Raw genomic sequence first — 144,179 nt, forward strand, 5'->3', positions numbered from 1 at the left:
TCTCCAGCCCTTGCGGGGCTCTGTGGTCACCGTGGGCAGCAGCCCTTAGCCCAGGGCTTCTGGCTGCTGCTGCTGCAGCTGGGGGTCCGTGCTGCATATACAGGGTCTGCAACTAGTTGTTGGCTCTGTGTATCTTGCACTGTTTAATGAAAGTGTGTCTGGGAGGGGCCCTTTAAGGGAGCGACTTGCTGTTGAGTCCGCCCCGTGACCCTGTCTGCAGCTGTGCCTGGCTCCCTTATTTCGATGTGTGCTACTTTGCCGTGTAGACGTTCCCTCGCTGTGCCTATTTCGATGTTGGGCTGAGCAACGTCGAAGTTGAACATCGACGTTGCCAGCCCTGGAGGACGTGTAGACGTTATTCATCGAAATAGCCTATTTCGATGTCGCAACATCGAAATAAGCTATTTCGAAGTTGGGTGCACGTGTAGACGTAGCCACACACTTTACATCTGATAGGTTTCTCATACACAAGAAATGCCTCTATTTTCCAGCCAGATTATTCGTGTATTATTATTATTTTTACAGACAGGAAATAACAAAGATAGCAGGAATATAAAAATCTCCATAGCTGTGGAAGCAGTGTGCATCCCTGGCTGTAAAATCTTGGCCTTCTTTCAGAAACATGCCCCTGGACCCTGGCAGACAAGTTTCCAGTTTGACCTGAACCACAAAATAAATGTGTGGAGGCCACTTACCAGCTTCTTTTCTACCTTGTATCCATTCAGTTCCCAATATCCATGGTCTTTCTCACATAAGTTGAAATAAAGGTGATTTAGTCCAGGTCTACTCTAAAGCGTTAAATCAAATTAAGATACATGAGTTCAGCCACATTCAGTACATAGCTGGGTGTTGGCATACCTTAATCTGGGCTTCCTCATCATTGCTACTGCAGGCGTTGATGGGAGAAATTGCTCACGGCAACTTCCCTTCCTCCTTAGGAGGAGCAGCAGTACCAGTGCTAATGAGAGTGCCCTCTGAGTCCAATTTATCATGTCACTATCAGAGGCACTAAATCAAATTCAGGCAAAATGAACATGTGCCCTTAGTCTAGAGCCTTCCCCAGTCACTGACAGAAGTTAGAAACAACGGGGGACATTGGGGAAGTAAAATTAACAGGGGAAGAAGTGGAAAAACTGACTAATGATGTGACAGATGGGGGTGTAGGAGATTTGGGCATAATTTCCTTATCTTGGGTAGGCAACACAATACGCTGGGAACAGTCTCCTTCTTGTGTACAGCTGGGGCCTACAGGATTATATTGACCACAGCGGCAATAGGGAGTGAAGCCCCACAACCACCCAGTTCCACAGCAACCACCACAGGCGCCCCTCCCGTCAGTCGACGATGAGGCGGTGACGTTTCCGCAGCGACGATTCCACCTCCTGCTGAGTAGCTGGTTGACACCACACCTTGGTGTGCATGCTGTGCTGGGCAGACATGTCCGTTTCCTGGGGGTAATAGGTATAACCAACCCATCATTGACGACGAGGCTGGGTAGGCCTGCAGAAAAAAAACACGGTGCTGTCTAGGTGATTAAACAGGTGGCTGGAATAGTTAACAAAACTGGGGAGTGGGGGAAATCGGGGGAGACCACTTCATAAATGCTGGGGGCAACATGGCCTACAATGCCTTTGGGGGGCAGTCGCACCCATGCCAAAGTGCCCACCAGCAACATCGGTGGCAAGTGGGGTGCCATGGCCAAGGCCCATGAGTGTGCAACTGGGGGAGGGTTAACTCCCAGGCTCCACAACCTCCCATCTTGGCCTTGGAAACTGTCACCAAAGCAAATTAATGCCCAGGATGTTGGAGGTGCTGAGAGCCATTAGGCAGTGCACTTCCCACCCATTAGGGAGCTAACATTTAACACGGACCACTGGCAGGCGAGCCGGTTGTCCGACAACTCTGACTACTGAAGTGTGTGCCCAGGGAAGTGGGCCCATTTACAGGGAGCAGTCGAGCAAGGAAATCTGTGCCCCTGTATCAATCAAACAGGAAGGGTTAGTTGGTCATTAATGGTGACCCGCACCTCCAGATCAGGGGTCCCAATGAGTCAGGCCTGGAAGGCCACCTCTCCAGGTCCGGCAGGCCCTGCCTGGCTGGCCTATTTAAGCTTTTTGGTAGCTTCCAACTCCAGCCAGGGGTAGGGGATGGTACCAGAGTGAGGATCTGGCAGGGTCGGGGCGCTGGGTCCAGTGCCCCCTGCAAGGGGCACACAATCCGGTGTGGGTTATTAGCTAGAGAGAGCAGAATGGAGGTGGGTAATCTAAGCAACGCTGCCTTGGGAATACTCAGGGCTAAACATGCCTTCCAAGCCTCCATGTGCTTTGGATGGGGGGAGGTGGAGGTTGATGCACTCAGCCCCCTCCCCTACCGGTTTCCTGTGAGCCAGCTGGGGTAGCTTTGCCTGCATGGACCAGCACTGGGCAGTTGGGCTGTGCCTCCTTGGGGAGCAGGAGGCTCAGGGCTGCTAAAACCCACTGTAACAGGGTAGCCCAGGTGGGGCCAGCCGGGTCCCTGGTGAGGGTATTACCCATGGCCATAATATGTGACCTGGTGACCCCTGCAGCACCCTTGACCAGCGGTCACCAAACCTGCTCCGAGGGGCTTTGGCTCCACGGGTGTGCAGCCTGATTCATTATGAGGCGAGCCATAGCTCTTTCAAGGGTTTTGGGACTGTCCCAGTTTTGGGTGAGTTTGACCCGGTCCTCGCTGGCAATATGTTTGCAGTCATAAGCAAGGGTGTGTGTCCCTCCTCGGGGACCTCAAGTCTGATGCCAGGCCCCAGATTGAGGGAGCAGACCTCAGAGGGGCTGAGGATAACTGATTGGGTGCCACTGTCAGCTAAGCGGGCAAGCCAGGAGATATAATCACTCTGCAGGGACTTTTGAAATTGGTTGCTGAGTTGCACTATTTCAAACAAGGAAAAGGTGTGAGAGCCAATCTGGAGATTTCCCCCTTGTGGGCTCTGCTTCATTTTTATGACCGGCCGGACCTGCTCCATCCTGGTTTCTGGAAGCCCTTTCAGGGTGGTGGGGGGCGGGGGGAGGGGTAAGGGAAGTCTGGATCAGAATCCCACCCAGGGACCCCAGGTCCCAGATGATCTGGTTTGTCAGGGTCAGGGTCATCGGGGTCATTCCAGATGTCCCCAACACAGTTGTCTGGGTCTGCATAAAGCGCTCGATGGACCTTTGCGCTGGACACCCTCTGACTGCCTGCTTCCAGGCAGGTGGCCAGCTCAGCCTGAGCCTGACTAATCACCTTGGGGATAGACGTTTGTTCTAAAGCCTTGACATTTTGTCATAAGGACTGGGTACAGGCTGTGGCCACGGTGGCAGCTTGCTCTGTATCTGCCAGACATTGGCGAAGCTGTGCAATTTTGCACTCCTTCTCTTCCAGCTGCTCCCAAAGGAATAGATGAGAGGCGCCCATGAGATAGAGACAGGGTCCTTTTCCCTTAAGGTTGCAGTCCTTCTGGGAGGCTTGGATTACCCCCGCAAAAGCCACAGCCGAGGCTAGCCTGTTGGCAACAGAGGCCAGTGGCCATGTGATGGGGGGCAATTTAAAGTTGCCAATGAGGACCTTTAACACAGGATCACTGCCTGCCAGGATCCAATTCATACCACTTGTCCGTTTGTGAGGCCAAAAATGTCCCAGGAGCAAAAGGGGTTCACTGGATGAGTGGTGGACGGAGACAAGACAAGCAGTGAGCATAAAAAGCTTCATTATCAATGGCTTAATCAGTGTTATGCGGGAGGGAATTAAGAGGAAATACCAAGCGTACTCTAGCAGTCTACCTCAAAGTGATGTCAGGTGATGGACAGGGGAAAGCCTGTACATACGGGGCAGTTACCAAACCGCAGATAGCAAGCAGAGCCCACACCAACATCTAGCCAGATTTTTGGCGGGAGGGACAAGCGACTTGGGCCAGCCGATGGGCTTATCAAGGTACACACCTCTCCGATTTGGAGTGGGGAGTTGATCTTTTATTGGGGTTTGGACACGGAAGCAGCCCCTGGATCAATGTCAGTGCATTGTGCCCTTCTGCCCTTTTAAGGAGTTAGGAGTTTTTCCTTTTTAGGAGCTTTTAATGTTTGGTGAGGTGGGCGTCTTGCTTCCTCAGAGGTGGCTAAGCCCTTAGATGGCCCTGCTTCCTCGTATGTGACTGAGTCCTTAGATCCTCGGTAGGGGGGAGGTTGTCACTGCACGCCGGCATGCCAGGGTCTCATTGGGTAGCGAAGCCTTGATCACGCACGGGGTGTGTGCAGGCCATAGCTTGCAACACTGTCGTGGTCATGCCACAAATGGCTGTGCCCACAAAATCCCATAAGGCAATCAATATCCAAGGCTATGCCTGAAGTAGAGAGTTTTGCTAACAAAACCCACAGAGCGTCCACATTATTAAGGGGTTCTGTTAGTAAACTGGCAGCGTGCGGCACTTCTGTTGACAGCATTCTGCTGTTCCTGCAAGAGACAGAACACCTCATGAGATCTGTGGACAGAAAGCCGGTCTGGACATTCTGGGGGGCGGGGGTTCCTTCTGTCAACAGAAAGGCCCCCCGGGTGCCGGGCAGCTGCCCCTAGGGGCACCCTGTCCACAGCAATCAGCACTCTATGGTCCCTGCCTCTGGCCATTCTTAAAGCTGCAGGGAGCCCAAGAAACCCTGTGGCAGGAAGCTGAGAGTGTGGGAACAGGAGGGCTCCGGCCTGCAGTCCCCCACACCCTCCCAGCCACTCCTTTTCATCGTGCATGCACAGAAGGCCCTCCAGCAGACATCCTGCAACCCCCTTCTTCCTGGGCCTTTTCCAATGAGCTGGTGGGATCCCAGAAGCCACCCTGAGGCACAAACCATTGGGGCCCCCTCCTGGACTGGGACTGAGGTGAAGGGTCTGATGGATATTTAGGACGAGGAACAGACCGTCCACAACCCCCAAGCCAAGGTAAGGAATGCTCCCTGGTATGCTCAGCTGACCACTGCCCTGGCAGCACAGGCCATCCTACCCGCACCATGGAGTAGGGCACAGTCAAACAGCTTTGGCAGAGCTACACCTGGGCTGGCTGTGCCAGACGGAGGTCAAGGTCTGGACCCACCACGTGCCCCTACTAAAAGGAGCTGTATGAGCTCCTGAGGGCAGTTGACATGGCCCTATTGACTTTCCCTGTTGATACCATGGAGGAGGCCCCCCCACCACAGCCAGAGCCCAAGGAGGAGTTGGACCAGGAGCACCCCATGACCCAACCCCTGCCAGAGCCACAGGTAGACAAGGGTTCTGAGGCCAGTGGCAGCACCCTGGTCATCACCCTGGACTTGGGCCCCTCCAGCCAGGCCAGCCCCAGAGCTCTTTGAGGGTCCCTCTGGTAAGTACCCCATGTGTCACACACCAGAGGGCATGGGGGGATGGGTGCAGATGGGGCACACTGTGAGCACCACCAGGCCAGCCCAGGTGGGCCCTCATGCTGCAGTCCCAGCATATGGAACCATGCTCAGGAAAATGTGTCCCATCTGGGCTCAGCAGGCAGCCCCCCTAGGCACAGGCACAGGCACCTAGGAAGGGGGAAGGGGGAGCCTGCCAACCCCTGCCACGACTGCAAACTAGCCACATGGAGGCTGGCCTGACCCCAGACACACTGAAGACTGTGGCTCCTGGCACACAGGCATGCCTGCAGGTGAGATGCAGCAGCCACGCTCACGGACAGCACTGCGAGCTGCACATGTGGGGTGAGGAAGGGAGGGCAGGATGTTCCCGGCTCACCTGCCATGCATGCAAGGACCCCTCTGTGGCTGGACAACTCCCCTGGGCTGATGGCCCATCAAGCTGGGGGTGGGTGAGAGGCTGCAAAGGTCAGCCCAGTCCCAGAGATGCCACAGAGTCCCCATGCGGCAGGCCCTGCTGTGCAGGCCACACATGCCTGTGCTCCCAGAACATTGCTGTTCTGTGGCCCGGTGGGGTGTTGGCTGCTGTGCACAGTGGCAGGTAGGACCATAGGGGCTGTATTGCATGAATGACTCACCGTCTCCCCTCCTTGTCTTCCTTACAGCTTGACCAGCACCAAGTGCGAGGGACAGCCAGCCCCACCCCAGCACTGGAGCAAGCCAGCCCCAAGGCAGCACTAGTGTAAGCCAGCATCCCACCATTAAGAGCCAGGCACACAGCTGGAGAGAACATTGCTGGACAGAGGACAACTTCCAGAAGGCACACACTGCTGCACTCTGGAGACTAACTGACCTCCTAGAGCAGCAACTGAGGGATGACTGGCAGTGGCAGTCGTGGCCTGGGACCAACAGATGTCCTGCTTTGATACCGCCACCAGCATCTGGCAGGACATGTTGACTCATCCACCCATGGCCGCCACCCTGTCCCCTTCCTTTCCCTCACCCCCAAGCTTTCCGGGATCCCCCCTTTGAGGCCGACCCCCAGCAGCAGGGCTGTGTGAGGTTGGGATGGGATGGTCCCATGGGATGGGGCTTCCTGCCACCCCCACTCCCTCTTGCACCTCCACCCCCACCTCCTAAGGGTCCCCCTTGGGTGGGACACCACCTCTCCCTCCATGCTGGGCCAGCAGCCCAAGAGTGCTTTACCTGCATGAGGAGGGCACAAACAGTGGACTTCTCCATACCAAACTGCTTTCCCACTGAGCAGACACTGTCAGAGGTGGTGAGCTTCCAGAGGGCAATGGCAACCCACTTCTCCAAAGGGATGGTGGGCTGCAGTTGGGTGTCCTGTCTCTGGAGGGCAGGGGGCAAGCCAGACACAGAGCTCCAAGAACACAGCCTTCAGCATACAGAAGTTCTGGAGCCACTGCTGGTTGTCCCACTTCCCCATAACAAGCCAGTTCCACCAGTCGAAACTGGTGTACCGCCTCCAGACTCATCTGAGCACCTGAGGGGTGAGCGCAGGTGGGCAGTGTGGCAGCACAGCAGCAAGGGTTTGCTCCTCAAAGGTGTTATCTAGGTCATCCTTCCTGGGGAGGAGGAGGAAAAGGACAGCTGTGATGAGATTCAGCAGAAGCTGAAGCACCTCTGGGTAGGGCCAGTGCAAGCCCAGGGGGCTCCTCTGGCACTGTGTATCGGAGGGGTAGCTGAGTTAGTCTGTATCTTCAAAAACAACAAGAAGTCCTGTGGCACCTTATAGACGAATAGATATTTTGGAGAATAAACTTTGGTGGGCAAAGACCCGCTTCATCAGATGCATGAGTGGGGGTTCCAGAGGAGTGTCTAAATTTATAGGCTCATGACAAGGAGGGACTCCCAGTCAAGAGGAAGGCCAGAGTTGACAAGTTCAGCTCAATCACAGAGGATGTGGCCCATTATCAGCAACTAATGTGGAGTTGTGAACATTAAGAGAGTAGAAACCAGGTCAATTCAGTCATGGATGATGTGGCCCATTATCAGTAGCAAATGTGGAAGTGTGAACATCAAGAGAGGAGAAACTGCTTTTGTAATTGGCCAGCAACTCCCAGTCTCTGCTCAATCCTTAGTTGATGATGTCAAGTTTGCAAATGAATTGCAGCTCTACAGTTTCTCTTTGGATTCTGTTTTTGAAGGTTTTTTGTTTGTTTGTTGTTGTTGCAGGATGGCTACTTTTAAATCTGTTCCTGAGTGTCTAGGGAGATTGAAATGTTCTCCTACAGGTTTTTGTATGTTACAATTCCTGATGTCTGATTTGTGTCCATTTATTCTTTTACATAGAGACAGTCCAGTTTGGCCAATGTATACTGCAGTAGGGCATTTAAGGCACATGATGGCATATATTATATCAGTAGATGTGCAGGTGAAGGAGCCCCTGATGGTGCGGTTGATGTGGTTAGGTACTGTGATGATGTCACTGATGTAGATATGTGACCAGAGTTGGCACTGAGGTTTGTTGCAGGGATTGTTTCCAGGTTTAGAGTTACTTTGGTGTGGTCTATAGTTGCCAGTGAGAATTTGTTTAAGGTTGGCAGGCTGTCTATAGGCAAGGACAGGCCTGCCTCCCAAGGTCTGTGAGAGTGAATGATCATTGTCCAGGATGGGTTGCAGATCACTGACGATGCACTGGGGAGGTATTAATTAGGTGGGGGGCTGTATGTGATGGCCAGTGGTGTTCTCTTGTTTTCCTTTATGGGCCTGTCTTGTATTTCTGGGTACCCGTCTGGCTCTGTCAATCTGTTTCTTCACTTCCTTAGGTGGGTATTGTAGTTTCAGAAAAGCTTGATAAAGGTCCTGTAGGTGTTTGTCTGAGGGATTGGCACAGAGGCAGTTGTACCTTAGTGCTTGGCTGTACACAACGGATTGTGTGTATGCCCTGGATGGAAACTTGAGGCATGTAGGTAAGCATAGAGGTCTGTGGGTTTTCAGTATAGGGTTGTGTTTATGTGAGTATCACTTATTTGCACTGTAGTATCCAGAAAGTGGATCTCTTGTGTGGACTGGTTCAGGCTGAGGTTGATGGTGGACTGGAAACTGTTGAAATCATGGTGAAACTATTCAAGACCCTCTTTCTCATGTGTGCAGATGATGAAGATGTCATCAATGTAGCGCAGGTAGAGGAAGGGTGCTAGGGGATAAGAGCTAAGGAAGCGTTGTTCCAGGTCAGCCATAAAAATGTTGGCATACTGTGGGGCTATGAGGGTGCCTGTAGCAGTGACACTGATTTGAATGTATAAATTTTCGTCAAATCTGAAATAGTTGTGGGTGGGGACAAAATCACAAACTCCACCACCATTTGTGCCCTGGCCTCATCAGCGATAATGTTCCGAACAGCTTGAAGTCCATCTTCATGAGGGATATTGGTGTAAAGGGCGTTTACATCCATGGTGGCCAGGATGGTGTTTTCAGGAAGGTCACCAATGAATTGTAGTTTCCTAAGGAAGTAGGTGGTGTCTTAAAGAAAGCTGGGAGTGCTGGGAGCATAGGGCCTGAGTAGAGAGTCCATATATCCAAACAATCCTGTAGTGAGAGTGCCAACGCTTGAGATGATGGGGCGTCCAGGATTCCCAGGTTTATGGATCTTGGGTAGTAGATAGAATTAACCTCGTTGGTGCTCTAGCGGTATGTTTGTGTAGATTTCTTCCTGTGTTTTTGTAGGGAGAGTCTTGAGCAGATGCTGTAGTTTCTTTGTGTACTCCTCGGTGAAATCAGAGGACAGTGGCTTGTAGAATGTGGTGTTGGAGAGTTGCCTGGCAGCCTCCTTTTGACAGTCTGTACTATTCATGATGGCAAAAGCATCTCCTTTGTCAGCCTGCTGCATGCTAATGTCAGAGTTGTTTCTGAGGCTGATGATGGTGTTGCGTGCTGCATGGCTGAGGTTATGGGGTAAGCAATGTTGCTTTTCCACATTTTCTCCCTGTGCACATCAGTGGAAGCATTCTATGTGTAGGTCCAGTCTGTGATTTTGATCACTGTGGGGAGTCCATGCAGAATTATTTTTCTTGTACTGAAGGTGAGAGGGTACCTGTGGGTCAGTGCACAGCTCAGTGTGGTGTTGGAAGTATTCCTTGAGCCAGAGATGACAAAAGTAGGCTTCCAGATCCCCCCCAGAACTGCATCAAGTTTGTGGGGGTGGCAGGGCTAAAGAAGAGTCCCTGAGATAGGGCCAGCTCTTCTGCCAGGCTGAATGTGTAGCTGACACCATGACTATTTAGGAAGTGCTGTGTCTCTCTCAGAAAGCTTGTGAGCCCTACTGGAGCAGCTGTGCTGTCCCATGCCTCAACATGGGCAGGGAATGGTCATCGGGGGCGGGGCAGGGCCTTTGAGGGCATGTCTCTCTGGAAGTCCTGGAAGTGATTGCCAGCCATGCAAACGGGTCTGCAGAGTGGTTCTGGGGGCCATCCTTTCAAGAGAGCAGCCAGCCAAACTGGACGGTCTCTGTCGACAGAGCGATCAACTTTCGTCTGGCCGCAATCTGTCAATAGAAGTTTTGTCGGAAGGTATCCTCCAATAGTACAGTCTGTTAAGAGCTCACTTTAGAGCAGCAACAGCCAACGAGTTGTTCAGTAGCTTCTGAACTTTGAGAGGTGAACAACTTTTGTGTGTTTGTTTTTGAATTTAGGCTCTCAGATATAAGGCTTTCCAAAACAACAAAGGGCAGAGCACACTAGCCTTTCTAGTTGGATGCTAGTTTAAGTCATATATAAATACAATTTTGTCTGATATCTGTTTTCCAAAAAATGAGAAAGAGTGACAAAAAAAAAAGATATTGGAACTTTTTTGCACTCAATCAACTCAGAGCATAAGTGAAACAAAGGAACCATCAGGGCTTCATATGATTTTGATGGTGAAAGCTGCACTAGAAAACTAAAAGTTTGAAGGAAATGGTGACAGAAAAGAAAGGGAAGAAAAATAAAGGTGAGACAGGATGTGATAATAAGCCTCTTCCTTCTCTAACATCAATCAGCTGAGAAGGGTATTGAAAATGAGGAGGTGCAACAAGAATAATCAAAACTGTCAGAGAAGCCAAACTGTAAACACACACAGGGTATGTCTACATGGCAATTAGATACCTGCAGCTGGCCCACGTCTGCTGACTTGGGCTCAGACTAAGGCCTGTTTAATTGCAGTGTAGACAGCCTGAGTCCAAATATCTACACCACAATTAAAGAGCCCCTTATCCTGACCCATTAGCCAAGGCCCTTGGTAGGTTTTCAACTTCAGTGTAGGCATGCCAACAGAAACTGGACTCATGCTCTGACCTTTCAGAAGTTGTTCTGAGTTCCGGGTCAGGTTTGTGTGCGTGTGTGTCTGGATGGGTTAGAGTTGCCAACGTTCAAGTGTCTTAAAACTGGACACTATGGGCCTAGTTGCTGACTTGCTTCAGCCCTCCCGTAGGACTCACCTTCCACCTGTAGAGATGAGAAGAGATGGGCTGGGAGTTAACATGTCTTAGCCTCTGAGGTGTAGGTAGAAGGTGGGCCTTCTGATGCATAAACTTGCCCTGCCCTGCCATATTGTACTCTGCCTCCTCTCCTGGCTCTTCTGGTCGCCAGTCCCTGGGCCAGGCTGACAGGTGATAGGCTGGTGGTGGCGTTTGCAGGCTGTGACCCCCTATTCCAGTATTCCTACAGGTTGATTTTTGGATCCTACTACTTCCAGACTGGCTGAGAAGGGGATGTGGGGGGGTGGCAAAGAGGGCAACTGCCCCAGGACCCAGCAATTCAAAAGGGCCCAGGGGTCTCATGACAGCTAAGAATCAGCTGTTCGTAGTCCTGCCCCTTCTGTCTGAGGCTCCATCCCTTCCAGGAGCATGGAGCCACTCCCCCCACGCACATGCACCTTGAACAGGGGGCTGGCAAGCCTATTGCTTCCCCATCTACATCTTACCATACAACTTCAGGTCCTCTTTTGATTTGATTTTCTGGACAGAAAGCCAGCAGCTGGTGACCCTAGAAGAGGTCTGTGTGGAGAATCCTGAACTACTTGTATCTGTGCTGTGCCTCTTCTGTGAAGAGACTAGGGTCTCCAATACTCAGTTCCTTTTGCAAACACCTTGCTCACTTTTAGAAAAAAAATGTAATATACAGAGACCTTTTCCCCACCTCTTCTGAGAACAGATGTGCCTCTGACAGGAAAAAAACTGGTTAGCAACATTCTCTTGGTTATTCCAGAGATTGTGACCAGTTTTCAGAAATGTACATATTGCACAGCGGGAGGATACAATTATGTGAAAAGTGATATTGCAGCTGCTTTATTTATTTATTTATTTATTTATTTATTTATTTTGTTTGTGCCTGATAAGACTAGGATGATTTTGCACTCCTAGGCTTTTGTGTTAATGGCAGTTCTTATTCAGCTTCATTCCAAGTCCTTTTTATAATGGTAACTGAATGAGATCAGAGACAACTTGAATGCTACCTGAATTATTTCTTTTCTGCAGGCTTCAGTAATGTTAATACATATAAGAAATTGTTTTGCACTTTTAAAGACTTAGGCGGAGAATCCCAAGGCAAGGTAACCCTTGACTGCAGAAAAAAGTGTGGAAAGGCATCTCTCATAAGATGTTGAAAGCTATGAACACCAGATTGGCAAGAAGTTGAAAGCTGATTGTTTTTCATTTAGTAGTAGGTAAGTTTTGAAGCAAAAGAAGCAACACCCTGAAAACTGGTGTTCAGTTTTGATGGTCTGACTCTCCTTCTGGCTTCTCCAAGTTTGGATCAGGCCCAGAGCTGGCCTGTGCTATTTTATTGCTCTCTCTTGCAGGTGAGTGGGAAGACAAGGTACACCTGCCTGATGCCAAATAATCACAGATACAGATGGGAAGGAAGCATTACAGGCACATTGTGTTCCACTCTATTCTGCCCCAAAGGAGTTCATTTAATTGGATATTGGGGCTGACAATGTTAATAATGCACAGTTTGACAGGAGGTGATAGAGGCCCATCTGTAGCTGGCAGGCTGGCCTGATCCGATCAGTAAGGCTGCTGGTCTGATCTTTGGCAGAGGTTCAAAGCTGGAATTAGATTTTGAGGCAACACTTCCATCCTTGCACGCTAAGGCTGGGAGGTGACAAGGTCCTTTTATTTGGAATGGAACTAGGCAATGCTCAGAGGTTGAGATTTGGATTTCAGTCACTTATTCATAGCCAGTTATGAGGATGGATGGGTAGATCAAGTGATATATAATCTTGAAAAGCTGAATATGCTGAGACATCTGTATTTTCTTTTTTTTCAATTTAAATGCTTTATTGAACTGTATATCACTCAACGATACAAAAATAAAACCCTTGAAAAACAATAGCAAGATAAAGAATGAATAAACAATTGCATCCACAGTGTACAAGATCCAACTGGGACATTTTTGGGGTGTCTGTGGGAGGATAGTAAACACCTTTAAGTGTTTTATGAAATAATTAACTCACTACTTGTTATAACAGAATGCATAATATTTTGTGTGGCCCTCCAGGTTGAATAAAACTTTGGCTCCTAACAGTTTTGTGTAATTAAGGTTTCTTGGCACGAGCCCTTAGAAATTCCCTCTGTGAAATGCATGGAGCACATTAACACCATTCCATGAGTGAAGCATTAGGGAGCCCAGTCATAACAGGGTACAGTAAACTCTTTCACATACAGCATTCTATCATCTGGAACATTCAAATAACCAGCATTTTAACCATAAGTAAATTTAGTTACATTTTCCATAAGTGCAGTACAGTGAAAGTAAATACTAATACAGTGTACAATACTACTATTGTTGCTTCTTTTACTTGATTGTTAAGCCACAAGAGAACTTTTTTGGTTCTTTTAATTTTTTTTTTAATTTGGGGCATACGTTTAAGTTGAGCTTCTATTATGGTGTCTTTGAAAAGTTTCCATGTGGCTTTCAGGGATTTCAGTTTTGACGCTCTGGGTGCATCTACCCTAGCCGGCTACTTCAAAATTGAGATGGTGAGATGTCGAAATTGCTATTCCCATCCAAAGATGGGAATAGCGCCCTACTTTGACGTTCAACATCAAAGTAGGGTGTGTGTAGATGATCCGCGTCCTGCTACTTCGAAATAGCGGGGTCCTCCATGGCAGCCATCAGCTGAGGGGTTGAGAGACACTCTCTCCAGCCCCTGGTGGGGGTCTGTGATCACTGCGTGCAGCAGCCCTTAGCCCAGGGCTTCTGGCTGCTGCTGCAGCTGGGGGTCCATGCTGCATGCACAGGGTCTGCAACTGGTTGTCAGCTCTATGGATCTTGTGCTGTGCAGGGCAAGTGTGCCTGGGAGGCGCCCTTTAAGGGAGCAGCTTGGGGCTTTGCTGGCCCCTTATTTCTACGGGGAGCGCTTGATCGTGTGGATGCTCCACATTTCCTTCCGGGGAGGCTCCTTTAGATGTTCCCCATTGCTACTTTGACGTTGAACGTCAATGGCACCAGCCCTGGAGCACGTGTAGATGATATGCGTTGAAGTAGCCAATTTCGATGTCCTTACTTCAAAATAGGCTACTTTTGACGTAGTGTGCTAGTGTAAACGTAGCCTCAGTCTTTTAATTTCTGTTTAACTATCCTCCTCATTTTGTGTAGTTCACCTTTCTGAAATTAGATGTGGAGATTTGGGATGCTCTGGTGTTTTTCCCACCACAGGGATGTTAAATTTAACTAATCCACCATTTCCAAGTGGCTGACCTATATCCACCTCCTGGGTCAGATCCTGAGCTCCACTTAGAACTAACTCAAGAATTGCCTCTCCTTTTATGGGTTCTAGAATCAGCTGCTCCAAGGAGCAGCCATTTAAGGTGTCAAGAAACTTTATCTCTGCATCCCATCCTGTGGTTACACGTATCCAGTCAATATGGGGATAATTGAAATCACCCACTAGTACTGACCACCTGACCAGGACAGTGATAGTGATTATGAACTGCTAAGGGAGACTAGAGAGGCAATCAAAATAAAAATCTCAATAATAGCAGGGGATTTCGATTATCTCCACATTGACTGGTACATGTTACGTCAGGATGAGATACGGAGATAAAATTTCTCGATACTTTAAATGACTGCTTCTTAGAGCAGCTGGTACAGGAACCCCCAAGGGGAGATGCAGTTCTTGAGTTAGTTCTGAATGGAGTGCAGGATCTGGTCCAAGAGGTAACTGAAACAGGACCACCTGGAAATAGTGACCATAATATAATAACATTTAACATTTCTGTGGTGGAAGAACATCTCAGCAGTTCAGCACTGTGATATTTAATTTCAGAACGGGGAACTATGCAAAAATGAGGTTAATTAATCAGAAATTAAAAGGTACAGTGACTAAAGTAAAACTCCTGCAAGCTGCATGGAAATTTTTCAAAGATACCATAATAGAGGCACAACTTAAATGAATACCCCAATTTAAAAAACACAGTGAGACACCCAAGAAAAGAGCCACTGTGGCTTAACAACCATATAAAAGAAGCAGTGAGAGATAAAAAGGCATCTTTTAAAAAGTGGAAGTCAAATCCTAGTGAGGAAAATAGAAAGGAGCATGAACACTGCCAAATTAAGTGTAAAAGAGTACCAAGAAAAGCCAAAAAGGATTTTGAAGAACAGCTAGCAAAAACCAAAAAAAACAAAAAAAAACAAAAAAAAAGAAATAAAATGTTTAAATGTTTTTAAGTACATCAAAAGCAGCAAGTCTGCTAAACAAGTAGTGTGCCCCCCAAGATGATAGAGATAAAACAGGAGCACTCAAAGACAAAGTAATTGCAGATAAACTAAATTAATTCTTTACTTCAGTCTTCATGGCTGAGGATGTTATGGAGATTCTCAACCTGAGACATTCTTTGTAGGTGACAAATCTGAGGAATTGTCCAAGATTGAGGTGTCAATGGAGGAGGTTTTGGAACTAACTGATAAACTTAACAGTAACAAGTCTCCAGGACTGGATGGCATTCACCCAAGAGTTTTGAAAGAACTCAAATGTGAAATTGCGGAACTATTAACTGTGGCTTGTAACCTATCTTTTAAATTAGCTTCTGTACCCAATGACTGGAAGATAGTTAACATAATGCCAATGTTTAAAAAGGACTCTAGAGGTGATCCCAGCAATTACAGACCAGTAAGTCTGACATCGCTACCGGGCAAATTAGTTGAAACCATAGTAAAGACTAAAATTGTCAGATACATAGAAGAACGTAATTTGTTGGGCAAAAGTCAACACGGTTTCTGTAAAGGGAAATCATGTCTTACTAATCTGTTAGAGTTATTTGAAGGGGTCAACAAACACATGGACAAGGAGGATCCAGTAGATAGAATGTACTTAGATTTCCAGAAAGCCTTTGACAAGGTCCCTCACCAAAGGCTCTTATGTAAATTAAGTTGTCATGGGATAAGAGAAAAGATCCTTTCATAGATTGAGAACTGGTTAAAAGACAGAAAACAAAGGGTAGGAATAAATGGTAAATTTTGTGACTGGAGAGGGGTAATGAGTGGGGTTCCCCAAGGTCAGTCCTAGAACCAATCCTATTCAACTCATTCATAAATGATCTGGAGAAAGGGGTAAACTGTGACGTGGCAAAGTTTGCAGATGGTACTAAACTGCTCAAGATAGCTAAGACCAAAGCAGACTGTGAAGAACTTCACAAGGATCTCACAAAACTGATTGACTGGGCAACAAAATGGCAAATGAAATTTAATGTGGATAAATGTAAAGTAATGCTGTCATGAATGAGTGCAGGGGAGGGGTTAATCTCCTGAGCTAAGCTGAACCCCAGACATGAGCCAAGTGGACCAACCCGAGATAGTGGGAGGGAGTGAATCTATCTCTGCCACACAAGGGGCTTTAGGATAGGAGGCTGCCTTGCAGTTGCTCAGGCAGCTTGCCAAGGAAGAAATGAATTTCTTCACCGGGATGGAGGACAAGCGTACCAAACAGGCAGAAGCAGAGGTGAAACGTGCAAAGCTGGAACTCAAAGTGAGGCAGGCAGAAACTGAACTGGAAAAACTTAAGGTGCAGAATGCTCCAGGAACACCAGCTGCCTCAATTCCAATTACGGTTCAACACCCTGGAAAATTCCTGATGTACTAGGGGGAGATCATATAAATGAATTATTTATAAATTTTGAGAGAGCCTGTCAAGGGTACAATATTCCCCATGACCAGTATATGTTTGAAATGAGATCTCAAATCACTGAGTCCTTAAAAGGAGTAGCAGCTACAATACCTATAGAAAGCATGAACGACTATCACCTCTTTTGACAGGAGCCCAAAATTCAAATGTGGTTCAACCCCAATGAGGTTCGTTACAGGTTCAGAGCCCAAAAGTGGAGAGCAGACCTGCCCTTTGCCCAATATGCCTATGATATCAACACAACCGCAGAGGCCTGGGTGAAAGTAGCAAAGGCTAACACTGGGAAGAGCTATTTTTCCTGGTGAAAATGGAGCAATTCTTAAAGGGTGTTCCTGCTGATATCAAAATGTACATCCTAGACAAGGATCCTAAGTCCACAGATGAAGCAGAGAAGATCGGCACCAACTGGATGGAAATACACCATCAAAACAAAGCTCTGAGAAGTTTAAGGGGACAATTTGGGAGCCTACCTAATAAGGAAGGGCCCCATCCACACCAAGGGAGAGCACAGCCACTCTCTCATCCCATCCCTCCATCCTCCAACCCCTTCCCTCACCCTGATGATTTGCCAGTTGGGTGTTGTTTTAAATCCAGTGAGCCTGGGCAGGTGAAGGCCAACTGTCCCAAGAACACCAAGAGAGTGCAATTCATTCCACTGGTGTCACACACAGTCCTCAGGCCCAGATGACTCACAGATACCCACAGAGCAAAGGGAAGCTGTGAGTGTGGGTGTGTAGGGTGCGAGAAGACTTTGTAACGGTCTCATGAGAGCAGTCCGACCCCTCTGTGAACTCTCAGAGGAATCATATACAGAAGCATGCTGCCAACAAACAAGAGATACCAGAACTGGTCTGTGCAAGGTGAAAGCTGCAAAACAACTCACATCACCTGCGAAACAAGCTGCGCCTGCCAAAACTCCAAGGCTACGCTGGCAGTAGGCCACAAGAGATAGTGATAAGAAATGCATAGGCAATTTTAGGCAATCTTATGTTAATGGGCTCAGCTTATCAGCTAGTGTTAGGAGGCCTGTTACAGAGCCTCTCCCCGAGCGAAGCTCCGACGCGTCGGGTTTTTCCCCACTGGTGACTGCGGCGTCTCCGGGGCTCCCGTCGCGGGTGTCACGCGCTTTCATTAAACCAAATATAGCACTCGCCTTCTGGGTGCAGCCTCTTCTCTGGGGAACCCGAGCCTGGTTGGCTACAGGGTGGGAAGAAGGTTACTGCATGGAGACACACTGGAGCAGTACCTAGTGGACCCTAAACTCGTTAACCCCCAGGCTCAAGAAACTGTTCAGCCCTTCGGGGGGGCTCTTTTGACCTACCTACAGACAAGTTGCTGGTTAAATACAAGGGCTGGTCAGGAACTTAGACTTGTACAGTCTATGATGACTATCCAATTCCTCTGTTGCTGGGAAAACACCTAATGGACAATATGAAACAAGCCCGGAAAGTGGGAGTGGTCACCCGTAACAGGGCTAAGCAGGCCTCCACACCTTACCCAGTTCCTTAGCCTCCTACTAGGAACCTGTCTGTATGCTCAGATACCCTGGGATTGGAGACCCAGCCAGAAGTGATGGAGCCAGACCCCAGACCAGAACCTCCAGCTACAATAGTGAATCCAGTTCCTGAAATCCAGAAGAAACAAAGCTTAGATACAGAGTCGGTGAAGCAGCCAGTGCCAGCCTTGGAGTCAGCAGCAGAAGGCGACAAGGAGCCAACAGAGGAGACTGAATCCACAGAGGAGGCCCCCCTGGAACCTGCAAGGCACTCCAGCACACCAGTAGAGAGTGGTTCCCAACCATACAAGGTATCCATCTCACCTGCATAGCTTCTAGAGGAGCCAAGCTCAAGCCCAAAGTCCAATAGGGAGCTGACATCTCCAACATCAAGAAAGTAGTTCCAGATAGAACAGGAAGCTGATGAGAGCCTCATGGGAGCTTGGATGGCTCACCTCTTCTAACAGTCCCACATTTGTGATAGAAAGAGGGCTTCTATACTAAGAGAATCTTTCTGGTGGGCAGAAGGAGGACTGGCATCCTCAGAAACAGTTAGTAGTTCCAACTAAGTACAGAGAAAAGCTCTTTAGCTCAGCCCACGATCACCCTAGTGGTCATGCTGGAGTGAACAGAACCGAAGAGTGGCTGGGAAAGTCATTCCGCTGGGAGGATATGGGCAAGGATACGTCCAGTCTTGTGAGGTGTGCCAGTGGGTGGGAAGCCCCAAGACCAGGTCAAGGTACCTCTCCAGGCTCCATAAGAGAGGTACTATTTCAGCATGTAGCTGTGGATATTATGGGTCTTTTCCCTAAAAGGACCTAAGAGGAAAGCAGTTTGTACTGACTCTTGTGGATTTTGCTACGTGATGACCTGAAGCAGTTGCTCTGGGGAGCATTATGGCCAAGACTGTGTACTAGGCCCTAACCAATATTTTTGCCAGAGTAGATTGGCCCTCAGAGATCCTCACAGAGTCTGGGACTAATTTCCTAGCTGAAGCTATGACACATCTCTGGGAAACTCACGAGGTGAAACACCTAGTTGCCACTCCCTACATCAACAAACAAGTAGCCTGGTGGACAGCTTTAATGGAATGTTTCAGGTTATGGTACGTAAATTTGTGATTGAGCACTCCAATGTGATTAAGCCACTGAGTGTCCAGGGAGATTGAAGTGTTCCCCCACAGGCTTCTGTACACTACCATTCCTGATGTCTGATTAATGTCCGTTTATTCTTTTACAGAGAGACTGTACAATTTGGCCAATGTAAATTGCAGTGGGGCATTGCTGGCACATGATGACATATATTATATTAGTAGATGTGCAGGTAAAGGAGCCCCTCATGGTATAGTTGGTGTTAGGTCCTGTGATGATGTCACTGGTGTACATATGTAAGCAGAGTTGGCAGTGAGGACTGTTGCAGGGGCTGGTTCCAGATTTAAGGGTGACAGTTCTGAAACAAAAAAAATTTCAAAAATCAAATGGAGAGAGAAATCTCTGAGCTGCAATTTATCTGTAAATTTGACTCCATTAACCATGGATTAAACAGAGACTGGGAGTGGCTCGCAGCTTACAAAGGCAGTTTCTCTGCTCTGGGTGCTAATATCTCCCCATTAGACTCTGACAAAGGCTCACATCCCCCCGTCTGATCTGACTTGTTTTTTCCTCTTTTGATAAGTACTGTTGATACTGGGCCATTTCCACCTTGCTGAATAGACCTTGTCAGCTCTGGCCCTCCCTCTTACTGAGACCCCACTCTTTAAATACCCTCTGAAACCACCCCACCCCCACTCATGCATCTGATGAAGTGGGTCTTTGCCCATGAAAGCTTATGCTCCAAAATATCTATTAGTCTATAAGGTGCCACAAGACTTCTTGCTGTTCTTAGTGGCTCTCAAAACCTGGCCCATGAAAATTTGCAGAAGGCTCAGAAAGAGCAGAAGACTTGGTATGATAGACATGCCAGGGAGTGGTTCTTCAAGGTCATGGTCTTGAAGGCACTCCAGACCAACAAGATGGAAACATCCTGGGATGTGCTGTTCGCAGTCTAAGAGTGCCTAGATGCAGTTACGTATCGGAGGGGTAGCCGTGTTAGTCTGGATCCGTAACAGCAACGAAGGGTCCTGTGGCACCTTATAGACTAACAGAAAAGTTTTGAGCATGAGCTTTTGTGAGCACAGACTCACTTCATCAGATGCTGGACTATTCTATTCTATTCTATTCAGTGGTTATCCTTCTGTCACTGTTCAGAGTCAAGGCTCAAACATGTGTCATATTTCTCTCTCTGACATCTGGCTTGTGTGGCAGTCTCATTCTGATGCCGCCAATCCATGTTGTGTTTGCATATTTTCTTTTTACAAAATGTGTGAACACTGGGTTTTATCAACATGTAATTTACAGAATAAGCAAGTGCTACAATGTTATCCTGCATGAAGGAACACAAGAGAACAGCGTGAGGATTGTGTGGAAGACGCAACAAATTATACAGACTATCTAACATCAAGCAACTCATTGCAAACTAAATGGATTTCTGTGAAAAGAAACTTGTTTAAGGTCCACAACTAATCAAGCTCCCAGCCCCAGCATGGTGGCTTTCTTCATCTAAAGGCTGATTGACACAGACCAATGACACCTGCCAGGCATGTAGGCCAATGGGGAAATATAGGCAGATAATATTTGGTTAGAGGACCTGCTTTTAGTTATGATGCTAACATAAACACGATGCATATATACTGCATATATAAATTGGAAGTGAAATTGCTAAAACTTTCTACTCAGAACCATGTAAAAGCAAATGGCATTGCAAAATAGTTACTCCTTAGAAAGCAATAGAACCTCCATTTGTCTTGTGTAATACCACCATCAAGATAAGGATTACAGGTCATAGTGGCAAAGATAGTATTTTCCATAACTAATCAAACCACTGAGTCACTATGGCTAAATACAGAAGGAGCTTCCCCTCCCTTGGTGTTCACACTTCCAGATCAGCTGCTGGTAGTAAGCCTCACCCTTGCTGACTGAGCTAACCTTGTTATCCCCACCCTTGCTCTGGCTTACTTATACCTGGCCCTGCAGATTTCCAAGACCAGCATCTGATGAAGTGAGTCTGTGCTCACGAAAGCTCATGCTCAAAACTTTTCTGTTAGTCTATAAGGTGCCACAGGACACTTCGTTGCTGTTATAGATGCAGTTAATGACTTCATCGCTTTCCCTGATCCTTATCTTAAGCCTAAGGTATATTATATTAATTCTCTAAAGACCTTTTATTCTCGAGAAGTCAAGGTCTTTCAGTTTACTGCCCAGAAGAGGGAAGTTGCTCAGTGGCTGGAAGAAGCCTATTATGAGGGGAAGGACAAAAGTAGAGTGGAAAAGATAACCTTTTCCATGAACCTTAGCAGGGAGCAGAGAGGGTAGATTGTGGAGCTCTGCACCAGGTACATCCCAATGTTCTCAGCCACCCCTGGACTAACAGAAGGGGCAGTTCACTCCATTAATACAAGTGATGCTCACCCAGTCAGAGCCCAACCCTGCTGAATGGTTCCTGCAGCCAAAGCACCTATAGAGAAGGAGATCAAGGACATGCTCTGCCCCTGTGACAGTGCATGGGCTTCTCCAGTAGTCCTAGTTCCTAAACTGGAGGGGGAAATGGGGTACTGTGTGGACTAGCATAAGCTGAATGGTGTAGCTCACCCAGATAACTATTGAATGCTATGTATAGATGAGCTATTGGAGAAACTGGGACATGCCCAGTTCATCTCCACCTTAGACTTAACCAAGGGATACTGGCAAGTATCTTTGGATGAATCAGCCAAACAAAAGTTGGCCTTCATTACCTATGTGGGGCTGTATGAATTCAAAGTTTTCCCATTTGAGCTACACAATGCACCAGCAACCTTCCAAAGACTTGTAGACAGTCTGCTAGCAGGATTTTGTGTATTTGCTGTAGCCTATCTGGATGATGTAGCTGTATTATCTAACTCATGGGTAGAACACCTACAGCACCTCCATGCTGTCTTCCAGCACATAAAGGAGGCAGGGCTGACTGTTAAGGCTAAAAAAATATCCAATTGACCTCAAGAAGGTAACTTAGCTTGGACACCAGGTGGGTCAAAGAAATATCAACCCTCTACAGGCAAAAGCAGAGGTTTTTCTACTTATTCCTTGTAACCCGCTTTTAGGTACATGAAAACGTCTATCATGTCCCCTCTATGCATGCTATCTTTGTGCCCTTGAGCGCCAAGGACAGGCAAAGGCAGGAGAATGCTCTGCAAAGGGTGTACCAGGCACGTAGAAATCAAAGGAAGCATAGTGAAGGAAGCCACTGCAGTATTTTTTCTGAGGTATGATATAGGCAACATAGCTTATGTGTTTATGTACCAGTAGCCCAGATACTGTCCTATTCAGAACAATAAGAAAATAAATCCTCAGCCCAGCTATAAATGTTTGCATTTGTGTCTGTACAAGTACCACACGCATCCTTAGCCAGTGTACATCTGTATGGCTTTATTGGTTTCCATGGAGCAATGCCAATTAAAATGAGCTGTGGATCTGGCCCTGACCAAACTCTTGATTTAACAGCCTAATGGCGGGGGAAGGGGGATCCGTTAATGCTGAAAGTCCATTAAAGCTGAATCTGCAAGACTGGAGGCACCTTGGAAAGTGCACGAGGCACTCTTCCCAGACCTGGGAGGAACGCAGCAGGCGTGGGAGAGAGAGCTCGGCAGTGGGCTTGTTGTGCTTTTACAGAGCAGAGCCTCTGAGCTCATCTGCCATGAGCTGCTCATCACTCTCCCAAGTTGGGTGCTCCTGGGGAAATTAAAGCTCCCTGGAGCAGGCGCGCCTCTGCCCAGGGCTCCAGCTGGTAGGGTGTCTGCCAGCTGTCTGGTCTGGGCCCCCACCCTGCCGGGAGGAGGGAGCTCCTCTGGGCCCAGCAGCTGCAGCTGCTCCTGTGGCCCCAGCTGCTGCAGCATCTCCTCCAGCCCTGGCAGCCCCAGCGACTCCAGTGGCAGCAGTGGCGCCAGCAGATCTGGTGAGTCACCGGCATTTATTTGTTGGGGAAGGGGCACTGGCAGACAGTGTCCATTATTTCTGAAGTTCATTAAATTGGGGTCCACTAAATCCAGGGTTTATTGTTGTAGCAAGACCAGGTATTTCTCATTTGTTTTCACGTTGGTATCCTGGAAAAATGCAGTAAAACTGACATTCAGCTCTGCTAACACCAGTGACTTAAACCAGCTGATAAGCAATTCTGCTCCAAATGGTGGTAAAATGGGGTCTTGCCTCCAGAGGTTTGTCAGCACAATCGCCACCATGTATGCTAATACTTGCTCAGTGGGAAATTTCCCCAGTGTACACAAGGCCCACATGAAACCAAATTAGGAATGCCTGGTGTGGCTGGCATAGACTTGTCTTCTGTTCCTGCCCTTGAATAAAAGAAGACCACACGGTACACTGGGCATCGCGTCCTTGACATGCTGGAATACAAGAGGTTAAATAATCCCAGTTTGCCAGCATTATTTGTCTTCTGACTGCTTAATCAAAAGTCAATAAAGCACGGTGGGAGCTCACTCCCTTGACCAGCATGTTTCAGCTCCAGAATGCTGTACAACTTTCTCTTGCTCCCTCGGTCATGGTGCTCATTCCTGAAATTGTTGACTACTTACAAACAAACAAAAACAAACAAAATAAAAGCCCAGCAAGGGACTCCTGCAAACAGCTCCAGATGAAGGCTTTCTTCTTTCTTTCTCTCTTTCTTTCTTTCTTAAAGAGTCTTGTTAAACAAGGAAGCATTTAAAGGAGTCAGCTATAGATGTTCTAAAGATGTCTTTCCCCCCATGCATCCAATCCACTGTGTGCTGGAGGGCTGACACATTTGGAATCTAGTCAGCTTTCCTTGGAAGATCAAGGGAAAAGGGCAAGTACCTGCAAAGTAGAATAGAGCCATTTCTGTGCCAGAGGACAGGAAAGGCCGAGCCAGAGTGACATCAGGCTCATTCTAACTAAGAGCAAAGGTCTGTTTTCAGGCTTGTCTGATGCTGCTCTTGGCCCCACAGAGGCAGAAAGTTTTAGGGCTCTGTGATGTCTTTAAATTACAGGCCTGCTATCGGTAGAAAGACATTCCTCTTCAGGAAACCATAATTGCTCTGGCCAAAGGGAGAGCACAGCAGCTTCCATACTGCTTTATGGAAATGAAGCAAACTTCTCCCTGTGTGTGATGGCCTAGCTCTGGAAGACAGCACCAGCAATGTTAGCCGCAACACAGCCTCAGTGTGACTGTGATGAACTGGGGATCAGCAGAGCCTTTGAGGCAGGAAGTTTATGTCTATATGGGCAAGGGGACTAACATAACAAAAGGCTTGTTGTTAAAGTGAACTAAGGATCATTAGATTATCCCAAAAACATTTCAGGTACTCCAGTCAAAAGATGAGAAATTAAAAGTGAGTTAAGGGTAGTTTAGAGGCAGAGTTTGAAGGGCATCACAGAAACCCGGTGGAATGAGGTCAATCAATTAGACAAAAACATAAAAGTGGCCATACTGGGTCAGACCAAAGGTCCCTCTAGCCCAGTATCCTGCCTGCTGACAGTGGCCAATACCATGTGCCCCACAGGGAGTGAATTGAACTGGTAATGATCTCTCTCCTGCCATCCATCTCCAGCTTCTGACAAACAGAGCCGAGGGACACCATTCCTTACCCATTCTGGCTAATAGCCATTAATGGACCTAACCTCCACAAATTTCTCTAGCTCTTGTTTAAACCCTGTTATAGGCCTAGCCTTCATAGTATCCTCTGGCAAGGAGTTCCACATTTTGACTATGCGAAGAATGTCCTTTTATTTGTTTTAAACTTGCTACTCACTAATGTCATTTGGTTTCTTCTAGTTTTTATAGTAGGGAACAAGTAAATAATCTTTTCCTTGTTCAATTTCTCCACACCTCTCATAATTTCAAATACCTCTTTCATAGCCTGCCTTAGTCTCCTGTTTTCTAAGATGAAAAGTCCTAGTCTCTTTAATCTCTCTTCATATGGGACCCATTCCAACCCCCTAATCATTTTAGTTGCCCTTTTCTGAAACTTTTCTAATGCCAAGATATCTTTTTTGAGATGAAGTGACCACATCTTTATGCAGTATTCAAGATGTGGGCATACCATGGTGTTATATAAGGACAATAAGATATTCTATGTCTTATTCACGATCACTTTTTTCATGATCCTAATATCCTGTTTGCTTTTATGACTTACTGCACACTGTGTGGATGTTTTCAGAGAACTATCCACGATGACTCCAAGATCTTTCCTGATTAGTTGTATTTAAGTTAGCCCCCATCATATTGTATGTATAGTGGGGGTTATTTTTTCCAATGTGCATTTGTCAGGGGTCCCTCCCCACTCCGCGCTTTAAGTGAAGAAAGTGGGGCCCTGAAGAGACTTAAAAAACACCTTGCCCGTAAACAGGCTTTACCCTAAAACTTCCCAGGGTCACAGATTCCCTGACCCTTCTCAAGACACAGAAATAAAATCATTTGCAAAAAAAATGTAATTTATTAACAAAACAAGAGAAACGTAAATCATGGATTCGCACAGAGGAAGATATTTTTCTGGGATTTAGCTTAAAAGTTACCAGGAAAAACATCAAATCAAACAGCATAAAAGTGAATACAGAGCAGAGAGTCCAACCAATTTTAAAATAACCATAACTTAAACATGTCTAACTATACATTTTCCACAGCTCATTTTAATTGGCATTGCTCCATGGGAACCAATAAAGCCATACAGATGTACACTGGCTAAGGATGCGTGTGGTACTTGTACAGACACAAATGCAAACATTTATAGCTGGGCTGAGGATTTATTTTCTTATTGTTCTGAATAGGACAGTATCTGGGCTACTGGTACATAAACACATAAGCTATGTTGCCTATATCATATCTCAGAAAAAATACTGCAGTGGCTTCCTTCACTATGCTTCCTTTGATTTCTACGTGCCTGGTACACCCTTTGCAGAGCATTCTCCTGCCTTTGCCTGTCCTTGGCGCTCAAGGGCACAAAGATAGCATGCATAGAGGGGACATGATAGACGTTTTCATGTACCTAAAAGCGGGTTACAAGGAATAAGGAGAAAAATTGTTCTCCTTGGATTCTGAGAATAGGACAAGGAGCAATCGGCTTAATCTGCAGCAAGGGAGGTTTAGGTTGGACATTCAGAAAAACTTCCTGACTGTCAGGGGGGTTAAACACTGGAATAAATTGCCCAGGAAGGTTGTGGCATTTCCATCACTGGAGACATTTAAGAGCAGGTTAGACAGACACCTATCAGCTGTGTCTACACGTGCACGCTACTTCGAAGTAGCGGCACCAACTTCGAAATAGCGCCCGTCGCGGCTACACGGGTCGGGCGCTATTTCGAAGTTAACTTTGACGTTAGGCGGCGAGACGTCGAAGTCCCTAACCTCATGAGGGGATCGGAATAGCGCCCTACTAGGGACCGTGTAGACGATCCGCGTCCCGCATCGTCGTAATTGCCGGGTCCTCCATGGCGGCCATCAGCTGGGGGGTTGAGAGACACTCTCTCCAGCCCCTCAGCTCACTGGTGGCCGCGTGGAGCGGCCCCGAAAAGGTCCCCTCCCCCTCCCTTCCTCTGCAGGAAGCTGAGGGAACGTGCAGGCTGCAGCCTGCACACGCGGCCAGCCTGCACCACCCTCAGCCCCACAGACCTGCGATGGCTGCCCGGCAGCCCCCCCAGGGGACCCCCCCCAAGGGGAGCCAGGGCAGCCAGCCCAGCCAGAAGGGCAGCCAGGCTGGGAAGCGGCAGCGGGGCCCCTCCTGGACGGAGGCCGAGCTGCGGGACCTGCTGGGGCTCTGGAGCGAGGAGGAGGTGTTCCAGGTAATGGGGAGCAAGAGGCGGAATGCGGATGCATTTGCTCGGCTGGCCGACGGCCTGGCTGCCCGGGGTCACCCTGACTGCACTCCTGACCACGTCAGGAGTAAGGTCAAGGAGCTGCGGCAGGGTTACTCCCGGGCCCAGGATGCGGCCAGCCAATCTGGGGCCACCCCCATCACTTGCCCCTTTTACAGGGAGCTCAGGGACATCCTGGGCTCCCGGCACACCTCTCCCCTCCGGCCACCCTTGACACCTTGGCTGACGAGCCCCAGCAGGCCCTGCAGCCGGAGTCCACCCCAGAGGCAAGCCCCGCACCCCGGGGGCCCCCCCCGGAGGCCCCCCTGGGACATCGCGGCAGGACGAGGAGGAGGAGGAGGAGGGGGGCTCCTCCTCCACAGAATCCAGCCTGAAGATCCTCCTCCTGCCATCCTGGAGCAGCAGCAGGGCCTCCGCCCCCCAGGGATCTCCGGACCGTGGGAGCGGACCAACAGGTAGGTACCCCCCTCTGGTGTACACCCCTGGGCTTGAGGGGCGGGGGTAAGAGATATGTGTCCAGGGCCCCCCACATGCTCACATGGCCATGGCCCCAAGGACATCAGGGCCATGGCCCTCACAGCACTGCATCCATCAGCCCCTGCCCCCGCCCACCCCGCATGACAGTGCCATGCCCCATCCCCGGGCCAGGGGGGAGCGGAACCTCAAGGGGCCCCTGGGAGAAGCGGGTGGGACACCCCACAGCAGCAGCATGTGACGGAGTGGGGGGAGTGCCAAAGGGAGACTCAGGCTACATATGAGCAACAAGAGCCGAATAGCTCCCAGGGGCAAAGGAGGATCCTGGGGCTACAGCTGGCAGGTGACACCTCTGCCCTGAACAAACAGGAGGGAGGAGCTGATCTGGCTTGGAATTGGGGGGTGAGGGCGGCGGCCACAGGTAGAGGCTAGGGGAAGGGAGAGCTGGAAGGCAGCCAGCCTGAGGAGGGGGAAAGCTGCATCCCCGAGGGGCACCCCTTGGGGTCTTCTCCCCACTACGGGTTGGAAGGACTGTCTCTTCCGACAGCTGGTGCTGTCACTCCTGGCAGAAACTGGGCATCTGTGGCCTAAGAAACCTCTCCTGCTCTCAGACCCTGCGGGGTGAAGTGAGAGTCGCTCCCACCAGGGGACGGGGTGCAGGGCAGGGGGACCCCTGAACCCCATCCATCACAGCAGCATCTCCCGGGGACGGGGATGGGGAACCTGCAGAACAGGGCTGTGGGGACAAAGGCCACGGCTCGGGGCCCACACTAACGCCTGTCTCCATTCTTCTTCCCCCACTCCTCTCCTGTGTCCTGCACCTGCACCATCAGAAGGACCGGAAGAGAGCGCCGGCGAGGCGTCAGTCGTCCCGGAAAGCCCTCCAGGACCATCGCTCCAGGGCCGCCCCTCGGCCGAGGACCGACCGGCCTCACGGCCGGCTAGACGGCAGACCCCGCGCCTCCAACCGCCGACGGCGACGGACCCCCAGCTGCTGGCCATCCACCGTCGGCAGCTGGAGGTCGCGGAGCAGCACCTCCAGCTGCAGGAGTGGGCGCTGGCCTGGCGCCAGGAGGCATGGGGGGCCTACATGGACACATTTAATCGCCTGGTGGACTACCTGGCCCCCCATGCCGCGCCGGCCGAAACATCGCCCGCCCTGCCTGCTCCTGCAGCCCCACCACCAGCTACTCTGCCTGTTGCCGTCCCGTCCGCCGTCGCCCCGCCACCCACCAGAGAGGGCCGGAGCGCTGAGGGACCCGTGGAGCCACCTGACACTCGCCGGCCACCATACCTTCCGGTCCAGCCCGCTCCCACCCAGCCACGGACCAGGCTGCGAGCGCGGCGGGGCTCCCGGCCGGCCACGCCCAGTGCCGGCCTATAGGGGCGAGGGGCCCGGGACGTGGCACCCCCCCTTGTATATAGTTGGACCCTGTTTTTTTCAGCCCCCCTTTTGCCCCGTCCCCCCCATGTAAATAGTTCTCCCCTTTATCCTCCCTGGTTTTCTTTTTATTATGGCAGACAGTTGTTTCTTTGGATTGTTTTATTTTTGTACATATTGCTTTTGCTGAACGTTTGTACCGTGTTTTCTGTTTGTGGTTCACATATTTATTTACGTAAAAAAAAAAAAAGTTTCGGAAAGAAAAACACAAGTTTACATTCAGCCACAAGTGCGTGCTGTCATTTGTCCAGGACAAGTGGGGGGGGGCGGTGGGGTGCTCCATGGTGTGGGCATTGGGGCAGGAGTGTGGGGGAGGAGGGGGCAGGCAGTAGGGGGCCTGGGCAGAGTTCACCCCGCGGCCTGTTCATCGAAGTGGGCCCGCAGGGCCTCCCAGACCCGGGTCCCCTCGGGGTCCACCTGCCGACTGGGGGCAGCAGGTGGCTGGACGTGTGCCCTGGCGGCCTCCGCAGCCCAGCCCTGGAAAAAGGTCTCCCCCTTGCTCTCGACCAAATTGTGCAGGGCGCAGCAGGCACCCACAATCTGGGGGATGTTGTTGGGGCCCGCATCCAGGCGGGTCAGGAGACATCTCCAGCGTCCCTTCAGGCGGCCAAATGAGCGCTCCACCACCTGGCGCGCGTGGTTCAGGTGCTCGTTGAAGTGCTCCTGCCTAGCGGAGAGATGGCCCGTGTAGGGGTGCATGAGCCACGGCCGGAGGGGGTAGGCCGCATCTGCGATGACGCAGAAGGGCATGTTGGTGTCCCCCTGAGGGATCTCCCGCTGGGGGATGTAGGTCCCCGCCTCCAGCCGGCGGCACAGGCCCGAGTTCCGGAAAACCCGGGTGTCGTGGGTGCTGCCAGGCCAGCCCACGTAAGTGTCCTGGAAACGTCCCTGGCTGTCCACCAAGGCCTGGAGGATGACAGAATGGTAGCCCTTTCGATTGAGGTATCGTCCTCCACTGTGATGCGGGGCGCGGATGGGGATGTGAGTCCCATCCAGAGCCCCGAAGCAGTTGGGGAAGCCCAGGGTGGCAAAGGCGGCGATGGTGGCATGTGGGTCCCCCAGCCTCACGAGCCTGTGCAGGAGCATGGCGTTGATGGCACGCACAACCTGCAGAGAAAGCACATGGGACAGCCCCACTGAGGGGTGAGCAGGGTGTGCGTGGCCCTGCCCTCCCCTGCCCTGCCCTTCTCTGGCCCCCTGCCCTGGCCCCCCTGCCCTGCTCTGGCCCCCCTGCCCTGCCCTGCCCTGCCCTGCTCTGACCCCCCCCTGCCCTGCCCTCGCCTCCCCTCCCCTGCCCTGCCCTCCCCCCGTGGGTTCGCTTACCTCCATGAAGACAGCCCCGACGGTGGCCTTGCCGACACCAAACTGCTGCCCCACAGATCGGTAGCTGTCTGGAGTGGCCAGCTTCCAGACAGTGATGCCGACCCATTTCTGCACTGTGAGGGCACGCCGCATGGCAGTGTCCTGGTGCCTGAGTGCGGGGGTGAGCCACTGGCACAGCTCCAGTAATGTCTGTCGGGTCATCCTGAATTCCTGAGCCAGTGGTCGTCGTCCCACTCCCCAAGCACCAGCCGCTCCCACCAGTCGGTGCTGGTGGGGTAGCTCCACAGCTGCCGACGTGTGAGGCGGGGGGTGGGGCGGGGTGCTGCAGGGGTAGGGGTTGAGCCCTGCTGCCCTGGGGGCATCTCCTCCCCTGGGGCAAGGAGGTGCTCAGCTGCCTCCCGCATGGCACGGAGCAGGGCAAGCCCTGCTCCTGCCGGGAGGGCTGGGTGGACCTCTAGCTGCTGCTGCTGCTGCTGCTGCTGCTGCTGCTGCTGGGGGTCCATGACTGCGGCGCCCGGGGTCTGTGTGCCTATGGCTCCTCAGACCGCGTGCTGTGCAGGCTGAGTGTGTCTGGGAGGGGCCCTTTAAGGGAGCCGCTAGCTGTTGCCCCGGAAGCGCTAGTCCGCCCTGTGACCCTGTGTGCAGCTGTGCCTGGCATCCCTATTTCGATGTGTGCTACTTGGGCGTGTAGACGTTCCCTCTCTGCACCTATTTCGATGTTGGGCTGCGCAACGTCGAAGTTGAACATCGACGTTGCCGGCCCTGGAGGACATGTGGACGCTATTCATCGAAATAGCCTATTTCGATGACGCCACATCGAAATAGGCTACTTCGATGTAGGCTTCACGTGTAGACGTAGCCATGATGTTACCAGATTGCCTGTTACTTTGGGGTATGCTTATTCACCTGGGGTTACAGGGATGGGGAGAGGTGAGTAATTTTATCTGTGTGTTGCTTGTGACACTAATTTTCCTAAGGAACTTTACTTCTCCCTTCTGCTAATTCCTGCCCAATGGAGCTATTCTATCTGACCCAGGGTCCACCACAGAATTAAGTTCATCCCACCCTGGGCTCAGGTGTACATACACACACACACACACACACAGAGCCAGAGCTCTTTTGAGAGACCTAGTTAATCAGCACCGACAAACTGACAAGCTATATTTCCCTGTACTCTGTGGGCTGGGTTGCACAGCAGTGCCAAGCTTTGGCCCTTATGTGCCCTCGGACTCTGGCTGGGTTAAACAGCACTCTCAGCTGCCACCCTTATATGCCACCCTGGTTCAGCACCCCCTCCCCAATCCCCACTCTCACCACATAATCATTGTACTAGTGACCCACTTGATGGGCAAACCCCACAGGAGTTCTGGCACCAAAGGTATCTTTTAGCTTAGGTACAAGAAGGACCGTTACAGAGTAAATGGGGAGGCTAAAACAACAACCCTGAAGAAGAGTGAGCCAGAGAGGAAGAAAAAGAGAGAGAAACAACAAGTTTAACAATGAAAGTTATTTTTTCCTGGGTAGTGAATATATATTTAAGTTACAGTAGCAAATAAACTGATTACAAATGTTAGGGTGAGCAAACCATATAACTAATTACATAAAGCAAGGTTAGGAGGCTATGCAGAGAGAGAGAGAGAGAGAGAGAGCTCACCACTCTATGGAGCTTGCAATGATCAGGGGTACTGAGGGCAGGAGACAAGCAGAGCCTCCAGCATGATCAGGTAGGAGATGATGAGCTCTCAATGGAACTGATGTAGAGTTTACGTCCAGGCACCAGAACAGTTTCTTGAGCAAGGGCAGGTGTTTTTGTAGAGACAGGAGAATGGTTCAAGGAGAACACTGGATTGGATTATGGGTAAACAGAGGTGAGACAATAGAGACACATCATGCCTAGCAATGGGTGATGTTCTTTGAATGAGCTCACCATGAAACTAGGCAGTTTTAGTATTTTGGGTATCAATAGGATCCATTACTAGAATTGGTTTGGTAATGATGAGTTTGGATGTGAGTAGGCCTGGGTCCATTATCATCTGGAGCAGAGTTTTTCCATCAGGCAGTGCTTCTCTGCTTTCAGTATTCCATAATTCAGTGGGGTTCCCATTGCGGAAGAGCTGTTCTCCATTCATTATGCTAATGGAGATGTCTTTCAGTTCCATCTTCAATGCAGATGAGCTTATGGGTGTTTCCTTAATCCAATCATGCTTGTTGGTAGGATTTAGGTGTGTCCACCCCTGCCAGTTTCAGTGCCTTGTCTTTGATTCAAGCAGAGACCTGGGGTGGAAGGGGATTTGTTTTCCATGAGTGTCACTCCCTCGCTCCCCAAGAGCACAGGGCTGAGAGGTGGTCATGCTCTAGTTCCCCAAAAACGGAGCTGGTAGGTAGCAATCGGGGATGATCTAGATGGTGCTAGGTCCTGCCATGTGGGCCGGGGACTGGACTCAATGACCTCTTGAGGTCCCTTCTAGACTAGTGGTCTATGATTCCATGAGTGGTGTAAACCACAGATGCCAATTCTGTTCATTGGAGGATCCACAAATCATGATGTTGAATACATTTTCTTAACTTTGAACTTATCTGAGGTACTAACACCTCATTCACACATATGAGTCTCAGAGTTTAATGTGATATTTGCAGTGCTGCGTATGCACTCAGGGAACAGAAAGCTGCCACAGAAAGCAGTGGTGGCCTCAGTTGCACCTCCTGAGAAACCCCACCCTCAATGTGCCACATTTTAACACTTCCAAAAACAAGTCACCTGAGAAGAAAATTAATTTCTCGAGGCCTACTTTTCCTTTTACTTGGACTTTATGAGTAGCAGCGACAGGGAGAAGAAACACAACTATTTGCTGGCAGATTGTGCCTATTTAACAAAGCACAGGCTGCTCCTGTTTGCTTTAAAGAGATCAGTTCAATTTAAAGGTGTACATGAGAAGTACATTTTATGTCTTATTATGAACATCCTTAGAAAGGCCTAACGGCCAGGTTTGGCAGAGTTGAGGCAGATATAAAAGAAGTGATCATTCTACACAGCATGCTGTATGACACAGCCGATTGTCAGTTATCCAAAACAAATCAAGGTTGCTTAGCATCTCTTTCCTAATGTTGCTTTTTAATATAATAGAGTCTCTTGCCCTTTTCTATACACTCATCCCTCAACCCTCGCCATATGAGCACAATCTGTTCCCAACTTTCTGCTTGTAGGTGAAAACTCATGAGGGACACTAAATTCTCATTAAAATACAGGTAAAAGTCTCTGATTGGTCCCTAGTGCTCCTAACTCAGGGAAGGAGTGGTAGCAGGTGGCACTGCTTTTGAAAAGTGAGTGAACCTTGGGTTTGGGGGGTCAGAAAAGGTTAAAGGCTGGGGGCAGTTTGGGGCCATGAGTGGGAAGGAGGGTTAAAACCTGGTGACAGGTTGGGTCTGTGGGATGGATGCAGGGTTCAGGCTGCTGAAGGTTGGGTGTGTGGTCTGGTGTTGGGGGGGCGTGGTTCAGGCTGTGGTGGGTTAGGTCTACTGGGATGGCAGAGCGGGAGGTGGGGGTCAGGCTGCCATGGGGCCAGTCTTCAGGGTTGGTGGGGGGTGGGTGTTAAGGCTGCTGTGGGTTGGGGCCATGGGGCTAGCAGGTGGATTAAGGCTGCCATGGGGATGGTCTGCAGGGCCAGTGGAGGGTGTCAGGCTGCCGTTGGGCTGGTCTGCGGAGCCATTGGGGGTGGGAATAAGACTGCCACGGGGCCAGTGGGAAGGTTAAGGCTGCCTCAGGGCCAGTCTATGGGGCCAGTGCAGGAAGTCAGGCTGCTGCGGAGCCAGCCTGTGGGGCCAGCGGGGGGGGTTAAGGCTCCCACAGGTTGGGGCTGGGGTGCCAGTGGCAGGGGTCAAGTTGCTGTGGGGCCAGTGCAGGCTGGGCAGGCTGCAGTGGGTTAGGGCTGTAGGGTGGGGGTGGGGTGAGGCTGCCGCAGGTAGGGGCCACGGGGCTGGCAGGGGGTCAGCTTAGGGCAGGTTGGAGCTGTGGGGAGGGGATTAGTCTTGTAGTAGCGGGGGAAGATCATTCATAGAGTGAACTGAGATAAGTATATGTGTCCCTCATTTGAGCGAGTACTCATATGTAAAGTACGCGTTTAATGAGGGATGAGTGTATGAAAGATCTAACAAACCTAATCATTGTCAAGTTAAAAGTTAGCTAGTTACAAGCTAATTAAAAAATGACTTTCACTAGCACACCTAGACTGATAAACAGGTTTATATTTCTAATTTCTAATTTAAAATATAGGAATGATACATGTACACAAATAAAATATACACATTCAGAGGACAAGAAAATTTCCAATGATAGGTTTCATGCCCCATTTTGTATAAAGCATATCTGCGTTAGGCATGTTCGTATTCAAAACATATTTCCATAAAACATGGGGCATAACTTCCCAATAAGCCTCAGTGATTGCTACGTACAATCTTTACAGTTGATATTTGCCAGCATTTTTGGTTGCCATACCTTTCCCTTGTGGTTGTTGGGTTAGTTTTTGTAACTGATCTGCTCCTCAGTTGCCTGATCCACATAATGGGTATTATAATACTAGGACAGCTATAAAATGGGGATACAGTAAACTCTTGAGTTATGTAGGGGTTGCATTTCTGCAAACCCCATGTAACTTGAATTTCCTGCAAGTCAAGGGGAGATGGGAACCAGGAAGCAGCCTGGTTCCTGGTACGCCTGGGCTTGTGAGAGCTGGAAAACTGAACAAAAAAATTCAATCCCAGCAGGGCTGGTCAGCTTCTGGCTCCCAGAGTGGCAGGGAAGTGGGAACCAGGCAATAGCCTGGCTCCCAGCTCCCCTCTGCTTGCAGAGAGGGGACACAGAGCAGGGCAGCAACCTGGGTCAGTTTCCTGTCTCCAGGCAGTAGAGGGGACCCAGGGACCAGGGACTGCTGCACTCCACTCCTCAAAGCCAGGAAACTAACCAGGGCTACTGCCCTGCTCAGTTTCCTGGCTCTGCAAATGGAGGGGAGCCGGGAGCCGAGCTGCTGCCTGGTTGCGAGCTCCCCGTCATTCCAGGGACTGGTAAACCACTTCTATCAGGGTTTCCTGTCAGGAGTGGCAGCTGAGTGTCAGGCTGCAGTCCCTGAGAGAAGGAGGAATAACCCACTCCCGTCAGGGACAGCAGCCTGACTCGTGGCTGCTGCCCTCGACAGGAACAGCTGCCGCAGAAGACCACTACTGTCAGAGGTGGCAAGAGTCACACTGCTGCCCCTGACAGGAGCAGTTTCCCCACTCCTGTCCTGGGTGACAGTCACATTAACCCAAGACATGCACAACTTGATTGCGCATATCTCAAGGGTTTACTGTATAACATTGCATGGCTGTTGTGAGGCTTGGTTATCTTCTTCATAGTGAGACATTGGGAAATCATCTCCTAATGGACATGTTGGGAACTTCATCCCTTGAGATTTTTAAAAAAACAGACTGGGCAAAATAGCATGAATTATGTTATAGTGTAGATACTAGTCTTGCACTGGCCTTGAAAGGGAAGAGCTGGGATGATTTAAAAGTCTTTTTCCTTTTCTAAATTCTGTGAATATCAAATAATTTTTGGGCCACAATTTTCCTGTGTGAAGTTCAATACACTGAAGGAATAGAAATAATAATAATAAAAGAACAACTCTACATTTAACAATAAGTGAACACAACTCTTTATTTACCTTTTTAATTTTCACTGGTGTGAGCACTGCCTCTGTTTACGTTGGACTTCTGTAGCTGCACAAAAACTTTTAATTCTTCAGTGGCAGCCACCATCTTGAAGTCTAATCATCTGCCTGCACTTTTTGTTGGTACATTGTGGGGAGTGGGAAGTCAGTGGGACAATTAAGGAGGCAGGACTGTCGTGGCAAGGACAAGCTTCAGATATGTCACAGAATTTTGCAATATAAACTCAGAGTTCACATTTCTGTTGGTGAAGAGCTGTATGTCACATATAAGCTGCGTCTACACGTGCACGCTACTTCGAAGTAGCGGCACCAACTTCGACGTTAGGTGGCGAGACGTCGAAGTCACTAACCTCATGAGGAGATAGGAATAGCGCCCTACTTCGACGTTCAACGTCGAAGTAGGGACCGTGTAGACGATCCGCGTCCCGCAACGTCGAAATTGCTGGGTCCTCCATGGCGGCCATCAGCTGGGGGGTTGAGAGATGCTCTCTCTCCAGCCCCTGCGGGGCTCTATGGTCACCGTGGGCAGCAGCCCTTAGCCCAGGGCTTCTGGCTGCTTCTGCGGCAGCTGGGGATCTATGCTGCAGGCACAGGGTCTGCAACCAGTTCTCAGCTCTGTGGATCTTGTGTTGTTTAGTGCAAGCGTGTCTGGGAGGGGCCCTTTAAGGGAGCGGCTTGCTGTTGAGTCCGCCCTGTGACCCTGTCTGCAGCTGTGCCTGGCATCCCTATTTCGATGTGTGCTACTTTGACATGTAGACGTTCCCTCGCTGCGCCTATTTCGATGTTGGGCTGAGCAACGTCGAAGTTGAACATCGACGTTGCCAGCCCTGGAGGATGTGTAGACGTTATTCATCTAAATAGACTATTTCGATGTCGCTACATCGAAATAAGCTATTTCGATGTTGGCTGCATGTGTAGACGTAGCCATAGATGGCTATGTACCTTACCTACCCTCCTGTGAGTGAGATTAGATAAGAGATCAAGGTAGGAGTGATCTCTGTTCTAGCAATCTAGTAATGGATGGAAACCAATCCCCCCAGATCTGAGTTTTGAAATGGAGCTAAGGGGAGATTTTTAAATCTGAACTTCTATCCCAGGGGTGTCCAACACATGGCCCATGGGCCAGAATCTGGTCCATGGATCTTTTTTATCCAGCCTACTGAGCCTGCTGGAGCACCATTTTTAAATTGTATTTGGGTGGCTTCAAGCCACATGGCTCTTTAAGGAGCCATTTGCAGCTCCAGCTTCTACCACTGCTCTGGGTCCAGCTCATGAACAGCACAGCAGGATCATCTCCCTGTGCCCTGCCATGCTGAATGAATCATGCTGTGATGATGGTGTTGGCACACGGCTTCCTCCTGGAGTGGAGCTCTGCAGGGACCAGGGGAATCCTAGAAGCCCCGTGGCTGAGAGCTCGCAGCTCCAGCCCTGGGACATGGATGGTTAACCCCACCAGCCCCAGAGTGGAAGAAGCTCAGGAGCCAGCAGTGAAAGTCAGCCTGCAGAGCTCTTAGGTAAGTTAATCCTGGGTTTGAGGGAGAGGGGTGGTTTGACACTGTGAGGAGGCTAAGGGTGGGGGCCGTGTGGGTAGTTTGAGGCTGCAGGAGGTTAAGGCTGGGGCAGTGTTGGGGCTGAAGAGGTCAAAGGCTGGGGGCACATGGTGGTTTGGGGCTATTTTGTGTTTGGCCCCTGGAATAAGTAAAAAATTGCTGTGTGGCCCCCAGTGAAAAAAGGTTGGACACCTCTGCTCTATCCAGATCTGAGTACACAAAAAATAGCAGCCTAACAGCGTGATCCAAAAATTGCAGAACCTCACACAGTTCAAAAATCAGGGTCCAAACTGGGCAGGTCAGGTGATCTCTAATCATTTAACCAGCACATGGGAGATTTTGTAACAGTTTGGGGAAGGAAAGACTATACAACCAGTTAAAACAGTGGAGCAAGGGGAGAGAATTTTCCAGAGTGTGCAGTGTTAGCATAGCTATAATTACCTGGAGGTTAGGGAAAGTTTTATTCTTGCCTTCACTAGGAACAGAATCAGGTCCATACCATGCTGAAAATCCAACCTGAAGATGCTTATTTTCTGTGATGCTCTGTGGCTTCCAGTTATTTCAAAGGGAGTTTAGGCTTTTCAGCACCTTTGGAAATCATGGCCAAAATACATTATATGAAAACATGTAGTAATGCCATGTTCAAGTTACTACATACCTCAGGAGGTTTGGAAGACACAGTCCCAAAGAACTGATTGATGTTGCCAAGAAATGCAGTCCTAATATCCGTGTGAGCCACTTTACCAAAAATATATCTTCATTTAATTTTCAGCCTTTATAGAAATCTTGAGTTAAAAGAACACAGTCCTCTGATAGCCTTTTTTTACACAACTGCATATACTTTCACTAGGAAATGCCTCTTCTGATATTTGACTCATAAAATGCCTTATACAATGAGGAGAAGGTGTGCATTGAACCTCCCAAGTCATGCATTGTGCATGTTAACCCCCTCCTAGTCCATTCAGTTATTGGCACTGCTGTTAAAAAACAGCCTGATCACTATGTGGAATTAAGACATGTGACTGCAGGGCTCAGCTGCAATTTGTCAATGACACTAAGGCTGACAGAATCACCCCTTGCATGAGTGATTATTAACTTAGTTGAGTAGCCACAATTATTTAATGTGATTTCCTTCTTTGAAGCAACCTTTTACAAAACAAACCAATCCAAACCTACAATTATTAGAACTGAGATGACTGATAAGAGATACTGCTCTGCTTGGCATGATGCTGGAAACTTATTGTTCAGAGAGGTATTAGGAGACTTGTGAGCCAAGGGAATTGGAACCCATTGTCTTAGGCACAAAACAGAACAGCATGTTATGCTTGAGTTGGTGGATCCCCAGGTTTCAGTATTCTTTCATGACTGAGCTCCATCCTTGCACACAGGAAGGGAGCCTCTTCTCCTCTTGTGCCAATCACTAGGGCAGTCCTTGTGAGCAAGGGCTTCTCATCCTTTTCTTCCTTCTGTGAACAAATAGCCCAGAGTAAAGCAGGGAAAAGGTGGCCTCATAACGTTCTGTGGGGTCAGCACCCTAGGGAGTACCATCCTCATGGAGCAGCCACATCTCTCCAAGGGTCGTGAAGCCCTGCTGTCCCCTACACAGGGGTTTGTGCCAGTTTTCCGAGTTACAGCCCTGTGGATCAGAGAAGCATACAAGGAAGGCTAAGTGGCTGCTCATAGAAGACTGTTTCATTTTTGCTTGTGACGTTCACCCAAAGTAGTATTGTATACATGTATACTGACGGTTCTGTTTGTAAGGGTTGAAGTGGCATTTCTTGTTCCTTTTCCATTGCTCGGTTGTTTAAGCATTGGGTAAGAAGTTGTGAGATTACTGTCTTCTTTCTCCATTGCATGTACTGATCTCTGGTTTCTTTCCCCCGAAACACACATGCTAAATTCCTCTTCTCCCTCCCTCACAATCAATCTGTGTTGTTTAATTTATTAATTTCTTTTTTAAAGAAAATTTCACCATTGATGTTTTTACCTGCTGTCATTCTCAATGCAGAAGCCACCCTCCTCATGCTCCAAAACTTCCTTATCGTGGTCACAGGAAGACTCCAGATGGAAGTACCTGTTCTTGCACAGAGGAGAATGGTTGCACAAATGCTATATTTCCCCAAATAATGCATGTAAGCAAACAAAACCCCAGGTGAGCTTTCATGGAAACAAATAAAATTTAAGATGAACATGCTCAAATCCACATCATTTTAGCATTTGGCAGATGGAGCCTAGAATTTTTTCCACCTTTTTGCCAGTTTTAGGGCTAATCTATACTTATGAGAAGATCGACGTGAGAAGAGCAATCTTCCGGAGTTCGATTTTGCCATGTTTGGCCTCTCTGGGCTTGGCTGTTAGCGTGGAGTAAGGGATATCACAAAAGGCGTCCAAGCCCTGGCCTACACTGAGGAAGAAAGCCATTTCTGATACATTAATTCCAGCTATGCTAATGACATAGCTAAAATTGAGCATCTGAAATTGACTTTCTTCCCTAGTGTTGATTTACCATCAGTCAGGCTTCAATCCTGCATGTAGCCATATTATCATAGACACCTGTGCCAATGTGGATTCCCACTGATGCCATGAATTTTACCTACTGACCTATTTAGCACCTCATTGTAATCAATCTGACCAGCCACAGATACAGAGTCTGTACTAATGCACCCTGATGGCAGATTGAAACTAGAAATCATTTTGAAAACTTAAATTACACCAGTCATTACCAGCAACACCACTGTTCATAAATGAATGCTGAAGGAGCCAGTAAAATCATTGTTCTGACTAGTCCTGCCTTTGAATAAGCTTTTAAAAATTGAAATATATCATTTCTGTTCTGAAGCAATAAATTATCTGAACTTATATCCTCTCAATAGAAAAAATAAAATAAAAAAAAGAAAATCCTTTACAAATCCAAACTCAGCAGAGCAAGCAACCTGAAGTCCAATGGTTGAACAATTTATTATTTGTAAAGAATAATCTTCCAAACTATTCAATTTCTCCTCATTCCATAAAACTCAGCAGCAAGTAGAACTGAACCTGTCTTAAAGTTGCCTCATCAAATACATTCTCTCTCACACACAAGACTATGAAGAGCGCCAGAACTAAAAAAAGCCATTTTTTGTTCATAAGCCAATGAACACATCATCTTTTATATACTTATTATTTATAGATATACGCAATGAGCATAGCATGTTGGCTGCAACTCAAAAGATGCCAAAGAATACCAATTGCCTATGGAACGCTATTTACAAAGTTCTATTGGCTGTATAGCCTTTCCAGCTATGGGGATGTAATCAGTCTTTACTTTTCTGCCCCCATCAAAATGCCTCTTTTCATGGAGATGTCTTCATTTGTGTTCTGCTTGGTAAGAATGCTGAGATACACTAATAACCCAGAAGACAGGTCTCCTTACTCAAGCTTACCAAGGGTGTCATTTCAGGAGGACGGGGTGCAGCAGATGTGTTCATGGCAAGGCACTTGAATGATTTTATTAAGGCTGCCTCAGGTGAATCCTAAATATCTCTTGGGAGGATAGGTGCACAAACACTAGCTTCCTGGAAGAGTCGAACAGGACCAGCATTGAAGCCATTATCATTCACCAACAACTTTGCTGGACTGGTGACGTGGTTCAGATATCTGAACAGCATCTCCCAAGACAGATTCTGTTTTTGGAGTTGAGGGAAGGATGGAGGAGCATTGGAGGCCAGAGGACATGCTGAGGACACAAGTGAAAAAATGCAAACACTTGGGAGAACCTTGCCTTTGACCATCCCCAGTGGAGAGCAATAATCTGGGAGGGGATGGTGCAGTTTGAGAGGTCCTGCTGCACCGTAGATGAGGAGAGGTGAAAAAGAAGAAAAGAGTAGCAAAAACTTCCCCGCACCTCTCCAACAGCTATGAACCCCTGCCCCTTCTGTGATAAGACCTCCAGAACTGGGCTGGTCAGCCACATTAGTGTGACTCCAATATGCTGCAAATTATTTATCCCAGAGGTTTTCATGCAAAGCTTCATTTTGGATGATGTTAAGCCATGAATTATTCCCAATTGCCAGGACTATCATTACCCAAACTGTGACAAGGTCAACAGTTCCCTTTCATGGGCTGGGTGAAACGGTAGGGGGAGGAGTGGGAGGAGTGTGTTGAAATCCTTTTCTGCTTTCAGTGCACATGCATCCATATCCCCTGAAAAGTGAAAGTCTGTTTCAATTGCTCGGTTTATCCTGATGTACGGTCAAAGCCATGTAAAACCACTGGGTAGGTCAAACTGCAAAGAAACACCCATGGCTGGTCCATGCAAGTTGACTCAAGGTCAGGTTGTGTGGCTATTAAACTCCAGTATAGATGTCCAGACTTGGTCTGGAGCATAGGCTCAGGGATTCTATGTTGAGGGGTGGGTGTTGGACCCTGGGCTCCAACCCAAGCACAGATGTCTACATCACAATTTTACCTCCCCTAGCCTGAGCCTCATGAGCCTGCATCTGCTGATATGAGTCAGACACAGATATTTAAATAAAGTGTAGACAGACCAGTCACAGGCTTGCACAGACTCTAGTTCAAACAGAACAGCTCAGGCTTGCTTGAAATTTCACCCATGTAGGCTAGAATTTCAACACACAACTGATGTTTTCTGAAAGGCTCGTGAGCCTTGCACTCGGACCGCACATAGAGGTCAACAAATCACATTTCAGCACTCTGCCTGGTTTAGGGTAAGATCAAAGATAAGAGACAGCTATTCTCTCTCTCATGTAGGGTCAAGTTGAGTAGCAGGAGAAAATAAACCCAGACTGCAGCTGTCATGGATCAGAGCTTATAAACACATGTGCCATCAAATTTAATCTATTGCTGTAATGTCTTCAGGGAAGCTAGAGAGAGACAGATAGTCAGACAGACTCTGGCCTGACTGCAGGCCTTGAAGCAAAGGCCCTAGAACAGGCGTGTCCAATCTGCAGCCCGTGGGCCACATGCAGCCCTGGACAGCTAGTAGTGCGGCTCCACAAGATGGTAAACTTTTAACATTATTGGCCGTGTCTACACGTGCCCCAAACTTCGAAATGGCCATGCAAATGGCCATTTCGAAGTTTACTAATGAAGCGCTGAAATGCATATTCAGCACTTCATTAGCATGCGGGCGGCAGCGGCGCTTCGAAATTGACGCGCCTTGCCGCTGCACCCATGAGCTCACGGGAATAAGGGGACTTCGAAGTAGGTGGCGTTCTTTTGAAAAGGAGCCCTGTCTGGATGCGCCGCACGGCGGCAAGGCGCGTCAATTTCGAAGCGCTGCTGCCGCCTGCATGCTAATGAAGCGCTGAATATGCATTTCAGCGCTTCATTAGTAAACTTCGAAATGGCCATTTGCATGGCCATTTCGAAGTTTGGGGCACGTGTAGACGTAGCCATTATGTGATTTATATACATTAACTATATTACATATTTTATATGCGGCCCAAGACAATTCCTCTTCACTCAATGCGACCCAGGTAAGCCAAAAGGTTGGACACCCATGCCCTAGAAGGTTCAAGGGTCATAGGGGAAGTGACCAAGGAAACAAGAGGCAGTAGAGGGGAGTGAAGGAGGTCAGGAGAAGGCTGCCAGAACACAGAGGAAGGGGTGCACCCGGGTCTAGGACAGTGGTTGATACAGAGTGCAACTTGCCCCGGAGGCAGAGGGTCTAGACTTCGGCTGCACTTAGCCATAATGACAGGGGGACTGAAGACTGCTAATACTCCCAGAAGGAGGTGTGAGAGGCTGAGTAGCAGACACTGTCAGAGAGCATGGTCCTGAAGAGGACACCATGATCTGGGGAGCGACACTGAGTACGGAGAGAGCAGAGCAACACTGGGTGAAAACACTGACCAGGAGAAGGCGCTGTGCTCAGGGTTGAACTAACTCCCCATATGACCAGCAGAAGGAGCTGTGGCAATGAGTCGAACCCCATAACACCTATCAAACCTCACCAGACACACCTGAAAAAACTGACGCTCATTCATTCAGTACCGTTGTAAGCAGCACTCTTACCTTTATGACGGAGAAGGCAGACTGTTACCAGTTATCTGAAAAACAGAAGGAATATGGTACAAGATATTTGACTTCATCCACGCAAACCATAAGGATCGTTTGAATTCCACACAAATATTTGCTCAGGACTCAATAGGTATAGATAAACCAGTTGGATCAAATCACTAGGGTGAAATCCATAACTGGCAGTGAGGGGCAGCACTGGCCCTCTTGTCAGTATTAAGCCTATTGGTCACCTGCTGAGATGACACACATATCCAGGGGGCCAACAGATTTGCAGGGCCCATGGATTTCCAGATGGGACTGGGCCTTGGCCAGAAAGGGAAGGGATAGTGGACTAGCCTCTCCACATCATCCCTTCTGCGCTGCCTGGAGCATGCTGCACTGGGCTCCAGCAGCAATTTAAAGGGGACTGGCTCTCCAGCCACCGTGGGTGCTGGAATCCTCAGGTCCTTTGGAAATGTACAGTGGCAGAGCAGTTGGCCCCATTCACACAGTCCCGTCAGAGGGTCTGCAGAGACGTCTGTGCATTTCCCTCACTCAGTGGAAAGGATTTCAGTGGGTGGGAGAATGCAGAATATCAGCACAAAGGCATCATAAACATGGTCTTTGGACAGGCTCCACAGTTACAGATTCAGTGAGCCCTATTCTGCCACACACACAAAAAGATGGGATTACATCTGCTATGACAACTCATAGACGGGTGTAGCAGCTGCAAGAAAACCTACACAGCAACCCAGTACTCTTTCCTTTAGTTACAAGTGCCATGTACCTCCTTGCATCTCGTACTTTTAACAGCTGTATGCAGATGAAGTGAAGAGAATTTTACTTTAGATACTCACTCCTGACCTGTCAGCTGTGCATTGATCACCCATGCAAGCATTTCAATAATCACATGCAAGCCCCTCTTTAACAGGGTAGACCTCGCAATATTTGATTTCCAGCACAACTTTGACAGTGGGAGCCCTCACTCTCAGCCCCAGGTGGCTGCCAGGTGAAAATCAAAGAAGATTAATATAAGGTTCCATTATTGCAAATAACAAGGTTCATTATTATTTTAACAAGAAAATTCCATGACTTGTCCACAGCTCAGATGCAATCTTTTGACAACCATCCCACAGTTCAAGTACAGCCTTAGTTGCTCGTTCCAAGTAAATAGCCTCTTAAGATGAATGGGAGAAGCTTGGGAAGACTCTCCTTCACACTATTGGTTCAGACTGCCTGCTGCAGAAGATAGATTCAACACAAAAAGCTGGCATCACTTTGCACTATTAAGTTTGGGTTTTTTGCAAGCAGGAGGATTTCTAAAATGTCAGAATATATTAGGTATCAGAAATGAACAATTTTTGTCAGATCTATTTCAATAAAGTCTTCAAAGACTTTAATTGGCCAAAAATTTAATAGAGCTAAAATATATAAATTTAATGAACTTTCCAGTGGACTATATCCCCTAATTTAGGACAAGAGGCCATGTCAAATGAAGAGAAAAAGTTATGTTGTCCTCTGTATTTTTGTTCGGCATAAAAAAGACATGGGCAGCTTCAGCCAAAGGAGTGCATGAATAACAGACTCTGTCAGTGTTCCCTGTCAAGCTGAGCACTTGGGCAGCCGCTCCAGAGAGATTCAGATGCCGTCCAGCCGAAAAGGAGAGCACCCCGAGCCACCCACAATGGGCAACGTGTTTCTATTGGTGGTGCCCAGGCACACATGCCTTGGTGCACATAGCATTTGTTCTGCTTATGGATGGGAAAAAATTGGAGGAAACACTGGATGTTGTCCCTCTTTGTGTAACCTTGTATGTGAAATGTGACCTATTTTATGGCAATTTAAAATTATTCTACAAGTGGTACACAATGTGTAATTGAATAAAATGACGTAGAAGACAGAAAACAATGTCATTCCAGTAATACTCCTCAGCTATTAACATTTTCTCAGGCCTCAGTTTCTGTCAGAGGCCCCCAGCAGTGCTTTGCCTAATCCATTTTCTTGAGAATTTGTTTCACTGGGACAAGATGTCAGAAAATAGAATTATTCTTCCCAGCATTGCTTGGGAAAATAATGTACAATGGCTACGTCTACACTAGCCCAAAACTTCAAAATGGCCATTTCGAAGTTTACTAGTGAAGCGCTGAAATACATATTCAGCGCCTCATTAGCATGCGGGCGGCCGCGGCACTTCGAAATTGACATGGCTCGTCGCCGCACAGCTCATCCAGACGGGGCACCTTTTCGAAAGGACCCCGCCTACTTCGAAGTCCCCTTATTCCTATGAGCAGATACGAATAAGGGGACTTCAAAGTAGGTGGGGTGCTTTCAAAAAGGAGGCCTGTCTGGACGAGCCATGCAATTTCGAAGTGCCGTGGCTGCCCGCATGCTAATGAGGTGCTGAATATGTATTGCATGGCCATTTTGAAGTTTTTGGCTTGTGTAGACACGGACAATATGTTGCATGTATAACAGTGAGTCATATAGGTCCTCATCATAAACTCTTTAAACAGGTAGGACTCCTGTTGAAGTTAGCAAAGGGTGTGAATGGGTAAGGGAGGAGGCAGGACAGGGCACAAAATACTCCTGCACAAGGCTCTGTCTCTGTACAGCTAAGCAGGAATGACATCCAAACCATATAGCCCAGAAGCCAGAGACAAAAGGCAGCAGGAGCAGTGGGACAGTAAATATATCATCAGCCTGTCTTCTATAGTTTTGTCTCTGAACATTCTCTTCCCAGCATTTGCTGTTTGTTCCCAGTGTTCTCTGCCTCACCCTGCCTCCCAACCCATCTTTTGAGCTCAAGCACACTGCACCTGTTTCCTTCCCTCCCCTTTCTCCTCCCCCCTTTGTCCCATCTCTTTAATGCTCAATCTCCCTTTCTGCTTCCCCCTAGCTAAGTTCCTCCTAGCAACACTCCACCCCCAAAATATCAAAGCTCCACCCCCTGAAAACATTGGCACTCACATGACCTTTGCAGGTCATTGATATTTGTATGTTACATTCTGATTCTCTAATTCATGTCTGGCTTGTCTATTTACATTGCAAAGTGTTGAATCATAGAACTGTAGGACTGGAAAGCTGTGTCTACACGTGCATGCTACTTCGAAGTAGCAGCACTAACTTCGAAATAGCGCCCGTCGCGGCTACAGGCGTCGGGCGCTATTTCGAAGTTAACTTCGACGTTAGGCAGCGAGACGTCGAAGTTGCTAACCTCATGAGGGGATCGGAATAGCGCCCTACTTCGACGTGCAACGTCGAAGTAGGGACCGTGTAGACGATCCGCGTCCCGCAACGTCAAAATTGCCGGGTCCTCCATGGCGGCCATCAGCTGGGGGGTTGAGAGATGCTCTCTCTCCAGCCCCTGCGGGGCTCTATGGTCACCGTGGGCAGCAGCCTTTAGCCCAGGGCTTCTGGCTGCTGCTGCGGCAGCTGGGGATCCATGCTGCAGGCACAGGGTCTGCAACCAGTTGTCAGCTCTGTGTATCTTGTGTTGTTTAGTGCAACTGTGTCTGGGAGGAGCCCTTTAAGGGAGCGGCTTGCTGTTGAGTCCGCCCTGTGACCCTGTCTGCAGCTGTGCCTGGCACCCTTATTTCGATGTGTGCTACTTTGGCGTGTAGACGTACCCTTGCAGCGCCTATTTCGATGTGGTGCCGTGCAACGTCGAAGTTGAACATCGACGTTGCCAGCCCTGGAGGACGTGTAGACGTTATTCATCAAAATAGCCTATTTCGATGTTGCTACATCGAAATAAGCTATTTCGATGTTGGCTTCACGTGTAGACGTAGCCGAAGTGACCTCAAGAAACAAAGCATTTGCACAGTGCCAATAATAATGGGCACAGTTGGCTCCTGGGCACTAGTATTATACAAATAGATAACATCATTTTGAGGTTCAGTCCTAGAAAAACACCAGACAAGTTCTGTAGAAGCCACTTTTGACTCAGGCAGGAATAAATATAACCTCAGCAGTTATTTTATTTGATAAGGATTCCTTTGGGCACTTACCCTGTTCCTCTCTCTCTCTGTACTATAAATAAATGAAAAAAAGAAACAATTTAAAATAGCACTGTTGAACTACTATAAATGGTCCACTTATATGTGAAATCAATAAAAACAAACAGGAGGGCCCAGTAGCAAATAAGGGGAGAAGGAATGAGAGAGAAACATGGGGCTAATCTAAACGCATATTTGGAAAAGTAGCGTTTTCAGATGCTATTTAAAACAGAAGCATCATGCCCTGAAACAGAATTCAGCAGCAACAGTACAGGAGCAGTGCTCCATAATATTTCTAAGGGGCCCATAGCTTTGGCTGCCACCACTGCAGCTGCTATTTCAGCAGTGGAGGAGGCTGGAGCCCAGGCCTCATTGAAACTTCATGAGTGCTTTGCAACTCTGAGCATGATAAGAAGATAACTAAATGGCAGCTGGCATACAGTCTGTATGAGTAAGGCCTACCCACACAGGTTTGAAAAAAAATCAGTAATCTATAGTAAACCTGCCACTTCCTGCACCGTAAATTTAAAAAATACAGGGCAGATGTAATATGGTCACACGATATTACATCAATGAGCAATCGTGCTGCTATGTGAGCTCTTTGAAATGAGATGCCCCATCTATCCAAAACATCCTGTGGGCAAGTGAATGTAACTTTCTCACATCCTGAAATGTCCATGCTCCAGTTTTCCAACCCATAAGAGTCTTCTTAGTCAGAGGTTGCTATAGAGCTTCTGAATAATTTCTGCCAGCGTTCCAGCCAGGCCTTTACCCTTTCCTTACTTTGCCCCACTGAGATCTCCACTTACTGCTTCCAGGTGTAGCAGGTGAGGTGTGACAGTGCCTAGTTCCTCCCTCTCTTCTGAGTCCTTCTCCCATAGGTCTACAGAGGAGTGGCCCTTCTTTTTGACCTGACTACTCTAATTCATGCTGCGGAGACGAAGACCCACATGAGTAAATCTCTTAGGGGAATGTTTGGTTTTATACAAATACAGAGATTACAAAAGGAGTGTAGTGAAGCAACTGAATTGTGCATGGAAGTGATCCTATTGCTTCACCATTATACTGTACTATGACTTTGTAATGCACATCTCATACTTCAGAGAACTGGCAAATATTTTTGATTGCTTTTTTGTTGTCATCTTGGTAAGGTTTTGATTGTTTTCTTTATCTGTTCTACTTATTAATACTTTTAGTTTGCCCAAAGGCACCTACTGGAAGCATTAAAAAGTTAGGATAAGAGAGCCAGCGACATATAAGTTGGTTAATGAGAATTTTTCCTTGAGCTGGAAACAGTTTTGAAACCAGTACAATTTCTAATCATCCTTTGGAATAAGGAAATGGCAGGCAGCACTAGCTAATTATGTGCTCAGAATTGGCTACAGAGAAGTTACAAATATTAATAAAGATTACTTTAACCCATGAACATTATATTACATAAAATATCTATAATGCTTTGGTGCCTTTAAGGGATAAAGAAGTATATTTATTTAAAAGAAACTTAAGTGCCATTATCAACTTTCAGCAAATCCTTGCAGTAGCACAACCAATCAGAAAATAAGCATGCTATGCTCAGAACTCTTTTTAAGGTGGAGGGCTGCATGGCTCAGGAGATTGGTAATGAATTATAGACTGCTACACCCCTAGGTCACTAATTTTAAGCCTATCCGGTCAGAATCGATTAAAATTGGGAGACCAATTTACAGGGAACAATTTATACAGCAAATGTAACCCCTTTTGCTTGTTTGAGAATTGCCCATGAATCATAATTTATAATTATGCAACTAACAATTTATGTATTATTTTAGCCCATGGGATGCTTGTTACTATTTGCTGTTCATAATTTGTTATTTGAGTTCATGTGAAAAAAGCGTTACCAAAATATAATGACATGTTTTTCTATGCACTTTTTTAGAGAATTCTACGGACTGAAAAAGAAAATTCTCTCTCTGTTAACAAAACATTCCAGGGAAATAGTATTATGTTGAAAGTCACTCATGACTGTCCTTAAGAAACAATATGAACCAAGGACAATCACAGACCTGGCTAAACCTATGGGATTGCAACCATACTCTTGTCAAGCAAGTAAGTAGGAGCAATCAAGTCCCTTAGTGAGGTAGCTAGAAACAAACAAACAAAACAAACAAAAAAGCTACTACCCATAAGAATGAACTGTATTTTAAGGCCTAAGCAAAAGCAGTGATGTTGATGTGGCCCTCAGTGATTTGAACTGTTGTGTCCAGGAAACGTATCTCTCACGTGGAACGGTCAAGGCTGAGATGGATGGTGGGATGAAAGTTGTTAAAATTTCCGTGGAATTCTTCCAGAGTCTCTTTCCTGTGGGTCCAAATGATAAAGATCTCATTGATGTAGTGTAGGTAAAGGAGGGTAATAGGGGATGAGAGCTGAGGAATCATTGTTCTAATTCAGTCATAAAAATGTTAGCATACTGTGGGGCCAGGCAGGTGCCCATAGCAGTGCCACTAGTCTGAAGGTATAGGTTGTCCCCATATTGGAAATAATTGTGGGTTACATAGGTCGAAGACCAGATTTGTGTGGTAACATCAGGGATGGTATTACTGAGCTCTTGAAGTCCATCTGCACGTGGAACATTGGTGTAGAGAGCATCTACATCCATGGTGGCAAGGATGGTGCTGTCAGGAAGGTTTCCGATGTTTTGTAATTTCCTCAGGAAGTCAGTGGTATCTCAGAGCTAGCTAGGAATGCTGGTGCTGTAGGGTTTGAGGAGGCAGTCTACATAGCTGGATAGTCTGGTAGTAAGGGTGTCAATCCCCAAAATGATAGGGTGCCCAGGGTTTCCAGGTTTACAGATTTTAGGAAGCAATTAGAATAATCTGGGTCAGGGCTCAGATGGTGAAGTCAGCAGAACATGACAGAAAGCAGGATGACCACAACTGAGCAGAAACAGAATGACAAAGCTTCTTGGGCATAGATACCACTGGAAAGGAAGGCTTGGAGATCTTTGATCAAGGAAAATCCTCTCTCATAGTTAACATGTGAGGCCACTATCAAGGATTAGGCTGCATTGCAAGTCAGACTAAGAAAGAGAGGGTGGACTGCATTATTTCCCTGATTGCAAGCACAAAAAAGACTTTGTAACCTGTGGGATTAGAGGTAAAAAGCCTGAAGAAAAAGTTGTCAAGAATTCTCAACCTGACCCTTACAGGAAGTAGAAAGTTTCTTTGTCATAGAGTTCAGTGGAGGGGGAGACTTATGTACATCTCAGCAGGGAGACTGTGCACTGCTGAGTGATGTTATTATGTTCAGGAAACGGGACTTTATTTATTCATTGAAAAATGTATCAAAGAAATACCTGAGTTATATCACCAATTCATCCACCAGACAGAACAACCCTGTAAGGCCCTGTGGAGTGGCTAAGTGCTCTGGCCAACATGTCCAACAGTATAATCTTCTGTTGAATTCTATAGCCTTGAAAAGGAAGTTCTGTTGGACTCTATAGCTGTGTCTACACTTGGGCAAAACTTTGAAAAGGCCATGCTAATGGCCAAATCAGAGAATACTAATGAGGCGCTGAAATGAATATTCAGCACCTCATTAGCATGCTGCCGGCTGCAGGACTTCGAAAGTGCTGTGTTTTGCTGGTGCGCGGCTCGGCTACGTGGGGCATACATCGAAATCCCTGTATTCCTATCAGCTGGACACCAGCACAAATCACTGGTAGGAATAAGGGGATTTTGATGTTTGCTGGGTCCTTTCAAAAAGGATCCCCCTGTGTAGCCGAGCCACATACAAGCAAAACGCAGCACTTTTGAAGTGCCGCAGTGGGCAGCACGCTAATGAGGTACTGAACAGCATTCATTAGTATTCTCTGATTTGGCCATTAGCATGGCCATTTCAAAGTTTTGCCCAAGTGTAGACTTAGCCTATTAGTTTAATCACTATTACATTCAATTAGCCTTTTCCAAAAAGGACTTCTCATCTAACTCACTTGGGTGAAACTTATCCACAGAAACAGCACCTGAGTAAAGCTATGCACCTCTTAAATCTCATCCAAATCCTCTCCTGAAGGACTAAGCAGTCCTCACTCTGCATGAGGGCTGAGTACAATCTACAGTTTTATTTCTCCTCAATGACTGAATAATTTCCAAATCTACAAATAGTTTTTAAGATGGCCATGAGATCACTCATTCTAAAAATATTTATGCGAAAAACCATAAATATTTGTGACACACTGTCCATCCATGAACACGCTTGTGAACTATAAAGTCACTTATTTGCAGGAATGGCCATGGAAAAACATAGAAGTCACTGATACAGTCAAAGAGAAGTCACAGTTTTTAGCCTAAATAATATTTAGAGGAAAAAATAATTTCTCCAGTTAAAGTTATGCTGAAGACAATATTCTACAAACTTCAGTTTGGCCAGGATTTCACACAAAGAGGTCCTGGCTTGCCACTGACATATGGGAAATGAATTTGTTGTCTTAGTCTGGTTCCAAATAGAACGGTAACCCAAGTAAAAGAAAGACTCACAACCAATAGCTAGCCTGAAATTCAAGATTTATGATATCACATTAGAAATTAATAAATAGGCCTACTTTTCCTGTAAACGTTTTAGGTGCATTTTTTTTTCAAAAGCCTACTTTCTATCAGCAATAGGAAGTTATCAACTAGCACTAAACCTTGGTTTTGAGCAAAGATAGCCTTCACATCAAAAACATGCTACAATTCCCCGTTCGTTGTGAAAAACAGACATCTGATTGAAACTGGGAAGGAAGTGAGATTTGGGAGATGAGGGGGGAAATGAAAAAGCCAGATAAAGAAGCAAACGAGCTGCCATTAAAGTCCATAAAATGCATACATTTCGCTTAGCGTTTGTACAGGAAACCACAGCCTATGAAAACTCTAAGTGTTTTAGCACTTTTGCTTGCAGTTTTCAAAGTCGCTAGATCAAGGTCTTGTTGGACTTATTGAAATCAACTTCAGTGGCCTTTATATCAGGGTCACTTCCACGAAAAGTGGACCACCATTTTATGTCTAAAGGCAGCTCCTTTTGCCTCAGGTCTAATGCACGAGTGAAGAAGGGTGAAAAACTTCCACTGCCACTTCATAGGATATATTTGTCCTGTGGGTGAAATCAGTTCATTTGTCTTTTAGAAATGGCAACGTGGCACAATTCTGTGCAATGTTTGCAGCTCTGAACTTTAAAAGCAGAGTTTCCATAACAATGAACAGTAAAAACAGAACTCTTAAGTGTATTTTAATATATCGTACTCCATCCTCAGAATCAAGAACCATTTTGAGAGCTGATTATAAAAAAAAAATAATAGGGAAAGGAGAGCTTGGGGCTAGATTCAAGAAGAGAAGGTGACTTGTTTTCTTAAAAGGTGAAAAAAAACCCTCCAAATTAGAACTAGTCAGATAGTAGAAAAAGTAATGCGGTAATATATTCACACCAACATATGTTGCCAAATTATCTTTGCTGTTAGTTATAAAGGTCCTAAGTTGATTTTAGGAAGAACTCACAGGATTGTCAGCCGATTTGTGAATCCTAAAAATGATTCCCTGTAAAACTGTACCAGAAATTTATTTGTTACTTACTATTCATCAGTCTCTACTTTCTTATGTTAAAAAGAAATGTCAGTCTTCCAGAAAGGAAACAATACTGCCTTATGACTGAGGTGACCTATCACACAACAGAAGAGATTTTGTAAACATGGATGGAATTGTAGAACTGGCAAAATCTTCATTGATTTCAGTGGGCCAGGATTTTATCTGTAATTTAAATAATTAGTTCACAAGTAACCATAGATTAACATGTACTTGTTCAAGCTGTTCAGAGAATATCTGTGAATAGGACATAAATGTTTCCATGTCAGTTAACACCAGTGGTGGCCTTAGTATGCTACCCTGGCTCTGAAAGTGTCCATCATCTGATGCTTCAGAGGATGCAACATAAATAAATCAATACAAAACATTCCCACAGATGAATTTTGCTGCTAGTGGTTGGCACGTGTCTTGAAGCACGAGTGCCTGGCAAGCTCCCTGTGTGGAGGAAGGCAGCAAGCTCACAGGCATAGGTTTTAACCAGGCCACAAGTTAATAAGTCAAATTATACCCAAGCTTCCCATCAGGGGACAGCTCAGTGCAGTCAGTCACACCCCGCTGATCCTTTCACCTGCTCTTGGGAGCTCTCATTATAGTGGGAGCTAATCATCACACCTGAGAGGAGGGGGGGAAGAAGAATGGAGACAGGCGTTAGTGTGGGCCCCGAGCTGTGGCCTTTGTCCCCCCAGCCCTGTTCTGCAGGTTCCCCATCCCCGTCCCCGGGAGATGCTGCTGTGATGGATGGGGTTCAGGGGTCCCCCTGCCCTGCACCCCGTCCCCTGGTGGGAGCGACTCTCACTTCACCCCACAGGGTCTGACAGCAGGAGAGGTTTCTTAGGCCACAGATGCCCAGTTTCTGCCAGGAGTGACAGCACCAGCTGTCGGAAGAGACAGTCCTTCCAACCCTTCGTGGGGAGAAGACCTGAAGGGGGGCCCCTCTGGGGTGCAGCTTTCCCCCTCCTCAGGCTGGCTGCCTTCCAGCTCTCCCTTCCCCTAGCCTCTACCTGTGGCCCCCACCCTCCCCCCCAATTCCAAGCCAGCTCGGCTCCTCCCTTCTCTTTGTTCAGGGCAGAAGTGTCACCTGCCAGCTGTAGCCCCAGGATCCTCCTTTGCCCCTGGGAGCTATTCGGCTCTTGTGGCTCATATGTAGCCTGAGTCTCCCTTTGGCACTCCCCCCACTCCATCACATGCTGCTGCTGCGGGGTGTCCCACCCCCTCCTCCCGGGGGCCCCTTGAGGTTCCGCTCCCCACTGGCCCAGGGATGGGGCATGGCACTGTCATGTGGGGTGGGGGGGGCAGGGGCTGATGCACTGCTGTGAGGGCCGTGGCCCTGCTGTCCTTGGGGCCATGGCCATGTGAGCATGTGGGGGGCCCTGGACACATATCTCTTACCCCCGCCCCTCAAGCCCAGGGGTGTACACCAGAGGAGGGTACCTACCTGTCGGTCCGCTCCCACGGTCCGGAGATCCCCAGGGGGCGGAGGCCCTGCTGCTGCTCTGGGATGGCAGGAGGAGGATCTGCAGCCCGGATTCTGCAGAGGAGGAGCCCCCCTCCTCCTCCTCCTCCTCCTGCCGCGATGTCCCGGGGGGGGGGGGGGGCCGGGGTGCGGGGCTTACCTCTGGGGCGGACTCCGTCTGCAGGGCCTGCTGGGGCTCGTTGGCTGAGGTGTCAAGGGTGGCCGGAGGGGAGGAGGTGTGCCAGGGACCCAGGATGTCCCTGAGCTCCCTGTAAAAGGGGCAAGTGACGGGGGCGGCCCCAGATCGGCTGGCCGCATCCTGGGCCCGGGAGTAACCCTGCCGCAGCTCCTTCACCTTACTCCTGACGTGATCAGGAGTGCGGGCAGGGTGACCCCGGGCAGCCAGGCCATCGGCCAGCCGAGCGAACGCATCCGCGTTCCGCCTCTTGCTCCCCATTACCTGGAGCACCTCCTCCTCGCTCCAGAGCTCCAGCAGGTCCCGCAGCTCGGCCTCCGTCCAGGAGGGACCCCGCTGCCGCTTCCCAGCCTGGCTGCCCTGGCTCCCCTTGGGGGGGGGTCCCCTGGGGGCGCTGGGTGGGCTGCCGGGTATCCATCGCAGCTGGGGGAGGGGCTGAGGGACGTGCAGGCTGGCCGCGTGTGTGGGCTGCCGCCTGCACGATCCCTCAGCTTCCTGCACAGGAAGGGAGGGGGAGGGGACCTTTAAGGGGCCGCTCCATGCGGCCACCATGGAGCTGAGGGGCTGGAGAGAGCGTTTCTCAACCCCTCAGCTGATGGCCGCCATGGAGGACCCGGCAATTTCGACGTTGCGGGACGCTCAACGACTACACGGTCCATACTTCGACGTTGAACATTGAAATAGGGCGCTATTCCTATCCCCTCATGGGGTTAGCGACTTCGACGTCTCGCCGCCTAACGTCGAAGTTAACTTCGAAATAGCGCCCGATGCGTGTAGCCGCGACGGGCGCTATTTCGAAGTTAGTGCCGCTACTTCGAAGTAGCGTGCACGTGTAGACACGGCTATGGTGATACACATCTCAGAACTGGAAGGGACCTTGGGACGTCATTGAGTCCAGTCCCCTGCCGTCTTGGCAGGACCAAGCACCACCCCGCCTTTTTTTCTTCTATTTGCCCCAGATCCCTAAATGTCCCCCTCAAGGATTGAGCTTGGAACCCTGGGTTTAGCAAGCCAATGCTCAAACCACGGAGCTATCCCAACACCCACATCACTGTTATGACTCCAGATCTTGCTCCCATGAAACCTCAACCCTATCCTAGAAGTCACGGGTCAGAGAGGGAGGAGACCCAGACACAGACCATCCTGTCATTCTGCCATCTCCCATTGCAATAGCAACCAAACACAGCCCTTGCTAGGCTTGGAGCCCTCTTGTATTCCTTATAATTCTTTTTTTTTGCTTCTACCAGCTGGAACTGCAAGTCGCCATTAACCATATAATTGCCTCTTTTTTAATCCTAACAAATAAATGTAAATGAATCCTTCTGAATTCATTTAGTTGACTTAAGATCAATTTGTGCATGATTGGCAAACACACAGGCACACACTACATTAATCCGATAAAATTCATACTAAATAATTCAACCAGCTGTACACCAGTTATTTGGCTTTTTTTGTCATAAACAAGAAAGGCGCACACACCCCTGGAGAGACAGGTGACAAAAGATAACCCCCAGATTAGAAAAATAAATGGGAGAGAGAATAGATTCAGGAGAGCCATTCTGAAGTCAATTTGGTAATCAAACCACAAGAAACAACAGTGATGAGCGAGAGAGAGAGAGAGAAAGTCAATAATATTAATTGACTGATTAACTTGAACTGTTAACTAGGCCAGAAGATAAACACAATCCCTGTTATGTAAGACTAGCATTTTCTTGCGAAAAATATGAATAATGCACCTATAGATTACTAGGGCTACTCATACAGTATTGCAGAAATTAAGAGGAACACATTACCTGAAAAGAGAAAACAGAGATTATCTCTTCAAAAGCTTCCGTCTATCGTTAGTATCGACTTGTAGTGATTTTACCATGGCCAGAACTACAATTTAAAATGGGGGGGAAATTGCCCATTTGTATTTCTGAATAGAGCCAAAGTGTTTTGGCTTTCTCTTTGCCTGTTACTGTGTGTAGACACACATCCCAGTATGTACTAGCAGCAGTCACACACAGATAAGATTTCCTGGTTATTAAGTATGTGCTGTATCGATGTGAACTATGATTATTACCAATTTTGTCTCTAAGTTGAGAAATGGTAAAAAGTTGCTGTGTGCAAAGACACATACTCTGCAGCGCTCACAAATAGAAAGCATTTGTTGTTTTATTAAAGAGAATGGATTTCTTTTTATCACTGGAGATTTGGCTTTGAGTTCAGATAAATCTGGTGATTCAACTTCAGTGCCCTATAGCCATTTGACTATGCCTCACAAATACTATATCACATCCACACAGTTTGTCACAAGCTCATATGATCCTCAGTCTCTGTTGGAGAAATCTCAGAGTAGAATAAAAGGGACAAAGGATTGCATCCCTGAGCTGAGTTAAATGTGTAAAGGTACACCTCGGAAATAATGTGGGAAAATTTGCACAGTTCCTATTTACGAGATCAACATCTCCAGCCAATGCTATTAGTTACTCACTCCTGAGCAATACATGCAAACATAAATTAGTGCCAAAAACATCCTACAAATGGCCATTTGAATATTCCCACACAAATTCCAGGTATTGGCAAGCTCTTATCTGAGCAAAAATGGTATTTTCTAATCCTGTGTTCCCTCTGCTGTGAACTAAATCCTGTTACCTAGATGGGTACACATCTAGGTAAAATGTGGTATTTGTCTCTGTTGGGCCGTGTCTACACGTGCCCCAAACTTCGAAATGGCCATGCAAATGGCCATTTCGAAGTTTACTAATGAAGCGCTGAAATGCATATTCAGCGCTTCATTAGCATGCGGGCGGCAGCGGCGCTTCGAAATTGATGCGCCTTGCCACCACGCGGCGCATCCAGACGGGGCTCCTTTTCGAAAGGACGCCACCTCCTGTGAAGTCCCCTTATTCCCATGAGCTCATGGGAATAAGGAGACTTCAAAGTAGGCGGGGCCCTTTCGAAAAGGAGCCCTGTCTGGACGCGCCGCGCGGCGTTAAGGCGCGTCAATTTCGAAGCGCCGCTGCTGCCCGCATGCTAATGAAGCGCTGAATATGCATTTCAGCGCTTCATTAGTAAACTTCGAAATGGCCATTTGCATGGCCATTCCTAAGTTTGGGGCATGTGTAGATGTAGCCACGACCATGTCTATCATCTACAATTCAAAATGCATGTAAAAATATCAGAGGGGGAAAAAACTCCTGCAGCCCCCATATTTGTCTAAGGAAATAGAAGTTCTGAATGAAATGAGCTCTATGTTGTTTTTGCCAGAGATTACTTTTGGCCCTGTCAAGTCTGTTCCCCACTCTGATATTCTAAATGCAGAAGATGAGGGCCCACAAGAGACCTTAACATTTCCTTGTCTCAGAAGGCTTCTGCTTAAAAGCTTCTCAAGGTCACAGATTCCCTGACCCTGGGAGCCATGACCCAAGTGAGAAAACCCCTCTTCACAACTCCAGAAGACAAAGTTCGTATGTCTCCCTGTGGGGTAACCCCACGGTCTTAACCCTTCCTTAGGAGAGTGCTTGAAAACAAAGAGGAAGAAATTAACCTGCAATCTCTGATAGCTGCCCTTTCAGTCTTAGTCATGCACACACAAAGATGCTTCTCTAGGACACAGGACTTAAGTCATACTTGGTTGCTAGATATTACAAAGCAATAAAAGAAAAGGTTGATTAAAGCACAGAGAATTATTGTCCTGGGATTCAGTTTAAAAGTTACAGAGTACAGGGGGGTACATCAGCCAGCCTGAGGAGTCCCACACCAAACCCATAATAAAAAATACTACCTGATTGCATCCAACTAAACATTTACCTTCTACTTACATATTTGTGTTCCCAGATTTCTTTTGCAGCCTGGATATTTACCGAATCCTCCAAGTCTGGTTCAGACTTCAACCATCTCTGTGGCTCTTTCCTCTGGTCCCACAAAAGAAAGCAAGCAATCATTTCAATTAAAAAAAATCCTTCTCTCTCTTCCCATTGGCTTACCTGGTTGCTTGCCAACAGAGAACCCACTACCTCTGAATTTAACCCTTCACAGACATTCAGTCACGACAGCCTTTGTTGCCCACAGTGTGGGAACCTCCATGAAAGGGAAGACAAGAATAAATATCTACAATTTTTTTCTTTTCCTCCAAACAGTTTTATCTTTGTTCTGAAGGTTGGGAAATGCCCCCAGCGGAACTGGCTGCATGACTCATCCACAGATTTTGCAGCTGTCCTCAGATCTTCATGGAGATTCTGTAATTTCACTGTAGCTATGGCCAGTTATGGTTTTCATCTTGCTGCATACCAGTGTGGCTCTAATAGTGTAGGCGTAGTCTTAGCACATAAAGTATGAGCCCCCTGCCAAGATGAAAGTGAATAGAAAAAGAAATACAGCCCCACATTGTACTACTTTTCTTCCCCTGAACTGCACAGGGGGCCGGTTGGGACTTGGAGCATTTCTTTAGCCTACCTCCAGCCCACTCTGCCTGTACTGAAGGGAAAATCTGTGCATGGTAGGTACTCACTGCATTGTAGCCTTTGAGGGCTCGATTCGGAGCTTTCTTACTAAGGCTACGTCTATACTGGAGAGCTTAATGCTGAACCACGGTAAATTCTCTGGTGTAGCTGCTCTAAGCCAATAGAGGAGAGCTTGCCTGTCATATTAATTAATCCATCCTCCATGAGGCACAGGAGCTATGTTGGAAGGAGTAGACCCCTGATGCTTATGTCACTTGGGGACAATTTATTCACAACCCTGAGCTATGTATGCCAACATAAGAAGCATTATAGACATTGCCTAATAATCAGAGAGGTAGCCGTGTGAGTCTATATCTTCAAAAACAACAAGGGCTACGTCTACACGTGCAGCCAACATCGAAATAGCTTATTTCGATGAATAACGTCTACACGTCCTCCAGGGCCGGCAACGTCGATGTTCAACTTCGACGTTGCTCAGCCCAACATTGAAAGAGGCGCAGCGAGGGAACGTCTACACGTCAAAGTAGCACACATCGAAATAGGGATGCCAGGCACAGCTGCAGACAGGGTCACAGGGTGGACTCAACAGCAAGCCGCTCCCTTAAAGGGCCCCTCCCAGACACAGTTGCACTAAACAACACAAGATACACAGAGCCGACAACTGGTTGCAGACCCTGTGCCTGCAGCATAGATCCCCAGCTGCCGCAGAAGCAGCCAGAAGCCCTGGGCTAAGGGCTGCTGCCCACGGTGACCATAGAGCCCCGCAGGGGCTGGAGAGAGAGCATCTCTCAGTCCCCCAGCTGATGGCCGCCATGGAGGACCCGGCAATTTCGACGTTGCGGGACGCGGATCGTCTACACGGTCCCTACTTCGACGTTGAACGTCGAAGTAGGGCGCTATTCCTATCTCCTCCTGAGGTTAGCAACTTCGACGTCTCGCCACCTAACGTCGAAGTTAACTTCGAAATAGCGCCCGATGCGTGTAGACGCGACGGGCGCTATTTCGAAGTTGGTGCCGCTACTTCGAAGTAGCGTGCACGTGTAGACGCAGCTAAGAAGTCCTGTGGCACCTTATAGACTAACAGATATTTTGGAGCATAAGTTTCATGGGCAAAGACCTGCTTTGTCAGATGCATCTGTCGAAGCAGGTCTTTACCCATGAAAGCTAATGCTCCAAAATATCTGTTAGTCTATAAAGTGCCACAGGACTTCTTATTTCCTAAGAACTAACTTCACCTGTTACAGCGGCACTAGAGTGCCTAACTGGTTAGTCTCACTACAGACCATCCAACAATACTTAGCATAACTTCTTAAAATACACCCAGAATCATAGCTATGCCAAGATGCTTAAAAGAATTAATTTGTTCTATCCCAATTTATTTTATGTAGCTGTCAATTGTAAATTCAATTATAAGATTGCTGGATAGATTGGATATACATCAACGATAGTATTTATCCCAGAATCACAGAATCATAGAACACTAGAACTAGAAGGGACCTCGAGAGGCCATCGAGTCCAGCCCCCTGCCTCAATTGCAGGACCAAGTACTATCTAAACCATCGCTGATAGACATCTATCTAACCTGTTCTTAAATATCTCCAGCAATGGAGATTCCACAACCTCCCTTGGCAATTTATTCCACTGTTTGACTGCCCTGACAGTAAGGAACTTTTTCCTAATGTCCAACCCTAAACCTCCCTTGCTGCAGTTTAAGCCCATTGCCTCTTGTTTTATCCTCAGAGGCCAAGAACAAGTTTTCTCCTTCCTCCTTATGACTCCCTTTTAGATACCTGAAAACCTCTATCATGTCTCCCCTCGATCTTCTCTTTTCCAAACTAAACAAGCCCAATTCTTTCAACCTTTTTCCATAGGTCGCATTCTCTAAAACTTTAATCTTTCTTGTCGCTCTTTTCTGGACCCTCTCTAGTTTCTCCACATCTTTCTTGAATTGCAGTGCCCAGAACTGGACACAATACTCCAGCTGAGGCCTAACCAGAGCAGAGTAGAGCGGAAGAATGACTTCTCGTGTCTTGTTCACAACACACCTGTTAATGCATCCCAGAATCATGTTTGCTTTTTTTGCAACGGCATCACACTGTTGACTTCTATTTAGCTTGCAGTCCACTATAATCCCTACATCCCTTTCTGCTGTAGTTGTTCCGAGACAGTCTCTCCCCATTCTGTATGTGTGAAACTGATTGTTCCTTCCCAAGTGGAGCACTTTGCATTTGTCCTTATTAAACTTCATCCTGTTTACCTCAGACCATTTCTCCAATTTACCCAGATCATTTTGAATTATGACCCTATCCTCCAAACCAGTTGCAACCCCTCCCACCTTGGTATCATCTGCAAACTTAATTAGCGTACTTTCTATGCCAATATCTAAACCATTGATGAAGACATTGAACAGAACCAGTCCTAACACAGACCCCTGCGGAACCCCACTTGTTACACTTTTCCAGCAGGATTGAGAACCATTAAGAACTACTCTCTGGGTACGGTTATCCAACCAGTTATGCACCCACCTTATAGTCGCCTCATCCAAATTGTATTTGCCTAGTTTTTTTTATAAGAATATCATGAGAGACCGTATCAAATGTTTTACTAAAGTCTAGGCATACCACATCTACCGCTTCTCCCCTATCCACAAGGCTCGTTATCCTGTCAAAGAAAGCTATCAGATTAGTTTGACAAGATTTATTCTTTACAAACCCATGCTGGCTGTTTCCTATTACCTTACCACCTTCCAAGTGCTTGCAGATGATTTCTTTAATTACTGCTCCATTATCTTTCCTGGCACTGAAGTTAAACTGACTGGCCTTTAGGTTCCTGGGTTATTCTTATTCCCCCTTTTATAGATAGGCACTATATTTGCCCTTTTCCAGTCTTCTGGAATCTCTCCTGTCTCCCATGATTTTCCAAAGATGATAGATAAATGCTCAGATACCTCCTCTATCAGCTCCTTGAGTATTCTAGGGTGCATTTAATCAGGCCCTGGTGACTTGCAGACATCTAATTTGCCTAAGTGATTTTTAACTTGTTCTTTTTTTATTTCAACTTCTAACCCTACCCCTTTCCCACTAGCATTCACTATGTTGGGCATTCCTTCATCAGACTTCTCAGTGAAGACCGAAACAAAGAAGTCATTAAGCATCTCTGCCATTTCCAAGTTCCCTGTTACTGTTTCTTCCTCCTCACTGAGCAATGGCCCCACCCTGTCTCTGGTCTTCCTCTTGTTTCTAATATATTTATAAAAAGCCTTTTTGTTTCCCTTTATGCCTGTAGCTAGTTTGAGCTCATTTTGTGCCTTAGCCTTTCTAATCTTGCTCCTGCATGCTTGTGTTGTTTGCCCATATTCATCCTTTGTAATTTTTCCTTGTTTCCATTTTTTATACAATTCCTTTTTTATTTTGAGATCATGCAAGATCTCCTGGTTAAGCCAAGGCGGTCTTTTTCCATATTTTCTATCTTTCCTACGCAGCGGGATAGCTTGCTTTTGGGCCCTTAATAATGTCCCTTTGAAAAACTGCCAACTCTCCTCAGCTGTTTTTCCTGTCAGTTTTGCTTCCTATGGGACCTTACTTACCAGCTCTCTGAGTTTACCAAAATCTGCCCTCCTGAAATCCATTATCTCTATTTTGCTGTCTTCTGTTCTACCCTTCCTTAGGATTGTGAACTCTATGATTTCATGATCACTTTCACCCAAGCTGCCTTCCACCTTCAAGTTCTCTACCAATTCCTCCCTATTTGTTAAAATCAAATCTAAAACAGCTTCCCCCCGGTAGCTTTTTCAACCTTTTGGAACAAAAAATTGTCTCCAATACAATCCAAGAACTTACTGGCTAGTCTGTGCCCCACTGTATTAGTTTCCCAACATATATCTGGATAGTTGAAGTCCCCCATCACCACCACATCTGTGGCCCTGCTTGACTTTGTTAGTTGTTTAAAAAAAGCCTCATCCACCTCTTCCACCTGGCTAGGTGGCCTGTAGTAGACGCCTAGCAGGACATCACCCTTATTTTTTACCCCTCTTAGTCTAACACACAGACTCTCAACACGTCCATCTCCTACGTCCATCTCCACCTCAGTCTAAGTGTGTACATTTTTAATATATAAGGCAACACCTCCCTGCTTCCTTCCCTGTCTGTCCTTCCTAAGCAGGCTGTACCCTTCAATACCAACATTCCAATCATGTGTATTATCCCACCAAGTTTCTGTGATGCCAACGATGTCATAGTTATATTTATTTATTAGCACTTCCAGTTCTTCCTGCTTATTACCCATACTTCTTGCATTTGTACATAGGCATCTAAGATATTGATTTGATCTTGCCTCCCCGTTTTGCCCTGACCCTCTTTTTACTGTGACATTGTTGCCCATGTTGCCTCCCATTTCTGACCCATCACCCAGGTTTCCATGTTCTCCACTTACCTGTGGGCTTTGCTCCCCTGCCCCCGTCGAATCTAGTTTAAAGCCCTCCTCACTAGGTTAGCCAGTCTGTGTCCAAATACAGTCTTTCCCCTCCTCGAAAGGTGAACACCATCTCTGCCCAGCAGTCCTTCCTGGAATAGCATCCTGTGGTCAAGGAAGCCAAAGCCTTCCTGGTGACACCATCTTTGAAGCCAGGTATTCACCTCTAGGATGCACCTGTCTCTGCCTGGGCCCCTACCACTAACAGGCAGGATTGAGGAGAATACCACCTGTGCCCCATACTCCTTCACCCGCACCCCCAGAGCCCTGAAGTCACTCTTGACCTGCTCGGCATCATACCTCACAGTATCATTAGTGCCCACATGGATGAGAAGCATGGGATAGTGGTCAGAGGGCCTGATAATCCTCGACAACTCCTCCGTAAAGTCTCAGATAAGGACCCCAGGCAGGCAGCACACCTCCCGAGATGAAACTTCAGGGCGACAGATGGGCGCCTCCATCCCCCTCAGAAGAGAGTCCCCGACCACCACTACTCTACGTTTCCTCCTCGCAGTAGTGACAGCAGACTTCCCAGCCTTGGGGCTACAAGGCTTCTCCTCTGCTGTACGGGGCGATTCTTTGTCTCCTGTATCAAGTATAGAGTTACAGTTTCCTAGCACCACAGTGGGAGGGTTCTGAGCAGGGGTGGTACACTGCCTGCTGCCAGAAGTAACATTGCATGCATTTGTGAAACCAGATTTAGGCAGAGCGTGGAGTGTGGATGAAAAAGCCCAGTGTGACATCAGAAAAACTGCTGTCACAAACCACACCTCATTACTTGTAAATAGCTACGATATCTATGCCTCTAACCAGTTGCAAAATCACAGTGGAGTTGCGGGGTGGAGGACTCTTTAGAAATTTCCTGGCATGCCAATCTGCAGCTAACTAAACGGTTCCTGTATTCCCAGCTGCCTTCCTCCCCCACTTGTCAAGAGAATGAAGAGATAAACAGAATAGCCTGCCATCTGATTCTAGGCCTGATCACATCCATCACTGCACCGACAATGTCAGAATAGGAGGTTTTCATAAAGAGTTGTTGTATGCCAGGTAAATTAGTGACTCACAGTTCACTGATCCTTTTTGTTACAAAGGCTCAGTGTCATATCATCAGTTTCCCTGATAGACTATTGCAACAACTGTTTATTAATTTTTGCTGTGGAAAGCCTCCCTTTGAGGTGACATGGTGACATTGGAATTGCTACTCACTCTGACACATCCGTAACAGGATTTAAAAACCAAAAAAAATTGAAGTCACCGCCACATTTAGATAGAGAATGAATTACTGCAGAGGTTGTAGCGCTGGTAATTTCACGTGTTAACAGTTCATGGATCAGTGAATTTTTACCAGTGGGCATATTCTAAGAAAGTCAGACTACATTTTACTGTTCGTCCATGGGTCACTGTAGATTTCATTTATCTTTGTTTTATGAAGAAGCCAAAGGGACAGGGTGCTGAACCTTCTCATAGTAGAATCAACTTTTTTTTTTTAAACGTTAGGGTTGTCCTCACAGAAATCTGCTGTGCAGCACAAAGGAATTTGCTGGTAATTCTGAATTATTTTCAGAATTGTCTTTTAATTTGTGGATTGCATCATATCTAGCGTATATTACTCTTTTGTGTTTGTGAATAACTTTACCTCCTTACAAAAAATACAACTGTACTTTCTTTAGCTTGTGCCACCAGGATTTTAAGAATCTGGTTAATTCTTTTCATATTCAGTGCACTGCATTTTTCCATTGAGTAGCATTCTATTAACTTCTTTATTGGCCCTTGATAAGTCAGACTTGTTAAAGAAAACAGACTTTAATCTTATTAAATCACTGAGAGCGTTAAACTCTCTAGCATTTTTACAGTAATTGTTCCCTTATTTATTTGAGGTTCTGTACTACATTCAGTCAAAGGTAAAGGGAAAATGTTCATGTTATAGACATAGTTACCACAACCAACTTTCCAAAGCCGCACTAATGAAGAGGAATGTCCTTCATCCTGTCCTGCAATGGCCTAATAGTATCAAGCTCTGTAGGGCTGTAATTTACTGACATCAGAAATATGCTGTGTTATGAAATGAAGGTTGCAGGAAATGTTATTATGTGAAAGACAGGGTCACTCTTCCATTCCAAGCTTTCTCTTTTACTGTTTTGTACAGCATACTCAACATTTGGTCTTTTAAAGATGCATTTAACTGATTACAGATTTCCAGTGAAATGTGATCTCAATCCAAGGCCCATATTCACCGAAGTCACTAGGCGGTTTCTATTTCCCTTATCAACCCCTTTCCCTATTTACAGTGTGTCCTGGGTGCCTGGGATTCTTTTGCCTTTATTTCTGGTCCATAGTATTGTTATGAATTCCAGTCCTTTTTCCATATTTCTCTTGACTGAGTTTAACCATTATATCCTTGGTTTTCCATATCCTTCCTTGCTATCCTCTTCCTCTCATTTTTTTGCTAGTCATTTTTCTCCCTTTTATCATATATCTACATTATTCTACCCGTACTTTCTTCCAGGCACACTCTGTCTAACCTCCACTGGCCTGCCATTGTCCTTGGTCCATTGCTGTACTTTCTACCTCTCTGACTTATCTTCTTTCATCTTCTTAAGACCTACAATTTTCAAACCATAGAGCAGGGAGGGATAAACCCACACAGAATGCACTTTTTTTCCTTCAGTTTGTAATTTATTTGAGGATCCCACAGTACTTCTGCTATCTTTTTAACTACCAAATATACAAACCGGGTTCTTGTTACTTCTCCAGCTCTCTCTCCCTTATGGCATTAAACATACTTCCCAAATACACAAATTCTTTCTTTTGATTCAACTTGTCTCCTGAAATGTCAATCAAGAGCTCTTTTTCCACTTGAAGAACAATTTTTATTTTCTTCATCTTTAAACCATGATCTCCAAACACAGATGACCGCTCTGTTACCATATTTACCAGTTGTCCGAAAGGACCGGATCATCATCATATATTAGTTTTCTCTGTTTCTACAAACTTGGTTATCTGCCTAATAAGTTCCGTAATAAGGATGAAGAGAAATTGACTCAGCACACTACTTATTTAAAAAAAAAAATCCCAGTGTAGGAGGCTTTCAATCAGCAGCAACAGGAGTTGGCTCAAGTATTAAACTCAGAAAAGCCTACCTATAATAATTGCTGATATGAGTGAATGCTTAACAATCTTCAAAGTTTGTTTGTGTTTAGCGATGATGGTTATGCCAAGATGTTTAAAAGAATTAATTTATTCTATACCAATTTATTTTGTGTGTGTCTCAAATGTAAATTCAATTATAAGAGTTGCTGGAGAGATTGGATATACATCTACGATAGCACTGATGTTTGAAATACAGTAAACCCCTGATATACGAAATTTCGACTTGCACTTAACTTGCATTAATGCGAGTCGAAATCCTGGAGGTTCCAGGGCAAGGAGCTGGCAGAAGCACAGCTCCTCTGCCAGCTCCCCACTCCAGCCCCCAGCACTCCCAGCTGGGGGAAGCTGGGAAGAAGCTGCTCTGCTGCAGCTGTCTACCCACCCGGCTCCCCCAGCTGGGGGAAACTAGGGAGAAGCCACAGCAGCACAGCTTCTCCCAGGCTTCCCCCAGCTATGGGAGCCAAGTGACAGACAGCTGTGCTGCCACAGCTTCTCCCTGGCTCCCCCAGCTGAGGGAAGTTGGGCAGGCAGACAGGCGCAGGAGAGTGCGTTCTCACCAGCTTCCTCCAACTGTGGGAAGCCAAGAAGAAGCCGTGCCTCCAAGCCTGTCTGCCCACCCAGCTTCTCCACAGCTGGGGGACAGACAGCCATGCTGCCGTGGCTTCTTCCCAGCTCCCTGCCACTGTGGGAGCCAGGAAACTGACCAGAGATGGTGCGCTAGTCAGTTTCCCAGCTCCCACAAGCCCAGGGGAGCTGGGAGCCAGGCTACTATATGGTTCCCAGCTCGTCCCGACTTGCGCGAAATTTGAGTTATGCAAGGCTGTCCAGGAATGCAACCTTCGTGTATCTTGGGGGTCTACTGTAATCAAAACTTCTTATTTCCCCCCAATTTCCCACCCTGGAAAAAATGACTAAATATATAGTCATAGAGAACAACAAGAAGTCTTGTGGCACCTTATAGACTAACAGATATTTTGGAGCATAAGCTTTCGTGGGCAAAGATCCGCTTCATCAGATGCATGAGTGGGGGTAATGGTTTCAGAGGGGTATTTAAAGAATGGGGTCCCAGAAAAAGGGAGGGCCAGAGCTAACAAGGTCTATTCAGCAAGGTGGAAATGGCCCATTATCAAAAGTAGGTATCAGAAAAAACAAGTCGGATCAGACAGGGGGATATGAGCCATTGTCAGAGTTTAATGGAGAGATCTTAACACCTATGGCACAGAAGCTGCCTTTGTAAACTGCGAGCCACTCCCAGTCTCTGTTTAATCTTTGGTTAATGGCGTCAAATTCGCAAATAAATTGCAGCTCAGAGATTTCTCTCTCCATTTGATATCTGAAATTTCTTTGTTTCAGGGCTGTCACCCTTAAATCTGCCACTGAGTGTCCAGGGAAATTGAAGTGTTCCCCCCACAAGCTTCTGTACATCATTACTGTTCCTGATGTCTGATTAATGTCCATTTATTCTTTTACGGAGAGACTGTCCAGTTTGGCCAATGTAAATTGCAGTGGGGCATTGCTGGCACATGATAGCATATATTATATTAGTAGATGTGCAGGTAAAGGAGCCCCCGATGGTATAGTTGGTGTTAGGTCCTGTGATAATGTCACTGGTATAGATATGTGAGCAGAGTTGGCAGCAAGGACTGTTGCAGGGCTGGTTTCAGGCCTAGAGTCACTGGTTTGTGATTTGTAGTGGCTGGTGAGGATTTGTTTAAGGTTGGCAGGCTGTCTGTAGGCAAGGACAGGCCTGCCTCCCAAGGTCTGTGAGAGTGAAAGATCGTTGTTCAGGATGGCTTGCAGATCACTGTTGATGCATTGGAGAGGCCTTGGATGTATGTGATGGTCAGTGGTGATCTCTTGTTTTCCTTGCAAGGCCTGTCTTGTAGCAGGTGGCTTCTGGGTACCCATCTGGCTCTGTCAATCTGTTTCCTCACTTCCTTAGGTGGCTATTGTAGTTTGAGGAAAGCTTGGTAAAGGTCAATATATATCCATAGTAGAAGAGTCATTGGTTCAAAGACAGAGAAAGAAAATATCTCTATAATCCAAGGACTAGGGCATCCACTTAGGAGACGGGCAGCCAAGAGTCCACTCCCTTTTCTCCATTTGCCCTTTCATTGTTTATCCACAATGGAATAGTCTCAAAAGGAGGGATGGAGGGAGCAGCATTCCACAACAGAATACCCCAGAACTCAGTGGCTGAAGCAAACTCCTGAGAAGTAGGAGACTGAGTCTCAGGTCTTCAGCAGCTGTAGTTTGTAGTATGCCCACACTTTTCAATAAAACTACACTGATTTATACTATCTGGCTGTGTCTAGACAAGCCCTCAGCTTCGAAGGGGGCATGGTAATTAGGGTGTTGGGAGATTATTAATGAAGTGCTGTGGTGCATATGCAGGACTTCATTAGGCTAAATCTCCCCCATGGCAACTTCAGTGCGAAACTTCGAAGTGTCGGCTTGCGTGTAGCTGTGGGTCAGTTGTGAGTACTTCGAAGTGCCTACGCTACATTGAAGCCCCTTTACTCCTCAAAATTTTACTGACCTGAGACTACACACAAGCTGGCACTTCGAAGTTTCACACTTTGAAGTTGCCACGGGGGACATTTAGCCTAATGAAGTGCTGCATATGCACCAGATCACATCATTAGTAATCTCCCAACACCCTCATTACCATGCCCCCTTCGAAGTTTGCGGCTAGTCTAGACACAGCCTCTGAGTCTTTGGCTCAGTCTCCTTAAAGTACTGAAAGTTGGTTTATTGAATTATTCATGTTGCTGTGCTGAAAAGTTTTAAATGGCTGCCACCAGAAATCTGTTTTAGATCCAAAAGCAATCATAGCCCTAGTTAAAGCCAATGGCTGCACCAAGTCCCTCTTTCAGGCCCAAAAAAGGAGCAATCAGGACCCTCCATATGTTAAGACAGCTGCAGACAATGGAGGCACCCATCAAGTAAGAGGCTGAATGGCATTCAGAGCCTGTGTGAACAGAATGTGGGTGTAAGGAAGGGTGTGTACTGATTTACAATTTACATTTGTTGGAGGATGTGACTGAATGACTGCTGCACTCCAATGGTACACACCAGTGTAAATAATATTTGTATAAAATATCCCCTGTGAGGCATCATTTGAGAACTAACAGCTGGCTGGCCAATAATAATACAATGAAATGTGTGGAGTAAAATATATGTAAAGCTAGGACTTCCCCTGTCTGATGTTTCTGTCACATCTTCAAATCCATGTAGCATTGATCAGGCAGAAATTATTAAAGATGTTCATCTTAAACAAAGAACTATGTGTTTACCTCACTTTAAATACAAGTAGTAAATGAGTTCTTGGCAATCACTTCTCAAGTGGTCATTGTTTGGCAAGGAAGTGGGGCAGAAACAGAGAGAGCTGCATTTTAGCAAACAACACACAGACCTTCTTTCACCAGTAGATTCCATATACTCAGCTGTACATTGGGAAGGAACTTCACCTAGGGTTGACTACTAAAAAAATGCATTTTCTGGGGTGACCAGTATTAAAGGGGGTGGGAAAAACACCCCAGGTTGTTCTCTTTCTCTCCCTCCCTTTGGACTTTGGGGAAGGAGAGAATCCAATATGAAAATTTGGTTGGTAATACTGATGCTAATAAATAGAAAGGCTTTATCTTGGACCAAGTCTAATTTGTTAAATTTTAATTGCTAGAAAATGTTTTACCTTGATTTCTCTTGTAGCCATTTCTGACTTTAAAATGTTATATTTGTACTCACTTGAAGTCTTTTCTACATAAATGTTTAGAATTCTATGTTTCCATCTAGTAATGCACCGGTAACATTTCAGGAAATGTTTTCATTCCTAATATATTTAAAAAACTCATTTAACTAGCACTGAATATTTAAATTCCCCCCTCACTCTCCAACTCACTGATTTGTGTGAACTCTACTACCATGATGCTGTTTTATTTTAATGAATTATGTTAACCTCAGGGTCCCAGTTTAAATGTTGTTATGCAGAGTTGCCTTTTGGCCTAAATAGTTGGTCAAAATTTGAAAGCTTGCAGGGTTGTTTCCAGGGTTTGATTTCTCACACCTAGTGGGGATGCACAAAATTATATGCTGGTAATACCATGCTTTCTATTACACTAGTATCTCTGGAAGGTATTAAACAGAAGTTACTGAAGTTGCACAGTTTTATGTCAGCAAAACCAAAACAGTTACATCCAAGAGTTTTTAAAGAGCTGTCTGAATCCATTTCTAGATTGTTAATGTTGATTTTCTATAACTCTTAGAGTACTGGGGAAGTTCCATTAGATTGGAAGAAAGCTAATGTTGTGCCATTTTTATAAGTGTAAATGGGAAGGCTGGATAATTATAGGGCTGTTAGCCTGGCATTGATCTAAAGCAGGGTAATGGAATGGCTAATACAGGACACAATTAATAAAGAATTAAATAGGGTAACATAATTAAAGTTATATATCTAGGAACAATGGATGTAGGCAATCATTACAGGATGAGAGACTCTATTCAGGGAAGCAACGACTCTGAAAAAGATTTGAGAGTTGAGGTAGATAATTTGCTGAACATAAGTTCCCCAGTGTGACACTGTGGCCAGAAAAAGCTAACATGATCCTGAGATCCATAGGAAAAGGAATTTTGCATAAGAGTGTGGAGGCTATTTTTCCACTAGTTTTGGCATTGGTACAACCACTTCTGTAACACTGTGACCAATTCTGGTGCCACAATTCAAGAAGAATGTTGATCAATTCAAGCAGAATCAGAGAAGAGCCATTAGAAAACATTTCATACTGTGATAGATTTAAGTAGCTCTAGATACTAGATGGTTAAGGGAGAAATTAGCCATCTATAAGTACTGCATGAAGTTTCCTACACTTTTAATTCTGTCCATTGTCACTCCTGAAGGGCTGCCCATATTTGACTTTAGCCAGTCTGCAATCTTCTCAACCCTTCTTCCCCTTCAGCTTCCACTTCATTGTGAAACAGAGACTTCTATTCCTTATATTTTTAAAAGTACCAGAAGGCAAACATTGAACCTGTCCAGAATGTTAGTGGTTCATTCTTTTTGCTCATACCAGAAACTGAGATTACCTGACTTTATAAAATCCAAGGCAAGATCTTATTCCTCTCATGCTCTACAAATTCTACATACATTTCCCCTCTTTCTGTTTCAAGACTTTCTAATGTTCTCTCTTCCAGCACTTTGTTTGCTTTTCTCACCAAACTGCCATGTTATCTAGAGATCTGTCTATCCTAGCTCTCTACCTAATGATATAGAGATCCTGTTTCATGTACTCCATTATTTTCTGTTAAACTTGGCTGATGTAACCGTTGTTCTTCCCTACACCAGAAAACCCTAAATACCCATTGTCATCTTCATATGTTATCTTTTGCTTTTTTTGTCCAACATTCTGATTGGCACTTCCATCCAATCCAATGCTGAGTGAGACAATAGAACCAGAGACCTACTGTGTTTGCAGTCACAGGCCCACGGGGACTGCTCTCTACCTGTGCCACAAGGCTAGATGATGCAGAAAAGAAACAGGAGTTCCTATGGGAGAGCAACTCGGGGTATAGACTAGGTATGATCAAGTTGTAAGTAGAGTTGCCTCTGTACAGCCTGCTCCCCTAAGGTGGAGGGGTGAGTGATCATAATCCTATCACAACAGGAACCATATTACCCATTAAAGTCCCCTCTGATTCTCACCATCTGCACTGTCTTCCCTAATGTTCCTCAGAGTTTCAATCCAACCTCTTCACCACTCCCATTTAGGGGTCCGCCTACTGGGTACAACGTTGCTTGTATTTCCACTCATTTGACTCTTATGTTAGGTTCTCAGAAACTCTAAATTTTGAAAGAACTTAGACCTTTTCATGTATATTTATTTTTCACAGCTAGCATTTAAATTGCAGAACAACATCCTGCTGCACTAAATATCCTGCTGCACTAAACATAAACCATGCACAAAATTTCCAAGGTGAAAAAGGACCATTGGGTAAATCTAGTCTGAGCTATAACACAGGCAGTAGAATTTCCACAAAATAATTCTTAGAGCATGTATTTAAAAAAAAAAGCCAATCTTGATTTTAAAATGATCAGTGATGGAGAGTCAACCACAACCCACGGTTAATTGTTCTGCTGGTTAATTACTCTCCCATCATTAATAATTTACACCTTATTTATAGTTCAAATTTATCTCATTTCAACTTCCCACCATTGGATCATATTATGTCTTTCCTGCTAGATTGAAGAGCCAGTTATTAAATATTTGTTTCCATTTAAAGCTCCATGGGAGCAAGAAGTTAGTGAGGATTAGGTGATCAGTAGAGTCGAGGGAGTTGACTTTAGTTAACAGGTACAGATTAGGTATAACCAACATGAAAAGGATAATAAAGATCAAAGTTAGGAATACGACAGTCAAACGGGATGAGACGTACAGAAACTATGGTGGATATGTGAAGTGGTTTAAAACGGAGGTGTGCTAACTATCAGTAACAAAATCAGAGCAACCGAATAGGTAAGAGGGAAGTTAAAGAAACAAAGAATCCAACAGGTAATAGAGAAACACGCCATGGATGAGGCATTGGTGAGAAAGGTGCCACACTCTTAGCTGGGAAATGACTGCTGACATTGGACTCATGGGCTGCGTCTACACGTGCACGCTACTTCGAAGTAGCGGCACCAACTTCGAAATAGCGCCCGTCATGTCTACACGCGTCGGGCGCTATTTCGAAGTTGAAATCGACGTTAGGCGGCGAGACGTCGAAGTCGCTAACCCCATGAGGGGATGGGAATAGCGCCCTACTTCGACGTTCAACATCGAAGTAGGGACGTGTAGACGATCCGCGTCCCGCAACATCGAAATAGCGGAGTCCTCCATGGCGGCCATCAGCTGGGGGGTTGAGAGATACTCTCTCTCCAGCCCTTGCGGGGCTCTGTGGTCACCGTGTGCAGCAGCCCTTAGCCCAGGGCTTCTGGCTGCTGCTGCTGCAGCTGGGGGTCCGTGCTGCATATACAGGGTCTGCAACTAGTTGTTGGCTCTGTGTATCTTGCACTGTTTAATGAAAGTGTGTCTGGGAGGGGCCCTTTAAGGGAGCGACTTGCTGTTGAGTCCGCCCCGTGACCCTGTCTGCAGCTGTGCCTGGCTCCCTTATTTCGATGTGTGCTACTTTGGCGTGTAGACGTTCCCTCGCTGCGCCTATTTCGATGTTGGGCTGAGCAACGTCGAAGTTGAACATCGACGTTGCCGGTCCTGGAGGACGTGTAGACGTTATTCATCGAAATAGCCTATTTCGATGTTGCTACTTCGAAATTAGCTATTTCGATGTAGCGTGCACGTGTAGACGTAGCCATGGAGAGCATAATGGAGAGATCAGTGAGTTTGTAGAAGTGGGGAAAGATGGAAGTATCTTCCCCATGGTGGCAGAAAGGCCCCAAAAATATTTTTGGTCGGAGGCCAGTTGAAGCAGCCCCCTCCAGACTTTCCCCCAGCAGCAGCAATGCCCTGAAAATCTTAGTCACTGGGGGGAGATGTCCCCCCCACTGCTGCAAACCCCCAAAAAATCTTTCCTGCCCTTGGAGCCCTAACCACACGCAAGCCAGGACATGGTGCTGCCTGGCACCATGGTCAGCACCAAACAGAAGGCACATCCTTTTATTGGGTTGGGGGCTACCCATGTGATGTGGCTGAATGTGGGAAATGACCAAACTACATGGCACCTGTGGGGGAGAGTAGGATGTGCGCAAATGTAAACCACTGAGAAGAAGTTTCTTGGTCTCTTAAGCAAGCATGACCCCCACAATGCCCGGCTCCTACGTGGTGCAGCGGGGCAGTGGTTGGCACCAGGCAGCACAGAAAAAATACCAAGTGCTCATCTAGCAGAAGTAGAGACAGAACCATGAACTCCATGCAGGGGCTATTTGTATTGGGTAGATGTGCTCACAGTACTAATAGCAAAGAAAGACAGACATTTCTCAGTACCTCTTATACAAACATGACTCCACAGCCATAGGCTTTCTGGTCCCAAATTGAAATTCAGGGTCTTCCTGTTACCTAATTCCTGTGCCCCTGGAGAGCAGCGGCCAGAGCAGAGCGCTGAGGAGCATTGTGGGTTACATACAGGATACCTCTGGAGGCTAATAAATTTGATGTTAAGACATGGCATTTCCACGCTGGCCTTTAATTGAACTTTTAAATTTGAACTGGACACTACACACAGCAGGCACCGACTGTGCTATTATATCGCTATTAGTGTTCCCTAAATTGAGCTAATGAGATTGACGGTGAAGACAATCACATTGTAAAATCGAGCCAACTGCCTTAAATTAGAATTTATCTCAGAGTGTATATGTAGCCTTATTCAGGTAAAATGTTAATGGCCAGTGGTTTTCAATAACGCATACAACAGTCTGTTGTACTCTGGAAATCAATGGGCTCCTTCTGCAAGGTTTCACTGGAATGTGTTTGGCAGACAAAAGAGACTGTTATAAAAGTACTAGCCAATGCAGGACTTTATTAGCTATGTATGGTCTTGTAGGTAAGGAGTAGCTAGAATTAGAAGGCCCAAGACATATTTTCAGCCCTGCAATGGACACCAGTCTGTGTGATCATGGCCAAATCACTTAGCCCCACAGTGCCTGAATTTTCCTATCTGTTTGAATAAGGACCATCCTGTTTACCTAACTCACAGTGTGGGAGGTAGGTGGTTGTAAAGCTTGATTACTATTTATAAAATGCTCTGAGATCATTAGTTGAGGTACAGATATAAAGTATTGTTGTTCTTTATGTGAAACACATTTACATTACTATGAGACCATAATCCTTAATGTGGACACTCCTATAAGAGTCGAATTGCATGAGAATAAACAATTGACTCTGTAATGTGACTGCAATTCTGTGTACCAGTTGCCAGTACACAAAAGACCTCAGTTTCATGAATATGTTAATTTCATAAATAAACATTTAGATTCCTGACATCAGCTTTTTTCTTGGGTGGGAAGAAAAGGAAAGAGGAGGGATGAATATAAAACCACCAGTTGCCCTGCATTGCATACAGAAGGCAAGGTGAAGTCAGAGACTCAGCACATAAAGAAAGACTGGAGGAAATAGGGTATCAGCAGGTGATTAAAACACAAGAAAGGATAGTATGAATTCATTTAAACCACTGCACATGTGTCAATAGCACATTAAAGCTGCAGGAAGAAGCCAAAACAGAACCAGATGGAGTGCAGTGTGCACTAAACAATTAAATCTACTTCTTTGAAAGAAGATTTTAACACTAGTACCCCATGTACTACTCAAGAGAGTGCATCCTCTGTTAGATGGCCAAAAACTGCTATAAACCTGTGTCTCTGAACTCAGAATTAAAACTCCTGTCATTCTTTAATGAGATCTAGATCTCATCTAGAGTGCATTTTACAGACTTAGATATTTTAAGTGACGCATTGACAATCAGGCCTCTGTTTTTGAACACAAAACTGTGTGTGTGTGCACATTGGGGAATGTTTTGGGGCCAACATTCTTGTGAAACAGAAACATTTCCCCACTAGGAAAATGCAACTGTGTATTTTCTGTGGAGAAAGGGACCTTTTAACTTCAGCTATGCAGATGAAAGAAGATGCTCTCTAAACCACAACACAAGAAACATCCTTGCAAATATTTGATTAGAACAGTGAATTGTAAGCAACTTAAATATGTTACAAAAATCCAGAAGCCTAACAGCTGTCTTATATCTAAATGGTGGTAAACAGAGTCTCAGCAGATTCAGCCAGAACCATGGAGATACCCAGAGGAAAATTCAAAGCTAATTCAGATGAATTTACAATATATACACAGATCAACAAAGTTAAAAAAAAAAGAAAAAAAAAGAAAATACAGGCCCACTGGGCCAGTTTCCTCAATGTGGCTAAATGTAGTTTAAAATATTTCAAACCATTTTCTTAGGCTCAGTTTCTCATAAACAAAACCAAGCCCTCTAGTTTTACTTTTGCTGCTTAAATATTAATTCAGTTCTGAATTCAAGTTGATCTTATAAGGGCTAGATTCTGATTTAAAGACATAGTCCATGTAAGGGGCCACAATGGGAGAAGCAGCACTCTTTGCGCTCTCTCTCTCTCACACACACACACACTCACACACATATTCAGATGACTATGAGCTTCATTGTCAGGGCAGCACTGCTGCTAGTGCTAGCCATGTGTACTAAGGGCAGGTCTACACTACAGAAGGGATCAACATTCTGAGATTAATCCACCAGTGGTTAACTTAGCAGGTCTAGTGAAGACATGCCTCATTGACTTCAGATCACTCTCCAGTCAATCCATGTTTCTCTGTTCACCAAAGAGAAGAGTAAGATAAGCTGATGGGAGAGTTTCTTCCATCAACCCTCCCTGCAGTATAGGCCCTCAGTAACTCAATCTAAAGTACGCTGCCCTGGAGAGACGGACTCATACACCAAATCTAGCTGGCAGACCACAACACTGACCCTGGTATTATTAGGCCACACTGCCTCTCGCCACTGGGGCAAGTGCCTTCATCCTTTGACTTGGACTGTGGAGGTTGTAATGTCTGGAGGTCACTTTACAGAGTTGACTAAAGTGTCCATAAATTCCCATACTCACACCCATATGGGAAGGGGTGTGCATATATTGCTGTACCTGGATTGAATAAAACTGGTTGGGTTGATATCTAACTGAAATTCTTCTGGGATTGAGCCATCAGTTGATCGAGCTCATCTTCTATGATGTTGTTGGAAAGTGATTAAACAAATCCTTGATAAGCAGAACTGATAACAGGTATCACATAAAAAACTGCCATCTGTGGGCATTGTACATTTTTTTCAGGTCCCATGCTTTACCTGTAGTGCCTGGATGCACTGACTCTTAAACAATTACGAGCACATAGAATATTTGCTGCTAGGACAATCTGTCCTGAATCAGAGTTTCCAGATCACTGGGAGATGTGTCATATGACTTCACATTGGCCTTTAAGATGTTTTTATATTGCTTATACTGATGATTGCTTGAATGTTTTCCATGAGCAAGCTGGCCATAGAACACCATCTTTGGTATCCATGTATCATCCACCCTCATAATGTGACCAGACCAGCAAAACTACATAAGCATTGCTTCCTTGCCCGTGACACAAATCTTCATAAGCTTTGCTTTCATGCCCATGACACCACACAGCTTAAAAACCTCCATGTTAGGAATTTTGTCTCACCAATTCACATGGACAATCTTTCTCAGATAGCACATATGGAACTGATCAAGTTTCAAAACTTGGCAGCAAGATATTGTCCATGATGCTGAGCCATACAGCAGAATATTCAGGACAACTGCCTAAGAAATGTCTACCTTGGTATGGAGTTTAATACCATGGTCATTCCATAGGCACCAGATCAATTTTCCAAAACCTAATTTTGACTAATGGAGCAGATATGTCATGATCCACATTTATGCTAGAGGACAGTACACATTCGATGTACCAAAACTTGTCAATGGTCTTAAGAATGATATCAACATTAGTGATCACTGGAGTGCTGGGCTCTTTCCAAACAGGGTGAGGCATAACTTCTGTGTTCTTGAGGCTCACTGTGAGTCCAAAGCAGTGAGCAGAAGTAACAAAATGATCAGCAAGCTCCTGTGCATCCTTCACTGAATGAGCCAACAATGCACAGTCCTCGGCAAACAGGTGGTCATGGATAGTTGTAGTAACTACTTTAGTACGAGCCTGAAGTCTCCAGAGATTGAAAATACTTCCATCTGTTTGAAACTGAATAGGTATGCCCAATAGGCAGTCCTTAAAAGCAACGAACAGCATCATTGAAAAGTAGACATTGAACAGATGAGCAAGGACTCATCCTTGCTTTGTACCATTTGATATTTCAAAAGGGGCTTATGTTTCTCCATTGTTAAGGATGTGAGCAAGCATGCCATCATGAAAAGACTGAACAAAGCTGATACATTTTTCGGGACAGCCAATTCACCCAAGTATTTTCCAGAGCCCATTTCTGTTGACACCGTCGAACGACTTGGTCATATCGATGAAAATCACATAGAGGTCTCGATGTTGCTCTCTACATTTCTCTTGTATCTATATGGCTGTAAACACCATGTCAGCAGTGCCTCGACCAGCAGAAAATCCACACTGGCTTTCAGGAATGATGCCATTTTTGAACACATGTAGAGAGAGCCAGTTGTAAAGGATGCAGGCAAGGAGCTTACCATCTACAGAGAGCAGAGAGATGCCCTGATGGTCATCACAACACACAGGCTCATCTTTTCTCTCTTCTGTATATGGACAATCAGGGCATCTTTGAAGTCCTGGGGGACTAGCTCCTTCTCCCAAATGATGCTAAATAGATGGGTGAGACAGTACATCAGCTGGCCACCAGCAGCTGTGTAAATTTCTGATGGTATTGCATCACTGCCAGGTGCCTTCCAATTTTAATTTAAATATAAGGAATCTGATTATCTCACTATAAGGAATCTGCAAGTGGCCAGCAGGGGTTAACTAGCTCACAGGCTGACTGACCAATGGTCACCCTTCAAAGATTTATTGGGAGGAAGTCATTATGTTAGAATAGAAATCTGAAATGCAAACTTGCATTCTTAGAGCAGTAGTATGGTAGATGTTTGCTCAGGTCTTGTAATGTAAACAAGCAATCCTTATCCATTACCATAGCTTTGATTCAAGAGCGGAAGGAAATAGTAACACTTGTGATGAAACTTGATTTGAATTAGTATTTTTGTTCTGCTGCTAGGAATAAGGGGATTCGAAGTTGGAGGGTATTAGCCGATGGTCGGGGTGAGATACCACGTGTGCCCTCACTTCATCCGAGTCTTTAACTGCTAGGACAGACAGTACCTTCACAGTGGGCAGCCAGGGGTGGCTAACGGATGCCCCAAGGTTTTAACACCCGAGTCTTTAACTGGTAGGAGAAGGTCCCTTTGCAGTGGGCAGACAGGGAGGCTGATGGGTGCCCCAAAGGTTGTCCTGAGAGCCTCCTTCACCTGAGTCTTTAACTGCTAGGACAAAGTCCCTTCACAGCGGGCAGCCAGGGAGCCTGACAGGTGCCCCAAGAGTCTGCTCCATGGAGGCAGCACGACTCAGCGTTCACTATGCCTCACCAGTGACCAGGCTAAAACAGCTGAAAAGCAGCTGAGTTCTTTGTTTTGTGTTTGGTTTGCACAGCAACAGGAAGAGTCAGGTTAAAAACTTAACCAGTTACTTATTTATTGACTAAGGAACTTAACTCTTATGGTTACAAGGTTTATACTTTGTTACAAGATTACAAGGTTTGTACTTCCCTTCTTTAGTTACCAATAGCTAGCATATAACAATTTATAGATCTATTATTGAATGTGCACAAAAGCAAAAGCAATACACTTAACAGGTCTTATTCTCACCCCTGCATTGCCCAACGTGGTGTGACCAGAATTTTCACTCAATCCCTCAGGAAGAAACGATACAAGGAAAGGGCGTCCCCTGGGACCTCGAGAAGCAAAGATCCTCCTGACTGGCAGGTAGAGGTAATTGGATCTCAGTTAGAGGGGGCTGCCAGGCCCTACTTTATACCCATTGGGTCACGTATGCTCTTCCTTTATCTCAAAAGATGCCAATTGAATTAGATCATCTCGTGACACTCGTTCTCACAGGGAGCTGGTTCACACCTGTGAGGTGGAGATAATTTAGGGCATTCTTTCTTTATGGGACAGAGGTTTCCTCATCTGGGACATTTGTATAGGTGGATCAACTGATGGTACTAGCCAAGGGCAGCCCGAGGCTCCAACTGTCTGTTAGCCCATTTGTCTTTTGTTGTCTGGTTTCGGCCCATTCAGGGTCGTTATGTTGCAGTTTGGCTCCAAAGCATCAAAAGACTGTGCCTGAGATAAGCACATGTGCGCCCTTGGGCATTCCAGGGCTGAGCTGTTTCTTTTAACCCTGTGGTGCTCTGAAGAACCTAGGAGAGACAAGATGGAGTAGAGCAAAAAGGGGGGACTCTGTCTGGCTACAGAGGGGTCCTTTCGAAAAGGAGCCCCATCTGGACGAATCACACGGCGGCGAGCCACGTCAATTTCGAAGTGCCACGGCTGCCAGCATTCTAATTAGGCGCTGAATATTATATTTGCACAGCCATTTCGAAGTTTTGGGCTAGTGTAGACACAGTCATAGGGCTCGGCTATTTCAAAATACAGTGTCTAAACACAATAGAGACTATTTTGAAATAGAGCCATTGAATGCACTATGGCTTATTTCAAAATAATCTCTATTCCCTGTATACACAGACCCTATTTTGAAATAGGAACTATTCCTTGTACAATGAGGTTTACCAATTCTTAAATAAGGCATCTGCTATTTTGAATCTTTTATTTCTGCCCCAGAGCAGGAGGGCACCAACTTCTTCTTGGCCTGGGGTGGGCACTGCAACCCTTCAGGGCAGTCCTTGGGGCGCCCAGGGGGATGTCTTGGTCCCTGGGTCATCACTCCAGCTGCTGCTCTGTGGTGCTGGTGTGTAGCTGTGCACAGCATGGCGGCTGGGCTGCTTCCACACTGTCTACTCCCTGGAATAAGACTCCGGGGTCCCTTGTGCCTTTAAGGGTGGATGGAGGACCAGACCATAGAGACCTCTTTCTGGTGGACAGAGAACACCCATCCCCAGCTGGCCGATGCCATGGAGGACCCTTTCTGTTGACAGAAGCATCTACACAGCATTTCTGTTTACAGAACTCTAAAATTTTCGAGGGATAACAATGTTGAGGCAAAAGTTGAGTTCTGTCAGCAGAAAGCTTTCCGTGTGTAGACACTTTGTGAGATATGTTGACAGAAGGCCCCTTCTGTCACCACAACTCTGTAGCGTAGACACAGCCTGAATGTCCTGACGAGATTTCTGTTGACAGATCCCAGTTGACAGAAGCATTATGCCTCATGGGGAGCAGGATAAGACTGTCTACAAAAGTGCTGTGTTCCATCGATATACCGTTGACAGAATGCCTTGGGAATCTGGGCACTCTGCGGGTTTTGTCAATAAAACACTAGTTTTGTCCTCAAAAGAGTCTAGTGTAGACATAGCCTTGGAGAAAGAATTATTAGGAAAGTGTTAGTTCAGTTCAGCAGCTAGAAAAAAGGAGGGGAAGCCTCCATGGTGTGACCAGCCAGAGTGTCTGGACCAGCAGTGCTTCATGTATTCCATTTGGAAAAAAGAACACCGAAGAACAAGACGTGTCTTGTGTGTATATTTAAAGCTTGCAACTCTTTGTTTAAATTCCTCCTTGATAACTAGCCAGTCATATTGGATTTTCTAATCAAGATAAACTTATTCTCCTGTTTATTCTCCAATACAACTAAAATTTTCTATTTCTTATTTAAAATTAGCTATCTGCAATGAATTGGGTGCTATTTACCCTGGGGGAAAAGTCATCTGTGGAGCTTCAAAGTGAAACAGCACAACTTTTCCATATCTTCACAAACCTTGGATAAATGGTCACCCAATTGCATCTGCACACGCTCAATCTGACTATGCCCAGTCCTGGTTTTTCAAATGTTAAAATTTAGTCTTCAGAAGCCTCAAAAGTAAAGGTAAATTGGGATTTGAACAAGATTCCCATGGAGTAGAAAGGGTGCACTGTGATGCCTAATGGAGTTTAAAAAAAAAAAAAAGAGCTGGATTTTTTTTTTTTTCTGTAGCCCGGAAGGAAAGAGTTTTTTAGGCAGTCTTGAATGGAGGGCAGAGGCTTGGCAAAGTGAATGTATAAAGAGTACAAAGGAAAAGTGGGGTAACTGATCCACAATAAACACTACTTTGTTCACCGAGGGCCTAATCCTGATCTTATTGGTAATGTCTACACGGCAAAATTATTTTAAAATAGCAGACACTATTTCAAAATAAATATGCAAGTATCTATACAGCACATCAAGTATCTAGCAGCACAGCCTCGTTGCCCCACAGAGCTAGTAGATCTTTGGGGTGATGAGGCTGTGCTGCTAGACACCGCAGACAGGTGGCACAATGTCTCGGGCTATGGCTACGTTGTCAAAGCCCCGCCAGAGTGTGGCAACCCTGCTTGCACTTTGGAACAAGTACGGGAAAAGGTGGAAGAGCTCCACCAGGGCTATATGAATACCCATGAAGCATGGAGGTGGTCAGGGCAGCCACAGCCTCAAGCCCCTTCTACAAGATGCTCCACCATCTCCTGGGGAGTGATGATGGTGCCCCCTGCGAGTCAACAGTTGATACCAGTGAGGCAGATCCCAGCTCCTCAGGTGAGCTGGAGACAGACCCAGACTCCCAACAGGCGCTCATCATCCAAAGGGACTCAGACACCTTGACCGAGGGGCCACTGATCATCATCCTGAACTCCGGCCCCTCCAGCAGGACGACCTCCAGGGCATCCCAAGACCTCTTTGGGAAATCAGTATGAGCACACACACAGGTGGGTGGGGGGGGCGGGCAGGCAGGAGGCCACACCATTGTTGGGTGCTGGTCAGCTGCAGGGGCAACACCCTCCCTACTGGACATCACCCCAGACCCCATGTACACAGTGGGATGGAAGGGCTGCCATGTGCCCTGCCACCTCACCGTATTCCCCAGAAGTTGGGCACCCCCCCAGCCTACTAGAGTCATGGATGGGTGTGCCAGGGAGAGTTGGCACATTCCCACACAGCACGGCACGTCATGGAGGGCAGATGCATCCTGGGGGCAGGAGCCACTGATCATGGTGGGTGGTGGGGTGCACCCCAGGGACCATGTGGCAGGAGGGACTCGCTGTGCTACCCTTTCTCCCTACAGCAACACCATCAGAGGTCTGTGCCACCACATTCCATACCTTGTCAGTGGTAACTGTCTGGGGTGGCAAGCCTCCATAGGGCCATGGCCACAAATTTCTCAATGGGGATGGCGGATCACAGCTGCATGTCCTCACAGTGCGGGGCAGAGGCAAAACTGGTGCAGAGCTTGAGGAACATGGCTTTGCACATCCAAAAGTTCTGGACCTAGTGCCAGTCATCCCATTTGCCCAGAACGACATAATCCCACCAGTCGGCACTGGTTGGGTACTGCCATGCTTGCCTGAGGGTTGGGATGGGAGGGTTGGGGTGAGGCACCCCAACTGTGCCAGGCTCCGTGCCCCTGCTGGTGGGGAGGGGGAGTGCATAGGCCTCTGGAACAGGTAAGTGACCACGCAGCCAGAATGAGCAGGAGCCACTGCAGTTCCCCCAAGGTCCAGGGCATATCTGGGGTTTGGTCCTGGTCCATGGCTCAGTGCTAGGAGCAGGAGACTGCCTCGAGTCTCATGCTGTCACTGGTCCTGCCTATCTTCCCTCATGGGGCTGCACAGGCCCAGGGCTGCAGGTAGCAGCTGTTGGAAAGGGTTGCCCTTCATGGGCATGTGTGGCTGACTGAATCAGAAGAGCTTGCTGGCCATGCAGCCCCTGTCTCTGGGCTTCCAGTTCCCCATCTGTGAACAGATAGGCCTGGCTGTGTGGACACACTCTGTCGACAGAGTGGATTGTTTTGTCGAGCTGCTTATGTGTGTAGATGCACAACTCTGTCAACAAAGTGGATTGTTTTGTCGAGCTGCTTATGTGTGTAGATGCACAACTGTTGACAGAGTGGATTGTTTTGTCGAGCTGCTTATGTGTGTAGATGCACAACTCCGTCAACAGACATCACTATTGAGAGATGCTTCTAGTGTAAACGTAGCCTCCAGGGGCATTTCTATCAACCGAAAAGGCTTCCAAGGTGCCATGCAGGTGCCCCCATGGACACCCTGTCCACAGCAATACACGCACCATGGTTACTGGCACTGGCTCCTCTTAAAGCCACAGGGAAATCCTGTGTCAGGAAGCTGAGAGCATGGAGCAGCAGAGTTATCGGCTGCAGTCCCCCCTGCAGCCTTGCTCTGAGACTGAGCCATCCCAGATGACAGACAATCAGGCACTCTGAGACCCCTGGGGGCCATCAAGAGAGCAGCCAGAGGGGTCCCAGGATCCACCTTGGGTTGCCAAGTGCCAGGACCCATCCTGCACTGGGATTGAGGTCCAGGCACTGTTGGACCTCTGGGACAAGGACGAAACTCTCCTCAGGCCCAAGGCTAAGTGGCACAACACCCCTGCCTATACCCAGATAGCCACCACTCTAGCAGAATGGGACCCCATACCCAGATCATGGAGCAGGTACTGGCAGAAGTTAAGATGATCCAGAAGGGCTACACCCAGGCCCATGATGGCAGCTGACACTCCAGGGTGGGACCAGCTACCTGCCCCTACTTCAGGGAGCTGCACCAGATCCTGTGGGGGGATGACACATTACCTCTGCTGAGCACCTTTGAAACAGCGTCTCCCACATCCACACCCAGTCCTGATGGGCCTACCAAACTGGAGCTGTGCCTTGCTGCTCATACCTAAGGCCAGCATTTGCCCCCCAGCCTGGGAGGAAGGCTTTCCATCCCCTCACTATGATGTGCAGGGCACAACATGAGGCTATAACTTGGGGGACGTTGGGATTCTTCACATCCAGGCAGGTGAGCAGACACCAAAAGCATGCCCTGAGGTGGCCGAAGGGACACTCCACCAGCATCTGGACCTGGTTGATGTGGGCATTAAAGAGTTCCTGGCTTGGGTCCAGCTGGCTGTTGTAAGGACTCATGAGCCACAGCATGAAGGGGTAGGCTGTGTCCTCCATGATGCACAGTGGAACGTGAATGTTTTTGACCATCAGGTCCTGGTGGGGCATGAATGTGCCCCCCTGCATCCTCTATCAGAGGCTGGAGTTGTGGAACACCTACATACCATGTGCCCAGCCTGACCATCTGATGGAAATGTACATGATGTGTCCAGGGTGGTCAATCAGGGCCTGCAGCACCATGGAGAAATACCCCTTTCTGCACCATGGTCTGGAGCACAGATCACGATGTAGGTCCCACTGATGACCCCAGTATATTTTGGGAACCCCAGGGTGGTGAATCCAGCCATGACTGCTTCCATGTCTGCCAGACAGACACCCCTCCACATGGGTAAGTGAATGGGTAAGTGTAAGGTAATGCATGTTGGAAAAAATAACCCAAATTACACGTACTACATGATGGGGTCAAATTTAGCTACGACAGATCAGGAAAGGGATCTTGGAGTTATAGTGGATAGTTCTCTGAAGACATCCACACAGTGTGCAGCGGCAGTTAGTAAGGCAAATAGGATGTTAGGAATTATTAAAAAAGGGATAGAGAATAAGACAAAAGATATCATACTTCCCCTATATAAAACTATGGTACGCCCACATCTTGAGTACCTCACCTCAAAAAAGATATATTGGCATTAGAAAAGGTTCAGAAAAGGGCGACTAAGATGATTAGGGGCTTGGAACGGGTCCCATATGGGGAGAGGCTAGAGAGACTGGGACTTTTCAGTTTGGAAAAGAGGCGATTGAGGGGCGATATGATAGAGGTATATAAAATCATGAATGGTGTGGAGAAAGTGAATATAGAAAAATTATTTACCTTTTCCCATAATACAAGAACTAGGGGACACCAAATGAAATTGATGGCTAGTAGGTTCAAAACTAATAAAAGGAAATTTTTCTTCACACAGCGCACAGTCAACCTGTGGAACTCCTTGCCCGAGGAGGCTGTGAAGGCTAGGACTCTAGTCGGGTTTAAAAAAGAGCTTGATAAATTTTTGCAGGTTAGGTCCATAAATGGCTATTAGCCAGGGATAAAGTATGGTGCCCCAGCCTTCATAACAAGGGCAGGAGATGGATGGCAGGAGATAAATCACTTGATCATTGTCTTCTGTTCTCCTTCTCTGGGGCACCTGGCATTGGCCACCGTTGGCAGATGGGATGCTGGGCTGGATGGACCTTTGGTCTGACCCAGTATGGCCATTCTTCTGTTCTTATGTTCTTACTAGGATGGTACTGATGGCCATCACGACCTGTAAAGGGAGGGGATTGAACACACACATCAAGGACTGAAAGAGGGAGTCCCTGGGCCCTTGGGGTTCCCCTGCCCCCTGAGCTCTCCATGAGCCCCTCTCCAAGAGGCCACCCCACCAGAGCAGGTCTGTGTGAGGCTCAGACAGCACAGTCCCCCAGGGAAAGGGCTTGCCCCACAGCCCCACCCCTTGTGCCCTAGACCCTGCTTCCTGAGGGTCCCCCTTTGGTGGGACACCGCTCCCTCCCATGCAGGAAATGCAGGCCAACAGCACCTTACCTCCATGAGAAGGGGCCAAACAGTGGACTTCCCCACACCAAACTGGTTTTCCACGGAGCAATAGCTGTTGGGGGTGGTGAGCTTCCAGAGGGCAACTGCAACCTGCTTCTTCATGGGGATGGAGGGCCACAGCTGGGTAACCTGTCTCTGGAGGGTGGGAGTGAGCCAGGCACAGAGCTCCAGAAAGTTCTCCTTCTGTATTTAGAAGCTCTGGAGCCACTGCTGGTCAGCCCACTGCCCCATAACCAGCTGGTCCTACCAGTCGTAATGGGTGCAGTGCTCTAGATCTGCCTGCGCATCCGGCTGGGGGGGCAGATGTGAGTGGGGCCATGTGGGCAGAGATTATGAGTTCCTCAAAGATGGTGTCGGGCTTCCTCCATGAGGAAGAAGAGGATGGCCATGAGGAGGTGAAACAGGTGCTGAAGCACCTCTGCATGGGGCCAGTGCAAGCCCAGGGGCTGCTCTGGCCCCATGGCTCACTGGAAAGAACTCTGTTTCTCAGGAAGCATTGAAGCCCTGCTCTAGTAGCTATGTTGTCCCTCGTGGAGGTAGGCACACCTCAGCATAGCAAAGGGAACAGGCATCGGGTGGTGGGGTGCCCTTTAAGGGTGCTTCTCACTGGGGATCCCAGGAAGGATTGCTGGCCATTCAACCCTGTCTGACCTTGTTCCAGGTAGTCATTCTGTCAAGAGAGCACCCAGACTGCCGGGCCACTCTCTGTTGACAGAGTGGATCAAAAGTTCAATCCACTTTGCTGTCTCACCACAGACTGCTGACCGATGCTCCATTGGAAGATATCCTCTGACAAAACCTTGTGTCAACAGATTGCTCTAAGCTAAAAATAGCCCGGAAGTAATTGTTGTAGTAGCCATAAGGATGCTATAGTGCCATGAATGGACAGAAAGGTGGCCTATGTAATTTTGACAGCTGCCGTCTTGGCTGTCACACTGTACTTTGAACTCAAGGCCTCCAGTGTTACAAGCATGAGCTGCTTCATCTTGAACTCAAAATTCAGAACTCTCTGGGTGGGGCTCCAATAGGCTGAGCTCCTCAGGAGCAATTCATTATACTAAAGACAGCCATGTAGAACTCTTGTTCCAGATTACATAGCCATATATGCGCCTGGCATGCAAGCAGTGGCTAATGGTGCATTGTTGTTCCAAAGACATATTTATTCTTTCTATTTGTCAGTGGCACTTAATTTCATGATCTCCTTTAATAATAGACAGTCAAAAGGTGAAGGTTAGTATATCATTCAAAACTGTGTCATGGCAAAACAAACAAACAAAAAACAAACCCACAAGGGCTTCCTTCCACAGCCTACAAATTATCATCTTCAAATGTTCCTGAGGCTTCCTGGCCGCTCCAGAGAAGTAAAGTCTTCTGACTTATGTCTCTATATTCCTTGCGACATTTACTGTGCTGAGAGCCAAGAGAAAGGTACTTTCTCTGTTGAGCATTTTCAATGTCAAACTGCTAATACAAGAGGACAGTTGATATTGCTTCACTCCAGAATGCATTCTTTTATGTTAGTTAAAACAGGGACAGTTTGAATACATGAGTGTTAATTACAGTACATTAAAACACTAGTGTGACTACGGCATAATTAGTAGTCAGTCACAGTATATTGGTTATTTATTACAACTGAAGGGCTAGACTGTGCCTTTAGGCACCGCCTTGAGCAAAGAGTGATGCATAAGCTGCATTGCCCTAGAAGTAGCCCTTGAAGAAACTGTGAGATGTTCCTCCCTGGGCATCATTCTTGCACCAGGGAAAGAAGTGTGAAGCTTATTTGCCTCCAGCTATCAAACCACTGGTTGGAAAAGGGGGCGGGGCTTGACACCTAATGTTTCCAGACAGTTTCCAGCAATTTGCTTATGAGTAGGAGAAGTATCTGTACAATCCCAGCACGCTGCATGAGATCTAGACTCAGGATAGCCCCAGCGTGACTATTCAGAGTTGAAGAGCACATCCTTACTCTCTCACATTCTCTTCATGATTATGTTGGGAAGGGTCCACCTAGTTCTAATTAATTATTATTATTATCATGAGAACATGCATGTCTTTTTTCTGTTCCTGGCACACAAATAGAAAAACTGGGTAAACACGTATTGCAAGCTTTCAGAAAAGGCATTTTAACACTGCTTTATGTTGAAGAACCCAGACCTCTAATACACAAGCACAAAAACAGAGAGAGAGAAAACAGGCTGCTCCCTAAAGTAGTGAGGCATACTCATCTGATCTGGCTTTTTGTAGGTTAGATTGCATACTTTCTCAACAAAAATCTCTTGCCTGCAGGTGGGACCAGGAAAACCCTGAGGATTTAGAGTAATAAACCTATAATTTTATGACAGTTTTCAGTACAACATGGTCTTCTTCTCATCTTCCCAGAGTAGAACATTTGACTTTCTGCTATTTTAAAAACTACTGTGGAAGAGACTGTTTTCCTACAAAGTCATAGAGCCTTTAAAACAATAGGGAAGGGAAATAATTCTCACAAGGACCTCTACATACAAATAACACATTTCAACAACAACTTCCGGGAACTTGATATACACCAAGGCATCATACTGGTTACATACAAAACACCACTCTTGTGCATGCCATTTAGGGAATAGTATTCCACAGGTAAGCCCATTTTTGTTTGGGCATCATTCCTAAAATCAATTTTATAGTTTAAATATCCAATATTTTAGAGCAGGAATTCTCAAACTTCATTGTTTCATGCCCCCCTCCTAACACCAAAAATTACTACATGACTCTAGAAGTAGTGCCCAAGCTTGAGCCCATCTGAGCCCTGCCACCCAGGAGGGGGTAGGGTCAAAACCAAAGTACCTATCCCCCGGGTGGGGTTGGAAAGGGACAAAACCCAAGCATCTCAGCCCCCAGGCAAGTGGCCTATAACTTGAGCTAACTTAAAGTCTTTCTGAATATAAAAAAAAAAAGAGTCAAAAGTATTAGTTTAACAAGCTACAATGCAATATTTAGATTTTGTGGGGGAATTTTCATTTTAAGATTTTGTTAACCTAAAAGCTTGCCAAAACAGACAAAATATTATGAAATGTTCTGGTGTGGCCAAATCTACATGTTTGTCCCCCGAAAAAGGAGCATCAGCAGCTTCAGGTAAAAAACCTCCTTCAGAAACTATTAAGAATTGAGTGGAGAGAAATGCAGTACTTCTGGAAAGAAATGTAGAGGTCAATGAACAGATCTGTTACTTTGCCTTCATGAGTTGCTGCAAATGTCTGTGGATACTGCTGTATTCCTGGATCTTCTGTCACATTACTTTTGAGGATGGTGATAGCATGTTACTTAATATAATGCAACGAGGAATTATATAGAAAGATATAGGCAAAAGAGAACCTGCTGCAGAAGGTTATGAAATGGAAGCTACAGCTATTTGGGCATATTTGCAGAATGAACAATGAACAAAAAATCAAGATGCTGGTATTCGGTTCGAATAGGAGAGAGAGACACCACAGAGAATGGGGAGATGGTATAGCAGATTGCTGCAGAGCTAGTTTACAGAAACTAAGCCACTCTGCACTGGACAGGGAAAGATGGAAGGACATAGTGAGAGAGGCATCAGACCCCAATGGGCTCTGAGCCCATGAATATTGATGATGATGATGAATAACACAACACTGCTTTCTAAAAGGCTGCATGGTCTAGTGGTTATTATACAAGCTAGCAGCCAGGAGACCTGGGTTCTTGGCCTCTTGCTGCTTTATGGTGCCATGTTGGAGAAATCACTTAACCCCTTCATACCTCAGTTGTGCCTTCTGTAAAATGGGAATAAATATACATACCCAGTTTGCGCAAGGCACTAACGATACAGATATGCTCCAAGAAAGATTTTCACTAAGGACTTATCTGCAGGGATCTAAATACATTTTAAAATGTGGCATGATATAAAAGTATAAAATTTTAGTGCAAATTGAGTATCTTGGAGACTGACCAATATCCCCTAGAGCTAAATCAGTCTATGATTAATATGTGGTAAGATATCTAAGAGCAGGCTGGAAACTAAAAGGAGACAATGCTTTGGAGAAAAGGTTCAAAGCAAATGTGGCAATTGGAGGGTCAGAGATGAAGTGGGTAGAGCTGATTCTGCTTTCCTATGCTCTTTGAGGGTATATCTATCCACTAATTAAACACCTGTGGTTGGCATAGATCAGGTGACCCAGAGCTGTTGGGGCATGGGCTGAGAGGCTATAAAATTGCTGTGTAGACATTTTGGCTTGGACTTAAGATGCTGCAGGTCTTTTACTCCAGTGTAGACATACTGTGGTACAGCCACATGACTAACAAAAGCTTTACTGCTATAAAATGACATGCAAAAGCAGGAAAAAAAATCCATTCATCAGAGGAGTTTGTTCTTGAATTAAAACAATGTGTATTCTTGCTCTTCTGACTTTGAGTTTTTTGGTCAAGCAAAGCTGTGAATCATACAGATTGCATTTTATAATCCTCTGCTGCTCCACACAAGGGCCGTTTCTACACAGGCCACTTCCTTCGGAAGCTTCATGCTAATACATGGAGCAAAATATGCTAATGAGGCACAGATGCAAATTCCCGATGCCTCATTAGCATAATGTCATGTGATTTGGAGTTCAGAAGACCATTCTTCTGGACTCCAAAATGCTGACTAGAAGCATGGCCCCAGGGGTGCTTCCAGAAGGAAGTCTTCCTTCCAGAGGCCCCTTCTTCCCAAAAGTTTTCGGGAACAAGGGGCCTCTGGAAGAAGGACTTCCTTCCAGAATCCCGCCTGGGTCCGCGCTTCTATACGGTGTTTTGGAGTCCAGAAGAACAGTCTTCTGGACTCCAGATCACATGACATTATGCTAATGAGGCACAGAAAATTTGCATCCACACCTCATTAGCATATTTTGCTCCATGTGTTAGCATGCCACTTCCAAAGGAAGTGGCCTATGTAGAAACAGCCAAGGTATGCAAGGGAATCAGGTAACATACTCTTTTTCTGAGTCTAATTTAGGGGTCAGCAGCCATGCCAGCTGTGGATTAAGAAAAGACCAGCTAATGCTACCATTAACCACCTAAGCGCTAAAGCTCTCTATTTTAATTATTAATCAAGCCATTGTAAGTAGCAGCATTAGTGACTCTAAAAAGTATCATCAGCTCTCGGAGAGTACACAGAGGTCAAAAGGTCAAATGTTGGTATTTTGTCCCAGAAAGGTTGCTGATCCTGGTCTACCTGATGGTTGTCTCTGAGAAAAACAGAAGCATGCTAATGAAAGAATCTAAGTCGTTATGCTTTTGTGTCGAACTAACATACACATTGCTAGCAGGGAGGATGCTAAAAATAAATTAATGACCAATTTACTCCCCACTTCTTAATCAGACAAGGAAGCTGAGGAAAGCTAAAAGGGTATTCATTAATAGATCATAAGAGCACATGAATATCACTTTGCATATGCAATATCCTCTCTATGTCAACTTACAAAGGAGAGTAGGACATAACAACAATACAATAAACCAAACTTTGTTCTAGTGTAGCTGGATGCCAAGCCACTTCTGCAGATATTGACAGAGTCAAGTAAAGTACTTTGATTGAGCTGCTTCTGACAACAACATGGCCCCAGTCCCCACATGCACATGGAAAAGAATTTGGCCTGTTCTCCTTGGCCTCTGAGGGTAGGACAAGGAGCCATAGGCTTAAACTACAGCAAGGGAGGTTTAGGTTGCACATGACGAAAAGCTTCCTAATCGTCATGGTGGTTAAACACTGGAATAAACTACCTAGGGAGGTTACAGAATCTCCATCACTGGAGATATTTAAGAGCAGGTTAGACACATCTATCAGCAATGGTCTAGATGATGCTTGGTGCTGCTATGAGGGCAGGGGACTGGACTCAATGACCTCTCAAAGTCCCTTCCAGTCTAGTGTTCTGTGATTCTATACACCAATTGAACTAATGGTGGATTGACTGATTCCAATCAATCTACAGTTTGGCATTTTCATAGAGTTTTATCTCAAGTCCTCTTATTTTTTTACACAGAGCTAGAAAATTGGAATGATTCTTCACCCAATTATTGTTTTTATTAGCCTAAGTATTGAGAGAAAGGAGTTCTATGTCTACACTTAAAAAAACTTGGAAAAATCAGTGAGTGCAGTTAATTCCCCTTCGTAAGAGGCAGTAGATACATTGACAGAATTCTTCAGTTTATACCAGGATTGAGATCAGAATATATGCATCACTGAGTAATGTGGGTTTTTCACACTCCTGAGACATGTAACATCTACACAGATGTAAGTACTCAGTGTCAATCTGTCCTTACTTACTCAGTAATGAAGACAGACACACACACAACCCTTGACATAACAATGGTGCGAACTTAAATCACTAGCAGATCTTATGACAAATTAGTTCTGTCTGAATGGGGCTTTAACGTTTTCTTATTTAAACCTCACACCTTTAGGGGAGTTTCCATCACCAGGGCCATTAACAGTGATCTGGAGCTAAATACTGTACACTATTATCTGCATCCAGGCGGTATAAAAAAAGAAATTTCTACAAGTTTCAATCTTGACCTTTGCAAGAAAACCGTTTTTTTCTCCTCATTACAGCCTTAGGTACTATGAGATGTTTCCTTTCAAGCATAAGAGCAAAACAGTGATTTATGATTAGCACAGGAGAAAAATAGATTGCCTACAAGTTTATGACGGGGTAAGTCTTTCTCCATTATTATAATAAATCACTCTGTTGCTACCCACCTATCCTTTCCTGGTCAACATACTAGGATGCCACTCTTCCAATTTAGGTTTGATCTCTTTCCAGCCCATGTTTGTTTTAAAGCATTTCATTTATTGATTTTTATGTAATATTATATGTATTTCACAATCATAAAATATACATAAATGATGATAGTCAGACTCCCCTCTTTAATGGTCAAACTGCTCCTCTTTGACTCAAAGGTCAGAATTTTGTTGGATATGTAGAATAGTCTGCATTGGCTCCTCCACAATGCAGCAGACAGGAGCAAGGAATTCTGTGCTGGGGATGAAACTCATCCCTTTGCAGATGAACAGCAGAAAGCTTATGCATCACTTAGGCTACGTCTACACGTGAAGCCTACATCGAAGTAGCCTATTTCGATGAATAACGTCTACACGTCCTCCAGGGCTGGCAACGTCGATGTTCAACATCGACGTTGTGCAGCACCACATCGAAATAGGCGCAGCGAGGGAACGTCTACACGCCACAGTAGCACACATCGAAATAAGGGTGCCAGGCACAGCTGCAGACAGGGTCACAGGGCGGACTCAACAGCCAGCCGCTCCCTTAAAGGGCCCCTCCCAGACACACTTGCACTAAACAGCACAAGATCCACAGAGCCGACAACGAGTTGCAGACCCTGTGCATGCAGCATGAATCCCCCGCTGCAGCAGCAGCAGCCAGAAGCCCTGGGCTAAAGGCTGCTGCCCACGGTGACCATAGACCCCGCACGGGCTGGAGAGACAGCATCTCTCAACCCCCCAGCTGATGGCTGCCATGGAGGACCCGGCAATTTCGACGTTGCGGGACGCGGATTGTCTACATGGTCCCTACTTCGACGTTGAACGTCGAAGTAGGGCGCTATTCCGATCCCCTCATGAGGTTAGCGACTTCGACGTCTCACCGCCTAACGTCGAAGTTAACTTCGAAATAGCGCCCGACGCGTGTAGCCGCGACGGGTGCTATTTCGAAGTTAGTGCCACTACTTCGAAGTAGCGTGCACGTGTAGACACAGCCTTAAGGTCTCAAAAGTAGGTGTTAAGAAGTTGAGTATTGCATAGACATTCTACTGACTCTGCACAGCAATGAATTTATGGAAGCTCAATTTCCAGCGTCTTCCTCTTTGGCTATGTCTACACTAGAGGGTTTTGTCAACAAATCCGGCATTTTTGTCTACAAAATCTGGGCAGCGTCCAGAATCCCAAGGCGTTTTGTCAACAGTAGATTGACAGAATGTACCACTTTTTGCCAACAGTCTTATTCTGCTCCCCACAAGCCATAACGTCTCTGTCAACAGAGATCTGTCAACAAAAAGCTGCTCTGGACATTTCAGGGGGCCCTCTGTCAACAGGCTGGGCTTGTGGGATACCAGGCAGCCCTGTCTGGTATGCTTCCAGTTGGCCATTTTGTTGAAAGAGAGCAGCCGGGCAGTCTGACTACTCTCTGTCAACAGAGCAGACTGCTATGGTGATCTGCTTGCCAATTTGGCTGCAATCTGTCTACAGAAGTTTTGTTGGAAGAGATCTTCTGATGAAAACTTTAGTTGACAAATTGCTGTAACCTAGACATAGCATAAGTGGCAGACCGAAGGCAGCAGATGGTAGGAGACTGATCTTATCTGGATCCTAGTAATGGGTGGTGCAAGCCCACCAACTGCTAAAACATCTGCAGGGGGTGGAGGGAGGGTAGGAGCCTGATAGAGGGCAGATACATGGACAGCTCAGTGAGTGTGGGTTTCTGTTCCCTGTGTAAAACACACTTGAGGCTCAGTAAGAGTTGGCCTGCAACAGCAAGCTAATTAGACACCTGCAGCCAGCTCAGGTGGGCAGGGTCACCCTTAAAAGGTGAGACCATTTCATCTGACAGCTCATGACCTAATACATTTGTTCGTCTCTAAAGTGCTGCAGGATTACTTGTTATTCCCAAAACAAGTTACCAGCAGGATCAGTTCCCTAACTTCTGCTTCTGAGTGCAGTCTCCTCAAGCAATCATTGTGTTTGTTTTCTCAAAGTGAGAAATTTATCATTGAGCAAATCAGTGGGCATCACTTGGAATACAGTATTTGCCATTGGACTGCAGTGTGAGGGCTTGACTCTGAACACTGTACTCAAGAAAATCTTCTGTTGATTTGGGAGACTTTTTGGGGGAGTGAGGACTTGAAATCTAGTTAAGCAAGTATGTAAAGTTAAGCACGGGTGTAAGTGCCATGAGGAATAGAGAAGGGCTGAGTTTAATACTTTGCTGAACTGAAGCCTTATCCTTTATACTGCAAGTACAGAAGGATATCACGGTTATGGCAGGTACATGAAGTCATGATTATCTGTTAGTTCTTATTAACTTCCACTGTATGATAAATTCACTGTTGCCCTGAAGTTTCTATAGGCACCTATTTACTTATATCAAAACAAACACAAATATGTCCTTTTATGTTTAAATCATTAACACCGTGAAGCTTGATTTTGTGGTTCTCCATCCATTTCACTTGCTTAGATCCAGGTCAGTTTTAGATCACTTAACTTTCTTTCTGGTGGATTTTCACAGCTGTGTCCTCCATTCTATATCTTTGTAACAGCATGCAGGCCTGCCATTAAAAAGAGCATTGCAATTAATCATTTCAGCCAAAATAAACACATTTGAATGTAACTTGTTTTCTGACACCTCCTTAGGTTATTACAAAGAAGAACGTGAATTCAATTACATGCACTTATTTATCCAGTGAATGTGATTTTTCAAGATCATTTGTTCCATGTGATAAAGCATAATCAATGTGACTTGCAGGAGTCACTCTGTGCTGGACACAACATGAGCTGTGTTGTCACGATAAAAAAGTGAGTGCTTGTGTCCTTTGGGTTAGTATTTAATGATGTAAATTGGGGTTAGCAAACTTTTTGCACTGGAGCCCAATTTTCATCTCTGCAATTAGCAGTCCCCCACACCTGTGTAGTGTAATCCAAACCAATGGAATTTGCAGTTATGTTCATATGAAAAAATAAAAGTTAAGAATTATAAGAAAATAATTATATACAATACAAAAACTGTATTAATCGGTATATAAATGTGAATACTCATGCATGAAAACAGTAACAGATTTCCATATTTTAATGAGCTGGATGAGCCTGAGATCCAGTAGCCGATCATGCTGTGCTTCCCTTATGAAATTTCATGCCCCTCACTCCCCACTTTGCACACCCGTTTAGCATCTTTGTTAAAACTGGACAGCACCACAGCATCATGGAGCCATTGATATTGCCAGAAAATTAGATATTTCCAGAAGCACTATAAACATTAAATTACTTTTACTAGAAGCAGTTGTTTATGCTTGTAGTAAAATCAGTTTAACCAGAAAGTTGTATTGAAAACAGAGGATCCCTAACATTGTTTTTACCCTGTTAGAAATAACAATTAGCACTTATGTATGGTAGTGGTTTTCAAACAGATCTCCAATATCTTCAGAAAGTGAGAAATATTTCCGATTTCCACTTCTGAGAAAAGGTAACTAACAGAGTTTAAACTGACTTACCCAACATAACATACTGATGCAAGAATTTAATTCTTTATTTACAACTAGCTTCACTTTTTAACAACTTTTATATTGATAACGTGATATTCTATATATGTTTCTGAAAAAAAAAGTCAAAGCTCTCCATAATGAATCATAGAATGCTAGGAATGGAAGGGACCTTGAGAGGTCATCGAGTCCAGTCCCCTGCCCTCATGGCAGGACCAAGTACTGTCCAGAGCATCCCTGACAGACATTTATCTCACCTGTTCTTAAATATCTACAGAGGTGGATATTCCACAACCTTTCTAGGCAATTTATTCCAGTGTTTGACCACCCTGACAGTTAGGAACACTTTCCTAATGTCCAACCTAAACCTCCCTTGGCTGCAACCTAAACCTCCCAATGGGCTGCAGTTTAAGCCCATTGCTTCTTGTTCTATCCTCAGAGATCAAGAAGAGCAAGTTTTCTCCCTCCTCCTTATGACACCCTTTTAGATACTGAAAACCGCTATCATATCCCCCCTCAATCTTCTTTTTTTCAAACTAAACAAGACCAGTTCTTTCAGCCTTTCTTCAGAGGTCATGTTCTCTAGACCTTTGATCATTCTTTTTGCTCTTTTCTGGACCCTTTCCAATTTCTCCACATCTTTCTTGAAATGCGGCGCCCAGAACTGAACACAATACTCCAACTGAGGCCTAAGCAGTGCAGAGTAGAACAGAAGAATGACTTCTCGTATCTTGTTCACAACACACCTGTTAATGCATCCCAGAATCACCTTTGCTCTTTTTGCAACAGCATCACACTGTTGACTCGTATTTATCTTGTGGTCCACTATAACCCCTAGATGCCATACTCCTTTCTCGGCAGTCGCTTCCCATTCTGTATGTGTGAAACTGATTGTTCCTTCCTAAGTGGAGCTCTTTGCATTTGTCTTTATTAAACTTCATCCTGTTTACTTCAGACCATTTCTCCAATTTGTCCAGATCATTTTGAATTTTGACCCTATCCTCCAAAGCAGTTGCAACTCCTCCTAGATTGGTATCATCTGCAAACTTAATAAGCTTACTGTCAATGCCAATACCTAATCGTTGATGAAGAGATTGAACAGAACCAGTCCCAATACAGACCCCTGAGGAACCCCACTTGTTATACCTTTCCAGCAGGATTGAGAACCATTAATAACTAATCTCTGAGTACGGTTATCCAGCCAGTTTTGCACTCACTTTATAGTTGCCCCTTCTAAGGTCTATTTGTCTAGTTTACTGATCGGAATATCCCAAGAGATTGTATCAAATGCCTTACTAAAATCTAGGTATACCACATCCACCGCTTCTCCCTTATCTACAAGGCTCATTAGCCTATCAAAGAAAGGTATCAGATTGGTTTGACATGATTTGTTCTTTGCAAATCCATGTTGGCTGTTCCCTATCAGCTTACCACCTTCCAAGTGTTAGCAGATGATTTCCTTAATTATTTGCTCCATTATCTTTCCTGGCACAGAAGTTAAACTGACCAGTCTGTAGTTTCCTGTGTTGTTCTTATTCCCCTTTTTATAGATGGGCAGTATATTTGCTTTTTTCCAGTCTTCTGGAATCTAATGGGACTGGAGCTTTATGCTGCTTTAGTCAGGATGGTATATTTGATTTACCCAACTGTTTTCTTCTTTTGAATCATGGTTAAAATGAATTTGAAAGATGCACCCATTATGGTGGAGTACAAAGGTTTTCAGAAATAACGTATGTGCTTGATTTACAAGCCTGGGCAAAATCTTCTACTGGTCAGAGCTAAATATAGACAGTTGAGAAAAGGATAGAGTAAATAATGTAGTGTCAAGCTCATTAGTGTGGAAAGAGCATTGAAGATGGATGCCATCCTGTTCAACTTTGTATTAGCAGTGTCCATTATTCAATAAATTATTAAATTAATAGACAGACAATAACAATGATTTTATGTCCCCATTTAATTAATTAATGAGAAGGAACTCAACTCATGGTTATCTTCTATCTATAGATGTAATAATTTATAGAATAATAATTTATTGATTTCCCACTATTTCTACAGGAGATAGAATTCTCTTTCAATCACAATCCATTATTGTTGGAAGTTATTATTACTAGGCATTCTGGTAGGGTTTCATGCTATAATTGCAAGATAGGCTAATTTTTCTGGTATGTACTCCTTATGCTGAGTCTGAAACACAAAATAAACTTTAAAATAACCTTACTTCTGCTCTATCACTAAAATCACCTCTGAAGAAATGAATATGTGAAGGGAGTAAACAATAGTATGTTCCCTGAGTCTGAACAGAATTAACTGGGCTCCTTCTTGATTTACTATGCTTTTGTAAGTCTTTTTAAAAAATCAGTAGGTTTTGTATGTTTTATTCTAAGGAGATTAAAATAATTTCCAAGTCAAAATAAATCTTTTCAGTCACTCCTTTTATTCTGAGTAGTTTTTTAGATTGAATATACAAATTGCAAAATATCAGATTTAATTACTACCATTTAATAGCCATTTTCCAAATTTATTATTTTCATTATTCAAGTAATAGAAAATTATTTTAAGAAAAATTACACCTGTTATAGAGATGTGTGTGATAGCATTAAAATTATTGGTGTGCATCAATTTAGTTATACATTTTACGTAAAATATTTTTATACAAATAATGCTATCTGAAGTTTGGTGGATGGCAATTACTTCTAACCAGCATGGAGAAAATGACTGGGAGTGAAAAATTATGTTCTCTATCCAATGAGACAGTTGTGAAAAAGAGCTCACTTTGTCTACAATACTCTCCAGTGTAGACGTAGCCCATATGTTTTCATCAGGAACACACTTAGGAATGTACTTAACTTCAGTCAACTGCTTAAATCCCACTGACTTCAAATTGACCTAAAGCTAAGAATATCTGAGCCCTACCACAAGAATCCTTCATCAGAAAGTATTATTCCCGTCCATATCTGAGAATGGTGCACACAGTAGGATAAAGGTAAATTTATTTTTGTTGTAGTCATTAATGAAGACACAAGAGAAAAGATTTTCCCCCCAAGAACTGGGCAATGAATCATCCACAAAGTACATTAAGTATGTTTGCATCAAAAAAGTAACACTTTAATTTAGTTCATGTGCCCACTATTTTAATACTGTAATTAATTAAAACATATAATTTAAAGATGTGAGTAATAACATAAAATAATAAACATACCAGATATGAAGTATTTTAGCTAATTTTTAAAACTTCTTTAAGAACCAAATTAACTTCTCTAGTAAGTAGTGTTGTACGCCATATATTATTAAGTACACAATTACTGTGAAACACAGCACAGCTATAAAATATTTAAATTGCTTTTTACTAATTGTAGTTTGGCAAAACTGCAAAAAAAATTCATAATTCAAGCACTGTTAATGCAATGAAGTAATTTTTTGACAGAGACAAGTTAAGTGAGGTAATCTCTTTTACTGTACCAATTTCTGTTGGGAGAAGGGACAAGCTTTTGAGTTGCACAGAGCTCCTCCTCAGGATTCCAGAAGGTAACTGGCTAACAAAAATATAAGGTGGGACAGATTCTTTAACATAAAGGATTCACACATCCTGTAGGAAATCCCTCAAAATTAAGTGAAAAAATGTAGAAGGCAGTTGGATGGTGTTAAAAATTGTTATAACGAGTCTCACAAAAGCAGTGTCTCTATTAAATCCATAGTTTTCAGTGTTAAGAAGAGTTATGAATATAAGTTTCTAGGCTTTTCTTTTAGATGTGTCTTTTAGAAGTGTTTCTTCGTTTTGAAGAAGAGGACTGATGAGTCAGATATGGAATGGCTGCTGTGTGAAAAGGATTTGCCCTTGGGTGATATTGTGTTTTTGTCTTTCATTGCTGGTTACACAAGACAGTATTTCAAGGCTGTATGGATTTTTTGTTTTCACACAACATTGTGCCTGGCACATTTGACACACTACCTGAGGTATACCACATATAGTGACAGTCATGTCTAGGACCCAGGAAACTTGAAAGATGTGTCACAGGGAAGGTGATATTGATCTTTGTACCAATGGAGATATGTCAGTGAGTGTTGCATCTGTTCTTCTGGGAGGGTTTGGTGCCACTTTGAATTGGTGTGTGCTAGTCTGTGGGGATTGTTCTTGTGATAAGGAATGTGGCTAGGTGGGATGGTTGATGAAGGGCAGAAGAGGGATTATGGAAAGATTTATTTTAGGATGTGGTCTCCATTGAAGAAGGGTTGTAATTGTTTAATGATACCCCATATGGATTATAAAATGGGGGGGGCAGGTGAGAAATAAGGGTGAGGGTCGACGATTTCTTTTTTTCACTGAAGTAGGTTCTCCCAAGCTACTTGGGTGACCCTTTTCATAATTCAATCTACTGCACTGGTGGAATGTCCCTGTTCAGTGAAGGCAGTTCTAAAGATGTTTAGGCATGTATCCCAGAATTTCTCCTATTCTGTGATATCTGAATGTCTCTTCTTGACTAACAGGTTCCCTGGCATGTCTGTGGTGATTGCTAAACCTGTGGAGGTAAGTTCGGCGATCCACTGGTTTCTTGAATACAGTTGTTTGCATTTAGATTAAATGAAGCCCAATCATAGTGTTCAAATTGATGGACGGGGAATGGTTGAAATTCATGAGGTAGTTTAGGTCATCTGTGCAGAGAATGAAAATCTCATTTTTGCAGCTCAGATACATTTGGTTTCATGATGTATTGAGCAGTGCTTTATCTGTTTGAATCCTGCATAAAGTTGTACAATCTGGTTGTGTCTAGACTGTGGGGAACTGTCATCAAAAGAAACACAAATACACAAATCTCTTCTGAGAGACCTGAGGTCTGGACGTGCTCTCTGTTGACGAACTTCTGTCAATCCCTGTTGACAAAACAGAAGTTTTATTGACAGAAGCCTGAAGTCTAGACTTAGCCTTTCAAAGTGGATGTAGTTACAGTGGGATAAAAGTGCTTTTATTGGCATAATGGAGTCTTGTAAAGTTAGGGGAAAAGCAGCAAACACCTATGACACAAATGCACTAATGTACATTTGTCCACTCTAGGGAATACAACCAAGTAACTCTTCCAGTGAAATAGCACATGCTTAGCTGAAACAGTTAAATGAATGCAAAATCTATTTGAAGACCACACCTAAATCCCTCTTCAAAATTGCATTTAGGCTACTAAATCACTTTAAAAAGTATAGCTGAAAATGTATTCTGAATTCTTGACACAAAGTTAGAAGATAGAGCAACTGATCTATAATTATATGAAATCCAAGGAAGTCTTTTCATTAACTTGAGTGGAATTTGATTATGCTTGTTGTAATTTTTGAGGCAGAAGTTGTTTTACTGGTTAACCATACAGCAAAGACAATAATCTTTGTCACACAATAACAAACATACTTTCATTACGATTTGTTCCAAAGTTAACGGATCATTCAAAGGGTGTTAACAATACATTTACCTGTCTATATTGGTACGTCATATTTACAATTCAGCTCCTATTTTGACCAAAGCAAATTTAGAGGCCAAGAGGCTGACTATTTTTCTGCTCTGGTTTCATATGCAGGTAGTCATAAATTGTAGCCAGTTTTGACATTTTCCCTTACTGAGTATTTCTCTTACTAAGAATGTTCCTTCTGTTACAAGTGTAGTATTTCTGCTACATTTTTCTCAGTGTAGTTTCAGAAAACCATTTTTGATTATGTTTCTCCCATTATCTAATCAAATACTGTTTGGCTATAATCAACCAGTCAATGTTTGGTTGTATGGTCACCTATCTGAGTGACTCATCCTTCATAATAAGTATGAAGAAACAAATGTGTTTGGCTACAGAAGGTGAGAGAACTGCCTTCTGCTCCTTAGGGCCCCCTGTAGCTGTTTAGCTAGTGACACTGAAGGTCTTTGAAGGGACACAGATTCAATCTGTCATCAATGTGCATGCTTTCCACAGTGCAGCAGCTTGATGGAGGGGGGAAGGAAGGGTTGCAAGGGAAAACTATGTTTGAGTCTGGGAGAATATAACAAGAGTGGCAACTGTCGCAAGGATCCAGGAGACCCCACTCAGGCACAAATTCTCCAAATAGTGTGTTTGGGTGGTGGGATTTTGTTTGTTTGTTTTTGTTTTGTTTTGTTTTTGTGTGGGTGTGTTGGTGGTTTTTTTTTTTAAGTTTTTCTGTACCTAGAGAAAATATGATGAAAAAATTCTCTCTCAAGATATTTTGGACTCGTCATGTAAGCCACAGTGGCCAGAGGCATCTATTTGAGAGCAGTGAAGCAGTGATAAAAAGCACAAAAAATATTTCATTCACTGGGTCCAGAGCTTCTTTCTACACTCCATTACAGATACCTTCAAAATATGAGGTTTTTCTAGTCCCATGTAATTTTTGGCATTTATGAATTCTGATGTTTAGATTGGGGCTGGCACACAATTAGCCCTATGGTCGAGAGGAAAAAAAAAAAAGACAGTGCTAATATTAGTACACTTGCCTCTTCCCACCCTTCACCCATCAAACACAGTCTATCTTGATGTGTCATATCTGGCTATATCAGGCATAGTACGTACATGATGTTAATGCAACATGACTGATGCATGCAACCTGATGTGACACAGCGTGACACAACATAGCATTGCCAAAATATAAAAATATCCATTGTGCAAACACAAAAATTAGAGAAAAGTAATTAGCTGAGGGAAGCCAACCGTAGGACCATTTAGGTCAGGTGCTCTATGATTCCTACAAGTTTTCAATGGGTATTTAGAATGGATTAGCTACAGAAACACACACACAGGCTTTGTCTACACTGGCACAAATCTTCGAAATGGCCATTTCAAAGATAACTAATGAGGCGCTGAATTGAAAATTGAATAGCATTAGGATGCTTCTGGCAGTGGCGCTTCAAAAGCGCCACTTTCGAATACCCACGGCTCAGCACAGCTACACGGGGGTCCTTTTCGAAAGGACCTCGCACATTTCGAAATCCCCTTATTCTGTTCAGCATGGCTATTTCGAAGATTTGCGTCAGCATAGACACAGCCACGCTGTTTTTCAGGTAAATATTTCAGGAATATGTGGCACCAGAATTTCCACTGATGTAGCATCTCTGTAAGATAGCCAGTACATTAAAGCCATCTAGGTTACGTCTACACTAGAGAGTTTTGTAGACAAAACTGGGGTTTTGCAGACAAAACTCGCAGAGCGTCTACACACAAAATGCATTTTGTTGACAGAAACTGTCAACAGAAAAAGCTCTGTAGATGCTCTGCGGGGGGCCCTTTTGTCAACAGACTGGATCAAAAGATTGATCTGCTTTTATGGGTAGATGTGATATGGCAAGAGAAGTTTTGTTGGAACCTCTCTTCAAACTGTAACTTCTGTAGACAGATGCTTTTAATGTAGACATAGCCTACTGATTAAAACTGCAGGGATATTTGATTTGAATTCCATATGCTATAGGTAAATTCTGAAGTGAGCCAGCAAATGATTCTTGACCAGGAGTGAGAGCAAAATATATGAATAACCGTCAGCTTTTATTTGGATTCTACCAGCATTCAGATAAAATCTCATTAATATACACGCACCAATAGACAGTATCATCAGAAACAACTGAGTGAATGAGATGTCACCACAGTCTCTTTAAGTCTGTCACTCCTTGACCTACAGCGTAGCCCTCACTGATACACCTTATACGTCCATAGAACACCACACTCTAGTTTATTTCTTTTTCCGTTCTCCTGACAAATCTCTGCAAACTAGTGAGTGAAGGAAAGGAAATGCAGCTAGCTATCAGGGTCTGCATGGCATCACATTTCCATGGATGAGAGCGAGGCACTGATTTAATCTCGCCCCATACTCTGTAACCATCTTGACTTCACTTCCACACTGTGGTACAAAGGAAGATCCTAAAACAATTGTTTAGCTCACTCCAGGATTCGCTTGTTCCATAGAACAGAGTTCTGCGCTCACTGGAGTCAGAAATAAGATCAGGAATAAGTCAGTGATGTTCAGATGTTCATCATCATCATCACCACCAGTGCATCAGACTGCAATCCAACTTACCCTTGGCTCCTTTTACCTGGCTTTTTATACTTGGAAGTAACCATGATGCTTCATCTCTGCTGCTAATAGCACTAAAGAAAGGAATTTGTTTCCTTACCACCCTGTAACTTGCTGGTGCTTCCACTGACCAAGATGGTGCCAAACTTGCCGTTGAGTCACTTGCACTAGATAATTCGCTATGATAATCTGAGTTTTACTCCAAATCCCCTGGTACATTCCCATGGCTTTGTTTGGTCACTAGCTCCCTGCCTGTAACTGGTACCACATAGCAAGGAATTAAGACAAAAATTCCTGTGCTTGTGTGTGAAAATTATACCCTTAGACTCACACATTAATAAACCATTCCCTATATCGCCTTTCCAACAGCATATAGATAATATAAACAGACTGTAAAGCACCAATGAGGTACAAAAGCAAGACATGATATCTGGACTTAACAGGACTGGGAGACTCTTACCTCTTTTATCAGGTATGTTGTTAGACAGTCAGAGAAGCCCAACCACATAGGCTACATTTACACGAGAAGCCTCTGTCAACAGACATCACAGTCAGAAGGGATTTCCTGGCAAAACTTCTGTCAACAGATTGCATCTACATATAAAAGCAGACTGAAAGAGCAATCCGCTCTGTCGCCAGAGAGTGGCCAGATTGCCTGGCCTTCTCTTGGCAGAGAAGCTGATGGGAAGCTCTGCAAAAAGAGTTGCCCTGTGAACCAGAAGCCCTGTCTGTTGACAAAAGAGCCTCAGAGCACCTACACTGTTGTTGTTTTGACAGAACACTGGTGAGAGAGGCATTATACCTGAACGGGGAGAGGTATAACCATGGGTCTGCAACCAAATTAGCGAGAAGAGACATTATTTCAAATTTAGTTGCAAAATCAATACCTCAAGTGCCACAATGCATGTGAATATGAGACAGTTCTTAATTAATAACATCAAACCATACTTTTTGTCACCCCTATTTTAAGAACAGTGCACACACAGATTTGTACTAGTTAGAAAGTTGTTACCCCATCTCCAGGCTTTACCCACCTCAGCCCCCAAATCTGCCCGCCATCTCTAAGTTTTTCCCCATCCTGAAAACCCACATCCACAACTCTAGGTTTAACCTCTTTTAGACCCAAACCACCCCCAACCCAAGATTTAACCCCTTCAGCCGCAAATCCACACCCCCACCCCATCCCCAGGATTTATCTGCCTCAGCCAAGAAGCTCCGTGTGATGTTGTGGCTCCTCCATGGTTGCCGCACCTCCAAGCTCATGTGTTCCCCCCACCACCTCCTTCTCTGCGTGGCTTTGCAGCTCTGGAAGGGTCAGGTTCAGCTGTCCTTCTCCCCAGCTCTCCAGCAGGCTGGCCTCCCGCATGTGGAGCAGCTCACTGCTCTGCTGGCTTCCTTTTCCAGGGCTCCCTGCCCTGCTGGCTTCCCCCTGCTGCGGCTCACTGCTCAGTGGCTCTGGAGGCTGCCACCATTTAAATAAAATAACTTGATTCTGTTTTAACTGTGGGCATTGTTTAAGTGGCGGCAGCCTCTGGAGTTGCAAGTGGAGTCAGCGGCGGCAGCTCTCAGAGGTGCAAGTGGCTCCTTAAGGAACTGCATGCCACTCCTTAAAGAGCCACATATGGCTCTGGAGCCACAGTTTGCAGACCCCTGAGTATAATGCTGCCGGCAGCTGTGCTGGGTTTTGTCAACAAACTGTTAACCAAGCACATTTTGCATGTAGACATGCCGTGGTTTTTCCTGACAAAAGCCCAGTTTTGCTGGGAAAGGTCTATTGTGTAGATGTAGCCATGGAGATTCCAGATCAGTACTAAGGAAGACCAAGACCAGAAATCTATACTAAGGAGACCTCTCCCTAAGGAAGCTAAAGAGGCAACAGGAAATGTTACTGTAAGTGATTCTTTCAGACTTTAAGCACTAAAGTTCTATTCAGCTTCCTAAACAAGTGCTTCTGTGCTATGTATTCTCTCCTACTCCCCACCTCATCCACAGTGCAGCACATAGATGTGCATTTTCATCCAGTTAAACACCAATAAGTGGTATGTTCTCAGATGCACACACTTTTCTTGGAGCTGGGGTTACTCTTCCTTGAAGGCTGAGGCTTTACTCCTGTTCAATTTTGGTCAATAAAACTCCTTGTCGTTACATAAAACCACATAGGGAATCAAGCTGCTATGTTCAATGCCTGTTACCCTCAATTCTCAGGAAAATATTCCCTGGCAAGTTTTTTTTAAAGACTTACAACCACATATTTCTAGGAGTACCTAATGTTAGTTTTCAGAACGCTTAAACAACTTCCACCGCAGGATTGCTTATTGGTTGCAGAAGCACAAGACAGACTATGTGCACTGTGTCTGAGTAAAGCCTTATTGGTTTTTACAAACAAATAGATGAGAGATTTCAGAGAAGTGTGTTTTAGCTCTCATCTCACCACATGTACGTAGAGTGCAAAAGTATAATTAATACATGCAGAGCTCAAACTGTCAGTTGTTCATTTTGACCTGCTGTAGGCTCTTGCTTTGATTGGTGGCTACTAGGAGATCTATTTATGTTAATCTCTCAAACTGAGCAGAGTGGGATATGATATTGGTTTAAACATAAGGGCTACATCTGCTCTGCATTCAGCTTTTGGAAGGTGAATGCAAATGAGATGAAAATGCAAATGAAGTGCAGATTTACATATCTCATGCCTCATTTGCATATTCTCACGGCACTGTGCATCTGGCAGATGCTTTTCCAGAAGCAACAACAGCCATGTAGACTGGGCTTGTTGAAAACAAATCCTGTTTTTGAAAGAACCCTTCTTCCTGTTCTGTTTCCTGAAGAAGTGTTCTTTCAAAAACAGGGTTTGCTTTCAAAGGAACTCCCTCTACACTGCTGTTTTGGCTTTTAGAAAAGCCTCTTCTGGAAGCATGATCGTGCAAGATTATGCAAATGTGGCATGAGATATGTAAATGCTGCTTCATTTGCATTTTCAATTTTGCTTATTTGCATTCCACTTCCAAAAGCAGAATGCAATGTAGACATAGACAAACTATGGCTGCTGTAGTTTGTTCTGATGTTACTGAGTCATGGCTGGCTCAAGCAAGCGGCCTCGTTTCATTTCATTGGACTGAAAACTATGATGGTCAGATTTGGGTTTACTAGTGTTCAGCCCAGATGTGCACAAGGTATTGTGAATACAAAACAAGAGGGAGGTATGTTAGATGGCTGTTCTCCTGACTGGTGGTGTTTTGTCCTCACCAGCACTGAGACAGCAATTGGCAGCTAGACCAGCAGGTCAGGAGAAGAGTTTCTAGCACATATTTCTGGGGTGTACCTGCTTGGCTGGAGTCACTCACTCTTCTGTTCTCGTTGCACCCAGAGTCCACACCAGGAGGGGTGCCAGTGAGGCTCCCCAGAGCAATGGGTCCTAGACCTAACACATTATGGAGAAGAATGGGAATGAATAGACCTCACAGAGCTACCATTTCAGGATGGTGTCAAACCCAGCCAATCATCCCCACACTGGTTACTGTTCCTTCGCACTTCTTTCACAATCAGTGGGTGTAGACACTTACTTTTCATCTATCAAAAAGAGACATTCCACACCTCTAGAACCTAAGGCTTCAGATAAGGGACTGTAGCATCTATACCCTGAAACCCAGGCCTAGAATCAAGGGTCATCTTAAGAAATGCAGGCTTTCACGGTACGAGAGCACAGCTATTTAAAGGGAAAGAGCTACCCAGTGTGAAAAGTAACTCTGAACCAGAGACTGTGTTCACCAGAGTGTTTGTACACCACAGGACCTGAACATGAGACAAGTAATACTCCTTTAAAAAAAAAAAAAGGATAAGGATAGCTTATTTATGTTCCTCTGATAGATATTCTTATAGTCTATCGCGGACAACTGAGAAGGAGGAATTGCCGCTCATATTAGCTTTTCAGACAAGCTTGGATAGAATGCAGGTGGGTAATAAAAAAGCTCATACTCTGGTCTTCAGTGTTCCTTTGCTGCAAAACAAAACAGCCCACAGCAGTGAGCAGACACTAGGAATGAAATGGAGTAAGCCAAGCTGAACACTTCTACAGAGGATTCTTATCCCCCAGACAAAAGCAAAGACAGTAAGGTAATACTGAAGTTGATTTGGGCATCAGGATGATTTTCAATAGAACTATGTGCCATCTGAAGGGTCTGCAGTGATCAGTTCGATAAACCCACCATAATTGCCAGAAATCTGTGTGCTTCAAATGGAGATGAGTTTTTGGTAGATTGGAAGAAGATCACCAGTGACAAGGGAGCAGGTGCCAAAGGGGACATGTAAAATAATTCCTCACAGGGACAATTTATTCACACAGCACATTCAGTGCAGAGAGATGGAATATAAGCATCTTCACTATCTCTCAATAATTTCATTAGTTCATCGTTGGCACTGTGCTGCCCCATGTGCAGGACTGTACCAAGGTATGGTAAACAGAAGGCAACAAAAGTGGGCTGGATGGAAGAAAAGGGAGAGAAAGCTAAACTAAAACTGATATTACTTAAGAAAAAGAACCAAATGTCTCTTTCTGGAAAAAAGAAGTCTGTTTTTGCTATATCACATGATTCCATCCATCCCTATCAAGTACACTGAGTTCAGCACTGCACATCTCAATTAACTCTGGAGTACCATCATGCATCCTATATGCCCTTCACCCTTGGAAGCTTATTTCAGTAATGAAAAACAAACTTCTCATTAAAAAAGAATTGCCATATAGCATTCCCACATCAAAAAAGCCCCCATCTTAAGGAAGGCAACCCGTTGATTAATGACATTCGTTGTGTGTATTCCAATAAATCAAATAAATGCCACTTAAAAGTAATGCTTTCTAACTGTTAATTACAATACACTTTTTCCTTTTTTACATGCGTCATTATCCTCCTCCTGTTTGCAATGCTATGGACGTTTCTGCCAGAGGAAAAACCTATAAAAGTGTAACATGTTTCTAATACTGACAGGAGTAATTTGAAAGCACTGGGAAACTATTGACAAGTTGTACCATTGTTTTATCTGTTTCTTGCACATAAACTCACTGTGAAGAGAAGAGAAAAAGACCTATTACTAAACAGGAGAAGAGATGAAGATTAGCTGTTTCTTCTGGATCTTGTCTTCTTCTCTGGGCCAAGCATTGTCCTTTTGACAAGTATTTCCTTCACAGACTGACAGCTCAGTAGTGCTCTCTGGTGCCCGCTTGCAGCTTTTTCAGTGGCTGGTTTTAAGCCAGCCATGTTAGAGAAGAGAGAAATCCATAAGGTGTAGGAAAACAAAAACATAGCAGGCTCTCTTCTAAATTGATTCAGATGGTAAATTTTAAAATTAAAGTCAATTCTCCCTCCCATGTTTGTTATCCTCTTTTATATCAAGGTTGCGCTCTATATGATTTTTTTCTCTTTTTTGTATTATGTAGGTGTTTTCTATTTTGCTGTGTTTTTTTCATCTTACAGGCTATACTAACCCATCTTTAAAAGTCGTATGCCGTTCTGATTGCATACATTAACTACATGATACATATTTGTCCTTTCTATGCATTAACCACTTTTGTCCGAATATAAAACCACGCTGATCTATTGCTGTCAAGGTTCCAATACACTAAAATATTAGAAATAAATCAAGTCAGAAAGTATCCAAAGATATGGGGAACATGTAACACTGCAAAGAGTGAATAGATGAGCCCTTTTTTTTCCTGTTTCTTAGCCCGTCAGCTAATCAGTCTGGGGCTCAATTGGTCATCACTCTCTAGGAAGAAGTTGTAACAGAAGCTGCTTTATGGCACTAAGCTAAGTCACATATCTGGAGGCAAAACTGATGCTTTATTAATTCATTGATACCACAGGAGGCAATTGAAATAAGACAACGCTATTAGTGTTACCTCCATCCATTACAAGGGAAATCAGCTGTACCATAGTTGGCAATATTGCTCAAATTTGTTTTCAAGTTTCTCCCAGGGAGAAAAGAAACTAAGCAGCTCAGTACATTACATCTTGGTGGAAGAAAGCTGAACGATGTACTTGTACTTTGCTCTCCTCTTTAACTGGGCACTGGTGAGCTCCCGTCTGATCAAATACCATGCCCATTACTGAAGTTGACAGATCTGCTGTTAAAAGATTTACTATTACTCACAGCACATAATGATACAGTACACCAAAACTAATGTCTACATTAGAAGGCAAAGGAGGTTGAAGGGAGTTACTCATATATGTAGACTATGTTTTAACAGAAAGTGGCAGCTTTGGTTCCAACCCACGCCCACCCAATTTAAAAACACAACTATGGAAAAGGGCTAAAAATTCAAAACTCCCTTCTTCCTCCAGATAGCTATAATTTGTGGCACATTATATATTAGTTCAGATGAAGTAGGAGAGTAGGTCCCACCTATCTAATAGTTTGAGTAAGATAAGCTCACATCATTACACAGAAAAAAAAGATGATTTGCAGGCTTTTGAAAGATAAGATTGATTGCTACATCGGGAGCCTGGCCTTGTTACTAAGGCATTAGCCTGGGCTCCCAGCTCTGCCACAGATATCCTGTGTGAGCATGGACAAATCACTTCACTTCTCCATGGCTCAGCTCCCCATCTGTCAAACAGAGACAATCCTTCACCTCCTTTCCTCCTCCACCCTTTGTCAGTCTTGTTTCCTCAGACTATACTATGTATTTGCATATCACTGAGCACAATGGAGTTCTGATCTTTTGTTGGGGCTTCTATTAGCTATTGAAATGTAAATAGTTAATAGATAATTGCTGATCAAAAATGATACTCGCTGAAGATCATTATGACTTTTTGCTCCCCCCCCGCTCTTTTTTTTTTTCCACCAACAGATTTTATTCTCTCAAAACCGGTAGTATGATATTTCATGCTTACTCTGGGACTGTGATGGTTAGGATTTAGGGTTTAGGAAAGACAAAATAAAATACTTTAAGGGATAATGGCCACAGTGAAAAAATTTTACAGGATCATGTCATTTTCAGACCATTTTGTAAGTCTCCCAGTTGGGGCCCAGTCCAATTCTCACTGCAGCCAATGGAAAGTGTCCCTCTGCGTTCAGAGACAGCTGAATCAGGCCCTTGAGAAGACACATGGTTTTATTAATTCTACATTCTACCTGCTGGAGTGGTTATTACAAAATGGTTACTGAATGGACTTCCTGGTGAAGAATAAGCACCATCTGCTCCTTCTGATTTCCATCAAAATGTTAGATTTCTGCTTCAGTGAATGATGTTACCATTAAAGTCTTTTAACTGCCCACCTGATGTTGGCATTTATTATTTCCATATACATCATGGGCAGCAAAACCATTAACAGAATGTAAAAAACAGGTTGCATGGATATAACTGACTCATACATGCAAGTTTTACTGTTGCTGTTACTGTTTAGCCAAGACTATAAATACGATGAATAACATAAGGAATCCATCAAGCCTGGCTCACATTACACAGTGATCGTTCATTCTTTCTAACAAGGCAGATACTGTTCAGGATGTTAAGATGCTGGCCTATGGTCATCTGTGCCTGAGTTTGAAATACAGTTTACCTTCATAGAATGTACAATACAGGTTAAATCTCTCAATTCCAGCACGGTTTTAGTTAGCTGGTTGTCCACTTACCACACTACTATTACTTCTTAACCCTTGTATTCCGCATGGTCATCTACAAGTCTCCTCTTCTTCACTCTGTCTTGGGACAAAACTTCTAGCTGACTCCAGGAGTACCCCAGTTGTTGTCCTTCAATCTCATGAGGCCTTCTTCACATTGTCCAAGGTTTTCTTTTTTGTATTTTCCTCGTGTGTTCCATATAAGAGGTTGAAGGACTATGCCAGATGCTGGTTTTCTGAGAATGTGGCCTAGTCATCCCCACTTTCTTCTCTCATGGTGAGGTGGCTTGTGTGTCTCAGGGATCTGACAAGCTATGCCAGTGGGAGCTACAACTCCTGTAAAAGTCACCCAAACTGGACAGATCAAAAGGTAGAGACCAGACAAATTTTCACCACTCTCCGAGGTAAGAGGGGTGACTTAGGGCTAACAACCCTAGCTGTAAAGAACCAAAAACTACAGAAACGTCTACAAAGAAACCTACAACTATTCAAGTCTCAGAAGGAGTTGACAATCTGCTTGGCTTGAATACGAAGCATGGTAGGGAAAGCCCAAAGGAAGCTGCCCTGCAGATGATTCTTTTCTCACCCAGGACAACCACCCAGTTTGGCACATGGAATATTTGGACCACGTATCAAGTGAGGAAGACAGCACAGATTGTAGCAGAGATGAACCACTTATCATAGGTGTGGTCAATTTTCCTGCTGTCCAATAAAGTTTGTTCACAGCAACCAGTCCTGGCTTTCTGTGTTCTGTGCAGTTATTTAGCAGTAATTTACCCCTAAATGTCTTCTAAGAGCCCATAAACAGTGGAAGATTTGGTAATGCTGTTAAACACATTTACCTCCCATGGTTCAGCAAAGTCTTTCATTTGGCACTGGTAAGGTCCTGGGAGTACTGGTCTAAAAAGGTTCAACCTATACTTAAATCAAAGTAAGTTTGGAAATCCTAGCCTGATGACATACATAAGTCAGATGCCTTTTTTGAGTTGCATGGAAGTATAGGAAAACCATTTTTTAATATAACAGAGAGAAAGCCGTGCTAGTCTATAGACTATGAAAACAAAAAAGCAGTCCAGTAGCACCTTAAAGACTAACAAATTATTTTGTTAGTCTTTAAAGTGCTACTGGACTGCTTCTTCATTTTCATTTTTAAATCCTTTGATTTTATTTAACAGCACTGCCTTTTTGGGCTCAGCATGGGCTGGTATGTACAATGCAGAACTGGCAACACAGGGGAAGAGAGAAAGCCAAGGATGGAATGTCTCAGAGACTATAAGTTCCCAATGAAAGTTCTCCTCTAGTTGAAATAAAAACATACCAACAGGGCCTATGAAAAATACTAAGAACGATTCACTTTCCTTAGTTATTTGTAGTATTATCTGGCAACATAAGTGGAGAGTCCGAATTAAAAACTGCAGTAGTGTTGCGCTGAATAATTTACACTGACAAAGCTGGTTATAAAGGAATATATCCAGCAACTCAGTAGTTGCACGGTTGTATCTTGCACTGACTTAACAATGTGTTTTAACTCCTAGGAGTCTCCATATTTTTTCCTGTCAGGCACAGCACATGAAACCGATAAGTGATTTCAACAGCAATCTAGTGAGTAAAAAAGGACCTGAGAAGTGGTCCTCAATATTTCCAAGGTTTGTACAGGCTGTATCCATTTATTTCTAATGGATTACAGTAATCTCAGTTGTTCGCTCATCCAAACCACATGTGCCAAGAAAAACACCTTCTGAAATTAAACAGGAAGCTCTTGCAGAGATTTTATAGAGCTGAATTCCAGCCCATATCACTTTGAAAACAAAAACAAGCCTCTTAGCTTAAGAAGACGGACAGCCTCTCCTGGCACACTGTCTCATCATCACTAATTTCACTGTGCTAACTTCCCCACGGATTTCCTCACTAGGTTGCCTAACCTGATGGAAAGAGACAGATTTCAAGGGCACCCAGCTTTTCTCTCAGCCTTATCAGTCTCAGACTTCACATTCTTAGCCTGGCTGGCAAAGACTTACGTAGGGGAGGAGAGCATAACTTTCCCCAGAGTGGCTCCCTGGTGGTGTGCATCCCCAGTGCTTTTTTTTTTCCTTTTTTTTTTTTGTGCCAGTACTTGCCAGTACACCTCAGCAGCCCCAGCCACAGGACTGGCTGGAGGCAGGAGGAGAGGAACCAAGGAGCAGGCTGAGTACTGGCTTCTCTTTCTTATTTTTTATACAAAAAAAAAAGCACTCTCCATTCCATATTCCAAATATTAAAATGGAAGGACAAAAGGAGCATTTACAGGATGAAGCCATTTTGAGGATGTTTCTGTACATACCTCTGTTGGTGTAAGCACATATGCTCTCACTCCTTCATCCCTATAGACCAACGTGCTGCCATGGAGAGTTTTGTGACTATCCAGTTTAACTCCTTCATTCATCTCTTTCAGTTGAGGGGTGTTTGAAATGAAAAAAAAACAAAAAAAAAAAAAAAGAAGATTAAATGATTAAAGCCAACTGGCCAGCAGGAGGAAAGAACAGACAGAGAATATGCTTATTGTGTGGCTTTCTCTCCAAATCATTGCCATTGTTTCGCAGTAGCCATAGGACTAGCTAGCAGCCTGTTTGCCAAGGAGTAACCTGCTTTCTCACAAGACAACAGATTTCCAAACAGTGCCCCCTTCTTAAGGCTCCATTTCTTAAACTATGTTAAATACAGACTTTAAGATGATATTCAAAAGCAATGCACAGGCCAGGTAATCCAGAAATGAACAGATACTTGTTGCAGTTGGTCAACTGGTAAAATAAAAACCAGGTGTGAAGCACTAAGAAGGTAGGGTGAAGCCTACAAAAGTAAATCATAAAGCAACTGAGTAGGCATTAGGTATGAAAAGCAACTAGATCACAAAAGTGGAATTACTTTTGCTTTTCAGTTAGTTGTGTGACCAATAACTGGTTCATTGGATCCAAACCAAGTTTTCAGATTTGAAAATCCTAAATTGTTAGGGCGTTCGAAATCTGGACTTGACTATAAATCCACATCTATTGTACAAATAACCCCCCTCTACATTCCAGCAGAAATCAGCTAGGTTCTTAAATCATTTGTAAAATCAAAGCACTAAAAAGTAAATATGTGCATATTTAAAGGATACCAAATTTTTTAATATGCCCCAGTAGGAAACAAATTTTTCATCTTTTATTCGCCTTGAATACAAAGAAATGCATATCCCTTCATTACACAACCACTTAACTCTGACCCAATTGAGTCTGTTAGCAAATGCCTGAATTTGGTATCTAAATATTTTGGAAAGAGCTACTTTTCGGTGGGAAATATCAGTTATTAAATTTGTCAACTGACAGAATTATAATGGGTTTTTCAATAGAATAATGTTGAATATGCTGCTTAAATCAAAAAGGGATATCATGTTACTGATTTATGGTGAAATTATATTCCCTAATTGGCAATTGGGACTGATTAAAGGATCACTAACATGTACATATATCATTTAAATATATTTCATGTGTTGGGCTTATATTTAAAATTCTTATAAAACAGTTTTTCCCTACCAATCCCACACCTTCAAAACCACTCACCCTTTCTGCTTAAGCTATAGGTAGCTTTTACTAGCTGTCAGATATAGATGGATAGTTTGCTTTTTCTAACCTGCAAACAGAAAGAAAAGGCAAACTATGTGGTCATATGCAAGGGCATGCAGAGACGCATGCATACGTGTAACTTTTCTAGTTTGAATAGTGCTATAGAAATCAAGCAGGGGTAAAGCTGAAAATGTTGTGTGGCAATGAAATATGCATTTCTTTGTACTTGATGCAAATAGATGAATAATTTATATTCATGATATGGACAGAGAAAATTGATGACTCCCTTAAAAATTCTTGTTTGCTAGTTTTGTAAATGATGCCACACAAGAACAGAAACATCATTTTGTAACCTCCCCCACTTTTTCAGTAGAGGTGAGGTCATTTGCAAAATTTGGATCCAAGCCTACGTCCAGATTTCAAACACCCGTCAAATTTAGGATGTTGGTCATAGTGTCCTATTCTGCTTCTACCGAAAAATGTAAAAAACTCCATTGACATTAAAATGATTTAAGGCAAACTCCAGAGGTTCACTCTTCACTAACACTTACTAAGTAACTTTGATTCTATAGAATTAGTTCATCTAAACATCTTGTTACAGTCCATGGGGCCAATAGCCACTGAGTGGCCTAGGCCAAGTTGGAAGGAGGACCAAACTCCCTGCCACTCAAAGGGGTCAGGCCAAGGATAGAAGGGCTGGGCTTAGGGCAGTCAGCCCTGGGGGCCCTCCCCATGGTCCCTCAGAGCCCTGCCATGGTGTTTCCAAAAGGGAACTGGCGCTCCAGCCACAGCCGCTGCTACTTGGGAAGCAGTGGTGACCGAAGCTCTGGGCCCCTTTGCGATGTTAGGTCTAGGGATAACTGCCCCCTTTCACCTCTCTGCCCACCCTCCCCTTCCCCACATTGGCAGGCCTGAGTACAGTGTTTGGCATCACTTCTGTCCCTAGGCACATCTCCTGTTGGAAGATATCTTGTCTTAATTAGTCATATAAATAAATCTCAACTTCAGGAAACCAAAAGGTATCTCATCAACAACCATGGGCTCAATGTCCATTGATGTCTGATGCTTCTCTCACTATTTCCTTCCATTTTTCCCTGTCCATAGCAGAGTGGCTTAGTTTCTGTAGAATAGCTCTGCACCAATCTACTATATCACCGAACCATTCTCTGTGGGGTCTGCCTCTCCTATTCAAATCGTCCATTATTCCCAATACCAGTGTCTTGATTTTTTGTTTGTCATTCATTCTGCAAATATGCCCGAATAGCTGTAACTTGCATTGTATAACCTTCTGCAGTAGGTTCTCTTTCGGCTGTACCTTCCTATAGAATTCCTCATTGGTGACCTTCTTCACCCATCCTATTCTCAGGAGCTTTCTATAACACCAAAAGGTATACTTATTTTTAAATTGTTTGTTGTATTGGTGTAAGGGTGCATATGTATGTAAAATAGAGACAATAAGTTGAAGATGAAAGGAGGGAAACAAGTAAAGGTGTCAGGAATCCACGTTAGTAAAATCTGCAAGAATGCGCATCAATACCAAAAAACCCTACAAATTTCAATGTGAACATATTAGAAAATGGTAGCTAGTGTTTTTTTTTCTGGAAGTATGAAATTAGTAATTCTTTCCTTCTGCATTATAGATTAGAAGGACTTGACTTAGGTACTGTACCAGTGGAAATCTAATTATTAACTGATGAGTCATACTATACAATTTTGGCTGTAATCAGTCATGTTGTAAATGGAATCCAAGCTACATGATGGTAATTATCCACTGTGGACAAGAGAATAAGGTGATTTATTTTTCAGATTGGTGGTGCCATCTGATATAGTCACAAAAAGGCTGCAAAAAGAGTTGGCTGTATGACAAAATGTGTATACAGTGTGAAAAGAAACTACTTATCTAAAAGGCTGGCCTGATAACTGTAAACTATACACTTTTATCCCCAATTCCATGCCAACGTATTATAAAGTTTCCACTTAAAGCACTACAAATACATTTTCACCTTTTCCTCTCTTTCTGCCTTACTAAACATTTGTCTCGTATAAACACAATGTCCAGCAAATCCACGTACTAGTCTTGAAGCACCGGCAGTAAGTGCTATTAGTAACAATTTGGAGTTGCAATATTTGCCAAAGTGATCTAGTATGACAACACACATTGCTCCAGGGATTGGTGTGTGAACCCACCACCCACACAAGGGCCAGCCATAGATCTGGCCTTATATTACTAACATTTTGTAATACACGTAAAACAAGGTCATCAGATGGTACAGTGTCATTAATTTCAATGGCATTAAATCAAATTACATCAGCAAAGGAGGTGGTCCATAATTATGGCATATTTGTGGGTATAATTTTGAACTCAAGAATATTAACATTGGCATCTGTATGGTACCATCCCTGAAAGAGCTCTGAAAAAATTTATATTAAGTCATAAATATCGAATTTCAAAAGCTCTGAGGAAGATATTATCTCTGTCTTACTGATAATGTGGCAAACTTGTAGCAGAGTTAGCTACTGATATCTTCACTTTCTTTTTTTTTTAGAGACAAGTCTTTTAAACAGGGAAAGCTGTCTGTGTGACCTTAGGCAAATCTCTCCCAGTTTCCCCATCTGCAAAAAGGGGCAAAAATAGCACGGCCGGAGAATTACATTAAAAGCCATGAGGAACTCCTGTGCTACTTTAATGGGACTCACAGTATACCTCAAAACCCAAGATCTTCAGGTGCACCTGGCTAACAAGTTGGTGCAATTTTGAAGACATGAACCTAAAAAGCTTTGGAGTTTTGCACTGGTTTGGTCACATTTCTTGTATGCTCAGCTGGAATCTATTTTAACTTGCCCAGATCCCTTTAGTCTAAAAATTGGCTGACAAATGATGTGAAAAGGATTTGGCAGTCAGCTTCAGATTATGTTTGAAACCAGCCATTGACAAAGGCATGTAAAAAGGGTTGGGTGAGGGGAAAATATAATCAAATTGTTTTCAGCACTCCAATAAGTTGAAGTTTCAGTCAGAATTTGAGACTCATTTTATCTACATCAGTTTGATCTTCTCCAATAAATATAAACTCTGTATTGAGTTTATAAAACAGGTATTATTATTTACTTAATAGCCCATAACAATTTCCAGGCAGAATTTGTATTTCACAGATCATTGGCTTGATAGATTGTGACAGCTCTTCTGAAGATGTTCTGGTCTACTGGGTCATTATGGACACCATGCATAGATAGTAAATTAATGTCCAAACTTTCCAAGTAATATTTTTCCTCACAATATTTTATCACTCAGCATCCAAATACAGAGTTAAATATTGTACAGTTATTTTAAGAAGCAGGACCAGATCATATTCTTGCTAACCTGTGGGGGGTTTAAAAGGCATTTCATGAATAATGTCATGAAGAAAAAAAATTATTTGTGTGCTATTGAAGTATTCAAGGTCAGTGGCACTCAGCCTTTTCATACTACTATACTTCTTTCCTAAGTCTGATTTATTTTGAAAATAGCATTTTTATTTATCATGTAATTATAAAATAAATTAAGTGGGATACAAATATTGTATTTATATTTCAGCATATAGTACATCAAGTGGTATAAAAATTTAGTTTGTACTGATTTCTCTACTGCTTTTTATGTAATCTTTGTTAAACTGGGCAAATGCCTAGATGAGTTGGCATGCCCACTGGAATACGTGTGTGTACCTGCAGGGCTCCAAGGACCCCTTGCTGAGAACCATTGTGCTAGATAATTCACAGAAGTGAGAGGATGAAATGGTCCCTGACTTGAACTTTAAGTCTAAAATCCTGCAGAGATTTGCACCTGACTACGGCACATTATGAATTCACCTCAGATTACTTCATAGCGCATCCAGTTAGTGCCTCGTTCTAGAACTGAAATTCTTATACATATGTTAGCCGGTGGCCGGGTAATGTGCAGTGAGGTACTCCTCTGGGTCCTAAGCAACCCAGTTTTTACTGTAAGAGCAGGCAGCTCCCAGCACTCTCACCCACGGCCAGGCTGTGGTAACCAAACGGTTAAAGTTCTTTTGTTGTGCCGGCTGTGTTGCAGTGACAAAAGGGTTAACAAAATAGTTAGGCTTGGATCTTAACTAGTTACAAGTTTATTAAGCTACAGTTATAAGCGTGCGGTTACAAAAGGCTATTGTTTACTTCTTATATGCTAGCAAAGTACAGGTGTTAACAAGTTACGTTACAATCCAATACAAAGATATCTGTTATCATCTAACACAATGATATCTTGGCACAATGACATCTAGTTACAGAGCTCTAATTCTTTAGCTGTGCACAAAAAAAAGTCAGAGACCTAGCATGGGTGTATCTTACCCTCTCTGCGTCTCTCGATACCAGCGTAGCCAAGCCGGATCGGTCACTCAATTCCGCAGAAAGACGAATACGAGGTTGGGCGTCCCCAGTTGTGGACCTCGGGAGGCAATCACCTGACCCGACCAGCAGGAAGTTGGTTGCATGCACTCAAAGTTAGAGTTCTGCTGGACCCATCTTTTATACCCCTTTTGGGTTATGTATTCTCTTTCTTATCTATGGTGCCAGATCATACTGGTCTGTCTTTGTGACACCAGTTTGTTACAAGGGCATTTCTACTTAGTTTGCACTTGTAAGACAAGAGATAAGCAATTTAGGAGTACAGGACATTCTTTTGTGCGGGCGGGGCACGTACCCTTCTGGGTGATTGTGTGTGTGCATCATATTGATCAATGCCAGCTGGGGTGATTTCTGAGGGTCCCCCCCACCATGTTGACAGTCTGGCCTGTTAGCCTTCTAGCTGTACTTTGTGCTTCTCAGGGTCACGATAAGCTAGCATATCTGGGCCTCAATGAGGGCATCAAAGACTGTGCTGTCAGCAGCCGTTTCCATGCCCTGTGTGCTCCTCGGTGGGGGGGGCAACGAGCAAGCTGGCTTGTAAGGGGGAGACTTTGTCTGGCTACAACATATTCATACCATCATCCATGTAATTAGTCCCATTGACTTAAGTAAGTCTACTCATGTAGCCAACATTGTCCCTCACGCACATGTGTGCAGGGTCACAACTTAAGTTTTACCAAGTAGCTGAGCAAAGCTCACAATTAGCAGAAATGCAAACAGGAAGAGACAGAGTGCGGGAGGACAAGCTTATAGCAAAACATAAGCATGTGCTTGTTCAGTTAATATGTGCACATCCTGGAAATTCTTGTAGCTCTTTAGTTAAAATAAAACAGAGAAAAATATAAGACTATTAATATAATTGACTTGGATGTTAAATGAGCTCAAACAGAACTGTTTGTCTTTCAGATGTAGTTTGAAAGAAACACACCTCTGGAACTGATATCATGGCTATGTCTACAGTAGGACACTACGTCGAAGTAGCCTGTTTCAAAGTAAGAACATTGAAATAGGCTACTTTGACGCATATCGTCTACACATCCTCCAAGGCTGCTGCTGTTGACAATCAACATCCAAATAGCGATGGGGAAGGTCGAAAGGAGCCGCCCCAGAAGGAAACGCGGAGCGTCCACACACACAAGCGCTCCCCATTGAAATAAGGGGCCAGGAAAGCCCGTGGACAGGGTCACAGGCTGGACTAGCCCTTCTGGGGCAACAGCAAGCTGCTCCTTTAAAGGTCCCCTCCCAGACACACCTGGCCTGCATAGCATGAGGTCTGCATGGCGCTAGCCACACCCTTTGAATAGCAGTTTCAAGGGAAGCAGCCGAGCTGGCTTTTATATTCAAATTTGGCACATTAACAGGTGGTTTGAACCAGGACGGGAATTTTCTGTCTCACTATAGGGGTTCGTCCGCATACTTGGCTTAATCTAATTCTTGACCTTCCCCCCCTCACTCTCTGATTTGCTCACCTTGATCAATTTTTTTCTGATTTCTCCCCCTTGATTTTTGGTTCTCTGTGCCTTAAATATTGAGTCTGTTCTGGTATGGCTGTGGCCTGAAGAAGTGGGTCTGTCCCACGAAAGCTCACCTAATAAATTATTTTGCTCATCTTTAAAGTGCTATTTGTCTGCTTTTTGTTTTGACAAAATGGCAAAGTGCTCATGAGTCAATGGTTCATTGTCTTACCACACAATTTTTTAAAAAGGTACTACTTTGAATAATCCATGGTTTGGAATAAGAGGAAAAGGAACTAAACTATTTAGTAGCCACAAGCAGAACAGCAGAAGGTAGAAGGTGTGGATAATGTAGAGGACATTGGAAAAATAAAAGCACAAAATCTGAATTGTCCAAATGATGCTAAATCATTCTTATGAATCATTCTCATGGAATTCAGAAGATAGGTTGAAAGGACGTGAAAGGATGGGGCTCTTTAAGATTCCAGTTATATCAGAACCATTGTGGTCAGTTATCACTGCACGTTGGGATATAAAGCTTCTCTCTTCAAAGTCATTTATATGGCCAAAGATGTCTGGAAGGACTCAAAGATTACATTACCACTTGATGTCTATTTGGTGGCTCTCCTGAAATAGGTTGGTGGCCTCAATTCACTCAGTTACATTAAGTCAAAGCAATGCCACTGTTTAGCAAGAGAGTTCCAAATTACAGAATGGTTATAGAATCTAAACTCTCAACCCAACACACTTATGCAGTTACTGGACAAAACCATAAAGCAATAGTTCCCAGGTTGGGGGTCTGCAGACCACTGGGGTCCATGAGAGTATTGCAGGGGATCAGTGAAAAAAAAAGATAAATAAAAATGATAATAGAAAATAGAATTGGCTTGTACGGGGGGTTCCACAATTGGTTTGGAGGAGTGATTGGGAGTCCACACTAGAGAAAAGGTTGGGAACCACTGCCACAGAGTATTAAAATAGCACATTTATGTATGCAAATACCAATTAACCATAATTACACTCTATGGCTGGGTCTACACGGTGCAGCTCTTCTGGCAGGTCCATGCTAATGAGCAGCCTAGAAATTGCAAATAGCTGCTCATTAGCATGGTCCCATGGTTCATTAACATAGACACACAAGAGCTTGGTTTCGGCAGGGGGCGGTGCTGGCAGTAAAGAGACCGTGTAAACGTGCCCCTCCCAGCATAAAGCCCCTCTGTTGCCAGCCCCTTATGCCTGAATTTAGGATTACAGCCAATCAAGAAATGAAATATCTTTCCCATGGGAGAATTCTGATATTTTGATGTTTGTTTCCATTCTAAAACAAGGATTAAAATATCTAAATTCAATATCTTTTCACAAAATGAAAACTTTGAACAATTTTACATGGAAATATTAAAATTTACATTCTTGGTCAAAAAAATTCAAAAACACATTTTAAGGAGAACTTTTGAATTCTCCAGAGGGAAGAAAATCAACATATTCCCAAAGAAGAAAAATAACAAAGCCACATATTCCAATGAGAAAAAAAAAAGTCAAAAAACCCATCTTTGCTCAGCTTTTCCTGCCTTCACACATACCATACTCATTCCTTCAGCCCACACACTTTCAATAATCCAACTTGTCTGAAAACTTGGTCTCAAGGTTATCAGGAGGTTAGTGCATGTCAGTGAAATTAGTCCTAGTGTCAGGAGTGAACTAAAACTCCAAACCAAGGCAACTAAAACAGGTAAGAGTTTGCCATGAACACCATATACAGCTAGTCATACCAATCACCCAGCACAGACTTAGTGAGTCTGTGTATAAATGTTAAGTATCGGAAGGGTAGCCCTGTTAGTCTGGATCTGTAACAGCAACGAAGGGTCCTGTGGTACCTTATAGACTAACAGAAAAGTTTTGAGCATGAGCTTTTGTGAGCACAGACTCACTTCATCAGATGCTGATCATGGAAATCTGCAGGGCCGGTGGCACAGGACCCTTCGTTGCTGTATAAATGTTGACACATTTCAATACAGATTCAGTAACATAGTCTTAAGCCAAAACGTGGTTAACGAGCCATCTATTAGCGGCTAGACTACGAACTGGAAGTCATCCATGAGTTTGTGTACCTAGGCTCGACGATCTCGGACAACTTGTCAGTTGATAGCGAGATCAACAAGCGCATTGGAAAAGCTGCCACAACGTTCTCCAGGCTGACGAAGAGAGTATGGGCTAACAATAAGCTCACTGTACACACCAAGGTGCAGGTCTACACAGCCTGTGTTTTGAGCACACTGCTGTACGTCACTGAAACATGGACTTTGCGCTCAAAACAAGAGCAGAGGCTCAACACATTCCACATGCGCTACCTTAGGCGCATACTCAGTATCTCATGGCAGGACAAGGTCCCCAATATCACAGTGCTTGAGAGGGCAGGCACTGCCTCCACGTTCACCCTTCTCAAACAGAGGCGTATGCGCTGGCTGGGCCATGTGTCACGCATGATGGATGGCCGAATACCAAAGGACCTCCTCTTCGGTGAACTGGTCTCTGGAAAGAGGCCAAAAGGGCGACCTAAATTGCGCTACAAGGACACGTGCAAGTGTGACCTCAGCGCTCTCTCTATCAGTGTGAACACCTGGCATTCGCTCGCCTCAGACAGGCATGCCTGGAAAAAGGGAGTGAAGGAAGCTCTTGCTATGTATGAAACTACCTTGGTGAAGGAAGCGGAAGACAGGACAGCCCTCAGGAAGATCCATGTCTGTGATACCAGAGCGACATCTGCCTACTGTTGCTCACAGTTCGGAAAGGATTGCACAGCCACAGAAGACGCTTCTCGAATCAGTCCAACTGGGGCACAAACCCATGATCCCTTGGGATCGAAGGATGCCTACTACTACTACTACATTCTGGACTAGTTTAAACAAGACCCCTCCTGCTTTTCATACAGAAAAGAGTGAATTTTTGCAAAGCTACTAATCATCCATGTACCTCATGAATGACTAACTTTCTTCCTCTGTAGGAGAAATGACTGTATCTACTAATTTCTTCTGTGAGCTATGGTAAGATGTCCCCTTAAAGGACTTCTGCCCCCTCACCCAGACAACTGTACCCTGCCCATGCTGAGGCACGCCTACCTCCATGAGGGACAACACAGCTGCTAGAGCAGGACTTTGATGCTTGATAAGAGACACGGTGCTTTCCAACTAGCCATGGGACCAAAGCCAGCCCCGGGCTTGCACTGGCCCCACCCAGAAGTTCTTAAGCACCTGCACCTCACAGCCATCCTCCTCTTCCTCTGGGAGTGTGAGCCAGGCACCATCTTTGAGGAACTTGCCATCGTTGCTGCACAGTCCAACCTGCACTTACCACCAACCCACTGCCACCAGGTGCACAAGTGGACCTGGAGGCACTCCTAGTGAGGGGACCAGCTGGTCATGAGGCAGTGGGACAAATAGCAGTGGCTCCAGACCTTCTGAATGTGAAAGGACACCTTCCTGGAGCTCTGTGCCTGGCTCACCCCTGCCTCTGGAGACAGGACACCTGACTGTGTCCCGCCATCCTCATGGAGGAGCTCAGCCCTCCACCCCCCACAACAGCTACTTCTCTATGGGAAACCAGTTTGGTTTGGGGAAGTCCACTGTCAGGGTCCTCCTCATGGAGGTAAGGCACTCTTGCACTGCAGACTCCCTCCCTCAGTCCCCGGTGTGTTTGTTCAGTCCCCTCTCATTGCAAGTCACGATGGCCATCAACTTCATCCTGCTGCAGATGGTCATCCATCTGGCATATGTGCATGCAGTCATGGCTGGATTTGTCACTCAAGGGCTCCTGAACTGCTTTGGGGCTATTGACTCTACCCACATCCCAGTCCATGCTCTGGACCACAGCATGGCCAAGTATATCAACAGAAAGGGGTATTTCTCCATGGTGCTGCAAGCCCTGGTTTGACCACCGTGGATACTTCATAGATGTTTATATCAGGTGTTCGGGCCAGGCACATGACATGCAGATGTTCCACAAGACTGGCCTATTCTGGAGGATGGAGATGCACACATTCATTCCCTGCCATGAGATAGCAGTTGGAGATGTGCACATGACACCATGCCTCATGGGGGACACATCCTAACCCCTCACGTCGTGGCTCATGAAGCCTTAACCCTTGCCAGCTGGACCCAAGACAGCAACTCCTTAACGCCTGCCTTGACTGGGTGTGGATGCAGGTGGAGTGCACCGTTGGCTGCCTCAAGGCACACTTCTGGTGCCTGCTCACCTGCCTGGATGTGGGGAAGCACAAAATCCCCCAGGTTGTGGCCATAATGCAGGGAAAGGGGGATGCCTTCCTCCCAGGGTGGGGGGGTGGAAGCCAGCCTTGGGTATGAGCAGTGGGGTGTAGATCCACTCTGTCAGGCCTATCGGGATGGGTATGTATCTGGGGAGCCCTGAGAGCCTTCTCCCATGGCCCCAATAACCCTTCCCAAGGCCCCCCAGCAGAGGCCTTGGGCCTCCAGCCCTACCCCATCCACATCATGACCCCTCCCTTTGTCCCCTCACCCTTCTCTTAAGCCTGCCCAATAAAAAAGGATGAGGGTGTGTTGAAAAACTATTTTACAGGAACAAGGAGAAATGCATGAAAATGAAACTGTAATACAAAACTATTTACAGAAAGTGAAGGGCAAGCATCTTTGAACTATTTACACTGGGGCTTTGGGCAGGCATTGAGGACATCAGAAATTGCATGGGGATTTGGCATGGGGCAGGGGGCATCAGTTCATGGAGAAGGTAGAGGGTCACAAACCCGCGGGGGAGCAGGACATTGTGGTGTTAGCCTCAGGATTCCCTCCCGCTGCAAGATCAGGACCCCCATTGGGGCTGAGTTGGGGCCAGGAGAAGAGGACGTATGGAGGCAGTAGGACTGCAGCGGGGTGTGGGTCAGCAGGGGGAGTGAGGGAGGATTGGAGAGCAGAGGAGGCTTCCGTGACCCTCAGACATTGCAGGAGGTCCATGATTCCATGTAGGATTACTGGCAGGGGCTGGGAGGATGGCAGGAATAGGGGCAGCGGCAGGAGTGGAGGGTGACATCTGCAAGTAGCTGGTCCATCGTGTCCTACCAGACCCTAGTGGCAGTATCAAAGTGGGACATGAGTTGATCCCAGGCCCACAACTGCCACTCCTAGTAGTCCCACACCTGCCACTCCAGCAGCTCTGTCATCCTCCAGAGAGCTGCATTGGGGTCCCTCTGGAGGCCCTCCTGCATCTGGCTATGGCCGCTCTGGCTGCTGGCCCACACTGGTGCTTGACTGGGGCTGGCACACTCCAGTGCTGGGGAGGGTCTGACTCACCCTGGCAGGGAGGTGGGATTGGCCTACCCTCGGATGGTACAGGTCTACCTGTAAGGAAGACAAGGTGAATCATTCATACAATGTAACCCGTGAGGCCCTGCCCCGCCACTGTGTGCAGCAATCAACACCCCCGGGACAAGGGACAGGAATGTCCTGGGAGCAAAGCCATGTGTGGCCTGCTGCATGGGGGCTCCACAATGCCTCGGGGAGTGTGCTGATCACTGTGCCTCCCTCCCTCTGCACAATGGACTAGCAGCCAAGAAAGGTGTCCGGCTGCAGAGGGGACCCCACATGATTGGTAGGTGAGCCAAGAGCAGTATAGCCCTCCTTGGTACCCTTAAACCCACCTCTGCAGCTTGTAGCACTGTCTATGGGAATGAGTGCTGCCTCTCGCCTGTGGGCATCACCGTGTGGTGGGAGCCACACTCCTCAGTATATCTCGGGTCAGGACGTTGCCCTTGTGACTAGCCCACTTCCAACCATGGCAGGTAGTGGCAGCCCCCCTCCCCAGGGTCTGGGGCTCATCTGGCCTCCCATGAGGCTGGCAGAAGGCTGGCGCCTGTGCCTGGTTGCTGCCTGCTGGTTCTGGGTGATACCCACTACTGCGCACATGGTTCCACATGCTGGGACTGCAGCACAAGGTGCTGCCCAAGCCAGTCAGGCAATGTTCGCAGCATGCCCCATCTGCACCAGCCTCCCACACCCTGTGGTGTGTGACGCCACTTACTGGAGGGACCCTTGCCCAGATCTGAGGATGCCGTGAAGGTGGCCTGGCTGGCGGGAACCAACTCCAGTATGATGACCAGTGTGCTGCTGCTCCACCTCCAAGGCTGTGTCCATCTCCAGCTCTGGTGGGGGTGGGACTTGGAGTGTTGCTCTTCCTCCTCCTCTGGGGGTTCCAGCTGCAGGGGAGGGCACCTCCAGCACCATGTTGTGGGCACGTGGGTGGTGATGTGTCCTCCCCACAGGATAGCATCCAGCTCCTTGTAATCGGGGCAGGTGGCAGGTCCTGCCCTAGAGCATTGGGCTGCATTCCAGGCCCAGGTGTAGCCCTGATAAAGTTCTTTTACCTTTGCCCGGGCCTGCTCTATGCTGCAGGCAGGGTGGGCCAGTTCCACAACCACGGTGGCCATCCAGGCATGGGAGTGGGCATTGCGAAGCTTGGCCTTTGGGGCAAGGAGGGTGGCCCGAACCTGGGACCTGGTCCAAGAGGGGGCCCACCACTTGGTGGTCTGGGGTGGCTCCTGACACCCCTGTGGCTGGTCCCTTTAGTGCCCTGGGGGTCCTTGGGGTACATGGCTGTCTGCCATCTGCAACAACTCTAGCACAACGAGTGGCTGTGGGGTCCTGTACCGCTGCTGCTTCCACACACTCAGCTTCCTGCCACAGGATTTCCCAGGATCCATGCAGCTTTGAGGACCATAAGCTGCTGATTGCTGTGGACACTGTGTCCCCCAGGACACCTGCACAGCCCCTTGGAGGCCTTTGCTGTCAACAGAAGGCCCCCCAGAATGTCCAGACTGGCTTTCTGTTGACAGATCTCTGTTGACAGGGCCTTATGACTTGTGGAGAGTGGGATAAGACTGTCAACAAAAGTGCTGCATTCTGCCGTTTACTGTCGCGAAAACACCAGTTTGTCAACACAATCCTCTTGTGTAGACATAGCTTCAGAGAATGTAAGCAGCTGAGAAAAGACAGAGTATCCATTACCAACTTCAGAATGCCAGATTTTTGGCTAAGAGTCTGTAAGCCATCCTAGGTCCTGAAGTGGATGAGATTAAAAAGCACATACTTTCACATTAGTGTAGTAAAACAATGAAGAAACACATACTGGAAGAGAGGTCCTCTTCATTCATGCAGATGAAATGTAGCAGATGACAAGGACACTGAGCAGAGCTGGGTGAACTATTTGTAACAACTGATTTATATGATAGATTTATCCCTGGTTTCCATCTGTGAGTTATCCATGGATAGATTTCAAGTTGTACAAATCTGGTCATTACTCAGAATTATTGCATGTGAATGTACTTCAGCTTATGGGTTGTTATCTTACTGTTCACCTTGAGCATGAGGTGTTCAGGAAGTGTGATTGGTTACCTAAGACATGCTATTTTTGCTCTCTGGCTGACTAACTAAAATTCAACAGACAGGAGAGGGGCTTGAAAAAAATCAGTGGAGCTTTTATTACACTTAATGAATGGGTGAGTTATGACGAGACAACACGCAGGAGTGTTGGGGCAATTTTGGGCAATTTTTATAGGGGAGGGGCTAACAGCCATTGAAGCAAACTGTCAACTCTGTTTCAATGGATCACTTCAAGGCAGAGTGTGTGGCAGCATCCATAATTCGAGCACTGCCGCCAGTAAAACCAAGCAGGTTTAGGAAAATTAAAAGCTTTTCCTTTCCTCTTTCCAGTAAGAGTACTATTATCCTAGATGTGTGTGCAAATCCCAGTTTTTAAAATGCCTGAATTTCTCCCTGACTGAGGCACACAAACCCCACAAAATAAGATTAATTTCTATGTTTATAATCATTTAAATTTAATGTTCTTGTCACATTCACAAAGTACTTGTTCTTGCATCTAGAGCAGCGCAAAAGCAAAAAGTGCCTTTACACACACCTTTTGATTAACCATAATATCTATCTGAGTTTTGAGAACACCAGGGCCCCTTCTGTGCTGTGCTGCCAAACACTCTTATCCTATATCAGGATGTGTTTCATACATCTGCCAAGTTCATTTACTGAATGTGCCCGTCTCCATTTTCTGCTGTCTTCAGTACTATCATTAAGGGCCTTGGCACTGATGTGACCATTCTCCTGGCTATATTCCAGGTACACAGACAGATAACCAGGTGCTGTCTTGGCCCTGTAGTGCTGCCAGATTAGAAGATTTGTGTCCTGGTAGTGGTAGAAGTCAACTTTCCCACTCCACCTCACAACTGCTTCTGCCACTGAAATTTATTTACTTCACCACTTCTGCAAAACCTACTCTCCTACTCCTCTCCACTCCCAAAGCTACAAAGAGCTTTAAAGATAGCTATACCCACACTTCTCCCCCCTCCCTATAATGCCCTGCAGTGAAAGCTCGCACAGAAACATATGACCATTTCATTTTTCTTGAATATTCATGGTCTACATGGCCAAGTTATCACCAAATAGCAGCAGCTGTTCAAAATAACTTTGGCAGCATCTAAATGATGCACATGCTGTTTTGAAATCAATTCAAATAATGGGCACATTATTTTGAATCCAGTAAACCTCATTTCCTGAGGAATAACGCCTATTTCAAAATAGTGCTGTGGACCCAGAAACATGATTTTGAAATAGCTGGGTGCTATTTTGAAATGCATTTTGTGTCTGGTTGTGTTATTTTGAAATAGGGCTGGTGTGTAGACAGAGTCTGACTGTGCTCAAAATTTTGCTTGTAAGAATGTTCCCCTAAAGAGAATTAAAGGACTTATGAATACTGTAGAAGTGTATTTTGCACAAAGCCCAACACAAGGGCTGCATCTACACTAGCCCAAAACTTCGAAATGGCCATGCAAATGGCCATTTTGAAGTTTCCTAATGAAGTGCTGAAATACATACTCAGTGCCACATTAGAATACCGGCAGGAATAAGAGGGTTTCAAAGTTGCTGGGGTCCTTGTGAAAAGAAGCCGCATCTGGACGAGCCGAGCGGTGGCGAGCCATGTCAATTTTGAAGTGCCGCGGCTGCCAGCATTCTAATGAGGCACTGAATATGTATTAGTAAATATCTGCAAGGCCATTTTGAAGTTTTGGGCTCGTGTAGACACAGCCAAGGAGTCAGAAAAGTGGAGTTCTCTGCCCACCTCTGCTACCAACTTACTGTGTGTCCTTGGGAGCAAGTGCCCTTATCCTTTCCATTTACATTGCTAGTTTTTCAGGCCAAACCAACCTCATTTTTGTCTTTGACAGGCTTAGTGGAAGGGAGGAAGCAGCAGTCATATTGTATCTTAATTTTAGTAAGGCTTTTGACACAGTCATACATGCAAACTAAGGAAGCTTGGTTTAGATGAAATTACTATCAGATTGAGTCTCTACAGATAGAACAACTAGCTGAAACACAACAATTAAAGATGCTATTAAAGGGCCACATAAACAATATCTGAAATTGAGGCTTCTCAAACTTCCAAAAAGTTACCTATCACTGAGGTAAGATGGGGAGGGCAGCCAAGAAAGGAAAAGGGATTTAGAGAGTGAGCCTGTCCGCCTTTCTTCCAGCAATGGTAGCTCCTGTCCAACGGAACCGGGCCTGGCTCTCTGCTTCCTGCCACCAGGTATACAGTTGAAGCGAAGGAGCACTCAGCTTAAAACCAACTGTCTCTCCATCAACCAGCATGGTTTGTTTCAAGCTCACATATGGCAATGTCAAATCGGGGACTCAGTTTTGCGTGGATCAATAAACACTCCAATGCATGCTGATTCTTGCCCAGCCAATTATTCCATTATCTTCAGTGATTTGCCGAGCAGAGCCAACAAGACCAATATTGGCATCCTGAAAAGTCTGAAACAGAACGATGTTTCACTCTGTGCTACTGACATCTGCATCCTAATGCTTCTCAGTTAACCAATAGAGCAATGACGGTGGATAGAGTGGAGCCTTTCTGAACTCCCACTGAGTTAGGAAAACATGCTGTGCATCTTCCAAACATTTGAGCTCAGCTTTCTGTTCGTCTATAGTGATAGTTTTCAGTCTTTTCTCATGTGTGAACCACTGAAGAATTTCAAATGGAGGTGCAGTTCTTTTTGAAAATCTTGGTCTGCAGACCCCAAAGGGTCCACAAAGAACTGGGTGAAAACCACAGCCCTACAGAGTTTTTCTTTTTACAACATACTCTTCTCAGGGATGCTGAGTCACTTCATCAGAGCATGATGTACTGAATTAAGGGCTTGAAGGAAAGTTTATGAAAAATGATACACATGGCTTGGTAGATCACACCATCTGTCCCAGAAGATTATCAGTGAAGGACAAAATAACAGAAACAAGGACGAGGAAAGAATCAGAAGTGACCATGGGACAGCATGTAAAGGGACGTGCACATCAATAGAATAATTAAAAATGAATTATGATAATGACAAATGGAGGATCATCAAAGCAAGGACAATATGGGATCATCTAAGGAGTGTGGGGGCAGTGTTGAGGTGATAGCAGCAGGAGAAGTTTCAAAACATTCTGTAAGATAGAAATGTATAACTATAAATATAAATGTCTTATAATAAAATTGATCCTAGTGTAATTCCTCGAAGAAAGCAGATTTAGACTGGAGACGAATTTGGTCTATGACTTTTCTGAAATATATAGGAATAAACCTTATCTTTTCAAAAGACCGGTATTAGTGGAGTAAAGATGTGGAAAAGGGAGGGGAGTGTCAACTTACTTGGTGTCTTTAAACATCAGGCTTAGGCTGGTAACACTTTTAGAACAACATCCCATGTGGAAAATAAAAGTTCTATAGAATTCTGAAATAAGAGTGTTCTGTGAAAAGTGGTGTTGAAACTATGAAGACTCAAAAGAAAAAAAATGGGCCAATTTTCTGATGACATTCTGTAAAACATCTTTTAGAAAGTAAATGTAACTAGCACAACTGGAAGTCTAAAGGAGTATTGGATAAATACTATAGATGTTCTAAACTGAAAACATTGTCATCAATTGCCTTTTTGAAGTTCAATTGGCAGGAACACAACTATCCCCTTTATCTGTAAATGAGGTATGAGGCAGAAATGGCTAAAAATGCTTTTAGTCAACACATTGTAGGGGCAATGAAGATAGCCATGAATAGAAGCTTCTATTTTGATCACAATTGCTGAGAAGCATGTTGGCCTGTTGTTGGATGGAACCTCTACAGATATGCAACTCAGTCTCACAGACATTGACACTTATTTTAAATTGCCCTTTTAAAAATTGTGCTGGAAACTAACACATTGAAAAATGTAAGATAATATTTGCAAATAAATGTATAGGCTGTTCTCTGTTATATGTGGGGTCATATTAGTCAATATTTTCAAGTCATCTGATCACTTCTGGGTATTCAGGAAAATGTTTCCAGATCCCAAGAGTTTCAGAAATGTTAATAAAGAATGATGATTTCTCTGAACATTCATACCAGATGTGCATTATTCATCTTTTGCTATTTGGTTTTTTTCTGTTATTCAGTATAATTAATTTCATTCATTCCATTGGGGAGCAAAAACAATATTTTGTAACTTAGATAGTCAACATCACCCCATGAATAGCAAACAATAGACTCAAAGTGTACAGCCTACAGTGGAAGATACAACACTCTTACAACTCCTCCTGAGTAAGAAAATCCTCAGATGATGGTAGTCTGCTATAGCCTCTCATTCTAGACACAGGGAAAATTTCTGTTAAAAAAAAGGAGATTTAGATGAATGGAAACATTTTTCAAATTTGTGTCAAATTTTCTGCATCTCTTTAATTAAATAAAACCTAAATAAATCAATCCAGAAAAATTAAACTTTCATTTTTCAAAATTAAACAGCACCCTGAAATAGCAATCACCGTGTAGACATAGACTTACAGAGTATCCCTAGTGCCAAGACATCATTTCTTGATCCCCAACTATTGAACTGACTGACCTACTGAAGAGTATCTATCTATTATAGTTCCAGATTTTTTACAAATGAAAGAGAAATGTATTTGTTATTTTTTTCCCTTACAAGAAATCTCAAGAAGCAGATAAGTGAAAAGCAAAGCCTCAGGCTTTTCAGTTTTCCACTGCAGGTAAGTATGACTGAGATTAGTCTTCATCTTTGATGCCACACTGTAGTTTTTAATCTCTGAGCAACAAAACTCTTCCTTAAAAACTAAGATATAGAGATCCAAAATATAAAATGATAAGAAGACAGTTCCCAATGCCTGCTAGAATCACAGAAGTAGGCCACAGCTTCCCAGAGACGGAAACAGGCAGAGGCTAGAGGAAAGTGTTGGCTTCTTACTCTTACGGCTGGATCAGATATCATAGTGGAAGTGAAGATACTGACTGAGAGAAACCAAGTAACTATAGATTTTGCTTAAAGGCGCAGCCCCTCTGTAGAAAGACTCAGAACAATGATGTTCAACACTGGAAGAGATGAAGTAGGAGAAAGACCTGGTTACATTGGTTGATCACAGATGACTAAGAGTTGTCAGTGTGAAACAACTGTGGGGGGAAAAAAGGCTAATGCAGTCATAGGATGCATCAGATGAGGTATAACCGAGATAGATGGGATTGTGTTATCTCCATGCTACGAAGCACTAATGAGATCTTACCTGAAAAAGTGTGTGCAGTTCTGATCCTCAGGTTTAAGAAAAATGAATTAAAACTGGAATGAGGGGCAAGAAAAGGGCTATTCAGAGGATCTGAGGAATGGAAAACCTACCTTTTGAAAGGAGACTCAAGAAGCTCACCTTGTTTAGCCTAAACAAAAAAAGATTGAGGAGTTATTTAAGCTAAACACGAGCGTGGATGGACATCAACTGGTCATCAGCAAGTTTAGGCTTTAAATTTGAGGCAGGTTTTTAACCATCAAAGTAGTGAAGATCTGGAACAGCCTTCCAGAGGGAGCAGTCAGGGCAAAATCCCATACTAGCTGCAAAACTGAGCTTGACAATATTATGGAGGGAATGCTGTGATGGGACTGCCTAGAAAGGCATGTAGCCAGTCTGAGACCATGAGCAGCATAAATCCCAAATGTCTGGAGATGGGCCACTAGGGCTATGTCTACACTACAGAGTTATTCCAAATAATTTATTCCAGAGTTATTATTCCAAAATAAACTATTCCAAAATAACATGTTTACACTACACGGAAGCCCTAAAATAAGTACAATTTATTCCAAAATAGTGTGTCCACCCAAAATAGAGCCTATTTCATACTGGAGCCCCTGGAAGCACTGCTAGGTCTGTAATCTGAAATACTAGCTCTACACATCAGCTTTATTCAAAATAAACTATTCCGGAATAGCTCATTTTGAAATTGCCCCTATTGCCTTTCCACACAGCACCTATTCTGGAATATGTATTTTGAAATAGGCACTATTCCTCGAAGAATGAGATTTACAAAATTAGAAATAAGCCATCCACTATTTTGAAATTATTTCAAAATAGTGGTTGCATTGGGGAGACACTCGGAAAGTTATTTTGAAAGAGTGGCTGTTATCCCAAAACAACTTTGCTATATAGACACACCTTTGATGAGGAAGACTCTGGGTTACTACACACAAATTCTTTCCCAGGTTTCTGGCTGGTGGATCTTACCCTTGTAATAAGGGTTTAACAAATTGGCATATCTGGGCTCCAAAATAAATTTTCTCCTAGGTCAGGCTGGCAGAGACTGTCTGGGAGTTTCATCTTCCTCTGCAACATGGGACGCGGGGCACTTGCAGATTTAAACTAGTGTAAATGGTGAATTCTTTAAAAAAAAATAAAAAGAGGGATGCATACCTATCTCATAAAACTGGAAGGGACCTTCAGATGTCATTGAGTCTTGTCTCCTGCACTCACAGCAGGACCTATCACCATCCCTGACAGATTTTTTTTTTAATGCTTTTCCCCGGATCCCTAAATGGCTCACTCAAAGATTGAGCTCACAACCCTGGGTTTAGGAGGCCAATGCTCAAACCACTGAGTTATTCCTCTCCCCGGTTCAATGATTTGAGCATTGGGAAGTGAAACTCAGGGTTGTGAATTCTTTGTAGCTGAAGTCTTTGAACAATCATTTGAGAATTTCAGTAACTCAGCCAGAGGAGGGGGGAGTCTATTACAGGAGTGGGTGGGTGAAGTTCTGTGGCCTGCAACGTGCAGGTCAAACTTGCTGATCATGCTGGTCCCCTTTGACCATAGAGCCCACGGCTACATCAGCACTATAGCAATCTGTCGACGGAGGTTATTGTCAGAAGATATCTTTCAGCAAAACTTATGTCAATAGACCACACACAAAAGTGGATCAAAAGAGCAATTGCTGTTGACAGAGAGTAGCCAGACTGCCCTGCTGCTCTCTTGACAGAATGGGCAACTGAAAGCACAGCAAACAGGGCTGCCTGGGGAACCAGAAGCCCTGTCTACACAGCTTTTTTTCCATCAGGAAACCGTCAACAAAACTGTTAATTCCTGAACATGGAAAGGCACAACACTGCCGGTGGATGTGCTGGGCTTTGTCGACAGTTTTTTGACAAAATGCATTGTGTGTGTAGATGTTCCATGGGCTTTTTCAACAAAAGCCCAGTTTTGTCAGAAGAGGCCTCTCATGTAGATGTAGCCTCTGAGTCTATAAAACTGAAAACTACTAACTGAACAGATTAATATAAAGTCAGCTAACACTAACATGGTGATCTGTCAGGTAATCGGTCAGTAGCCTTATTCTGAAATAAACTATTCTGGAAGGCTGTGTCTACACATGCCCCCTCCTTTCTGAAGGGGCATGTTAATGAGGCAGTTTGGAAGATGCGAATGAGGTGTTGCCATGAATATGCAGTGCCTCATTAGTATAATAGCAGCTGCGTGCGATTCAAAAGCACCATTTTCAGACTGCACACTGCCCATACAGACAGGAACCTTTAGAAAGGACCCCCCTGGACCTTGCAATCCTCTTCTTCCCATAACCAAATGGGAAGAAGGGGCTTTTGAAGTCCGGGGGTTCTTTCGAAAGGCTCTTCTCTACACGAGCCGCATGCATTTTGAAAGTGGCACCTTCAAAAGGCACGCAGCTGCCATTATGCTAATCAGGCACTGCATATTCAGATAGTGCCTCATTAGCATCTGCCAAAGTGGCTCATAAGCATATCACTTTCAAAAGGCAGGGGCTAGTGTAGCCACAGCCTGAGAGTTTTGTCAACAAAACTCTTTAGTGTAGACATAGCCTCAGAGCCTATTTTGAAATAGCCATTAGACTCACTAAGGCTGTGGCCACACTTGGCCAAAACTTTGAAATGGCCATGCAAATGACCATTTCGAAGATTATTAATGAGGGGCTGAATTGAATATTCAGTGCCTCATTAGCATTAGGACGCTTCTGGCCATGGCACTTCGAAAGCGCGTGGCTAGGCGCGTCTACACAGGAGTCCTTTTTGAAAGGATCCCACACCTTTTGAAATCCCCTTATTCCTCTCAGCAGAGGGGAATAAGGAGATTTTGAAAGGTGCGGGGTCCTTTTGAAAAGGACTCCCGTGTAGCCACGCCAAGCCACGCACTTTCGAAAGAGGTGCTTTTGAAGGGCCACGGCTGGAAATGTCCTGATGCTAATGAGGCGCTGAATATTCAATTCAGCACCTCAATAGTAATCTTCGAAATGCCATTTGCATAGCCATTTTGAAGTTTTGGCCAAGTGTGGCCACAGCCTAAGGTTTATTCTAACATATACACTATTCCCTGCCTAAACATCAGCTATTTCAAAATAGCTTTTTCAATATAGGTGCTATTCCTTGGTTGTGTCTACACTTGCATTCCTCCTTTCAAAGAGGCATGCAAATGCTGGAAATCAAAAACGCAAATGAGGTACAGATTTATGTACCTGGCACCTCATTTGCATATTCTCCTTTCAAAAGAGCTTCTTTGAAAAGAAAAAAAGTACTATAGGCACAGCTCTTTTGAAAGTAAACCCCATCTCTGTTTTCGATTTCCCTCATTTGCATGCCTCTTTCACAGGAGGAATGCATATGTAGAGTCAGCCCTTGTGAAAGGAGGTTTACCAATTTTGAAATAAGACACCTGCTATTTCAAATTTATTTTGAAATAGCAGTTGCAAGGTGTAGATGCTAGGTTAGTTATTTTGAAATAACATATTTTATTTCAAAATACCTTCTCTGTGTAGACCCACCCTCAGAGAGCGGGATATCATCTTATCTCCATGCGCTCTCCAGGCTTCAGCCATACGCTCCTTGATCCTTCTTGAAATAGACGGTTTAGGTACCTTCTTCCCTTTACGGTAACAACATTATTGATTAGAAGAGCTGTGGACCTCTGATAAGGCTCTGTGCACTTGAGATAGATTTTTAAGTGCTCTCCTGACATCCAGTTTATGCACTTCAATCTCTTTGGATGCTTAGGATTGGAGGTGCAGGGGAGAAGGCAAAGCCACTTCTAGTGACCTGTGGAAAATCATAGCTATCTTTTTTAATTGACCGTGTATCCATTCACCAGAATCACTCTAAAAATGGTAAATACATGGATAAGGCTCTATAGATAATGCTCCACATTCCAATACTCTCGTTGCCAAGACAATTACTACTCAAAATCTGAGGCAAAGTAAGCCAAAACAGAGTGAAGTGCTTTAAATTTGGGGTTTTTTTCCTGTTAAAGCTCCTGACAGCAGGTTAAATTTCCTCTGGAGAACTAATAAGTACTGCAGCTCTAAGGAATCTTTTGATGTGCTGATGACTAGGAGTCATCTGTGGTTCCTTTTAATTCTAGACACTTGCCATGACAGCAATCTGTCTCCTCAGTGCATTGGACTTAAATCTCTTAGGAAGCCTATCATGCAGGAATTCTAAGAAACCCTTTACCTTGTCTGTCAGGGTATTAATGCACATATTGTATCACAAGGACAGGAATTTAGTCCAAGTGATTCAATATATGTCATTTGTCCAACTTCTTTGTGATTTCAGAAGACAATAGGCATGTCTACACAACAAAGTTATTTTGAAATAGGAGATCTTATTTTCAATAACTATCCTAGCATCTACACAATCCAAATGTTGTTTTGAAATAGTTTTTGAAATAGCACTTGGCTTGTTTCAAAATTGGTAAACCTTATTCAATGAAGAACAGAGCCTATTTAAAAATACTTATTTCAAAATGTGTTTAGACAGTGTTTAGACAGTCTGGCTACATCTACACTAGCCCAAAACTTCAAAATGGCCATTTTGAAGTTTACTAATGAAGCACTGAAATACATATTCAGCACCTCATTAGAATGCCGGAGGCCGTGGCACTTCGAAATTGCCGTTGCTCGTCCAGATGGGGCTTCTTTTCAACAAGACCTCGGAAACTTGAAATCCCCTTATTCCTATCTGCTGATAGGAATAAGGGTATTTTGAAGTTGTTGGGGTCCTTTCGAAAAGGAGCCCCATCTGGATGAGCCATGTGGTGGTGAGCCGTGTCAATTTCGAAGTGCCGTGGCTGCCTGCACGCTAATGAGGTGCTGAATATGTATTTCAGTGCTTCATTAGTAAACTTCGAAATGGCCATTTGCATGGCCATTTTGAAGTTTTGGGCTAGTGCAGACATAGCCTCTATGTCTACGCTAGCCCCTGCCTTTCAAAAGGGGGATGCTAATGATTCACTTTGGGATATGCTAATGAGGTGTTGCTATGAATATGCAGCACGTCATTAGCATAATGGCAGCTGCAGCAATTTGAAAGCATTGCTTTTGAATCCCATGCCACCCATGCAGACTGGGGCCTTTCGAAAGGACACCCCAGTCTTCGAAAGCCCCTTATTCCTAAAACCAAATAGGAAGTAAGTGCTCCCTGTAGGTGTAAGTACTGTTTGTTTGCTGGTTGGACACACAACCAACCAAATAGGGAAGCAGGGGTAAACTCCCTGCTTTGGGGTTAGACAAGGGGGGAGCTCAACCTGGAGGAATGGCACTACTCTGAGGCAGGGATGGATGGCTGTGAGCCCTGTCAGCCCCAGGATCCTCTCCCATCCCTGGTCATCGAGTCCAGTCCCCTGCCCAAAGCAGGACCAACACTGACTAAATCATCCCAGCCAGAGCTTTGTCAAGCCGGGACATAAAAACCTCAAGTGATGGAGATTCCACCACCTCTCTCAGTAACACATTCCCGTGCTTCCCCACCCTGCTGATGAAATAGTTTTTCCTAATAGTGAACCTACCCCTGACCCCCGCCACGGTAACTTCAGACCATTGCCCCTTGTTCTGCCATCTCTCTCTACTGAGAACAGCCTCTCTCCATCCTCTTTAGAGCCCCCTTTCAGGAAGTTGAAGGCTGCTATCAAATCACCCTGCACTCTTCTCTTCTGAAAACTAAATAAGATCCATTTTTCCCCTTTAGAAACAGGTTTGTTTGGTTTTTTTTATAAAATAATTGAACTAGTTCTACTAATCATCTGCTGGGATTTCAGAAACTGGAGTTGGGGAGGACACTTCATGCAGACAACAGCTCTAATTTGTTATTTAAATCCCAATTAAAAATAACTTGAGAAAAGGACATTTGAAGGTTTTCATACACTTGTCACCCTTTATTCACAGTATTTGTTTGTCATACAACATGGTAACCTTGGCTGTCACCTACTATGTTTGCATGTGCTATATAAGGCAATATGAAGTTTGCAGGATCGCATTGAAATTCCGACATGGAAAAAGTGAGGACCCTGAAATGTTAGGGTGGGGCAATATTTTTTTTAATTGATCTTCCAAAAAAGCAAATAGACGTGCCATGAAGAGACTATTAAATTGATGTATTCAGAGAACGTTTTTCTTACCGAGTCTGAAAACAAGTTTTGAGTGATTTCCTAGACTGACAGCAGTAGAAATTGATGTCTGTATCATTAGGGCAGAAGCAGCAGTGACAAAATAGTGCCCACCATTGTACTCCAGGCAGAAATTTTAGAGAACTAACCTCCAGGGTTAGAATATCTACAACTGTGTTTTAACTCCAGAAAGTGGTCTTTTGTCTCTTTTCAGAAAATAACAGCAATGTACAAATTCCTGGCAATTAAGATGCTTTGTGTTTTTATGCATAGTCAACGAACTTGACTGAGAATACAAATCTCTTTCATGTAGACTGATGACATTTTGATTCCCACCCACCTGGTCTGTTTTCTGACTAGTGACCGTCTGATGAAAGACTTTGTGCTTCAGTAGCTATTCCCTGAGCCGTGCCTTTCATGCTCAGGGATTTCAATCTGCTTTTAGCCTCCTTAACATTTTATTTAGGTCACCATACAGGGCACATTTGTTTTGTTTACCATTTGATTATCCAGTCTTATTTTGGGTATTAATCCCTGTAATAAAAGTTGGCATAGCAATAGGCACTATAGAAATCAGTAAAATAATAATATATGGGCATGTATCTAAGTACCCGCTCCCATTAGGGAGTCTGGGCTCCTGAATTTGCGCTTTATAGAACAGCTGACAGCAGAACTAGTGATAATAGATCACACTGACAACTTTCGATTTATATAACAGAGTAATCTGCTTTGCAGATTGGGTTTGCATATATTCTCTGAGTGCATGAGAGGGGATGATATAAAACGTGTGTGCTACTCTGTGTGCTATTACATATACTAGCGGGGCCCACACCTTCATGGCGGCTATGGCCAAAGTTCTGTGCCCTCCTCCAGAGCCAGGATCCCCCAGAATCCCTCCCCACTCTAAATAAATGCCCTCCCCTGCTCCCAAGTGCCAGGTCCCCCAGCCCCTCCACCATTCTAAATCAATGCTAGCAACTCACCAGAGCCACTGCTGCCGGAGCTGCCGGACCTGGAGCCGCTGGGGCTGCTTGAGGCCGGTGGGGCCACTGGAGCAGCCGTGACCACTGGGGCAGAGTCACCACAGTCACCAGAGCTGCTGGGGCCACCAGAGCAGCTGCCGGGGCCAACCACTGGAGCCGCTGGGGTAGGAGATGCCACTCCAGCCGTGCACATCTCCCACCCAGCAGTGGGGCGTGTGCACAGAGCAGCAAATGGCACTCCTACAGTGGGGTGGACAGATGGACGGATGGACGGACAGACAGCTCCCCTTTTATCATAGCAGAGGTTCTATATTAGATGAATTACACATCAGTTTGCACTTGCATTTTCAAAAAGGCTTATGTAGCATGCTACAAAAGGTATGTATTGAATGCACACACACTTGCACACAGATACAGCCACACAGACAATATCCAGAGCTGCGAACCACATGCTGTGAATTTTGCCTAACTCTGCTAGCCTCAGTGCACTAACCTGCGCTGCAGGATTTATTCTGACATTCCAAATCCCTGAGCATGTCCAGACAACAAGCTGGCTCCTTTCTTTCAGCATGCTACAGGTTGTGCTTCCCTGGTCCAGCATCATCAGAACCTGGAAAGTCAGACCAGGCAACATCAACGCCAGCCCCTCCGCTGCTTCCAGATGCAGGATCCTGCTCCAATGGCTGCCATAGAGGCCGGCATTGACTGAGCAGCAACTGGGAGTGGTTGTGAGGGAAAGAGGCAGGGTGGCTGTATTCCCGGCCCCCTACTGCCAGCCACAGAGCTGTGCCTCTCAGCCCCTGACTATGGGGCTGAGCTCCAGGTTCCCAACTGCAGGGCTCTGCAACCATCCTGCCTCTTCCCTAGAGTGCTCCCTCCCCCAGTCCCCGATCAGTCAGTGCTGGCCTCCCTGTGGCCGAGCCGGGATGGATGGGGAGGGAATCGGGGAAGAGACAGGGTGGCTGCAGAGACCTGCAGACAGGGTCCAGAAGAGAAGCTGTGTGGGGCTCCACAGCCACTTTGCCTCTTCTCCCAAGCATCCCTTCTCCTCTTCCTTTGTCTCTGAGCTTGAGAGCCACCAATGAGCTGCTCCGGGAACTCTAGAGGCTTTGGGATGCCGCGAGCAGCAGTTGCTGACGGCAGGGTCTGGTTCTTCTCCACGAGCGTTCCAGCCCTGGAGCACCCACAGGGATGCCAGACCATGGCTGTTGCTGGAGTATGGAAGTCCAGACTGCAGAGGTCCAGTCTGTATAAAAACACGTATAGTCTTCACAAACTGTGGAATTGCCCCCTCTCCCCTTCCCCAAAATTGGACTCTGTCCCAAGCTGGACAAGATCCAAATCTGAGCCTGTGACACATTTTCCAGATCAGAAATTATCAGCTTTAGCAATTTCAGAACTGCAGGGAGCCCAAAAATTTGTGATAGCAAGTATAAGCCAACAGCCAATTATTTTCCACAGGAAAGTTTCAAAGCATTCCAAGCATCTATCTGAGCCATTTACATGGCCTTCATTACTGTAGCATTTGCTCTCTAAGTAAGTACTATTATCCTTATTGTAGAGAATAAGGTGCATATACATACATATACATATTGGCTATGTCTACACATGCACGCTATATCGAAATAGCTTATTTCGATGTAGCGACATCAAAATTCTCTATTTCGATGAATGATGTCTACACGTCCTCCAGGGCTGGCAACGTCGACGTTCAACTTCGACGTTGGGCAGCACCACATCGAAATAGGCGCTGCAAGGGAACGTCTACACGCCAAAGTAGCACACATCGAAATAAGGGTGCCAGGAACAGCTGCAGACAGGGTCACAGGGTGGACTCAACAGCAAACCGCTCCCTTAAAGGGCCCCTCCCAAACACAGTTGCACTAAACAACACAAGATCCACAGAGCCGACAACTGGTTGCAGACCCTGTGCATGCAGCATGGATCCCCAGCTGCAGCAGCAGCAGCCAGAAGCCCTGGGCTAAGGGCTGCTGCACACGGTGACCACAGAGCCCCGCAGGGGCTGGAGAGAGAGCGTCTCTCAACCCCTCAGCTGATGGCCACCATGGCGGACCCCGCTATTTTGATGTTGCGGGACGCGGATCGTCTATACGTGCCCTACTTCGACGTTCAACTTCGAATTAGGGCGCTATTCCCATCCCCTCATGGGGTTAGCGACTTCGACGTCTCACCGC

This window comes from Carettochelys insculpta, chromosome 1 (genome assembly GCF_033958435.1).
Source record: "Carettochelys insculpta isolate YL-2023 chromosome 1, ASM3395843v1, whole genome shotgun sequence".
NCBI classification, from domain to species: Eukaryota; Metazoa; Chordata; order Testudines; family Carettochelyidae; genus Carettochelys; species Carettochelys insculpta.